Here is a 144179-nt window from a genome sequence, read left to right on the forward strand (position 1 = left end):
ACACAAATTTCAGTCTTAAGAAGACAAGGCAGTGGATGTTGAGATTGCATAAACCCGTTTTTCTAAAGCACCATATGCTGCAATGTTTGTTGGTCATACAAATACATTATTTTGGGGGAACACAGTTATTTATAGAAATTTTCAGGTTAATTAGAATAATATACTCACTAACCTATTTTGTTTTAGTCTTAGTGACTCAGAGAAAAATATTCAAAGTTCTTCATAAGGAACATCTTGTCAAAGATCGAGGATTGTTGATTGACCAAGTGTTGTGTACTCTGACAATAACTGATTTCAATCAACACTTCATTTCTAATGTTACATAACCCTGATCACTTTTCTTGAAACTTAAGTTTGTTATTGTAGTCCTGTTGTAATTTTCCCTTTATTATGGTTCACTATTTAACACAGCACTGTCCAATAGACCTGTCTGTGATGATGGAAATGTGCTGTCTGCACTGTCCAAGATGGTAGCCTTTAGCCCTATGTGGTCATTGAGCATGGGTATTGACCAGTGAGGAATGTGAAGCCCAGGGGGGGGTTACATGATTTACCAGGGAACGCACTGGCTGTTCGTGACTGAACCTGAATGAATCTTCTGGATCCTTCTAGGATGCCCTGCTGCCTCCTGTTTAGATTTCATTTGGGCAGGCAAAGTGAGGAGCAATTTCAGAAAGGGGGACAATTTTTGCATCTAATGACTCAATGTGTGTATGGGAATAACATCACCCCCTCTGGCCTTGCATATAACATATGACATAGAAATTCAGTTGCACAAAATCAAAACCATGATGAGGTATCACCTCACACCGGTCACAATGGCCATCTGCAAAAAGTCTACAAATAATAAATGCTGGAGAGGGTGTGGAGAAAAGGGAAACTTCTTACACTGTTGGTGGGAATGTAAATTGGTGCAGCCACTATGGAGAACAGTACAGAAGTTCCTTAAAAAACTAAAAATAAAGCTGCCATATGATCCACTCCTGGGTACATATCTGGAAAAAAAACAAAAACTCTAATTCGAAAAGATATATGCATCCCAATGTTCATAGCAGCACTATTTACAATAGCCAAGACATAGAAACAACCCAAGTGCCCATCAACAGATGACTGGCTTAAGAAGAGATTTTATATACACACACACACACACACACACACACACACACACACACACACACACACACTGGAATATTACTCAGCCATAAAAAACAATGGAATATTGCCATTTGCAGCAACACAGATGGACCTAGAGAGTATTATGCTTAGAGAAATAACTCAGAGAAAGACAAATACTACATGATATCACTTACATGTGGAATCTAAAAAATAATACAAATGAATCATATACAAAACAGAAAAAGACTCACAGACATAGAAAACAAACTTACGGTTAACGAAGAGGAGAGGGTGAGGAGTAACAAATTAGGAGTATGGGATTAACAGTTACAAACTGATACATAAAAGAGATAAGCAGCGAGGATAGCACAGGGAATTGAATATCTTGTAACAACCTATAATGGAATATAATCTGCAAAAAAAAAAATTGAATTACTGTGTTGTACACCTATAACTAACACAATATTGTAAATCAACTATACCTCAATTTTAAAAAGAGAGAAAAGAAATTCAGTTGTGCTGAATAGTGGGACTGTAGGATTAGAACTCCAAGCCAAGTTGAACAGAATAAATCATTAGTTCCTGTCACAGTCTGCCTAAGGCTGCTCAGAACACATCTTAATATTGTGTTCTATGTTTACTATTTATTCATTCATTTATTAAACACCTATGATGGCCCAGGTAGAGTAGGTGTTGGGGGTATGAAATGGATAAAAACAGCTGAAGCATTCAGTGCCTGCAGGAAGACTGATGGCCAACCATTTCAATCCACACTACATTATCTGTCAGGAGAGTACAGGCCCCAGAGGGTTTTATGTTATCTTTGGGGCACTGGTATGTTAGGATAATCATGGGCTCTGGAGGCCACATCTGGGTTCAAATTCAGTGCATCACTTACTAACTCTGTGACCTTGGGCAAATTACTGAAACTCTTTTAGCCTTACCTTTAAGATGGAGATAATACTATGCTGTTGTTGTTGCTAAGATTACTTGAAATAATGCACATAAAGCACTTGGCATACTGCCTCATTTGTAGTAAGCATTCATTAAGTCTTAGCTATCACCACTATAATTGTCATTATTATCATCATCATCATCATTATTAGGAGTAAAAATGAGCTTCGTGAGGCATAATTATTGTTACTTTGCACACAAGGAAACAGGCTCAGTGAGATTAAGCAGCCAAAGTCACAGTGATGAAAAGGGACAGGGCCAAAATTTGAGGCAGGGCAGAGCTGGCTGCCCTCAGGAGGGAAGAACTCACCTCTGGGCCCCACCCAGAGAGGGCTGCCCTTGAGCAGAAGTGCTGGGGTCTCTGGAGGTGTTCAAGCAGAGGCCCTGACCACTTTCAGACAGAGAAACAGCAGAGGCCTGATTGGATGTCTCAGGGCACCGCCTAACTTTGCATGCCTATACTGCAGTTTTCAGAAGTTTCCTGAGCTAGCATTTATCCAGGAAATATGCACATTCAAGATCGGTTTAAACTTTAAATCAAACAAAAATAATGCTCTTTCGAGCAACTGTTTTGTGCTAGATTCTGGGGTAAGTGAAAGAGCCGTTGAGTTAACCTTCCTGTCCATCATTCAATCGTCGGTCTGTCCATCCTTCCATGCATCCATCAATCCATCCATATCACAAACATTAAACACCTACTGTGTGCTAGACACCGTCCGGAAGGTGCTTTTCTTCCATTAGTCTTATTTTTCCTACCAGAGAGTACTCTCCACTCAAGATAGGAAGTAGTGAGTGAGGAGTGAGGTGAGCACAGTTAAGAGGAGGAGAGTGGTTGCTTCTGGCAGAAGGTCCCCACCCCTCAGCCTTGAGGGGATGGCAGGCAACGCACAGCCAAGAGACCAATATGAAACGAGTAATGAAAGCTCCGTGTGCTTGGAGCTATAGCGGATGCCTGTGTGCGAACATGGGAGCAAGGGCTGCTTTTTGCCGATTTTATAGCTCCAGCCACTAGCATTACGATTGGTACACGCTAAGGAACCAAATGATTGGGGTTTTGTTTTATTTGAGTAATTTTTTTTTAAAGTCTTGGAAACTGGCAATAGAAGCGTCTAAAGCGGCAGAGGGAGAGTCAACCGAGGCAGGTCTGAGGTGGAACCAGAGGGATGTGAAGTTTTTAGAAGAGGAGCGGCGTTCCGAGTAAACCGCTCAGCCTGCCTCAAGGAGGCGTGGGTCCTGTGGGAGGGACGTGCTCTGTTGAGCTGGGCTCTAGCCTCAGGAAATGGATGCAGCTACGTCCCAGTGGGTGCCCCGGGGTATCGTGGCGGAGCTGCTCAGCTGGTCCAACCGGGAGCGCGCGGGCCGAACTCCAGGATTAGCTATCTCTAAAGTACCGAGCCAGTCCCCACCGGCCACCTGGCTGCGCGCTCAGCTCTCCCGCCGCGGGTGAGTACATTTCAGGAAGCAGTGCATTGCGGCAGCCTCATCCGCAAGTCCCGCCCGGGAGCTGGGGAGGCCGCTACAGGTCCCCAAGGGCACCCTGGGCCTCGCCGGCGCGCCTCCAGGGCAGGCGCCTTTCCGGACCCGCCCCGTCCCGGGGTCTGGCCGGCGCGCGGGGCAGCGGGGCGGCCTCTCCGGAAGCCATCCTGGTGGTCCCCGAAGCCGACTCATAAATCATTCATGAGCGGGGGCCGGGCGAGCAGGGCTGGTTGGAAAGAAGGGGGCGGCAGCGGCGGCGAAGGCTGACCGGTAGCTTGGACCGGGCGCACGGTGAGTAGCCGCGTCCTCACGCCGGAGCTCGGAAGGTGTCTGCGGCCCCGACCCGGGGGCTGAGTGCACTTCTTTCCAGAAGGCTGGGGGCGGGGAATGGAGGCACTTGCTCTGCTCCCTTCTCCTCCCAACCGTCGGCACCCCCCTCCCCGGCGCCGCGGCAGGTGGTGCGAGCCCGGGAGCGTCGGGGGAACCAGAGGGGCTGCAGGGCCGGCGAGGTGGACCCTGCGAGAGTTCCGGGCAGGGCGCAGACGCACGCAAACTTTGCGGGCTGCGTGGTGGGTCTTCTTTCCGCCCACTGGAGGGGAGCTGGCGGCTGTGGCCACGTTCCGCGGCGCGAGCTGGTGGGAGCGCGAGTGGGACCCAGACCCCGAGGCTACCGGCTCGTTCTCTGAGAGGGCGGCGGATGAGGCGAGGTTGGTCCGGGGCTTTGGGAACTGTTCGGCGGTGAGGGGAGTCCTGGGGAGTGGAACGAGGGGTGCGGGACACTGACCCTCCTCAGCTGGGTATGGAAAGGGGTCACCTTCCTCTGGTTTGCTAAAAGAAGTACGCGGTGCAATCGACCATCACAGGAGGGGGCCTCTGGGGGTGCCATGTGAGGCCTTATCGCCTTGCTCATCTGGGAGCGCACGCACCCCTGGCTTGATGCATCCCCCCGGTCCGCTTTGGGTGCACAGCGCGGGGACCTTTGGCGATTGCCTGATGGAGAACGGGGTGATGGAGGCGCGCCCCGCTGGGTAAGGCGCCGGCCAGGACAACAAAGGGAAGCGTGGACAGAGGAGGAGCTTCGCGGTGCAGGAGAGTCGGGGGCCCTCGGTCAGTTTCTTCGAAAGCCCTCGCCGAGAGCGGCGGGGGATGCGATCAGGGAGGCCTGGGGCACGCGGCTTAGGACGGCGACCCCAGTCCACGCCAACCCGCGCCTCGGCGGGGAACCAGCGCCGACTCTCTCGGGGCAGCCAAGTTACTCCGGCAACCCTCTCCCCCAGGCGACGGCGGATTCCTCGAGTCTCCTGGTTTCCCGCGCCCGCCTTGCCGCCCATCCTTTGTCCCGCAGCCGGGGAGAGGTTCCTGGCGCGGAGGGAGCGAGGGCGGGAGCGGCCGCGGCCTGGCGGTGGGTTGGAGGGGAAGGCTGGGGAAGCGGCGCCACCAGCTTTCTATAGCAACAGGTTGCGCCTGTAGCCCGCGGCGGCTGCTGACCTTGCTCCTGCCCGGGCTGGAGGAAGGTTTTCCCGGGTTTCTGAGAGAGGCGACTGATCTTTGTCAATATAAGCAGGTGTGATTGAGGTCCTTGAACGTCCCCTCCCCCCATCCCAACAGAGACCCACTGGAGACCCAAACAGCTGCTGTTCTTTGGTTGCTTGGACCGTATGAAATTGCCGTTTTCGAAAGACTTGAATATCAGCAACTTCCTATTATTCAATGTGTATGAAGTTACTACGTAGGCTTTTTTCACTCATTTGTGAGTTTCCTCCTTCAATGTTCTGGAAGCTGTTCTGCCTGTCAGGGTGAGCCTGGCGGCCACGGTAGACTTGAGAATATTGCCGTTCGCAGGGGCAGTCCAGACCCTCAATCGACGGCCAGTTGTGTGTGTGCCAGGCGTTGTACCTATTCCATTTCCAGCCCTCCCACACTATTTAAAACACCATTTTACAGACTAGCAGAAAGGAAAGCGTGGAGATTGTAAGCAACTGCTGTCACAGAGCTCATCAGTGGGGCTAGAGACTTCCCAGTCTCGAAAGCCAGGGCTCTGGTTGCTGCAGCAGCGCCCTTTAGTTTAGTTTTGTTTTCTTAATGTATCGCATAATTTTTTAATGAACTTCCTTATGAGTTCCACGCTGGACTATTTCTGTGTATCTAGTAAGGTGAAGCAAAGTGCATCAAAGGATAGGTTGAAAATAATAAAACTTTAAACCAAATATTGTTTCTTTGGGACTATTTAAAATATGAAGGAAATCAATTTTGCAGGGATCAAGAGTTCGCTCTGAGATTTGATCAAGGTCAAGATGCATTGTTAAAAATGACAGAAGCCAATTCTGGGTAATTTTAGCAAAAAAGGGACTGGATACTGGGTGGCTTAGCGAAGTGACAGAAAGGCTGGCTAGCCAGGCTCAGGAGCCCGGAGGAGTGGGACTCAGGACATGCAACAGGACCCCTGATGGGTGTATGGCCATGGCTGCCACCATTAGACTCTGGCTGTGGCTGCTGGCATGTTGCCATCATTGCTAGGATAAAGTGGAAACTGCCTCTGCCTCAGTGTGTCTCATGCACAAGCCCAGGAATAAGCATATGATTGGCTGAGCCTGGGCTCAGTTGGGGACCTCACAATGAGAGGCAGGGCTGCCACCCCCCCGGACTCACGAAGGTGGGCTCAGAAGGTGGGCAGTTCCCATCCGGCTTCCCATCCCCCCAAAACCCTAGATAACACCTACACAGATCCTTTTAAAAGAAATTCCTTCAAAAATTCCATCAAAAAGAAAAAGTAGAGAAGAAATGAAGCTGGATGGTCGTCGTATTTGCTTTTAAACCAGTGTTCATGAAAGTGCTGATCTCTGGACCCCAGGCTCAGAATCATGTGAGTTATTTGCTTAAAATTCGTGTTCTTGGGTCCCTTTCCCAGTTTGAACTCAGTGTATTTGGATGGAATCCTGGAATCTTCATCCCATAAACTAGAAAATGGTGAATCTACCTTATTGATAAGTCTAGTGCCTGTTTGAGGAGAGAGGCCCCAAGGGAGCAATTTCCAAAGCCTGCTAAGTCGAGGATTGCAGCTGAAAGTATGGCCCCCCAGAGTAGTAGACCAGTTGTTCCGCCATGGATGAATCCAGTGAGGAGACAGTCTGCTCCCTGTGTTGGAGGAAACAGCTACAAGCAATCCAACACCTCCCTCCCGTGGGCTGTAGACTGCTCATAAACAGGTCCTTGACCAATTCTGAAATAGGTCAACATGACCATTTTGTGTCAATCTTCTCACTACCTGCCACCATTTGATGTCAGCCATCCTTATTGAGTGCCTACTGTGCTCCAGACTCCAAGGGTACGGAGAAGATGAGGAAGTCAGCGACCCCACCAAGCTGTTGGGCTAGATCAGTTCAATGTGATACGAGAAGGGCGTTTGGGGTGCTTTTGCCTCACGTCTCTTGTTCTGCAGTTGTGTTTGGGAAGATGGAGGTGTCTTTGGAAAGCAGCATGGATTAGCCAGGAGGGAACTCAGGAACAGTGCTCGCTCTCAAACCTTAGTTGTCTAAGAATCTATCACCAGGGGAGCATGTTAAAAATGCAGATTAATGGGCCGCATCTCCAGAAATGAGGTCCTATAATTTCATTTTAAACACAGACTCCGTTTTACGCTGATGCGGCTGTTGGGTCGGGAGCCGTCTTGGGTTTTCTGCTGGCAGTTCCCTGAGCTGCTCTCAGTGGCTCTCGCTACCTAGTATGCTTTCCCAGGGAAGTACCCGGACCTTCTTTTTGGGAACAACGATTCAAACTGAGATGAAAACCTCTTCCTGGACTTCGCTGGTGGCGCAGTGGTTGAGAGTCCGCCTGCCCATGCAGGGGACACGAGTTCGTGCCCCGGTCCGGGAAGATCCCACATGCTGCGGAGCAGCTGGGCCCGTGAGCCATGGCCGCTGAACCTGTGCGTCCGGAGCCTGTGCTCCGCAATGGGAGAGGCCCCAACAGTGAGAGGCCCGCATACCACAAAACAAAACAAAACAAAACAAAAAAAACAAAAAAAAGCAAAAACAAAACAAAACAAAAGAAAACCCCTTCCTTTTTGCCTTGACTTTTATCCATTGTCTAGTGTTTCATAAGGAGTGAGATGTTCCTAAAAATGGTCTAAACTTTAAGAGGGACCTACCCTCTGGAGCAAGAGGCACGTGCTGCTCAGGTGCTGCCCTAACTCAGTGGAACACCCCATCTTTGCATTTCCGTTGGGATGTCTTTTCCCCTGCTTCTTCACTGAGGATGTCTGGAAGTCTGTTTATTCATACCTCTCCCCGGGGGCCTTCTGCCATTTCCCTCCGCTGTGTTTCTTTCTGTCCCCAGCTGAGGCTTGGTGGCATTACCAGGAAGTCAGCCTTTCTTAGCAGCTGAGCCTCTAATCCGTCCAGCTGCTGTGCTCCTGCCTGTCCTTTAGCAGATAACAAGATAAGATGTGAATGTGGTGTGTGTCAGTGTGTGGAGTGTACGTTCCTGGTGTGTGTTTCGTCTCTGTGAGTTGTGTGGCATTGCGAGTGCATGCATGGTGTGTGTGACGTGTGTGTGCGTGCCCACCTGCCTGCCTGAAGCAGCACGGTCCTATCCTACCTGAATAACCACATGCCCCCTCTCCTTTCGCATCTTCCTCTGGCCCTGTGCAGCTCTGCGGGCTTCAGAGAGGGGTCTTGCAAAAGCCAACTTGTTTCGTTTCCTTCTTCTTCTTTGTTCTCTCTGGAAATGATTTGAAGTCTGAGCAGGGTGCTGATTCCTGGTAGAACCAGTGAAAGGCTAGAGCACTTCAGAGCCTGAGGACAGGTTGTTGGCAGCAGCCATGCCTGGCAGGGATTGCCCTTTGGAAACAGTCACCAGGGTCCTGGTGTGTCTGTGTCTGTGGGTGAGATGGACCTGGAAGCTAGGGGTTCCATGAGGTTGGTACTAGGTGTCACTGGGGATCTGAGCAGCCCATGATTTGATCATGGGAGAGTCAAGGGTCATTCCATTGGCAGGCCTGTGCAGAAGTAATGGGAGTGGTTATGAGTCTTAGAAGATGAGGCAGTATCTAAGAGGACCCGATATGAATGAACGTCTTCATTCAAATAGCTCATTAAATCCTACCTCTTGGGGTGGAGCTTTCTTCAACTTGGTGGAATACAGGTAGCGGGTCCTCTAGCCTTTTGTGCAGTGTGTCACTTTCTTGGTAGTCCCTCTCCTCCATCTTGCAGTGTGTGTTTCAGGAGCACCCTGTCTTTATTTTGAAAGTTCCTGAGTGTGTATCTGATGTAGAAAAGAAAATCAAGGTGTTCCTGACCCCAGAAAAGAATGGGCAAGCAGAGTATCCCAGTTGTTTTTGATTCATCTAGCCTGTTGCAGTGGTACAAGCAAAGCAGCTGTTGTGGCTTATTTGGTTTTTTTTTTTTTTGCGGTACGCGGGCCTCTCACTGTTGTGGCCTCTCGCGTTGCGGAGCACAGGCTCCGGACGCGCAGGCTCAGCGGCCATGGCTCACGGGCCCAGCCGCTCCGTGACATGTGGGATCTTTCCAGACCGGGGCACGAACCCGCGTCCCCTGCATCGGCAGGCGGATTCTCAACCACTTTGCCACCAGGGAAGCCTGCTTATTTGGTTTTATATTCAGCAGCTCTTACTGATAGCCAACTGTATGCCTGCCTTGTGTTCAGTTCTGGGGAGAGAAACTCGAGGAGGACAGGTCCACGCTGCCCTCACTAGACACTGGGCTGGTAGCCGATTTTAGGTTCCTGATCTTTCTCGCTTTCCCTCGGGGAGGGCGGGAGTCTCCCTCTGCTCTACTTTTCATCGCCTGGACCCCAAGTCATCCAGGTGGTGACTTGGCACAGGGATTTCCATCAGGGCTACCTGATGAGCATGTTAGACAGAAACCAGTGTCACCTGGCCTTAAAGAATTTGTTCCCTGCCCTTGAGGCCGTGCTTGTCTAGTTTGGGCTGGGGGTGAGTGAAGGTGGATTGAAATGAGATCAGTGAGCACATTAATAAAATAAAAGGTGGAGTAAGACACATCTCCAGAGATGGGGAGAATAACCCAAAATTGGAGGAAAAATAAGCATCTCATCTATTGCTGGGGGCCTCTGCTTCTCTGACTGAGAGGGAGGGCTCTGTCGTGAGAGTGTCTTGGAGTTGGGAGAGTGCAAACTTGGGCTTTGAAAGCAAACTACTGGGTTTGAATTCTACCCCACCATGAACCAACCATGGCCTCGGGTTGAAATTCTGAACTTCTGAGTCAGGAGTCAGAAATTCTGAGTTGGTTTTCTCTTCTGTAAAATGGGATAATGCCTTAACGGAGGTCCTACCTGTAAAGCATGTAGAACATGTCTGGAATGTGGTAAGTGCTTAATGAATATCAGTTTCCAAGACCACAGACTCGTTACACTAGCTGGTATTTCTGGGTCTGGCCCCTAGCATGGAACCTTCCAGCTTTCCTGCCCCTGTGCTCTGAAACAGGCTCTGTGTTTGCTTTCTCCGCAGCGGATTAGGCTGAGGGCTTGCTCTAAAGCCTTGCAGCCTCTCCTCCAGGGGAGCCGCCAGGGCAGGCAGGCTGCAGGCATTAGTGACCCCGCCCCTTCTCTCCCTGCCAGGGATGCTGCTTTGATCGACTGACCGTACCCCCCCAGCCAAGAAGGTTCTCTGCCACCCTTCACCGCATGCCAACCCAGCCAGAAAACCAAGGATTCTGCAGACTCAGTCCTCGCCACGCCTCTTCTGCACAGAAACACACTCCTGTCTTCCCCAAGGCTTCCAGAACCTCTGAAGAGGGAGGCCCCCAGTTCCACCTCATGTTTGGGGCATCTTGCTAGCTATGGCCCTTCTCCTTGGCTTCCTGCTGCTGCTGGGGCTTTATGGGGACATCATGTCAGAGGGGCCGCCGCCATCATCCACATACATTCCTGATGGTTTGGAATATGAATTTCCTCCAACAAACTATGAGACCAAAGATTCTTATGAAGCTGGACCCGCTGGCATCTTCTTTCAAATTGTGCACATCTTTCTCCACATGGTGCAGCCGAATGCTTTCCCTGAAGGTAAGTGCCAATGGCGGGACAAGATATAATATGTCTCCAAACATACTCACGGGCACACACACAATACTGTTTGTTAATGACAACACGATCAGTGCAGAATATATTCCATATATTAAAGTATGAGAGTCAAAATGATTGAATTGCACAGGAGCAGAAAGTATTTAGCCAGAAGTTAAGAAAAATAAGTTAAATAGGTTGTCAGGAATGTGATGATAAGAAAATAAAATCAAACTGTGTTGCTATGTTGTTTTTCCAATTCTTTATCCTTCGTCCCCCCTTTTTTGTTTTGTTTTGTTTTGTTTTTTGGTTAGAGTATTGAATTATTCTCAAGTTCATACCAAAGGTAAAAGTTAGGGTAAAAATGCAAATTCTCTCTCATCAAACGAGAAGTTAATAATGACGTCTCATGGCCATTTAAAGTTACAAATTTAACTCTCCTCCACCCACCGCAAAATGCAGTTTTGACACTGCTTAGGGCAAGGCCAGGGCAGACCATACCTGTTACCTGGGTAACTTGTTTGCTTCAGGTCTAAGAGTTTGAGTGTGAAGCCAGGAGGGAACTTTCGTGGCATAGTGCTGTTTTGTGTGAGTACTATCTGGCCTTACCACTGCGGCTCATCTGTACTCAGAAGTCTTCGGGGTATGTGTTTTCAGGAGCGGGATTATGAAAATTTAAATGGTCTGTGGGAATTGTCTGCTATTAGGGTTTGGCAGTCTAAATTTTTTTTTTTTTGCGGTACGCGGGCCTCTCACTGTTGTGGCCTCTCCCTTTGCGGAGCACAGGCTCCGGATGCACAGGCTCAGCGGCCATGGCTCACGGGCTTAGTTGCTCCGCGGCATGTGGGATCTTCCCGGACCAGGGCACGAACCCGTGTCTCCTGCATCGGCAGGCGGATTCTCAACCACTGCGCCACCAGGGAAGCCCAGTCTAAATTTTTACTGATTCGATGTTAGATCTAGCTTAAGCTTGTTCTTTATACTACAAAGATTTGAATATTATCATTGACTACTAAATATTATAAAATTTGTAGTAATCTTTATCATCTTCCTTAGCTGGCCAGCCATTGTTTATAAGCGGATTATTTGTGTGTGCGTGTGTGTGTGTGTGTGTGTGAGAGAGAGACAGAGAGAGAGAGAGAGAGAGAGAGAGAGAAAATGTATTTAGTGAACTTCAGCACCTGTTTCATGGGTAGTTTACAGATTTTCTTAATATATATTTACATAGAATTTTTTACATTTATTTGTTTAAGATTAAGCAATTGAAACAGTCTGAAGTGTAGTTTTCAATTTTTTGTTAGTTTAAATTTCTATTCAATGAAGTAAATCACCCTGAGCCCTACTGTCACAGAGGAGTCCTGAACAAGTACTGCTTACTGTTTATGTCGCTGCTTAAAAGACTAAATTTGGAAATCCAAAGGACAGAAGTAGAAAACAAACTGAGTTTATTTATTCATGTTGAATACAAATTCACTATTCTCAATAAATATCTTTTTGTTTACTTTTGGACTAGATGTAAATATAATTGACTAAATAAACACCTAGTGTTTTTAGTCTTGGCTTCTTTGTTTTTTTATGTAAAAAGCATAGAATTCAGTTGTTTAATACGAATTTACAGTGACTTCTTTAAAAAGATTGTGAAGTCTCCTGTGTCATTCGAAGGCAGATCATGTAATTAATCCTGTAATCTCTTTCCATATGTCATTTTATTTTTCTCCCTCTAGATTTCATATGAAGGCTTCCTCACACTTGTTTCACAAGGGAAAACAGTATCTTTAAAGGTCTTCATTCAAATGATCAGGTTAAAAGACATCCTGCTTCCAATGCATTCTAGGGTTTTCACCTCCCAACATCATGATTAGTCTAGAATTTAAATCCTAATGTAATCTGAGGGTGTTAGCCTTGCTTGTCCCTTGACCTTTGTCAATATTTACTACTTCGGAGAAAGAAATTCCCAGAAACAGACCAGCACTACCTCTTTCAGAAAAAATTGTCAGGTTGCTTAGAGAATATAATACTGAATTTAGCAGGTGATGTCTTGGTGTGTTGGCTTTCTTCCACCATCCCATTATTCATATTCTTTCACCCAGTTACTAGGTTTCATAATAGCCTCAAAGTGCTCATGAGGTGCTTTGCAACATAAAGGACACTATGAGACAATCATGGTTTTTCGGGGTTTTTTTTTCCCCCTTGGCACGTGACTTTTTTTTTTTAAACTGAAGTATAGTTGATTTACAATGTCCTGTTGGTTTCAGGTGTACATCACAGTGATTCAGTTATACATGTATATATTCTTTTCCCTTATAGGTTATTACAAAATATTGAGTATAGTTCTCTGTGCTCTACAGTAGGTCCTTGCTGGTTATCTATTTTATATATAGTAGTGTGCATCTGTTAATCCCATCCTCCTAATTTATCCCTCCCCTCCCCTTTCCCCTTAGGTAACCATAAGTTTGTTTTCTATGTCTGTGGGTCTATTTCTGTTTTGTAAATAAGTTCATTTGTACCTTTTTTTTTTTTTTTTTTTTTAGAGCCCACGTATAAGTGATATCATATGATATTTGTCATTCTCTGTCTGGCTTACGTCACTTAGTATAATCTCTAGGTCCATCCATGTTGCTGCAAGTGGCATTGTTTCATCCTTTTTTATGGCTGAGTAATATTCCATTGTATATATATACCGCATCTTCTTTATCCATTCATCTGTCGGTGGACATTTAGGTTGCTTCCAGGTCTTGGCTTTTGTAAATAGTGCTGCTGTAAACTTTGGGGCCACAGCATTTCATGAGCACCAAAACAGAGGCAGATGTCTTGATAATTGAAGATGCGAGAGAGAGAGAGAGAGAGAGAGAGAGAGAGAGAGAGAGAGAGATGGATTTATATGTTTTAGCTTAACTAAATACATCAACCAAAGCAGTTGACTTCAGGCTGAGTCCTCTGTGGAGTAACATCTTCACAGAAGATAATATCCCACAGGTCTGTTCTTTCATGTGAGAGAGGAGCTTTGAGTGCACAGTCCCAGTGCAGAAGCAGAAGAAGGGATGGCCCTGGAACCTGGGCTCCTTCTTTTCATGCTATCTTTGGGGGAGTTTTCCACATTTACATCCTGTTTCCAACCGAAATGGAATACGCAGTTTTACATTTGGAACTCTCTAAAGAGAAGCCCATCCTGGTAAATACAAGATGGAAAGGTTTTGTTTAGCTGGGGCTTGAGACAAAGGCCTATTCCTGGATAGAAGGAAAGATTAGCTTAGATTAGACCAGGCAGACAGGTAACTATACAGCTTGGCAGAGTGTGCTCTAGTACCCGGTGGGTATTCCATAAATCCTGCCCTGATCTGAAGCTGCAAGGGAGATGTGATGTCCTGGGCTTGGCTCACTAAGAGGACAGTGATGGCTTACATTAGGGGGGAATCGTCTGTCCATTCATTAACCTAGAAAGGGTGTTGAGGGCAGGATGTGTGTGTGTATGTGGCAGGGGTGGGGGGCCATGGGGGGAGCTGGGGAAAGAGCATTCTAGGCAGAGGAAATGGCATGTCCATGGAGTGGAGGAGACCGTGGTTCACGGTGGACCCGTGAAGTGTGTATTCATGGAGTAAGTCTGCCAGGGTTGGGGAGCCAGAGCTGGAGGACCCTGACTGGCAAGCCAGAGAGTTCTGTAGCGGGAAGGAAGCTAAGGCAACATGAGCACAGGTTTCATTCACTTGACAAGCATTATTGAAAGCACTGCCTTCAGTGGTGCACCTTACTGGGTGCTGTGAGCCAGTGTGGTAGTGGACTTGGGTTTTGGGAAAAGAGTCTGACAGCAGCTGATAGGATAGGTCACAGGGAGGGTGAGGTTCCTGCAGTGGTCCAGAGGGTGGTAATAATGAACTAATGTGGGATGAGGCAAAAATAATGGGGGAAACAGAGGCAGGGTCCATTTTGTGTCCAAAAGACTTGGTTTAAGTCCTAGCTCTTGCCTATTACCTGCAAGGTGATCTTGGCCACCTTAATTTTCAGAGCCTCTGCTCTCATAGATGTAATGTGACTCTAATCATAACCCACTCTATAGCTTTTATCTGTGAGGCTTAAATAAGATGATGCATGTAAAGCTGATGTTTAAAACCATGCCTGAAAGGCACAGAGAAAAACCCTCGATAAATGTGGGTGCTCTTAGTATTATTACTCGAAAGGAAGAATTGACCAAATCTGATGCCAAAATTGGTGTCTCGAGGGATATAGGAAAGAAAAGGTGCCTCCAGGAGGGGTCTTTACAATGTCCTTGCTGCTGTTCCCTCAGGAACACTGCATGGAGTTGCCTTGTAAGAAGCGATTGTGTTGCTTTTGAAGTTAAGTGGGTTATGTCTCCCCAGCAAGCCCCACAGCAGCAAAACTGGCTCTAGAAGCCAGGATTTGGATGCAGTGCTAGTTTACTGAGTAGTCTTTACTCCCACAAAAATATCTGCATCTCGTGGGCTCTTGTTTTTTCTCTGTTCTCTCCTCCTCTCCCCAGCATCTGCTGTAAGGCACACTGTGCAAAGTGTTGGCTCATTTGAATCTCCCAGCGACTTTGAGAGGTAGATGATGGAGGTAGATGGTGGTCTTATTTCTATTTATTACATCCCCCTTTACAGATTGGAAAACTAAGTCAGGACAAGATTACATGTTCAAAGCACACAACTAGCCACTGGCAGATTGAGAACCCCCTGTCTCCAGGACTATTTTTCCTATATTCTACAGCTTACTTTGTGGGTAATTGATTTCCTTTTTATTTTATCATACTGCTTTTAAAATGATCGTGAGTTACCGTGAAAAACAGTAATTTTTGCACATTGAAAGTGTGCATTGCAGAAGATTATCTGGTGTGAATGGTGAGCAGTGCCTTTTCCAATTTTGGGTGTATGTGATGAATTTGGCATAAATCATGACCCAGGTCCGAGCCTTTTTAATGGAACAAGTGAAAAAAAGGTCTCTTCAGCTTTCATTTTTTAAATAAATTTATTTATTTTATTTATTTTTATTTTTGGCTGCATTGAGTCTTTGTTGCTGTGTGCGGTGAGCGGGGGCTACTCTTCTTTGCGGTGCGCGGGCTTCTCACTACGGTGGCTTCTCTTGTTGCAGAGCCCGGGCTCTAGGCACTCAGGCTTCAGTAGTTGTGGCTTACAGGCTCAGTAGTTGTGGCTCGCGGGCTCTAGAGCGCAGGCTCAGTAGTTGTGGTGCACGGGCTTAGTTGCTCCGCGGCATGTGTGATCTTCCTGGACCAGGGCTCGAACCCGTGTCCACTGCATTGGCAGGTGGATTCTTAACCACTGTGCCACCAGGGAAGCCCTGCTTTTATTTTTATAGAAATGTTCTAAAATCATTTTCCACTCTGTTTTTAAATTAGATTTTAGGATGGTTGACCTATTTGTAACAGCATTTTCTGCTAATCTGATTTGTTCCTGGGAGTCTGGGGGCGGAGCTGGGGAAGTGGTAGAACTGGGGGAGAGGGAAGAGTTAAGCTTGGTTTCCTCAGACTTTGAGACGCCACCTGGATGTGATATTAACTGAGAGTCCTTCTGTTGCAGGTAACAGAAGCCTATTAGCAAAGGCAGTCGGAAAAAGGGTTTATCAACAAGGTCCTACAGTATAGCACAGGGAACTATATTCAATATCTTGTACTAAACCATAATAGAAAAGAATATGAAAAAGAATATATGTATATATTCTTTTATATATATATGTATGTGTGTGTCTATGTATAACTGAATCACTTTGCTGTACACCAGAAACTAACACAACACTGTAAATCAACAATACTTCAATAAAAAAAATTTTTTAAAAAGGGGTTTATCATGAGGACTCCGGGTTACTTCATGACACTCAAGGGGTTTGGGGAGGGGATCAAGCCAGCAGAGACTCGACCTGGCTCCCATCTTGGCCCCTCTCTGCCCCATGGCCTCTTCATTCCTCCTCCTTCCCGTCCCCCTTTCTGGGTTCTCCCATCCTGTAATCCTCCTGGTGGAGAACTAGGTTGCCAACGTCATAGGTTTCAGGCCAGCTTCCTGGAGAGCGAGTGGCTGGGCATTGTCTCTCTTTTAGTCCCAAGTCTCAGTCCCAGTCCTGCCCGGGGCCAGTCTCCAACCACGGGCCCTCCGGGTAACTGTGGCTACAGTCACACCTCGTGCCTGGGCCGGGTGCTGTGAGCCTGGCACCACGAGGCAGTGCTGGCCCTGTGGCATCACAGGCAGGGAGGTGGTTTCCAGAAAAGGGGTTGTTGGACGGACAGCCCAATAGGTGTGTCCGTGCCAATGTCCACCTAGAATTAGGATGTTTTATTATATCCAGCACCTGTGTGTTCTTGCTTAATCAGACGGAGCCAGCACTGTCTTCTTCACATCATGTGACTCAGGTTGGCAATGGACCTGGCCATAAATAAGGTCATGGAGGGAGAGGACTCGCATTAGTCGATCCTGTCTCCCCAGCGTCACTCACTGCTGGGCAGTCTACGGCTGTCATCTCTTTGCATCCGAACAATTATAACAGCAAACAGCTAGTATGTGCCTGCTTTCAGGGATTTGAACAACTCAACAACTCTGTGAGCTAGAGGCTATTTTTTTTTTTTTTTTTTTTTTTTTTTTTTTTTTTTTGCGGTACGCGGGCCTCTCACCTCTGCGGCCTCTCCCATTGCGGAGCACAGGCTCCGGACGTGCAGGCCCAGCGGCCACGGCCCATGGGCCCAGCCGCTCCGCGGCATGTGGGATCCTCCCGGACCGGGGCACGAACCCGCGTCCCCTGCATCGGCAGGCGGGCTCTCAACCACTGCGCCACCAGGGAAGCCCCTAGAGGCTATTAATCTCATTTTACAGAAGAGGAAGCTGAGGTCCAGAGAGCTAACTGACTTGACCAGGCTCACAGAACTAGCCAGTGGCAGAGCCAGGGTTTGAATTCAGGCAGGCTGGGTCGATTGTCCAGGCTCATAGTTGCCACTTGTATTTTGCTGATAAGGGAAGTGAGACTCGGGGATGTTCAGGGAGTGTTCCAAGGTCACACACACTGATGGCTAAGGGACCAAGCCAAGGTTTGACCCAGAGCCCTGTGATGCCCACGCCTGGGCTTGTCTCCCGCTGTGCTCCCTGGAAGGGGGCGTGTCTGGAGACTGTAACAGGCACTCCTTTAATCCATCCGATGTATCTTCTGCTTCATAGTACAGCTTCCAGTGCTAAACTGAAAAATGAGTCCTGTTGACTGTATTGCCATAAGCTTGTCCACAGAGTCCTGAAACGTGCCCCTGCCTTCCCGTAAGTGAGTAGTAGAGGTAAGCTGTGCCCTTCTGGAAAATAAATGTGTGCCAGTGCCGTGAAAGACACAAGAAGGAAAGCTTCCTGGTCTCCAGCGATGATGTCCTTTTTGAGGTCTTCAAGTACATGCAGGAAATGAGAGATTAAGTATGAATGTAAATAAAGAGAGGCCACCCCAGCAGCTGCTGGATGAAGCTCATGTGGTATTAGACATCATTGTCTACTGGGTGGAAGAGAAGTTCTAAAGTGTACACTTGGAGAAGCAGCTGTCCAGTGTGGTCTGAATGGGGCAGTGCTGGGGCAGAAGCATACAGCAGGAGGGACATTACAGGAGGGGTGGCCTGAGGCAGGCTTGCCACGTACCCTCTGCTTGGCTGGGGTCTAGATTCAGAAATGAGCCCAACACTTGAGTGGTAGTGATGAGCCTGCACTCTGGAGCCTCTGCCTGGGTTTGATTCCTGGTTTCTATGTTGACGAGCTTTGTGACCTCGGGCAAGTGACTTAAGCTCTCTGTTCCTGAGTTTTCCCTCTGTAAAATGAAGATAATACTAATAGTACTTTGGGGACCATCATAATATTTATAAAGCAATGAGGACCTTGTCTGATAAACTAAGTGCTATATAAGTGTTTGTTAAGTAAAATATGAATGTATAAAACCCATATTCATTATAAGTTTTTAAATTGATCTTACATCTTGATGATCATCACATGGACAGAAGAGCAAGTATTTATTTGACTCCCACTGTACTGGTTTCTTAGGGATGCTGTGACAAATCGTCACAAACTGAGTGGCTTAAAACATCAGAAATATATTCTGTCATAGTTCTGAGAACCAGTAGTCCAAAATCAAGATACTGGCACTCAGGGAGCCTGAAGCCTCTAGAGAAGAATCCTTCCTTGCTTCCTCCAGCTTCTGGTGGCTCCAGGTGTTCCTTGGCTTGTGGCTGCATCATTCCAATCTCTGCCCATCTTCTCATCTGCCTTCTGTGTCTCTGGCTCAGATCATCTCCCTTTGCTTTCTTTTATAAAAGCATCTGTCGGGCTTCCCTGGTGGCGCAGTGGTTGAGCGTCCGCCTGCCGATGCAGGGGATGCGGGTTCGTGCCCCGGTCCGGGAAGATCCCACATGCCGCGGCGCGGCTGGGCCCGTGAGCCATGGCCGCCGAGCCTGCGCATCCGGAGCCTGTGCTCTGCAACGGGAGAGGCCACAACAGTGAGAGGCCCGCGTACCACAAAAAAAAAAAAAAAAAAGCATCTGTCATTGGATTTAGAGCCCATCCTATATCCAGTGTGATCTTATCTTGAGATCCTTAACTTAATTATATCTTCAAAGACCCTTTTTCCAAATAAGGTCACATTCATAGATTCCCGGGGTCAGGACTTGGACATATCCTTTTGGGGGCAACCATTCAGCCCATGACGCCTATTACACACTTCTCTAGTTTTTCCAGAGAGTAGCTCAGAGATATTAAGTGATGTGCCCAAGGTCATATTTCTGAAAAATGATGGAACCAGATTCAGAGCTGACTTGTCTGATTCCAAGTTCTTGAATTTCCATCCTGTAAGGATGTAGTGAGCTAGACCTGTTGCTGTTCAGCAGAGATGGCGTCGACTGGGTTCCCCTGCTCTCAAAAGGCTGACCTTGAGCACAGAGACCTCCACCTCCACAGTCAGCTATGATGCGGGAGGGCTGGTCCATGCTGACTGTCCGGCACGAATAGTGTGCTCATGGCTGTCCAGAGGAGGGCTTAGTCATGATGGGGCAATTGCCGAAGACTTCCTGGAGGAAGGGACATTTAAACTGAACTTTACGGGTGTGAAAGAGTTCAGGAAGCAGAGGAGAGCATTCCAGATGCACAAGCAGAGGCCTGAGTGATGCAAGTTGAGACAGGAGCTTGTAGGATGTGGCCTGGTGAGCAGTGAGACCAGAGACCTGAGTGTCCGGGAGGTTGTCGGGCCATGAACTTGGGGAGTAGCTTGTGGGCAGATGGCAGACAGGCTCTGGAATGTCAGACCAACACGTGTGCCTGGGGTTCAGCAGACAGTGGAAAGTGGGCATCACTCAGTAAACCTGTAACCCCAACCAAAGCTACAGGAAGGAGGCGGTGGATGGGTGGGGAGTGGGGTATGCATTGTCTGCTGTTCCTGGAAATTCTCATGTACACTCGGGCACTAGTGACCTGGCTCAATGTTACTCCAGGTGTGGCCTTTGGACCAAAAGCATCAGGCATCACGTGGGAGTTTGTTACAAATGCAGATTCTTGGGCCCTACCTACTAAATCAGAATTTTCTATTTTTTTAGTTTAAAAATATTAAAAAAAATTTTATGCATACAGAAAAGTGCACCTAAACCTACAGCCTGATGGCTTTTCATAAACTGCACACATCTGTGCAACTAGGCCCCAGATCAAGAAAAAGAACAAGCCCCCAGAAGAACCCTCTCTTGTTTCCTGGTCACTGTCCCCAACTCATCCCAAGGATAACCCTCTCCTGATTGTTAATAGTGTAGATTTGTTATGCCTGGTAGAACACAGTAGTATGTTCTCTTTGGTTTCTGGCTTCTTTTACTCACCATTTTATTTGTGAAATTCATCCATATTGTTGCATGTAGTTGTAAATATTCACTGTTGTTGTTGTGTACTATTCTCTCACATGAATATACCATAATTTATGTAGCCATCCTACTGGATTGGCGTTTGAGAGGTTTCCATTTGGGGCCTGCTTTAGTCAGCTTGGGCTGCTATAACAAAATACCATAGACTGGATGGCTTAACCAGCATACATTTATTTCTCACAGTTCTGGAGGCTGGAAGTCCTAGATTAAGGTGCCAGCAGATTTGACGCCTGGTGAGAGTCCTTTTCCTGGTATGCAGATGGCTGCCTCCTTGCTGTGTCCTCACTTGGTGGAGGGAGAGAGGGTTCTTGTCTCTTCCTCTTCTTACAAGGGCAGTAATCCCTCCACAAGCCCATCCTCATGACTTCATCTAAACTCATAACCTCCCAAAGGCCCCACCTCCAAACACCATCATACTGGAGGTTAGGGATTCAATATATGAATTTGTGGGGACATAAACATTAAGTCCATAGCAGGGACTTTATACATAGTGCTGCAGTGAAGATTTTCGTATGTGTTTTTTGGTGATTATATATACACATTGCTGTTGGGTATATACCTAGGAGTGAATTGCTGGGCCATAGGGTAAACATTTTTTCACCCTTAGTAATACTACCAAACAGTTTTCCAAAGTGAGTATACCAACCAAATCCTTAAACATTTTTCTTTATTATGGAGAATTTCAAGTATGTGCAGAAGTATAAGAGTCTGATGAGCCCTCACTTACCCACCGCCCTAGATTCAACAACTCAACTCATGACCAATTTTGTTTATTTCTACCTCTACCCACTCCTTTTACTCACCCCCTTCATTTTGAAGCAAATCGCTGTTTTTCTATCATTTCCTCTGTAAATATTTCAGTGTATTTCTTTCAAAATAAAGACATCATGCTGTTACACTGTAGAAAGTTAACAGTAGTTCTTCAATATAATAAAATATTCAGGAAATATTCAGATTTCTCGGTTGTCGCATAAATGCAGTTTTTAAAACAGTTTGAATCAGGATCCAAATGATACCAATATATTGCAGTTGGTTAATATGTCTCTTTATGTCTGTTTTTAACTTATAGGATGCCTTGCCATGTCTTTTTTCCGCCTTGCAGTTTATTTGTTGAAGAGCCTTGTTACTGTTCCTATAGTATTTCCCATGGGCTGAATTTTGCTGATTCCATCTTCATGGTGTTCTTTACATGTTTCTCTGTCCTCTGCATTTCATATAAACTAGGACCTATAAAAATCAGATGCAGGTTTGTTTTGGGAGAAATAATAGTTTATAGATGGTATTGAACATTTGCATCAGGAGATGGATAACATCTGGTTATCTCTTTTTTTCTGATGTTAGCAGCACTGATGATCACTATCTAGATTCATTCATTCATAGCAGGTCCAATCCTTTCAAAATTGTTTGCAAACATACTCTCAAACATCTTGGAACTCTTAAGAAAAAAATGGAATTCTTTGCATATTTTGTAACTTGACTTGTTCACTTAACATTTTATTGTGGACATCTCTTCATTTCTGTTCCTATAAGTGTGTTGCCTAAAATAAAATTTAAAAGCAAGGAACCTAAAACTTTCGTTCATCAATCTTTTGGTGTACAGCCAGGGCTTACATTTTTTTTTACTATGAATTAATTGTTTGAAGTTTAACATCAATTAGATATATAATTGATATAAATAGCACCCATGATGCATCCTCTATAATTGTTGGTTCTTTGTTTTGATTTCTTTGCAGTGAAGCAAAACAGAGTTCAGAGCTCTGGATTTTTAGTTTGATTTTTTTCTCCCCAGACTTTTACAGCTTACTCACATGTACTTCATCCAATGGACTGGCCTTTTCTAAGTCTTTATAGAACATTAGACTTAGTTTTCAATGCTCATTCTTTTTATGTTCATATTTCCTCAGTTTGTGTAATATTTAATTACACATTTGTATAATATTTAATTACTTATTATATATAAAGAGGCAGAAAGAAGCTTGGGAGCAAACCTGGTATTATGGGTTGAATTGTTTCCCCCTACAATTCATATGTTGAAGTTCTAACCCCCAGTATTGCAGAATGTGAACTTTGGGGATAGGCTTGTTGTAGATGCAATTAGTTAAGATGAGGTTATATTGGGGTAGAGTGGTCTCCTAATCCACTTGGACAGTGTCCTTATAAAAGGGGAAATTTGGAGACAGATCTGGACACAGGGAGGATGCCACATGAAGATTAGAGTCATGCTGCCACAAGTGAAGAAAGTACCGGAGGCCAGGAGAGATCTAGGACACATCCTCTCCTAGAGTCTTCAGGGGAGCACCTTGCACACCTTGATTTTGAACTTCCAGCCCCCAGAACTGTAAGACAATCAATTTCTGTTGTTTAAGCCACTTGGGGTACTTTGTTGCAACAGCTCTAGCACACTAATCCACCCCGGAAGTAAACAAGTGAACTGGTGTTTGCAGAGGGCCAAGGGTACACAATAGAGGTGGTAATGGTGACTTCATGGTGAGGGCTGGTGTACAGCCATGTTCTCTGAGGGAAGGAATTGATGGCTGGGTCATCTGATCAACTGCAAAGTGGGGTTTAGCTCCCAGAGCCTCCACTGTACATTTGAGTAGTCACATCGTCCAAGCCTCATTGAGTTGAATCATGAAGATTCAACTCTGTGTGCTGACGAGTAGAAAAGAGAGAAATAACTTGAATAGTACAAATGTTTCTTCCTACTGTTGTACAACTGCATTATGTAGTATGAAGCCATCTCCTCTGTCAGCGTTTAAAAGTTGTCACTGCTTGCTTGAGACAAGAGATTTAAGGGACTTTCATGAATAATTCTATTTTGCCTGCTTTTTGTTCACTGCATTTCCTGCTTGACCTGAGGACCTAACGCCCTGGAAATCAAACACCTCATTCTGTTGCCTTTTTCCTTCCACTTGCCTTTTGGCAAACTCCTTTTGTTTCTTTAAAACTTTCTTCATATGATACCTATTCTGGAGATCTGGTGACTCTCATCGCATCATTTTGTCTGTACTATCTGTGTCATTTATACACTTTTACTATTGCATGTTTAACACTGCCTTTTTTTTTTTTTTTTTTTTTTTTTTTTTTGCGGTATGCGGGCCTCTCACTGTTGTGGCCTCTCCCATTGCGGAGCACAGGCTCCGGATGCGCAGGCCCAGCGGCCATGGCTCACGGGCTTAGTTGCTCCGCGGCATGTGGGATCTTCCCGGACCAGGGCACGAACCCGTGTCTCCTGCATTGGCAGGCGGATTCTCAACCACTGCGCCACCAGGGAAGCCCAACACTGCCTTTTAATAGTTTGCTGTCTTAGATTGTACAGTTATTGATGCCAGCAGTGCCTGGCACATTGGAGATCCTTCATAATCTCTTGCTTTTGTTTTGGTATTTTTGAACTTTAAAAAATATTGTATTTTCTCCCCTAACCACTACAAATTTCTTTCTCTATTTACTTAACAAAGGTTGAACATTTGCTATGTGTACTTTCTTGAAATGCTAGTGTCACGATGATATCACCTAACTATCATACAGTAAAACCTGCAGGGCAGTGAGCCCTTCTGAAAGAGCATGTTGCTCTGTTTTTAATTTTTTTTCTAGAATTTCCCTTACTGTCAGATTTTTGAATTTTTTTTTTCTTTATTGTCAGCTGTTAATTTATCTCCGCTTTCTTGAAATCCTAATACTTCACTTTATACACTTCACCTTATACAACTATCTGGGTGAGTTGCAGTGGGTGGCTTCACTTTTTCCTGTAGAATTCAAAATTTATTAACTTTGCGACAGCTATTTATATTTCAGAAACTTAAACTCTATTACCAAGATTGTTGCTTGTTTTACTTTCATGGGAAAACTCAAGTTTATAATTTTTTTAGCCAACAAGATTACCAAATTTAACAGTAATTAAATATCTATGAAAAGCTCAAGGGTGAGAAATAGCTGTGATGTGAGGAACATCTTGTGTGATTCAGACTAAAGGTGACAAGGGCTTCTGGGGATACCTGAACAGAGAAGGAATAAGTATTGAATTAAATCTGAATAATCAAGGGACTTCCCTGCTGGTCCGGTGGGTAAGACTCCACGCTCCCAATGCAGGGGCCCCAGTTCGATCCCTGGTCGGGGAACTAGATCCCACATGCTGGAACTGTGTCCGCATGCCACAACTAAGAAGTCCACATGCCACAATTAAAGGATTCCATGTGCTGTAGCTAAGACCCAGCGAAGCCTAAATAAATAAATAAAATAAATAAATATTAAAAAAAAATCTGAATCAGCAAATGAGTCCAATTGTATACAATGGTTTCTTGCTCAATATTTATTAAAATAAAACTACATTTATTTTTAATATAAAAGCAATATACATACATACAAAGCAAATAACATTTTTTCTCGCTTTTTTAAAAAAAAACTTATTTATTTGGGCTGCATTGGGTCTTCGTTGCTGCGCGTGGGCTTTCTCTTGTTGCAGCTAGCAGGGGCTACTCTTCGTTGCGGTGAGCAGGCTTCTCATTGCTGTGGCTTCTCTTGTTGCAGAGCACGGGCTCTAGGCATGTGGGCTTCAGTAGTTGTGGCTCGCGGGCTCTAGAGCGCAGGCTCAGTAGTTGTGGCGCACAGGCTTAGTTGCTCTGCGGCATGTGGGATCTTCCCGGACCAAGACTCGAACCCGTGTCCCCGACATTGGCAGGCAGATTCTTAACCACTGTGACACCAGGGAAGTCCCTTTCACTTCTTTTAAATTAAAAAGAATTTATTATTTTTAAATTTTATTTTATTTATTTATTTTTGGCTGCGTTGGGTCTTCATTGCTGCATGCAGGCTTTCTCTAGTTGTGGCGTGTGGGTTTTCTCTCTCTAGTTGAGGCGCATCGGCTCAGTAGTTGTGGCACGCGGGCTTAGTTGCCCCGCGGAATGTGGGATCTTAGTTCCCAGACCAGGGATATTACCTGCGTCCCCTGCATTAGAAGGCAGATTCAATACCACTGGACCACTGGGAAAGCCCCTAATTCTTATTTCTTAATAAATGCATGTATCCTGAAATGTGGGGTTCTCACTTTTAATTTCTGGTAGTTTATAATTTCAGTTTTGATTTCACCCTTTACCTACTTTGGCTAAAAACAATTGAGGAATTGAGAAAATTTTACTTTTTTGAAAAGGCATGAATGACAAAGAGTCAGTATGAGTTGTTAGAGTCTACTTATTTAAAACATTTCCCATCTTCCCCTGTGTACTACTCTGCCATCCACCTGGGCTTTGTCCCAAGCTCTGTGGGCTGCACACCTGGAGTGATTCCTGGTGAGTCTTCCCATGCCTCTCCCCTCCTGGCTTTCTGTGACTGCACAACGAAACACATCCCTTCAGCTACCATTAGGGTATTGTAGAGGCAGTTAATCACATCTCAGAGTTTCCTTTCAGTGAGAGCGTGGAATAAAACATTCTTTCTAGTTGAAGTTTTTCCTGAGCAATTGAACTGAACGCTTCTGGGTGGCTCCTGGGAGATTTTAGAACAGTGGCTCCCCCTTCAGGCACAGGTGTAGGACACAGGTGTGTCTCTTACTTCCTATGTTCCTTTTCCACAAATGCCAAGTGCATGTGGAGTGCCTGCTTTGGGGGATGGAAGCACGAGTCAGATGGTCTCCATCTGCATGGAGCTAAGGAGTTGTGTCCCTGGGCTTCCTTTTCTTTTTTCTTCCTTCTTATTTATGTTATACATATCCCAGTAAGCCTAGGTAGAATAGGAATAAAAATTTAAAATCCTAAAAAACAAAACACTAATTGGAAAAGGTACACAGACCTCAATGTTCCTAGAAGCATTGTTTACAGTGGCCAAGATACGGCAGCAACCTGTGTCCGTCAACAGATGAATGGATAAAGAAGATGTGGTGTGTATATATATGTGTGTGTGTGTGTGTATGCATATATATATATATATATATACACAATGGAATATTAGCCATAAAAAAATGAAACTTTGCCATTTAGAAAAACATGGGTGGACTTGGAGGGCATTATGCTAAGTGAAATAAGACAAACAGAGAAAGACAAGTACTGTGTGATCTCACTTACATGTAGAATCTGAACAAAACAAAACAAAACAAAACAACCAACTAGTGAATATAACAAAACAGAAGCAAACTCACAGCTAAAGAGAACAAACTACATAGTGGTTACCAGTGGGGAGGGTGGGAGACGGGTAATAGAAGGGTAGAGGAGTGGGAGGTACAAACTGTTGGGTGTAAGAGGGGCTACAAGGATGTATATTGTACAACACGGAGAATAGAGCCAATATTTTGTAATAACTGTAAGTGGAAAGTAACCTTTAAAACTGTATAAAACATAAATAAAAAATTTAAAAAATTAAACAATAAAATCCTAAAAGCCAAGTTCTTCTTGAGTGGGATTTTTAAAAAAAACCCTAAATATTGAATCATTTAAAACTAGGAGAGGATGGAGAAGACTCCCAGGGCAATAGCTTAGGTGAAAGAAGTCTCTTCATCCTTTCAAGTAGAGTGATGACTCGTTTATAGGAAGCAGCTTGAGAGACGAGCTTCTGTTTGGTAATTCTGTGGGAGGAAACTTCAGAGTCAACACTGGCAGCCAAAAGGTGGTGACATAATTGGTTTTTTTGTGTTTGACATTTCTTTAGCATTTATTTCAGGAATCCATCAGTCCTGAATTATTGTTTTAAAATATTTAATATTTTAATAATTTAATTGATGTATCCTGGGAAGAGGAGGTTGTCTGTGTTCGAAAATCCTCTTGGAGGTTGGCTGACCCAGAAGCTCAGCCTAATGAGATTTGGACAGCAGGCTTCTGGGAGGGCGATTGATTGTGACATGTTCACTGAATGCAACAAGGCTACTGTGGTGTAAAGTGACTGAATACTTGGGAAGCTTTGCAAGGAACTGCATTTCTTTAAAGAGCCATTCCAAATATAACTTGTGCAATAGAAATAAAGCGGAGTAGAAATGAACGTCTACTCTGAAATTAACAGCTGACTTCAGAAATGAGTGCTTCCCTGCAATAACAGGGACAAGTCTCCCTAAAGAACCTATTTGCTTACAGGGAAATCCCCGTGTTCTACTGTGAGCATGTTTATCAAATCTGTCCACTTCTGTCTGTCAGAGAGAAGCCCCTGGCGGAGGCTGTCTGTCACCTGGACCAATGCAGATGCCTCAACTTACAGAAAAAGAATGGGGAAGGGGGTACACAGTAGCCTCCTAAGGACTGTAATAGTTACACCAGCTGCCTCTCCGCTCTTCCTGGAACACACCACACGATGTCGTGCTGCACACCCTTGGCATCTGACTGTTCTCTTTGCTTGGACCATTCTTCTGCATGGCTTATTCCTCATGTAACTTGGTCTTTGCTCAAATGTCATCTCCATCTCTGGCCACACTCTCTAATTTAGGATCCCTCTCCCTAGTCCTTACCTTGTTTCATTTTTCTGTGTGACACGTTTATTGGTATTCTAGTAAACATTTGTTATCCTGTTTCTCAGACTAAATATCTTAAGGGCCAGGACTCTATTCTGTTCACCTCTTCCATACCGTATCCCCAGAGCCTGGGACAGTGCTTAGAACATACGTAGCAGGTGCTCATTAAATATTTGTTGTGTGCACAAATGGATAAACTCTTGTACACCTCTCTACCCTGCCCCTGCTGGCCTGTTAGTTCCTAGAAACTCTCCATGCTCCTTCCTGACGGTGGTGTCTTTGCACATGCCTTGCCTTTCAGCCAGATGTTCTGCATCCTCTTAGTGGGTGGCTAGTTCCTTCATATCTTCCAAATCTCTGCCTGTGTTTCCTTCTCCGATGGGGCCTTCCTGATAAACTACAGCAAGCCACCTCCTTGCTTTTCTTTCCCCAGCTCAGCACCCCCCGATCATGCGCTCAGAACCATCTCATCTTCACTCTGTGAGCACCCACAGTCCTGTGTCATCAACATCCCCATTCTCTCCTCTCCCATCTTGATTCTCTTTTGGCAAAATCCCAAATCTGTTTGCACCATTTTCTGGTTACTCCATCTTCTCTTGTCCATATCAGAGTCACTAACTGCTTCTAGAAAACGTTGCAACTGTGCCGACAGGACTTGCTTTAAATGTATATCCAGAGATCTCCAAACACACCACACTCCTGACAGAGTAAATTCCCTTCCTATTTGCATACTTTCTCTTCTCTTTCTCAAATTTCTACCCTGAACCCTCCTCCGTCAGCCAGTGACCTCATACTTCATGGAGAAAATGGGTGGGATCACATGGAAAGTAACTCATCCCTCCGTATTTTTATTTCCAATTTTTCACTAAGCTTACTCAGACATTTAGAATTCTTTTCCCCAAATGGAGTTAATAGTCAAAAATATCATTTTCAAAGTTTTGGAAAGAATTATCAATTTAGTAGAAGGTTCTGAAATGGTTTATGCCGCCACCAGTAATGTGTCAGAAAATTTTAAGGTTGAATGAATTGTGTCTCATTGCTTTCATATATATTTCTGATCACTAGTGAAGTTGATTGTTTTCCCATCTGTTTCCTTTTTGAGGAGTTTGTCAAATGTCTGTCAAATGCCTTCTGCCTAGTTAGGTAGCAGAGTCGCTCCTTTTAATATTGATTTCGTGTCAGCAGCTCTTTATACAGAAACTCTGTGCCTAATCTCTTTACTGCGAATTGGCATTAGGCCATTGGTGTTAGGGTACTTGTCATTTAGGGACGATTGTCTGGTAAGAAATAATTATCCAATTTCATACTTCCATATTATAGATGAAAAACCTAAGACCCAGAGACAGGAAGCTTGCTCATTTCAGACCATACAGCCAAATGGGAGCTGGCAGGACAGGGAAGCAAGGGGGAGGGCAAGGGAAATGGTTGGCTGGGAGCGAGGTAGTGTCTGCTTTGTTGTTGCAAATTGGGTTCCTGGTACTCGGAGTACAGCAGGAGCTTTGTTGACTGAACATGCTATGGTTGACAATGTAAGTGAGTAGTTTATCATTTTTGCTCCTGTCATGCATTGCAAGCACAACAGATACACCTTATTTGTATCCATTTTAAAGGTAGGATATGTTCATATAAAATATACAGGAACAAAAATTTTACAAAGGGTCATAAACAGAAATTTTAAAAAGGATCCATTCTTCACCCAAAGAACAAAGATTGTTTTTCAGATTTTTTTCCCTGGGCAAAGATTTTTTTGTTATTGTTTTTATATAGCTAAAGTCACCCTATATCCCCATATAGAATGTAAGCATAAAGTTATGACCTAGAAGAAAAACAAAAAGATATTTAGATCATCTGGTTTCAAACCATTTACCCACTGGTCTCCTGTGTATGCAGATTATCTAGAACTGACTGTGCTTGAAGGTCTAGTCATTTTTTTATTATGATAAATGAAACTTAAAATAATAGGTTGTACGTTTAAAAACCAGACTGAATTAAGGACTTAGAGCTGGAGAGAAATCAGATTTTGTCTGATATTTAATGTACCACTGGAATGGCTGGGCTTTTGAGGTTCAACAATAATGATTATTGGGGATCTTGTTTTAGTTCGTAAGAAGTCTTTGATTTCTCAACCCCACCCCTGTTAGAGCTTAATGAAGAAGGTGAGGTGAAAGACATGCAGGATTTTCTTTTTTCTTTTTTAAAAAATGGTTTACTTATTTTTTAAATTTAATTTTTATTTTATATTGTAGTATAGTTAAGTAACAATGTTGTCTTAGTTTCAGGTGTACAGCAAAGTGATTCAGTTATACATATACATATATCCATTCTTTTTCAGATTCTTTTCTCATATAGGTTATTACAGAATATTGAGAAGAGTTCCCTGTGCTATACAGTAATTCCTTGTTGATTATATATTTTATATATATAGTAGTGTGTATATGTTAATTGCAAATTCCTAACTTATCCCTCCCCTCACTGTTCCCCTTTGGTAACCATAAGTTTGTTTTTGAAGTCTGTGAGTGTGTTTCTGTTTTGTGAAGAAGTTCATTTGTATCATTTGTTTTTTTAGATTGTACATATAAGTGATCTCATATGGCATTTGTCTTTCTGACTTACTTCACTTAGTATGATCATCTCTAGATCCATCCATGTTGCTGCAAATGGCATTATTTCATTCTTTTTTATGATTGCATAATATTCCATTGTATATATGTACCACATCTTCTTTATCCATTCCTCTGTCGATGGACATTTAGGTTGCTTCCATATCTTGGCTATTGTAAATAGTGCTGCAGTGAACATTGGGGTGCATGTATCTTTTCGAATTATGGTTTTCTCCAGATACATCCCAATAGCTGGATCATATGGTAGTTCTATTTTTAGTCTTTTAAGGCACTTCCGTAGTGGTTGTACCTGTTTACATTCCCACCAACAGTGTAGGAGGAGGATTTTCTTAAAACAAAATGTAACAAAACTTCTTAAGAATAGTGCCATGACTGTATTTCTAGATTTTTTTTTCAAGGAAAATGTTCTTGCCTAGAAGGAAGTTAGTTTATTAGATCCGATTTAGGTGTCTTGTTTAGGACATGCAAGTTTTACTGAACACCTGTCACAGATGCGTAACACTGGGTTAGGGATTATGAGATTTACGTGGGAGAGAGAACATTTCCTACTTTAACAATCTCTAGTAGAGGAGACAAAATGCATTTATAGAGAATAAATAGTCCAGGGGACATGTAAGCCAGTGGATCATTCAAGGTCACAAGTGGGTGATGAGTTGTAGGTATTTAGTGACAAGGATAGGAGGGTTTTGATAGGTGGAGGAATAGCATCACTAAGCCTCAGAGGGGTCATGAATAAGGTATGTTTTGTTTCGTGGACAAAGAAAGAGATCTGGCTAGATTGTAGGGGTCTTATTTGGAGGGAGATGTAATTATAGCACCTGCCTATTGATTGTGTAATATGTGCTGGGCATCTTGTTCTGAGCTTTTCACATATTATTTCTTAACGATGGGTATTATTACCGCCATATTACAGATGAGAAAATTGAGGTCCAGAGACATTAAGTAGTTTGCCTAGGTCACACAGCATTATGTATCAGATCTGGAGTTTGAACTCAGGCTCACCTGATTTAGGGTGATGATTTAATTTATCATCTAAGCTAGGACTTTTTAAGAGTGGAAGGGAGCACTGTTAATGATTAGGCCAGGACATCAGGTGTGGACCTGAACCGCTTTAAAGACAGTTAGTGGAGGCCGTGTAAAAGGGGCTGTAGGCTAATTATTCTGACAACATTGTATAGAATGGAGTGGAGTTAAGAGAGATGAGAGTCTAAGGGAGTAATTAGTAGGTGACTTCATTAATAGTAGGTTACATGTGATGAAGATCTGTATTGAATGGTGGAGTGAGAAGGAAGTAAGATATCCTACAAATTGTTTATAATGAATATTTTCAAACCTACCCCAAACTGTAAAGAATAATACAATGAATCCCCATATGCTAGTTGCCCAGATGAAAAAATTATCTGATTTTGTCCTATTTGCTTCATCTATCTTCTTTCTTTTTTATTTGCTGGAACATTTAAAGCAAACTCAGACATATCATTTCACCTTCCACCTCAATGTGCGTTTATAAAGAATATAGACATTTTTTACTATCCACAGTGTCATTGCCAACCTACCAAAATTAATAAGAATTCTAATTTTTTACTATTAATTCTCACATTAAGTTTGATATCCACATTTTCCCAATTATCATTTTACTGATTCCTTTATTCCCTTGAGTCAGAATCCCAACAAGAAAGGAAGAAATCATAAAACATTGTGACTTTCCAAAAGTGAGTCCAAAAGTTTTGAGCTTAATAAAGAGGAAAATAGGTTAATTGGCTAACTAGTATTGGAAATAGATTTTGGAAAATGATTACAGGGAAAGATGGGAAGAGATCCAGGAACATTTTTCCTTCCAAATTTTTATTTTGAATAATTTCTAACCTTCAGAAATTTTACAAGAATAGTACAAATGGACACCTATATATCCTTTGCCTGGATTCGTCAGTTGTTTTTTAAAATTAATTAATTAATTTATTTATTTATTTTTGGCTGCGTTGGGTCTTCGTTGCTGCGTGGGCTTTTCTCTAGTTGCGGCGAGAGGGGGCTACCCTTTGTTGCGGTGCGTGGGCATCTCATCGCAGCAGCCTATCTTGTTGCAGAGCATGGGCTCTAGGGTGCACGGGCTTCAGTAGTTGTGGCACGTGGGCTCAGTAGTTGTGGCTCATGGACTCTGGAGTGCAGGCTCAGTAGTTGTGGCGCACGGGCTTAGTTGCTCCGCGGCATGTGGGATCTTCCCGGACCAGGGCTCGAACCCGTGCCCCCTGCATTGGCAGGCGGACTCCCAACCACTGCGCCACCAGGGAAGCCCCTCATCAATTGTTAATATTTTGTCACATCACTAAATACTTCAGCATGTATCTCATAAGAATAAGTCTTTGTCCTACATAACCACATGCAAGTATGACACTTAGGACATTTAATATTATTGATATTATAACACTTTTATTAAATATACAGTTCATATTTACATTTCTCAAATTTTCCTATAATGTATATAGATTTTATTCCCTAGATCCAGTATTCTGTTAAGAATACTGCTTCACCTGTGTAGATTTAGTCTCCTTTAATCTAGAACAGTTCTGCAGTCTTTTTTTCTTTATATAAGATACAAATTTTTTAAGAGCCTAAGCTATTCCCCCCCCAAATATCCCTCAATTCTGAATTTATCTTGACTTCTCATGATTAGATTCAAATTAAATATTTTGTCAGGAGTACTACACAAATGCTATATCCACTCAGCGGATCACATCAGGAGGTTATTGATGTCAACTAGTCCCATTATTAGTGAAATTAAGTTTGAAGATTAAGTTAAGGTGATATGTCTTCCAGATTTTACCATATCCTATCCTGTTCCCTAGCACTCATTTGCCTAGTGCTTTTAGCATCCATGGATTCTTCCTGCCTTCATAAATCATCACCATGGTGGTTGTAAACAGTAATGTCCCATCATTTCTTTTTCGGTCATTAGTGGGCTTTCCGCTATATCAGGAGCATTCTACTGCCATGTCTCAGGAATGGGGAAACCTGCATAGTCTAGTACTTCGCAAGGACTCAGTGGTGATTTTGAGTGGCCGGAACAGAACTCAGGGATTTGGAGTCTGTGGGAGTGCAGTGAATGTGTTTCCACCTACAGATATAGAAACTAAGGGGCGGAAGGGCCATGTGCTTAGTCAGTTGCTGAGGAGGCCTTATTTAGCCGTGAATTCTCAGGGGGGGCCGTTGGGTGCTTGGGCTTAGCTCTCATGAAGCATTCCTTCTCATCCCCATGCTGGCTATGGGGATTCCTATCCCATAGCTAATAAATAGGCATAGCTACAGAACCAACGGAAGTTGGTTTGTTTTGTGTTTAAATTGAAAAAAGGTGGCCTTTGGGCATTTCACTCCTTTCCTCTTCACTGAGTAGGAGAGATTCAAAGCAGATAAGCATATGTTGTATTGGTAATGGGATTTGGGACATTGACTTTGGGGGCCACCAGGCTCTTGCTAATCCCAGCCTCATTCTGAGTTTCTAACTCTGCCCTCATTCCTGCCACGAGGAGTGACTGGAACACTGTCTTAAAAGGCCAGGTCACCAAACAAGGCTTAGGAGCCGGGTCCCAGCTTTGTTCCCTCTCCCTGAAGTTCCTTCTTTTCACTTAATGCATTTCTTCTCTTTTAAGACACAGCTCAAATATCACTTGCTCTGTAAGTCTTTCTTTACTTCCCACAACTCCCCTGACATAGCCTGCTGACCTTGAACCTTATATGACCACATCTTCCCACCTAGCACACCTACTTTTTATCTACTTACCTGTCTCCCTAGTAGACTGTGAGCCCATTAACCATAAGGATTATATCTTTTCATCTCTGTATCCTTAGCACCCAGTACAGGGCCTGGGACATATTTGTGCTTATTAAATATTTTTTTTCAAGACGTATCTTTTTTTAAATTGAAGTATAGTTGATTTTTTTAACATCTTTATTGGAGTATAAGTGCTTTACAATGGTGTGTTAGTTACTGTTTTATAAGAAAGTGAATCAGCTATATATATATATATATATATATATACATGTATCCCCATATCCCCTCCCTCTTGCGTCTTCCTCCCACTCTCCCTATCCCACCCCTCTAGATGGTCACAAAGCACCGAGCTGATCTCCCTGTATCTCCCTGTGCTATGCGGCTGCTTCCGACTAGCTATCTGTTTTACATTTGGTAGTGTATATATGTCCATGCCACTCTCTCACTTCATCTCAGCTTACCCTTCCCCCTCTCCGTGTCCTCAAGTCCATTCTCTAGTAGGTCTGCGTCTTTATTCTTGTCCTGCCCCTAGGTTCTTCAGAACAATTTTTTTTTTTTTTTAGATTCCATATATATGTGTTAGCATATGGTATTTTTCTCTTTCTGACTTACTTCACTCTGTATGACAGACTCTAGGTCCATCCACTTCACTACAAATAACTCAATTTCGTTTCTTGTTATGTCTGAGTAATATTCCATTGTATATATGTGCCACATCTTCTTTATCCATTCATCTGTTGATGGACCTTAGGTTGCTTCCATGTCCTGGCTATTGTAAATAGAGCTGCAATGAACATTGTGGCACATGACTGTTTTTGAATTATGGTTTTGTCTGGGTATATGCCCAGTAGTGGGATTGCTGGGTCATATGGTAGTTCTAATTTTAGTTTTTTAAGGAACCTTCCTACTGTTCTCCACAGTGGCTGTATCAATTTACATTCCTACCAACAGTGCAAGAGGGTTCCCTTTTCTCCACACCCTCTCCATCATTTATCGTTTGTAGATCTTTTGATGATGGCCATTCTTACTGGTGTGAGGTGATACCTCATTGTAGTTTTGATTTGCATTTATCTAATGATTAATGATGTTGAGCATTCTTTCATGTGTTTGTTGGCAATCTGTATATCTTCTTTGGAGAAATGTCTATTTAGGTCTTCTGCGGTATAGTTGACTTACAATATTACATTAGTTTCAGGTGTACAACATGGAGATTCAAAATTTTTATAGATTTTACTCCATTTAAAATTACTATAAAATATTGGCTATATTCCTTGTGATGTACAATATATCCTTGTAGCTTATTTATTTTATACATAGTAGTTTGTACCTCTTGATCCCCTATTCCAATCTTGCTCCTCTTCCTCCTTCCTTCTCCCCACTGGTAACCACTAGTTTGTTCTCTATATCTGTGAGTTTTTTCTACATTGCTATATTCATTAGTTTGTTTTAGTTTTTAGATGGAATGTATAAGTGATAATATACTGTATTTGTTTTTCTCTGTCTGACGTTTCACTAAGCATAATATCCTCCAGGTCCATCCATGTTGTTGCAAATGGCAACATTTCATTCTTTTTTTTTGTTTTTATGGCTGAGTAACATTCCACTGTATATATACCACATCTTCTTTCATTCATTTGTTGATGGACACTTAGTTGCTTCCATATCTTGGCTATTGTAAATATTGCTGCTATGAACATTGGAGTGCATGTATCTTTTCAAATTAGTGTTTTTGTTTTCTTCAGATATACACCCAGGAGTGGCATTGCTGGATAATATGGCAGTTCTAGTTTTAGTTTTTTGCGGAACCTCCATAGTGTTTTCCATAGTGGCTGTACCAATTTACATTCCCACCAACAGTGTACAAGGGTTCTCTTTTCTCCACATTCTGGCCAACCTTTGTTATTTGTTTTCTTTTTGATGATAGCCATTCTGACCAGTGTGAGGTGGTATCTGATATTGTGATTTGATTTGCTTTTCTCTGATGATCACTGATGCTGAGCAGCTTTTCATGTGACTGTTGGCACATTTTTTAATTGGGATGTTTGTTTTTTTGATATTGAGTTGTATGAGCTGTTTATATATTTTAGTTATTAACCCCTTTTCAGTCATATCATTTGCAAATATTTTCTCCCAGTCAGTAGGTTGTCTTTTTCTTTTGTCGATGGTTTCCTTTGTGTGCAAAAGCTTTTATGTTTAAGTAGGTCCCATTTGTTTATTTTTGCTTTTATTGCCTTTGCTTTAGGAGACAGATCCAAAAAAATATTGCTCTGATTTATGTCAAAGAGTAGAGCCCTCTTATTCAATGTGATTATGATTGGTAGTTGATTAAAGTTGGTAAATATGGGGAACATTGAAAATTATACATACTTTTATACATACTTTTCTTAAGCGTTTTATTTTTCCTTGAAGTATACATGTAAATCCCCTGAACAATTTTTTTTTTAAGGTCCTTTCTGAAAGTTCTCTAACATCTGGATTACCTCAGGGTCTGATTCTCTCTTGAAAATGGGTCATTTTTTTTTTCCTTTCTTTTTTGTGTGTCTTGTAATTTTTTCCTGAATGCTGGACACTATGTGTAGAATTGTAGAAACTGGGGTGAACAGTCTTCATACCTGGATGTGGGCATGCCTCCTTTCCTATCAGGCTGTTAGTGTGGGAGACTGAGTCCTTCTGATCAGGAGCTGAGCTGCGTTGTGTCCGTTTGTTATTATACCACCTTCAACAACAGGCTTTCAATTCCTTGGGCAGTGGAGTGTGGTTTCCTTGTGTGTAGTGTGGGGTCTGGCATGTTGCCAGGGGGTCATCCTCAGTGTTCCTGCTCCATCTGCATTGCTGAGCAGTCCCTACTCACCTGTGCCGCCAAGGGCTCCCCTCATGCTCTTGTTCCTTCCCTCATGGTAGAGGTGTTTGTCACTTGGTGCCAGGTTCATGGTAGGAGGCAGTGAAGAGGGGGTCCCCTGTTATCCTGGTCCTGTCTCAGGCTTAGACGGGCCGTATGCTGCTCGCTGATCCTGGGGAGTGGGATTCTCTTACTGTTCCTAGACCTCCTCCCCATGGCAGCCAAACTTTTACCTGGATCTGCATTGGTGTTGGAAAGAAGCAAGTGTTCTGCCCTAAGAGTGCTTTCCTTCCTAGGAACAAAGGGGTCTTGCTTCCACCCTGTCCCCCAGCAGCAATGGACCTTTACCTGTGTTCTATAGGCAGAAGGGTTTCCAACCTCTTCACCACAAGCAAATTGGCTTTGCTCTTACCCCCGCCTTAGAAACAATGGAGTTTTGCCTTGGCCCTAGGTCAGAGAGGGTTCACTGCCCCTCCCCAAGTGGCTTTAAGGCTTTTGCTTTGTCCGAGAGAAATGTCCAGGGAAGTATATGGGCTCTGTGTGTATCCTCCAGCTGCAGCCCATCACCTCCTGCCCACCTGCCACCAAGGGGACTTTTCTCCAGGCACCTGCCCCACCCCAGTCTCTCTCATGAGTACCCAGTGGAAGTTTGCGAGCAAATGCAAACTCCTCCATGTTTCTGGGCCTTTAAGGTAGTTCATGGGGACATGCTAGCTCACACTCGGTCTTTAAGGGGTTGTGACATTTTCGGTAGTTTCTTTTTGCCTGACCACCAAAACGGGAGCAGCTTGTGTGTCGCTTGTCTCTCCCCAGTAGCAAGGCATTCTTTGGAATCGATTGCTTTGCAGCCTCAGCTCTCTGATGTGCCCAAGAAAAGCAATAATGTTGCCTATTATCTGGCTACTTCCCCATACTGGTAGGAGGGACCTGTTTGTAGATTCCTACGTCCTCATTCGCCACTGAACAATTTGAATGTCAAGCAAGCGTGAGTCTCTGGATAGGAATTTCCCCAGCACCACAACTTCTGTGATTTCCAGTTGGCTTTTATTCAAGTAAAAAGAATTTGTGGTGTCAACTGAGCACTGATTTTTTTAAAAAAAATAAATAAATTTATTTATTTATTTGTGGTTGCATTGAGTCTTTGTTGCTGCGTGCGGGCTTTCTCTAGTTGCTGTGAGCGGGGGCTACTCTTCATTGCGGGGCACAGACTTCTCATTGCAGTGGCTTCTGTTGTGGCGGAGCACGGGCTCTAGGCCCGTGGGCTTCAGTAGTTGTGGTTCTCGGGTTCTAGAGCACAGGCTCAGTAGTTGTGGCGCACGGGCTTAGTTGCTCCGCGGGATGTGGGATCTTCCCGGACCAGAGCTTGAACCCGTGTCCCTGCATTGGCAGGCAGATTCTTTCTTTCTTTCTTTTTTTTTTTTTTTGTGGTACGCGGGCCTCTCACTGTTGTGGCCTCTCCCATTGCGGAGCACAGGCTCCGGACGCGCAGGCTCAGTGGCCATGGCTCATGGGCCCACCACTCCGCGGCGTGTGAGATCTTCCCGGACCAGGGCACGAACCCGTGTCCTCTGCATCGGCAGGCGGACTCTCAACCACTGCGCCACCAGGGAAGCCCTGTCAGGCAGATTCTTAACCACTGTAAGCGCTGATGTTTTTTCTAGATTTTTATTGGTTTTCTATCAGGGCTTTTAGAGTTGCCTTTCCTACATTGCATTCAACAGCTCTTTTTCTTTGTAAAACAACCCCTCTTGACTGAGTTTTAAAAAAACATTCAATTTAGAATTTGTATAAACAACTGTTGCTTTTTGTAGTCATGTTTTATCTGTTTACATAATATTTAAACAAGTTATGAAATTGCACCAATAAGTACAACTAACAGAAAGTGGTTTGGGAACAGACAACAGAGACTCTTGGAGATTGTACAGCTCAGCTGGCACGAGCAGAAAGGGTGGAGACAAAACCACAAAAAAGGTGCTTCTGGTGCATTATTAACAAAACACTGGAAAGGTATATTTTGCTTGAACCACACACTTGTTGGGACAAAACTGGGGCTTTTCTAAGTCTTGAATATTTGATTATTACTTTTCCAATGATTATTTATTGGCAAGCATCTAAAATTGTGCAAATTTTAACTTCATTTCTTTTCAGGTTTGTTTTTTTTTCTTTTTTAATGACAAATACTACATGCTGACATACTGTAAAAATGGCTCCGGATCACATCTCTTACACAAGATACTGTCAACTCTGATTTACATTTACAGGAACTAGGATTTTTAACTTTGTAGTATTACAAATTCTGTCCTTTTGTGTTGTTTTTGGTGAGGAGAGTGTTGGGAAAGGGGTGGAAGAGTATGTCAATGAAAGAACTTCGTTTAAAATTTTTTTAATATTCTCTTAAAAATTCAAGTGAGCTCAAAGTATATACAGGAAAAATATCCCCCTCACTCTACTTCTAGTTCCATTCTCTGTCCCTCGTTTGGGGGAGGCCATGGTCAATAGCTGAGCCTTCTTTAGCCACATGACAGAACAGAATGGCGTGGTGTTGATTCACATTCTCATGGAAGTGTCTTTGCGATCATGTGCACCTTGGTGCAGACCAAAAAATGGCGATTCAAACATCCTCAAGGCCAATGTTCCTTAAATGAACAGCAGAGACAAATGACGCTTTCCAGGAATGTCTCAGGGGAGGAAACGGACTCCGGGACTCCACAGGTACCTTGGCCATGTTGCCTGCCTGGATTTAACAGTGGTGGCAACACAGCTGCTGGACCGTCTTAGTCTCAGGCCCAGCGGCCCCTTCCCAGCCCCGTCCCATCGTCAGGGAGGCCACAGGGCCCTGAGCCCTTATCCGACTTGCATCTTGGTCAAGGATTCCGAGCTTCAGGAGTCCCCAGAGGTCTCCCTGCCCCTGTGCAACGTGAGAGCCTGCTTCCTCTAAAAGTACTTGAAATGATTTAAGGGCCAGCCTGCCCAGTCACAGGCTTGGCTGCATGTGGCCTAACAGTGAAACAGAATCCCCCGGCACGGACCTGTGTGAACATGTGGCTGGGGGGAGGCTACAAGGGCCAGACTGGTCTCAGATGCTTTTCCAAGAATTGCTTCCTGTGCAGCATTTTTCTGAGCTCTTTTCTGGAAGAGCGAGTTAGTGCCATCGTGAATTCTCATGCAAGCCGATGTGTGTCAGTCCTGCAGGGAAGCTGCTCCAGTTAAAGGAGGACTGCACAGTCACGTGCTGACAGCTGAAATGAAGGGAAAACCTGCACCAAGGGTGATCGAATTGTATTTTAAATACAGGAAAGGGGGCTCACCCTCTGGAATACTTGATTATATACTTGGAGGCAGGGAGCATACTTTTGATAAGTTCTAGTAAACCCAGCTTAGCTTCCAAATGTTTGAAGCATCAATCCCCTTTATTAAAAACCAAACCAAAGGATTTAGTCATGTTGATGGAGGAGTTGAAACAGCAGAAGGAAGAGCTCTGTGAAACTGAAAGGTGTAGGACTGTGGCTGCCTGAAGGGGTCGTTAAAATGCATTCTCTCAAGTACTAAATTTGGACAGACTCATTGCAGCCCCTCCAGAAGGAAATATGGTGAACTCCAGGACCCGAGGCAGTTGCATCGTTCGGGTCCCCAAATCCTCATCCGCACCAGCCAAAGGAAGATGTGAGCCAAGGAGCCGGGTGGGTAACGTTCATTCCAATGTCAAAGGACAGCGAACACATTTAACCAAAGCAGGCGGCTGGAAGATGGGCTTGCTAAAGTACATTCTTCAGAGAAGCAACACTTAACCTTGTGAGTGACAAACTAATTTAGTTCTGTCGTTTTTGATGGAAGTCTTTTCAAAAGGCATGTATTTATTTGCCTTTTTTAGTTTTGCACACACCAAACATAAGTTGATTTGGGGGGTGGTTCAGGGCCATCATTCAAGGTCGGTTGTCCTCAGAGACGACGTGTGATCTCCTGTCCTTGCATTAACTGGACCCCAATGACTTGGCTGGGGGCTCAGGTTGTCAGGAGTTGCCATTCATGGTGGGGACAGGGCCGCTCAGATGCTCTCTGCTCCAGCACACCTACGGGACGTACCCATTCTATGGGGGAACATAGCAGCTGGCGTGGCTGAGCTGTGGTTAGTCTTCTGTGCCCACTTGGGTTGTGTTGTACCAGGCATATGTGATGTTTGCTCACCCTGATTAAGGGCTGCTTAATTAGAGGTACACAGGGAAGCCAAGGGAAAAATGGGTACTGTGGTCCTGAGCATGAAGGATGCTTACTCTGTGTTTTTGTGACAGGGGATGCTGGGAAGGAAGGACGGGGCAATAAGGAAATGAATGGATAGAGGCCTTGGGGCTTTCGGGGAACTGGAATTGCTCCGGGGTGAGAGTGGGCAGGGTAACCTGCCGCCTCTGAGTCTGTGCTGTCCAGTGCAGGAGACACTAACCACGTGTGGCCATGGAGCACTTGAACTGTAGCTTGTCTGAACTAAAGGGCATTGACACCGGCTTCTGAACTCTTAGTATGAAAATAAGACTGTAAATAGCTCATTAATATTTACACATCTGATGATATCTTGAAATGATACTACTTTGCATATATTCGGAGTAAGTAAAACAGATTAAACTTAATTTTAAATTAATCATGTTTTTCAATGGAACTGCTAGAAAATTTGAAATTACTTATGTGGCTTGAGATAGATTTCTGTAAGACAGTGCTACTCTCAACCATGGGAAGGAAGAACATCTCTGCTCCTAAGTCTTGGGATGGGTTTTTAGCCAGTACAGCAAGGATCAGCTTTGCCAGAGGGTCAGGGCCAGCGGGCAGCCAAAGGACAGGGATCAACTGCCAGTAGTGTTGTCATTGGATGTAGCTGGGACCATGCCTGGGACACCCAGGACCACCAGCATCACAGAAGGACCCAGGAGGGGCTGGGTCTTCAAGCCAACTGATGGGGGCATCTGTTTGACAGAGAGGAATGTCACTGTTTCCCAGAGGTTGCCATGGGTACACAAGCCGTGTTCTCTGGCATTGGCTCACCTCCACAGAGCTCTACTAGAGCAACGCCTGTTACGTGTGTGCAGCAGACTAAAGCAAAGAGACTGCTTCAAGGCCGGAGAACACCTGTGATCCTGGGTTGCCCCCAAGGTACCTTGGAGAAACTGTAGGGTTCCCAGGGTTCCCTACCAGTTTGAAAATCTCTGTTCCTGCAGCACATCCTTTACAGGTCTGCTCCATGTATCTATCTGCTCTGTGCAGGTGGGAAGTTGTTTTCCAGAAGGCCCTGTGGGGAAGTGGCTTGCTTTGTTTCCTGGCCTGTACATGTGAATGTCTTTGCTTTAAAAAAGGGTTCACTGTGGGGTTTCATTTGCGACCCCCAGTAGTATACTTTGGAAGTGCTTATACGGGATACAGTCCTAGCATTCCAGAAGCTCATTCCTGGGGCAGAAGACAGTGTACAGTGTGGGAAGGGCCTCGCACCAGGGAAAGGAAGACCTGGGCCTGGGTCTGGCCTCACAAATCACTGATTTTAGACAAGTCACCCTCCCTATCTGGCCATCAGCTATGCTATATCATTACTAGATGGGGGAATCAGGATACAAGGTGGCTCCTGACCTATGTGAGAATTTTAAAATGCCCCAAATGAGCATGCACAGAAAAATTCAGTTTTGCTTAGCATTTTGGGGTTTTCATGCACTGCTTGGAGACGGAGAGGGACATCTCATGTTAAGAGCTCTTGGATTAAGTTAATTGTAAGATTCCTTTCATTTGTAAAATATTATGTAAAAGTAGAAGTATTAAAGAGTAAATTGTATTTGTCGTTCCAAATAATTAAGAAAGCAATTTCATGGGTTGTGGGGCAAAAAACATTAGGGATAAACGGAGTCACAATTCCCGAAGGAAATCTGATGTTCCTAATCTGCATGCAAATGTTAATGCATTTTCCAACTTAAAAGAAAAATCACATTTAGAGTTTAGAGATTCATTATTTCCTGTGGTTAGTGGTGCTGTCAGTCTAACTTGGCCTCCATAAATTAACCAGCAAAAATCATGCACACTGGTCACATTCAAACTTTAAACCTTGTGATTCAGTGTCCTGTCAACATGTTCATATAGACCAGGAGGGCAGACTTTTTCTGTGAAGGGCCAGATAATAAAGACTTGAGGCTTTGGAGACCATATGGTTTCTGTCACTCTGCTCTTGTAGTTTGTATGGCTGAGCAGCCAGAATCAACATATGGGTGTGCTGGTGTTGGAGATTTAATAAATAATAATTAATTAAACTTGATTTATTGACAAACAAAGAATTAGCAATATCAGTGTAACATTTTATTAGTGACTGTTAATGAGGTATATGTAGTTTGCTGGTAAATATTAAGGTGTTTTGTGAGAAATTGAAAACTCTTAAAGATGGCAACCCTCTAATTTTGCCACTGGCAAAATCGTAGGTCGAAAATATTTGTTCTCCATTCTTTGCTTCTGGTTAGAGCCTCATTAGGTCAATTATTTACCTACATTAAGAAAGGAATAAAAGTATAAGAAAACTATATTTGGGTTCAATAATCTGTAAGCACATATAGACCTTTATTTTCTAAATATGCATTTTATATTTTTACTGAAAAAGTAATCGTGCTGTTGTTTTGTTGCTTTTTTCCCCCCAGATATTTTAAGAAAAGTTGTACAGAAGAAGTTTGACCTCTCAACGGATTATGAGAAGGTAATTTTGATTGATGAATTTGTTAGCAAAAAATAAATATGAGCAAAACTTTGGCTGATTTGAAAGTAAATCTTTAAACAACCAGTTGTTTTACCTGTGAATCTACTTAATACCAAGGTTAGGGTTAGGGTTAAGGTGCCGTTAATTCACTCTTTTTGCATCCACGAGATTAACTTACCTAAACAGAAGAGTGTGTTATTTCTGTTTTGGCCTATGATGAATGTCGGTTGCCAATGAAATAAACAGACGAATGTTTTTGCATTGAATGTTAGGATAATAAAAATTAGTTGACTCTGTTTGTCAAGCTATTAGTCCTGCAGGGTCAGACGATTCGTTCCATCCTTTCCTGGTACAAAGGTGGTTATCAAGACAACAATAAAGGTACCAGTGGACTTTTATTTATTTAATGGCCAGCACAACAAATGTGGATGACAGTGTCTCCAGCGGGTGTGAAGGCAGTGAACTCTTGCCCAGTGGTGGGAACAGTGGCTGCATATTCTCAATTTGCAATAAAATGATACTTAAGGGAAAAGTGAATGCAGAAGCCAAAGAGGAAGTTCTCATCTCCAGGCCATTTATGTGTACAAAAGAGGATGAGCCAGATACACACTAGTGCCTACACCTTCCCTCTTAGCACAGAAAGCATTTTCATTCTTCAGTGCCACTGCCTTCATTTATATCTTCCAAACGTGAATGCCCATGTGTGCCTGCTTCCCTGGGCAGAATAAAATGACCTCTGCTTTTATATTTATCTTGAAAATTTGTATGCCATTAGCAGCCCAGCCTGAATGCCTGTTAGCTCTGCCAAGGAATGGGTTGGGCATGAGGGGCTGAACTCTCTCATCTGGGCCCAAGCCTTAGAGGACCAGGTCCTCAGACTCTGAGGTCACTCTGAGTAGCCTGACAAGTATGAGCCAGAGTTGGCTGCCACCATCCATGGCAGGACTCTTAGTTGGACAAGTCCTTTATGGTTGGCTTGATACTAGACTTGGAGTTCCTGTAAACTTGGGGACCCCCTACTTCCTGATCTCCTCTCCACCTCAGGTGTCTTTACAAATAGATACAAACCATTTGGGTGGAGCTCGTGTAGAGAAAGGAGCCAGAACTGGGCCCACAGGAATGAATGGAATCATACCCTAGGTGTGGAATTGGGTCATGATTTCCAGTTATCCAAGGAAGAGGGATTTGGTTAAGCAAAGACACCAAAGAAGCCAGGGCTCCTTGGGAAGGGAACTTTCTGATTGGCTTTAGGGAGGTGAACGCTGGGTGTGTTTGGTCAGAGTTCCCGAAGCAGACCCTGAGTCAAGGACTCCAGGGCAAGTCACTTATTTGGGAGGTGCAGGGAACCCTGGCTGTGAAGTGGGAGGTGACACAGCGGAGGGAGGGCCGCCTGTAGAGGGTGTATCATTCCGCCACCCGCCACAGGGGGCAACAGAGCTCCATCCTGTAGAGGAGCTGTGGTAGATGCTGAAGACACCGGTGTGGGAATTAGCCCATGGGAAAGTGAGAGAGCTGAGGTATCTATACACCAAGACTGAAGAGGCACTTAATCATAATCATGACACGGGGCTTGTTTTAAAGACAGATTGCTGGTCTTACCCAGATCTCCTGACACCTCTCCAGGGGAGGGGCCTGACGTCAGTGTTTTTAACACACACTGTGAGGGGCTTATGATTGGTGAGGTTGGGAGGTAGCAAGCCCATGGGGCCCGGACCCAGGAAGGGAGGCTGGGGTGACTCAAGATGCCCTGTGGGTCCCCAGGGGCATGTGTATCTGAACTGCCCATCCCAACATTTCAGATGATGCCATCTTTAAAGGTTATTAACATCACAAACATTGTTCTTCCGCACCTGTGAAAATCTGCCAGCTAAGGCAATGGCCTCCAAACTTGGATTTCCTGGACCAGACAATTTGAAAAACATCATCTGGGGAACACCATGGAGCCACATAATTTTATTTAACCACATGAGGACATTTTAAGTCAACTATAACAACAGTAATGACTTTGTCCCTCTTCATACATATGTCACCTCCCTCTTCCAAAAAGAAGGATAGTCCTATAAATTGAGCAAATGAGGTAAGCCCTGTGAAAGGGCAAGGGTAGGACTCCATGGCATCATGAAGGAGGGATGTACAGCAAACCCAGACGTTGTTATCAAGACAGACTTCCTGGAGAAAGCAACATCCAAACTCAGACTTGAGTTTCATCAGGGGAAGTGTGAGGGGAATAAGGTTCAAGCAAGAGGGAGCCCAAAGTGAGGAAAGGGAGAAAGAGACCATGATGCTTTCTGGGGGCTTGAGTGGTCAGGAAGAATGGGAACATGAAGCCAGAATTAAATAACATAGGACCACGTGGAGGAGTTTGAATTAGACATGGTGGGAATCTATGGAATGCTGTTAAACAAGGGAAAGATACCATAAGATTGTCATTTTAGAAAGGACACTTGGAAGTTGGTGCCTTGGGCTCTGGGGTTCTAGGCAGCCACTGATTCTCTGTTTCATGGAGACCATGTGGTTGTGGTTAGTGTGTTAAGCATTTGTAACTTTCCCTCTAGTTCCCCTTGTCCATAACTGATTAGCATACTGATTAAGAACCTTTCAAGAAATCCAATGTAAATGCAAATGTGCGCCCTAGAGCTTGACTGTACCCGAAACACTGTTTGTCTAATAAATGCACCTTTTATGTTCCTGTCTTGTGCCATCCTCCTCTCCCTTGATTTCCTCTGTGTGGGATATTAATGGTCTCAGTTGTGGTTAATCACTCCAGTAATGTTTTCTGTTTTCTTGATGCATGCTGCCTCTGCTTGCACAAACTCTGCAACGGCTTTGACTTCCTCAGCCAGAAAATGTAGTCTTGATTCTGAAGGTAAAGTCCTCACTTGCTGTTTCATATTGCTCTGTCTAAAGCCCGCGAGTGGTGTGACGCTTTGGCCAGAAGTTTCTGTTCACCGTCATCTCCACTGTGATGATTTTTAAATTGTTTCCTTTTTGTTTCTGCCATCATCTTCCATCTTCTCTTTCAGCTTTTGTAGTCCATGAGAGAATAGCAACCCATCTGCAAATTTAAATCTTGAGCTTCTCTTCAACACAATCCACAAAGCACTCCAGAGATCTTGGTATATCAGGAAATAATTTAGGTTCTTGCCAGATCTTGGCCAGACTTTTAAGTGTAGACATGAACTCTGGAAATGACATAATCTTGTTCTTGATACTGTTTAACCTAATATTTAGTAGTGACATTGGAAAGCTTATATACAAAATATAAAATTTGTATTTGGAGCTAAAGATAGTGCATTAAAAACATTTCAGTACACCTTCTCTCCTGGGTTTGGGGTTCAATGTTACAATTTTTTTTTTTTTTTTGGTTGAGTCATAAGCTTGCAGGATCTTAGTTTCCTGACCAGGAATCAAACCCATGCCCCCTGCAGTGGAAGCGTGGAGTCCTAACCACTGGACCACCAGGAAATTCCCAGAAACAATTTCTAAAAATAGTTACAATTTAGAATATTTGCTGAGAAAGATAGCAAAATAAGTAAGAATTTGGAGTGTCTGGAGCTTGTGTCTCAGTTGGCCAATGATGTGAGTCTTCAAGGGTGGGTTACACACCAGCAAATAACGACTTTTCGTGGCCATGGTGTCCAGCTTAGTTTAAGAAGGCTGCATCAAAATTGCAATCACTTTTTTTTCTTTTTAGCATTTTAACCTTAATATGTAAGTATAATATTCAACTGCCATGTGCACCTAGCTTAATACTCATAAGCGTTTGCCCACGAGTTAGCTAATACTGATTAACATTTGCTGTGTGCTGGGCACTTTGCTAGTTGTTTACACATTAACTCATTTAATTATCTGTCCCTCACAATATGCTGATGACATTAATGCTAATGTAACATTTCCTAGTTTAGAGAATTAAAAGCTGCCCCTGCAGGGATTTAAAGCAAAGCAGGTCCTCTGACTCCAAGTTCAGTGCTGTCTCCTAAGACATCACATTTGCTTCTAGGAACAAGGCTTGGGTTTTGTTTTCCTTTGCTCAGCTTGGCTTCAGAATGTATTGCTATTTAGCTGGTCCATTACAAATCATTACAGGTTGCAAACCAGCAACCTGTAATTTTCTGCCATTCTTTTAAAGTGTCTTGCTTTATGGAAATGTGAGTAACTGCATATATGAATTGGAATGAGAAAGAGTTTTATCATCCTGTTGCATTAATTTTTATTTAGCCTGGAAGAAAGCCATCAGTGATTATGAAAATAGGTTTAGGTCACATGGTTGTGTCTAGCTATTGTGCTAGTTCCTAGGAACCTAGGAACTATCTGAGACTTAGGCTGCTAAGCCCAGCCTCACCAGCCTGAAAGGGGACTTAGCAAGTGTCTGCTCCACGCCAGGTACTTTCCATGGCACCTTATCACTAATCATACATTATCTGCAATGTTCACAAGGACCTTTTAAGGTACGTATTTTATTCCCAGTACATGGGTTGGGGAAACTGAGTGGCCTGTGAGTAACATGTCTGATTTGGAAAGCCTGAGCCTTTTTTTTCTAAATTTAGATATATTTCAGAGTCTTTCATAACTGACTGAATTTGTCATTAATTGATCCAATCCAGACTACTTTGAATCCTTAATAACTATTACTAGTTCTGTCTTTCTGGTGAAAAATATCCTTGGTATAGATTATTCATTATGCAAGGACTTCTGCCAAAATTTGTCATGCCATTTAAAAACAAACAAAATACCTCTGGGGTTGAAATGACACCATTTGCAACTTGACCCTGAATTTGGATATTTTCCTGGAAGTTGAAAGAAGGTAGTAACTGCTTGATCCCATATTCTGATAACTCAGATCTCTGCTTCCTTTGTTTCAAGAAGGATCTTCAAAATGGGCGCACACACACACACACCCCCTCAAGATTTAACTCATGACGGCAAATAGCTTAAAAAGCATGAAATGTGTACACTGTGGAATGTTCTACGTGTAATTTTATGTTACAGTATGTGCTGTTTCTTTTGTTTGACTTGCAGATTATCTACTATGAGATCGGGATTATTATCTGTGCTGTCCTGGGATTGCTGTTTATTTTTCTGATGCCTCTGGTGGGGTTTGTCTTTAGTTTGTGTCGTTGCTGTAACAAGTGTGGTGGAGAAATGCACCAGCGACAGAAGAAAAATGGGGCCGCCCTCAAGAACTACTTTACACTCTCCCTCTTGGTGATTTGTATATTTATAAGGCAAGTAGCATCTTGGACAACAGCTGATTGTGTTTTAGGTTGATGAGAAATGTCTTGTGTTTTAAGTATTGAGCTTGAGTTGGAAGCAACAACAACGAAATACAGAAAACAGAAAAGGGAGAACAAAAATGCTTGCCCAGCACATCACTATAAGCAGAAGTTAGTGCTGTAACCAGGCTGCTCTAGTTTACGTGATAAGGCAACCCTGTGGTTTTTTTCATTTTGAAACCATCCTGATAAATCTGGGACTGAAGAAAGCATTCACCTCCCAGGACAGCGCCTCCTTCCTCTTAAATAGCTCTCTCGAAACAGGCAGCATAGCATGCAGGAAGGCAGAGCAAGTATTTCTAGTTGATTTGTATGTCTGAAGGGATCTTTTGCAAGAAAAATTTTTTTTAATTGAAGTACTGTTGATTTACAATATGTATTTGTTTTCAGATTCTTTTCCCTTATAGGTTATTACAAAATACTGAGTATAGTTCCCTGTGCTGTACAGATGGGTAGAGTCCCTGAATTGGGGAATTTGAGAATATTGTTGGATGGAGTTAACTTTCTAATTATATGCCCAGTTTTCTTTTTTTGTTGTTTTTGTTTCATTTTTCTCATTTTTATTAGGAACTTAAAAAAAATCTTTATTTTATTTATTTATTTTAAAACAGCAGGTTCTTATTAGTTATCTATTTTACACATATTAGTGTATACATGTCAATCCCAATCTCCCAGTTCATCCCATCACCACCACCCCACCCCCGCTTTCCCCCCTTGATGTCCATACGTTTGTTCTCTACATCTGTGTCTCTATTTCTGCCTTGCAAACTGGTTCATCTGTACCATTTTTCTAGATTCCACATATATGCGTTAATAGATGATATGTGTTTTTCTCTTTCTGACTTACTTCACTCTGTATGACAGTCTCTCGGTCCATCCACGTTTCTACAAATGACCCAGTTTCATTCCTTTTTATGGCTGAGTAATATTCCACTGTATATATGTACCACATCTTCTTTATCCATTTGTCTGTTGATGGGCATTTAGGTTGCTTCCATGACCTGGCTATTGTAAATAGTGCTGCAATGAACATTGTGATACGTTACTCTTCTTGAATTATTATTTTCTCTGGGCATGTGCCCAATAGTGGGATTGCTGAGTCATATGGTAATTCTTTTTTTAGTTTTTTAAAGAAGCTTCAGCTGTTCTCCATAGTGGCTGTATCAATTTATATTCTCACCAACAGTGCAGGAGAGTTCCCTTTTCTCCACACCCTCTCCAGCATTTGATGTTTGTAGATTTTCTGATGATGCCCATTCTAACTGGTGTGAGGTGATACCTCACCGTAGTTTTGATTTGCATTTCTCTAATAATTAGTGAGGTTAAGCAGCTTTTCACATGCCTCTTGGCCATCTGTGTGTCTTCTTTGGAGAAATGTCTATTTAGGTCTTCTGCCCATATCTTGATTGGGGTGTTTTTTCTTTTAATATTGAGCTCCATGTGGTGTTTATATATTTTAGAGATTAGTCTTTTGTCCATTTATGCATTTGCAAATATTTTCTCCCACTCTGAGGGCTGTCTTTTCATCTTGTTTATAGTTTCCTTTGCTGTGCAAAAGATTTTAAGTTTAATTAGGTCCCATTTGTTTATTTTTGTTTTTATTTCCATTACTCTAGGAGGTGAGTCAAAAAAGATCCTGCTGTGATTTATGTCAAAGAGTGTCCTTCCTATGTTTTCCTCTGAGAGTTTTATAGTGTTCAGTCTTACATTTAGGTCTTTAATACATTTGAGTTTATTTTTGTGTATGGTGTTAGGGAGTGTTCTAATTTCACTCTTTTACATGTAGCTGTCCAGTTTTCCCAGCACCACTTATTGAAGAGACTGTCTTTTCTCCATTGTTTATCCTTGCCTGCTTTGTCATAGATTAGTTGACCATAGGTGCGTGGGTTTATCTCTGGGCTTTCTATCCTGTTCCATTGATCTGTGTTTCTATTTTTGTGCCAGTACCATATTGTCTTGATTACTGTAGCTTTGTAGTATAGTCTGAAGTCAGGGAGTCTGATTCCTCCAGCTCCCTTTTTTGCCCTCAAGATTGCTTTGGCTATTTGGATCTTTTGTGTTTCCATACAAATTTTAAGATTTTTTGCCTAGTTCTGTAAAAAAAAAAAAAAAACCATTGATAATTTGATAGGGATTGCATTGAATCTGTAGATTTCCTTGGGTAGAATAGTCATTTTCACAATATTGATTCTTCCAATCCAAGAACATGGTATATCTCTCCATCTGTTTGTGTCGTCTTTGATTTCTTTCATCAGTGTCTTATAGTTTTCTGAGTACAGGTCTTTTACCTCCTTAGGTAGGTTTATTCCTAGGTATTTTATTCTTTTTGTTGCAATGGCGAATGGGATTGTTTCCTTAATTTCTCTTTCTGATCTTTTGTTGTTATTGTATAGGAATGCAAGAGATTTCTGTGCATTAATTTTGTATCCTGCTACTTTACCAAATTCATTGATTAGCTCTAGTAGTTTTCGGGTGGCATCTTTAGGATTCTCTATGTATAGTATCATATCATCTGCAAACAGTGCAGTTTTACTTCTTTTCTAATTTGGATTCCTTTTATTTCTTTTTCTTCTCTGATGGCCATGGCTAGGACTTCCAGAACTATGTTGAATAACAGTGGCGGAGTGGACATCCTTGTTTTGTTCCTTACTTTAGAAGAAATGCTTTCAGTTTTTCATAATTGAGAATGATGTTTGCTGTGGGTTTGTCATATATGGCCTTTATTATGTTGAGGTAGGTTCCCTCTATGCCCACTTTCTGGAGAGTTTTTATTATAAATGGGTGTTGAATTTTGTTAAAAGCTTTTTCTGCATCTATTGAGATGATCTCATGGTTTTATTCAGTTTGTTAATATGATGTATACATTGATTGATTTGCATATGTTAAAGAATCCTTGCATCCCTGGGATAAATCCCACTTGATCATGGTGTATGATCCTCTTAATGTGTTGTTGGATTCTGTTTGCTAGTATTTTGTTGAGGATTTTTGCATATATATTCATCAGTGATATTGATCTGTAATTTTCTTTTTTTGTAGTATCTTCATCTGGTTTTGGTATCAGGGTGATGGTGGCCCTGTAGAATGAGTTTGGGAGTATTCCTCCCTCTGCAATTTTTGGAAGAGTTTGAGAAGGATGGGTGTTAGCTCTTCTCTAAATGTTTGATAGAATTCACCTGTGAAGCCGTCTGGTCCTGGACTTTTGTTTGTTGGAAGATTTTTAATCACAGTTTCAATTTCATTACTTGTGATTGGTCTGTTCATGTTTCTGTTTCTTCCTGGTTCACTCTTGGAAGGTTATACTTTTCTAAGAATTTGTCCATTTCTTCCAGGTTGTCCATTTTATTGGCATAGAGCTGCTTATAGTAGTCTCTTAGGATGCTTTGTATTTCTGCACTGTCCATTTTAACTTTTCCTTTTTCATTTCTAATTTTATTGATTTGAGTCCTCTCCCTCTTTTTCTTGAGTCTGGCTAAAGGTTTATCGATTTTGTTTATCTTCTCAAAGAACCACCTTTTAGTTTTATTGATCTTTGCTATTGTTTTCTTTGTTTCTATTACATTTGTTTCTGCTCTCATCTGTATGATTTCTTTCCTTCTACTAACTTTGGGTTTTGTTTGTTCTTCTTTCTCTAGTTCCTTTAGGTGTAAGGTTAGATTGTTTATTTGAGACTTTTCTTGCTTCTTGAGGTAGGATTGTATTGCTATAAACTTCCCTCTTAGAACTGCTTTTGCTGCATCCCATTGGATTGTCGTGTTTTTGTTGTCATTTGTCTCTAGATATTTTTTAATTTTCTCTTTGATTTCTTCAGTGATCTCTTCGTTATTTAGTAGTATATTGTTTAACCTCCATGTGTTTATGTTTTGTGTTTTTTTCCCTGTAATTGATTTCTTTTTTTTTAAAGTTTATTTATTTATTTTTTTAGGCTGCATTGGGTCTTTGTTGCTGTGCGTGGGCTTTCTCTAGTTGCAGCGAGTGGGGGCTACTCTTCATTGTGGTGCACAGGCTTCTCATTGCGGTTGCTTCTCTTGTTGCAGAGCACAGGCTCTAGGTGCGCGGGCTTCAGTAGTTGTGGTGCCTAGGCTCAGTAGTTGTGGCTTGTGGGCTCTAGAGCGCAGGCTCAGTAGTTGCTCAGCTTAGTTGCTCCACTGCATGTGGTATCTTCTTGGACCAGGCGTTGAACCTGTGTCCCCTGCATTGGCAGGTGAATTCTCAATCACTGAGCCACCAGGGAAATCCCTTGTAATTGATTTCTAATCTCATAGCATTGTGGTCAGAAAATATGCTTAATATGATTTCAGTTTTCTTAAATGTACTGAGGCTTGATTTGTGACCCAAGAGGTGATCTTTCCTGAAGAATGTTCCATGTACATTTGAGAAGAAAGTGTAACCTGCTGTTTTTGGATGGAATGTCTTATAAATATCAATTAAATCTATCTGGTCTGTTGTGTCATTTAAAGCTTGTGTTTCCTTATTAGTTTTCTGTCTGGATGATCTGTCCACTGGTGTAAGTGAGGTGTTAAAGTCCCCCACTATTATTGTGTTACTGTCGATTTCCTCTTTTATAGCTGTTAGTGTTTGCCTTATGTATGGAGGTGCTTCTGTGTTGGGTGCATATATATTTAAAATTGTTATATGTTCTTCTTGGATTGATCCCTTGATCATTATGGACTGTGTCCTTTGTCTCTTGTAGTAGTCTTTATTTTAAAGTCTATTTTGTCTGATATGAGAATTGCTACTCCAGCTTTCTTCTGATTTCCATTTGCATGGAATATGTTTTTCCATCCCCTTACTTTCAGTCTGTATGTGTCCCTAGGTTTAAAGTGGGTCTCTTGTAGACAGCCTATATACAGGTTTTGTTTTCATATCTGTTCAGCCAGTCCTGTCTTTTGGTTGGAGCATTTAATCCATTTACATTTAAGGTACTTATCCATATGTATGTTCCTATGACCATTTTCTAAATTGTTTTGGGTTTGTTTTTGTAGGTCCTTTTCTTCTCTTGTGTTTCCCACTTAGAGAAATTCCTTTAGCATTTGTTGTAGAGCTGGTTTGGTGGTGTTGAATTCTCTTAGCTTTTGCTTATCTGTAAAGGTTTTAATTTCTCCATTGAATCTGAATGAGATCCTTCCTAAGTAGAGTAATCTTGGTTGTAGGTTTTTCCCTTTCATTGCTTTAAATATGTTCTGCTACTCCCTTCTGGCTTGCAGAGTTTCTGCTGAAAGATCAGCTGTTACCTTATCGGGATTCTGTTGTATCTTGTTTGTTGCTTTTCCCTTGCTACTTTTAATATTTTTTCTTTGAATTTAGTTTTTGAGAGTTTAATTAATATGTGTCTTGGTGTGTTTCTCCTTGGATCTATCCTGTGTGGGACTCTCTCTGTGCCTCCTGGACTTGATTATTTTTCCTTTCCCATATTAGAGAAATTTTCGACTATAATCTCTTCAAATATTTTTCAGGTCCTTTCTCTCTCTCTTTTCCTTCTGGGACCCTTATAATGCGAATGTTGGTGCATTTAATGTAGTCCCAAAGGTCTCTTAGGCTGTCTTCATTTCTTATCATTCTTTTTTCTTTATTCTGTTCTGTGGCAGTGATTTCCACCATTCTGTCTTCCAGGTCACTTAACCATTCTTCTGCCTCAGTTATTCTGCTATTGATTCCTTCTAGCGTATTTTTCACTTCAGTTATTGTATTGTTCATCTCTGTTTGTTTGTTCTTTAATTCTTCTAGGTGTTTATTCTTTAATTCTTCTAGGTCTTTGTTAAATATTTATTGCATCTTCTCTATCTTTGCCTCCATTCTTTTTCCGAGGTCCTGGCTCATCTTCACTATCATTATTATGAATTGTTTTTCTGTAAGGTTGCCTATCTCCACCTCATTTAGCTGCTTTTCTGGGGTTTTATCCTGTTCATCATCTACATCTGGTACATAGCCCTCTGCCTTTTAATTTTGTGTATCTTTCTGTGAATGTGTTTTTTGTTCCACAGGCTGCAGAATTTTAGTTCTTTTTGCTTCTGCTCTCTTCCCTCTGGTGGATGAGGCTACCTAAGAGGCTTGTACAAGTTTCCTGATGGGAGGGACTGGTGGTGGGTAGAGCTGGGTGTTGCTCTGGTGGGCAGAGCTCAGTAAAACTTTAATTTGCTTGTCTGCTGATGGATGGGGATGAGTTCCCTCCTTGTTGGTTGTTTGGCCTGAGGTGACCCGGCACTGCCGCCTACAGGCTCTTTGGTGGGGCTAGTGGCGGACTCCGGGGGGGCTCATACCAAGGAGAACTTCTCAGAACCTCTGCTGCCAGTGCCCTTGTCCCTGTAGTGAGCCACGGCTGCCCCCAGCCACTGCAGGAGACCCTCCAACACTAGCAGGTAGGTCTGGTTCAGTCTCCTATGGGGTTGCTGCTCCTTCCCTCTGGGTCCTCATGTGCACACTACTTTGTGTGTGCCCTCCAAGAGTGGGGTCTCTTGTCCCCCAGACCTGTTGAAGTCCTGCAATCAAATCCCGCTAGCCTTCAAAGTCTGATTCTCTGGTAATTTCTCCGCCTGTTGCCAGACCCACACGTTGGGAAGCCTGACGTGGGGCTCAGAACCTTCACTCCAGTAGGTGGACTTCTGTGGTATAATTGTTTTCCAGTTTGTGAGTCACCCACCCAGCAGTTTTGGGATTTGATTTTATTGTGATTGTGTCCCTCCAACCGTCTCATTGTGGCTTCTCCTTTGTCTTTAGATGTGGGGTTCTCTTTTGGTGAGTTCCAGTGTCTTCCTGTCTGATCGTTCAGCAGTCAGTTATGATTCTGGTGCTCTCGAGAGTGAGCACACGTCCTTCTATTCTGCCATCTTGAACCAGTCTCCACAACATTATCTATATACCCAGTTTTCTTGAGTTTGCAATTAAGCTGGAATTTCTTGTGAGAAAGAAATCAGTTTATTATACCTTTCTCTCCATTGAAGGTGGTAATTACCCTTTGTTGTTGCATTCACAGATTCTTTAGAGAATTATCTTCAAAATTGTGACTTTTAAAACGTAGCATAAAAACTCTATTGGGACTTCCCCGGTGGCCCAGTGGTTATGGCTTCACGCTTCCACTTCAGGGGCCATGGGTTCAATCCCTGGTCGGGGAACTGAGATCCCACGTGCCTTGTGGCATGGCCAAAAAAAAGAGACTCTATTATTGAGTTAAAAATAAATAATAATTATTATAAATAATACATAAATAAATCTAGAAATCCAGCTCCTATAGTGTACCATTTTCATTAAACATTTCCTCAGTGTTTCTGCAGGGTGATCTGGAGGCAGAAACCTATACTTTAGTGATATATTCCCCAGTTATAGCATTTGCATATTTCTGGTTCTAAATGTGTACTTCCTTTTGGAAATAATATGGAACCCTCTCTTGAAGTCTGGAGCACACTTCATGATTTAGGATGTTTCTTCTGCAGCCCCTGCTGCTGCCATAAGTTTTCCAGTGGACTGGGAGATTAGATGTACACTGCTTTTAAGACAAAGAAGTTTAGTTGTGAAATCAGATTCCTCATCTGAGGATTGTGCTTCACAATACCGGCCCCCTGGTTGTGATACTTGGTCATCTTTTCACACTCCCTCATCCATTCAATCAGTGTGTCATATCCAGAAATAAAGTGCCTATGACGTGAGTAATGCTAGGCTTCAAGGAGACCCAGAGACAACGAGGAGTGTCAGTCACATCCTCCTTGATGTGTCTCCGAGCACCGCATTTGCTCAGTAGCCATGAGTAAGATCTTGCAAATTTTGCTGAATAACTGATATTGGGGAATTTAAGCAGAAAACAGAATCAAACAGAAATTAAATAAAATTAAACAGAACAATTTAGTTTTGAAGTTTGGGCTGCTAACCCAAGAAGAAAAGTTCTTGAAGTGTGGCCATCAGTAGAAGCATGGTGAGATGTATGCTTTGGGGGACCATTCAGTGGAATATTGGTATATTGCCATATACCCATTGGAGAGCACTGGCCAGTTCTAGACTTGCTGACACGAAACAGTCCCCAGGTGAGAAAAGCAGTTTGTAGACCACGAGTAGAACACAACACCAGTGATTAAAAACAAAAAAGGAGGGGGATGTGAACATTTTGTTATGTTTGCATAGAGACCATGTTGAAAGGATTGCCGAGACCCTGGCCAGGCGAGTTGCCTCTGGGAAGGAAATTGGTGGCTGTGAAGGGGAGGGAAGCGAACTCGCTCTTACTGCAACCAGACTTCTTGTTACTTTTGAATTATCTACCACACTCAGGTATTACTTACTGAATTAAGTGCACTAAAAATTAAATTTGGAAAACCAAAAAATCCCCACAAAAAGCAAAAGCCAGTGCACTGCCACTGATTCCAAAGCAGTCAGTTTTTTTGAACAGATATCCTTCTGCTGAAAATAGTGAAATCATAGACCTTAACACAGATGTAGAGAATGGACTTCAGAACACAGAGAGGGGGAAGGGTAAGCTGGGACGAAGTGAGAGAGTGGTATTGACATATATACACTACCAAATGTAAAGTAGATAGCTAGTGGGAAGCAGCCGAATAGCACAGGAAGATCAGCTCGGTGGTTTGTGACCACCTAGAGGGATGGGATAGGGAGAATGGGAGGGAGACGCAAGAGGGAGGAGATATGGGGATATATGTATAGCTGATTCACTTTGTTATATAGCAGAAACTAACACACCATTGTAAAGCAATTATACTCCAATAAAGATGTTAAAAAAGAAAAAAAAATAGACCTTAACAATATACTTATAAACAGGATCCAAGTGAATGAGTTAGCTAATTTCATGCACCCTTGTTTAACCACCAGGTAGTTTTTGTGGGTGTGTTTCATCTGCAAGATGGGGTGTGGGTTTCTCTGTCTCTCTCTCTCCTGTTTCCCTCTGTGTTCCTGTTCTCTCTGTCCATAATTTGAATCTAATTGCTTCTTCACATTGAATTCTGAAAGGCAGTTTCGGATTGGGGCAGTGGTAATTACAGATTTCCCCTGTCTCTCTGTTTTGTGTTTGAAGGATTTTCAGGAATGTACAGACCCTACAGCTGTGGGAGTAGTTATCTCCCCCCAGCTACCAGAAGAATGTTGGTTATAGCCCAAAGACCAGTCAGACCCTTGTGCATTTCCTTTAAGCCTGAAACTTACATCCTTCATTCATCCAAAGACTTGGACAGCCATGTGTCTTCCTTTTTGTATACCCTAGACATCAAAGATGAGGCTCAGGTGACAAAGTGCCTTTTGAAAATACTTGCCCTTAGGGCTTCTTGTTAGCGAGATTACTTATTTAACAAGTTAAGAATTTTCACTTGATATAAATACATATGATGTAACTTCAGGAAAATTCTTTATTGCATGTGCTCATTTACCCAAATAAATGTTCACGTATGTAATAATGGGCTTTCAGTTTTTTTAATGGAACATATGTCCTGTATTGGGTTTCAATTTTTAAATTGCACTTTTATTTGCATTACATATAATTATGCAATATACACTTTATAGTTCACCCTGAACTGATTGAATTATTTATATGAGGTTTTAAATACAAAGATATATAAACATTAAAGCTACAATGTCAGAAGTAAACTTGGCTTTCATTTTATATAAAATGAATGCTAAATATATCTTTTTTTTCTTGAGAACTCAGACCCATCAAACACATTTAGGTAAGTTTTTTTCTCCTGAGTATATTTAAGTTTAGAAAAGTCTTAAAAAAAATAATCTGTGATTCTATCCTCCTACACAATCAGTTAGGATATTTTCCCCACCCGAGTAAAACTTATTAATTAATATAACAATTTTAAATTTCAGTACAGTTAAACCAAAGTTGATCAACTATTTGAGGCTAAGTGACAAATTTAAACTAATTTATTTCACATAACACATTGAATTTATATAAGGATTATAAATAGGTCTAAAGAGTAGTATTTGAGATTGTTTTGTTTACTTTAAATTCAGACTAGAAGTTTAAACTTCTTTGCTTTGAATTTTTTTTCAAATTTAAATAGCTATTTTGATGTCATCATTTTAGAACACTTACTGGTTTGCAAGTATCTTCAACAGCATGAGTTGAGTAATTGTTTGCACGTAATCAAAACTAGCCAAGAAAATTAAAGACCAGGAGAAAACAGAAATTTCCATATTATGATTAGATAAAAAGGAGAAGAAACTTATGTCCACAAAATCAGAAGATTAGAATAAAATAAGAGGGGAAAGAATGTCCACAAAATTAGAAGGCGGAAAGAGAAAGAAAACGAGGTATTAGCCTCTGCTTCCATCGACTTCAGCAGAGATTGGATACTAGTGATAAATAATCTTTGTATATGATTTTCAAAAAATTCTTTCAGAAGCCCAGAGCAGTCTTTTTGCCTTTTATCAGGCTCAGTTCCTTTTTGTGGCTGAATACTGTTACAATTAAAAAAGAAGTTGGTTTTTAAATTAGTCTTGATTTTTCATCCATCCCATTAAAATTTTTGAAATCTTTTTAATTGAGAAAGGCATAGGTGTTAATGAGAAAGATCCCCTAGTATATGTGGAATATATGTGGTCATATTCTTTTTCCATTTGAGCTTTTCCAAAGGCAGCTGCAGAGTGTTTGAATTCCGTAGACGTTGACGTATGTTTACGTAAGTCTGTTTGACCATCAGCAGATTACATTTCCACGTCTCAATGTGGACTGTTTAAGCAGATGTGTCTTACTCCAGAAAAAGCCAACTTTTCTCTCCTTTCCTTTGCATTTGTCATCACTGCATTTTTCAGAATTTCAAAAAGGTTATAAGCAACAACAAAAAGGAACAGCTGTGCCTTTATTTCTCCAGAATAGAGGTTATTTCTAAGTTTCCCAGTGCGGGTAAGTCAGCTTTTGCCAATTACTGTGGTGAAACTGAATTCCAGTCCTTTTCAGGAAGATGGCTATTTTCAAAGTTTTTTTTTTTTTTTTTTTTTTTTTTTTTTTGTTACAGTGTGATGTCAATTCCTGGCGTGGAGACCACAAGCTTCCAGAAAAGCAGTTGAGCTAGCATGCCTTGGAAATCATGAGACTTGCTTAATGAGAGAATTAGTTATATAAAATTGAAATCAAAATTGAAAAATTATCTTTAAAAAGTAAGAGATCAGTTACAGACAGAGCATTTATTTGGCTCTTATTGGCTAATTTCATTGTCAGTAGAAATTGGTAGAAAAAACTGCTACAAATTCTAAATGTTTAGCCATACTCTAAAAACTTTTAAGTATTTACTTTTAAGTAGAGAAAATCGGTCTGTCCATATAAAATACACAAGTTATAGTGCTAATATGTCATAAAAATAAATTCCTATCTTCTAAAAATTTCAAGAGATTTTGTTGTACTACATAAAATTTTCGATAGCTTAAAGCCTTTTGTGTCAATGCCAGAGAATTGATAGTCATTTGACTATCATTTGATTGAAATTTTATTCCCTTTTTGTGTGAGGTGAATTTCCCTCCTTATCATCATATCCTAATAGTTGATTGGTGTTTAAAAAAACAAAGCAAAACATTAATTTCATGTGATTTTTTTGTGTGCATGCTTAAAGGAACATTGAATAATAAGGAATCAACAACAACAAAAAGAATAGCTTTTAAATTCTCTATTTGTGTTTAAGGTTTTTAAATTTGGGATTACAAATGGAGACCCATCAATTGGTTTGTGTAGTATTTAAAATTTTTTTCTTTGATTTGTTGCTAATATTTAAAAATGGGAAAAAAATTTTTGAAATGGGAGATTTTTACATATGAATCCAGATTCCCAGATTTTTGTGAATAATTGGAAGATCTGGTCTTCTTCCATCATGGTAGTACTTACTGGAGCCACAGAGCATCTGCCCCACCCCCATCTTTATCTCCAGATCCCACAGGTCCATACCAGGCACTTTGCCCTTCATGCTTTCTGCCTGCCTGTGTAGGCATTTGAATTTGCTGTCTTTAATTTAAATATAAAATTTATAGTGAGTTATGAGTGTGAAAGTCAGCTTTGAAAGTTGCTAAATTCTATCCCAGAATTCTGTTTAGTACAGTTTTTTAAAAATGATTAATGCTTTCATTTTAATTAGATCTATAACTGAGTAACAGAAATGTGTCCTTTTCAATACGGTGTATTGAAATTCAGCATTGTATTGCAATGCTGTGTTTAGTGATTGATGATTTTTGGAGTAACAGCATTTATTCAATAAAGGAACAAAGATAGTTTCTGACTTGGACATTCTGAACATATGGCTAATCTTCTAAATGGATCAGATGAAACAAAGCCCAGTCCTTAAATCCGCCTTCACTGAGCACCCACCATGGACATGAGACCCTGCATTACCCAAGGTTGACAAAGAAGCAGTTTCCCCTCTTTTAGGGAAGTTAAACATAGGTGGAAATAAAGGCAAAATAGAGTATGAAGTGAGAAGAACCCATCAGAACTTCAGCGTGAGACCTCTGGGAGTTCAAGGCAAGACGTCCTTCTCCTATCCAGGGGGATCAGGGAAAGACACGTGGACTTGGACTTGCTGTTTGTTTCCCAAGTTCACTTTGACTTATATGACAAAAATGGGTCTGGAGCATGACGAATGACAAATAATTTGGACATGATGGGGAGAGAGCAAGGGCCCCCAGTGTGAATTCCTCTGGTGGGCAGGTATATTCAGGTGGTGATCCTGACTTGTCATGGTGTAGAATGATTGAAAATTGGCATGGTAAATAAAGCTCCAGGTACATTACTATGACTCAGCTTTTTTTTTTCCTTCTGTTGACACTACTCCAAAGTCATTATTTGGGGTTGTTTGGCCTTATTTTGCATGAGTGAATAATTTAATAACTATTATTGCTCTGGTGTAATGCCAGCCTCATAAATACCAATGCAGACTTAAGACCGACAAAAATGGATTCTAAGGTGGTCCTTTCAAATGTCAGATATTGTTAATTAGATCTTTTAAAATTATCATCAACATGAACCCAAACTTAAAAAAAAATCGAAGACACCTTGTGGACATCCAGTACCCCTCTCCTTTGCAGTCTGCGAAGCACTGATCTAATCTAATTTCTAGTTTTTGATGCCAACGGAACCTCACAGAGGGAAGGGACATTCTCAAGCTCACACAATATGAGTTAGTGGCAGTTGTGGGACCAGAACCCAAGTCTCATGTTCCTCCTTTATTGCATATTCCACTGCACCTTGTTTTTTTAAAAATTTATTTATTATTCATTTTTGGCTGTGTTGGGTCTTCGTTGCTGTGCGCGGGCTTTCTCTACTTGCGGCGAGTGGGGGCTACTCTTCGTTGCATTGCGCCAGCTTCTCATTGTGGTGGCTTCTCTTGTTGCGGAGCACGGGCTCTAGGTGCGCGGGCTTCAGTAGTTATCTCACGTAGGCTCAGTAGTTGTGGCTCGAGGGCTCTAGAGCACAGTCTCAGTAGTTGTGGCGCATGGGCTTAGTTGCTCTGTGGCATGTGGGATCTTCCCGGACCAGGGCTTGAACCCGTGTCCCCTGCATTGGCAGGTGGATTCTTAATCTCTGCGCCACCAGGGAAGTCCCCACTGCACCTTGTTAACCATAAGAAATGTTGTTCAACATTGTGTTACAGACTTTGGGGGATTAGTTTGGAAAGGCAATGCACCTATGTAATATTGCTATGGGAAAATAGGTTTATTTCTCTATCTTTAAAATTTTTTTTATTCTTTTATTGAAGTATAGTTGATTTACATTATCATGCTAGTTTCAGGTGTATGGCACAGTGATATATATATATATTATTTTTCAGATTCTTTTCCCTTATAGGTTATTACAAAATATTGAGTATAGTTCCCTGTGCTATACAGTAGCCCCTTGTTGGTTGTCTATTTTATATATAGTAGTGTGTATTTGTAAATCCCAGCCTTCTAATTTATCCCCGCCCCCTTCCCCTTTGGTAACCAGACCAGCAGTGCTCCTTGGAATGACTCATGACAGAAGTGGGGCAAATGACTCCCCAGTTACCCAAGACTGAGAGGTTTCCTGGGAATGTGGGACTTTTGGTGCAAAAATGGACAGTTGGCCATCATACCTGTAAATATATGAATGCATCATGCTTAAGATGTTGCTTTTGGTGAAGAGGCAGAAGTATTCATATTCTGCATCAGAATTTTCCCCCCAAAGTTTGCGTATTATTTGCAAAACTTTCTTCTAGAAACCTAGTTACACCTTCCATTGGTTGGTTACAAACAAGTTATGACAAACTAAAAATTTTGTTAACTTCTGGAGGTAACTTCTGTAGGGTGTGTTATGAGTTTATGTAACTTCTTGCTGCCATCTAGTGGCTAAATCCAACAGGGCCTTGGTGATTAGCAATCTTAAATGTAACATTTTAATGTTTAAAGGCCTTAACAGAAAAACAAACCAGTTGGTCAGATTAATTTGTCAGGGGATTGTTAGTAATTAGTAGGCATTAAGAGCTCTTAAAATGATTAAACATAGACATTTCAGATGGCTCGAAAAATATGGTTTTTATTTTCATGTAGAGTAGCTTTTCATGTAAGATGCCTCTCATGGTGTTTTTATTTATTTATTCATTTATTTTTGGCTGCTTTGGGTCTTCGTTGCTGCACACAGGCTTTCTCTAGTTGTGGCGAGCGGGGGCTACTCTTCATTGCAGGTGTGTGGGCTTCTCATTGCAGTGGCTTCACTTGTTGTGGAGCACAGGCTCTAGGCGCGTGGACTCAGAAGTTGTGGCTCGCGGGCTCTAGAGCACAGGCTCAGTAGTTGTGGCGCACGGGCTTAGTTGCTCCGCAGCATGTGAGATCTTCCCGGACCAGGGCTAGAACCTGTGTTCCCTGCATTGGCAGGCAGATTCTTAACCAGTGCACCACCAGGGAAGTCCTCATGTAGTGTTTTTGAAAACACTTCTTTATTGAAGTGCATTTTATATGGAGAAAAGTGTTCCTATCATAAGCACATATGTGCGAATTTCTATGAAGTGAACACACTAACTACACCATTACCCACCCCTCCCCCAAATATAACCACTGACTTTTAGCACCATCATTTTGTTTGATTTTTTACTTCACATAAAGTGGAAGGAGACGGTGTATACTCTGTGGCTTGCAGCTTATATAGTATTTTAATGCTAAAGTAATTCACGTTTCTTTTCAACCTGGACAATGAAGTAGCTAACAAAGACAGTTAGATTAATGAAAAACATTAGAAAGCCCAAACCATTCTTATCATTTTAGTATTTTTCCTGACAGTCTTCTTGAGGGGAGCAGAGGTATGCATGTAGTGTGTGTGTGTGTGTGTGTGTGTGTGTGTGTGTGTGTGTGTGTATGTGCACGCCCTGCACAGAGAGTGTATACCTACATTTGCATCTGTACAGAAGCGAGACTGTATTCCACACCCTGTCTTATAACCTTTGTAACTTCTATTTCTTGAATATTGTTCTATTTATAAGACTCATATTTAACAGAGCAACGTGTCTTGAATGGATATGTGTCTTCCCTGAGAGGACTGAGTCTTGTTCTGTGGCCCACATTTGGTGGTGGGTGGATTATGGGATAGAGGCAGGAAGCCTGTAGCAGTGGAGGGGCTGGGCTTGGGGAGCAGGGGTTCTCTGCACAGGAAGACCTTCCGCCTCCTCCCGGCTGTGGGCTGCTCTGCACCTGGCCACACGACCACGGCTCCCACAGTAAATGCTCTCCTTTCCTTTTCCAGCATTGGTTTCATCTATGGTTTTCTGGCGAACCAACACATAAGGACTCACATTGAAAAGACTCGGAAATTATCAGAAAGTAATTTCAACGACTTGAGAACCCTCCTGAATGCAACTCCAGGGGTAAGGACCACAATCTGTATATCCCATGATGCTTTGTGTTTGAGGCCTTTGGGAGTTCCTGTATATATTTAGAATCTTATTTGGACCTTCTGGAAACCCTATAATCATTGTAGACAGGTGTTGTCTTTTAATTTTAAAGATAAAGGAATAAAGGCCTAGCAAGTGATTTTCAAAAGAATACAAAGCATAATTTCAGAATTAGTGCTTTTATTTTATTTCATTTTACTTTGTTTCTTTTAGTAAGGTATAACATATAATTATATTACTTATTATAAAAGTGCTTAACCATGTTAAAGGTCTCATGACTTTTTCAATTTTATTTATTTATCTTTGGCCCTGTTGGTCTTCGTTCCTGCGTGCAGGCTTTCTGTAGTTGTAGCAAGCGGGGACTACTTTTCGTTTCGGTGCGCGGGCTTTCTCATTGCAGTGGCTTCTCTTGTTGCGGAGCATGGGCTCTAGGCATGCGGGCTTCAGTAGTTGTGGCTTGCGGGCTCTAGAGCGCAGGTTCAGTAGTTGTGGCGCGTGGGCTTAGTTGCTCCGCGGCATGTGGGATCTTCCCGGACCAGGGCCCGAACCCGTGTCCCCTGCATTGACAGGAGGATTCTTAAGCACTGTGCCACCAGAGAAGCCCCATGACTTTTGTTTAAAAAGAAAAAATCTTTGGTGCCACTGTCCTTTCTTTTTCACGATATCATTAACTCCCCATCGTTTGCTTGAATTTACTCTGGTAATGAAACCTTTCTGTTTTATACACAGTTATTTGTTAATATCTGTATAGATGTGTAAAATTCCTTGGGAAGGAGAGACACACACAACACGCACGGAAGTTGTCTCTGGGGACAGGGTGACCTGAGGGTACCTTTTTTCTGTATCCCAGAAGCACATTTATGCTTTGCCTATTCAGAACATCTTTTCTAAAAACCTCTCAGCAGAGGGCTTCCCTGGTGGCGCAGTGGTTAAGAATCTGCCTGCCAATGCAGGGGGCACAGGTTCGAGCCCTGGTCCAGGAAGATCCCACATGCCACGGAGCAACTAGGCCCGTGAGCCACAACTTATGAGCCTGCCCTCTAGAGCCCGTGAGTCACAGCTACTGAAGCCCACAGGCCTAGAGCCCGTGCTCTGCAACAAGAGAGGCCACTGCAATGAGAAGCCTGGGTACCCCAACAAAGAGTAGCCCCTGCTCGCTGCAACTAGAGGAAGCCCACATGCAGCAACGAAGGCCCAACTCCGCCAAAAATTAAATAAATAAATAAAAACTACTCAGCAGAAACCATCAGACATATGATGCTGAGCTAATGGGTACCAACATGCAGAGAGAAGGATGCTATCTTATTAGATTCACTAATAAGAGCCTGCCAGAATCCAAGGGCTTCCTTACACAGGGATGTGTTCCTACAGGCTTAATATATTCTAAAAAAATGCCAACACATTAAATATGGTACTAGTTTTTTAATATGTGGTTGGAACTAAAAATGCAAGGAGTGCAGGAATTTTTAATATTGAGATTATAGAAGCTAACTTTATTCAGCTCTATAGCCTGTGCAGAGAGGGAAATGCTTCATTTCCCCAGTTTGTGAGTAAAAATTCATATTTTTTACCTATCATTCTAAAGATGCCAAAGTAAAATCTGTTTCCTAAAAAGTTGCCAAAGTTAAACACATAGCAATCATGGCTGGTGAACTTTGGGATTGCTTTCATAATCTAGGAAAGAGACTAAAGTGTTATGGCTTTGGGGGAAACTTATCTAGTTCAAAATATATGAAAGAGCTCTAACAAATCTATTAAAAAATTGGGCAGAGAATGTCAATAATTGATTTACAGAGGAAATACAACTGGTCCCAAACATAATAAATTTTTTTAATACATCTTTATTGGAGTATAATTGCTTCACAATGCTGTGTTAGTTTCTGTTGTACAACAAAGTGAATCAGCCATATGCATACATATATCCCCATATCTCCTCCCTCTTGAGCCTTCTTCCCACCCTCCCCATTCCACCCCTCTACGTGGTCGCAAAGCACCAAGCTGATCTCCCTGTGCTATGCAGCTGCTTCCTACTAGGTAACTATTTTACATTCGGTAGTGCATATATGTCGATACTACTCTCACTTTGCCCCAGCTTCCCCTCCCCACCGTGTCCTCAAGTCCATTTGCTGTGTCTATGTCCTTATTCCTGCTCTGCCATTAGGTTCCTCAGTACCTTTTTTTTTTTTTTTTAGATTCCATATATATGTGTTAGCATACAGTATTTGTTTTTCTCTTTCTGATTTACTTCACTCTGTATGACAGACTCTAGGTCCATCCACCTCACTACAAATAACTCGATTTCATTTCTTTTTACGGCTGAGTAATGTTCCATTGTATATATGTGCCACATCTTCTTTATCCATTCATCTCTCAGTGGACACTTAGGTTGCTTCCATGTCCTGACTACTGTAAATAGTGCTGCAATGAACATTGTGGTGTGTGACTCTTTTTGAATTATGGTTTTCTCAGGGTATATGCCCAGTAGTGGGATTGCTGGGTTGTATGGTAGTTCTATTTTTAGTTTCTTAAGGAACCTCCATACTGCTCTCCATAGTGACTGTATCAATTTACATTCCCACCAACAGCACAGGAGGGTTCCCTTTTCTCCACACCCTCTCCAGCATTTATTGTTTGTAGACTTTTTGATGATGGCCACTGTGATAGTGTGAGGTGATACCTCATTGTGGTTCTGATTTGCATTTCTCTAATGATTAGTGGTGTTGAGCAGCTTTTCATGTGTCTCTTGGCCATCTGTATGTCTTCTTTGGTGAAATGTCTATTTAGGTCTTTTGCCCATTTTTTAATAGGGTTGTTTGTTTTTTTGATAGTGAGCTCCATGAGCTGTTAGTATGTTTTGGAGATTAATCCTTTGTCCGTTGTTCCATTTGCAAGTTAACTTTACTCTAGTAATTGGAGAAATGAACAATTAAATAATAATGCACATTTTCACTAAGGAGATGGGCAATAGTTATTTTATTTAAAAGTGGTAACACCCAGTGTTGCAGAGGGTGTGGGGAAGCAGACCCACAAAGACACTGTAGGCAGAGGGTGAGTGGCCCCAGCAGAGGTCAGTAATAGCTGATAAGTAAAATGATCCTAGGGTGGTAGACTTCACACAGCCTCAAATTCTCTGCAGTTCCTCCTTTCAAGAGGTGGATCTGTTTTCCATCCCCTCAAATCTTGGATGTGTCTGTGACCTGCTTTGACCAAACGAATGAAGTAGACGTGACCTTGTGCTAGTTTTGACCTTAGGCTTCCGAAGGCCTTGCAGTGTCTACTCTTGTCCTGTTGCTAGAGGGACCACTATGTGAAAACAGCCAGGCTGGCCGCTTGGGAGGAGAGACCACATAGAGAGAGGGATCCATTTGTCCCCAGCCAAGCCAGCGCCAACCAGGAGATCGGCATAGCCAATCCACAGAATCATGAGAAATAAGAAATCATATTTCTTAAGCCAATAAGAAGTCTGAGCATCCAAAAAATAGAAATATCTCTAAGAACCTGCTTTCTTTTAAAAAAACACTCTGATTCAGGATAATTTTCACGTGTTAAATCTCTTTCTGTTGTGGCTCGGGAAACCTCCAGAAGGAGAGGTTTCATGTAATTTTTTTTTTTTTTTTTTTTTTTAAGCAAATTGACTATGTACTGGACCAGTATACCACCACAAAGGCAAGGGCCTTCTCAGATCTGGACAGTGAGTAAAATTTAATGTTGACTCAAATGTGTTTGTTTTGGCTAGAAGATGCTATGGCCATCTCCCATAAAACATGGACTAAGAAATGTAGTATGCTGTTTCTGCAATTTCTGCGTGAACAGAGGGGGAAAACAGAACAGTAATTCCCTAGCATTATTGACAACGTGTAGTTTGTTACTCAGCCATTAAAGCCTAGCATTTATTATAAAAATGCTTCTGCTTTCCTGCACAGACACCTGTTCTTCACTCCCCACGCGAGAGAAGAATTGGGTCTCTGTCCGATCTGCTGTTCAAGACAGATATGGGCCCCCCGGAGAAGCCAGTGGCTTCAGGAATTAGAGGGGTGGGCGGTGCTGGTCCCCACGTGCTCAGTGGTTAGCAACCAGGGGCTGTTTTGCCCTCAAGACGACATCTGGCAACATCTGGAGGCATTTTCAGTGTCCTGGTTGGGTCCCATCCATTGGCAGAGGCCAGGGATGTGGCTAAAACCCCTGCAACGCACAGGGCAGGTCCCACAGGAAAGACGGATCCGGCCCCCGACGTCGATGGAGCCCAGGTTCAGAAACCCTGGTCCAGCTGGAGAGGTTAGGGACACCTGCAGCCGTGCATCAAGGTGATAAGGTGAACCTATTCCTAGTACAAAGAAACACTGAGTCTGCGGTGGTTACGTTTTCACGGGGGCGCAGCTGGTGTGAGGGCTTGGAAGTGTGCCAGGAAATCTCCGCACGAGAGTCCACGGCCATACGGGGTGTGGAGAGAAAAGTGGGATTTCGCGTCGGGAGAGACTAAACCAGGCAATGAAATCGGCATCGGGAAGAGACTGAGAGGTGAGAGGAGAATAAAGAAAGAGACCCCACCCTCACTGTGCCTTATGCTTCTTGGAATGTAGATATTAAGTTGTTGCTGGGAGGCGGAATTTTCGAACAGCTCAAACCCAGAGTGGTCCCTGTGCTGGATGACATCAAGGCCATGGCAGAAGGTAAGCACTGTGGCAGCAGGACCAAGACAGCCTCCACCCGGAATGCTCAGCCTCCGAGGCTCCCTCGCCCTTTTCTCGTTTTCTCTGAGGGTCAGCTAGGGCAGAGCCACAGTCCGTCCTTCTTTCCTTCCTCCCTCCCTCCCTTTCTTTCCTTCCTTCCTTCCACACCTGGCCCCTGCCTATCTTTCCAGTCTCTTCCACCAGCACCCCGCTTTCCATTCTAGCCGTGAATCTCAGTGTTCATTCTGATGTAAGTCCCCAAAGATGTCATTCTTCCCCAGACCCTGTACTGCACAGGCTTCATCTGCCTGAAATGCCACAGAACCTTCTTCATCAAACATACATATTAGAAAACTGTGTTCCTAGAATGTGTATTTAGCCTTGACAAAGACTGAAGTTTAAAACAGCAAGGCTTGTCTTTAGAATGAGTCTTACCCCTATGGTTGAATCATAGTCAATCACAGCAGAGGTTCAGTGCTACCTGAATAAAGGAAAATAGGTGGAAGAAAAAAGAAAACAAACAAAAACATAAGTTTTCTTGCTTTTGTCCTTACTGGGATATTGTTAGTGTACAACAGTTGTCTGAAGTTCACAACAAATACACTTAAACTCAATTGAAATAAATCTTCAGCCAGTGGTTAATTTTGTTTCTCTCCATTAGCCGTATTTCTGAAGGAAGGACATGGGTTGGGGAGGGGTCCTTCCTTCCTTCCTTCCCCTCGTGGTGAGGAAATGAGGCCTCCTGCCAACCGTGTTATTGACCAAGGAAGCTGATTGTCCAGCCCCAGTCAGTCCTCAGACGAACATAGCCCCTGCTGCCAGCTTGACTGCAACCTCAGGAGAAATCCTGAGCTCAACCACTCAGCTAAGCCAATCCCAGATTTCTGACCCTCACATACTGTGTGAGATAATAAACCTTTGTAGTTTTAAGCTGCTGACTTTTGGAATAGTATCTCCTGCAGCAATAGATAACTAATACGGTACACAATCCACAGTGGCAGCTATTTTCCTAAACCATTAATTTCCTATCCAGCCTTCAACACATGGAGGAGGAGAACTAAAAGCTTCTGATTTCCTAGTCAATATACTATGCTATTTGTGACTCATCAGAATATAATACTCCTTGATTTTAAGGCAGCATATATTGTATAGACCGTTGGATTAATTAATGTCTTTTTTGGGGAGAAGAGGAAAGTACCACATTAAATGCAAAGTTGATTGCATGCTCATTTCACTAAAGTTAAAATGTAAAAAAGATAGCAAAAGGAGCCACTGAATCAGGGAAATACGGTAATCTTTAAAAACTGAAAGATGGCCCACTATGGAAACAAAAAATAATGAGTGAAAGAAAAAATGCACAAAATGGTAACACAATGGACTAAAAAGGGGCATTGTTTTAGATAAAGAGCTCAGTGTCCAAGGAGTGTAACCTCTTATTCCTGTTAATTAGTACATCTTCTTACAACTGAGTGTTACATTTCTTTCCTCCAATAACCCCATTTACGACACAAAATGAACTCTTTGTCATCACGGCCGACAGATGGCCCCCAAACCGTGTGTTATTGTCCTTTATTGAAAATTAAAGGGCTTCCCTGGTGGCGCAGTGATTGAGAGTCCGCCTGCCGATGCATGGGACGCGGGTTTGTGCCCCGGTCTGGGAGGATCCCACATGCCGCGGAGCGGCTGGGCCCGTGAGCCATGGCCACTGAGCCTGCGCGTCTGGAGCCTGTGCTCCGCAACGGGAGAGACCACAACAGTGAGAGGCCCGCGTAACGCAAAAAAAAAAAAAAAAAAAAGAAAAGAAAATTAAATGGCGTTAGTCATAAAATGACACCCTACATAAGTAGGGTGTCAGGTTGAAATATCAAAATACTAAAAAAGTGAATTTGTAATGGAGCACCATGTGCTTGTTTATTAAGCCCGTTAACTAATAGTATATAGTGGAGGGTCTGATAAGTACCGTAATTTCAAAGTAGTGATGAGCAGACACAATACTGCCAGATATCAGCAAACACCAGATATTAACTGAAAATATTTCTGATTTCTTCAGTGACAGAGGCACTGACAGAGATTCACTGTCTACTTTCATAAGGGAATCAAAGGCTAAAGTGTAACTGGAGGCTAGCAGAAATGAAGATGTGGGTTTGGTTCGGTTTTTTTTCTTCCAAGTTCACGAATTCCTTTGAGTCTGTGCACAGACCCCAGTTAAGAACCGCCGATTTCACCTCAAATAGTTCAGGTTTGTCCAGGTAACTGATTATATGAGAAACTAGGAGCTCCAGGTTGTCCTAGAGTTGAATGAACAGTCTTCAGTGATTACTTTGTCACTTGCTGTTTGAGCATTTCTGCCACAGGAATGATAATGAAGCCCAGACTTTGTCCCCAGAGAAGGTTCCTTCCATAGCTGCCCGCCTTCTCTCCCCCTCACCCCCACTTCGCCCAGCCCTGTGTCTTAGCAGGAAATATCACTTAATTGGCGGGGACAGAACTATGAGAAGAGGTGGACACCTTGGTGGCTCCTCATTGCTTCACCTTGAGACTTCATCACTTATGTCTAATAGCCACGCAAAACCTTCCCTCTCCACTGCCCTCAGCATCCCTCTTGCTAATGATCCTCTGGGTCCCCTCATTATAACTTCAAGTGTTTGTACTTCACTGATGGATTACTCATCATTTGGGCTGACCCTCTGACCTTTTACAATCAAATCTCTCCTGTCATCTCTCTTACTATCTTATAAACATCTTTCGAGTAATCGTGTCATTTACCTGATTCATACAGACAAATCTCTATCTGGTTTTCAGCTAAGTTGACTGTTGTCTCATGCAACTGAAACTAGCTTCAGGTGAGGCTTGATCTAGTGGTGAGATTCTTTCCATCTAGCTGTTCTCTACAGTGTCTGCATCATTCTAATGCAAATTCCCCTTGCAGTTGAGAGAGAGCTGACACCAGCAAACTGGTCCTCCTCCTCAACCAGATTTCCCCTCCAGTTGGATCATCTGAGGTCCCATGGCCAGCTCTGAACCAGTGCTACACAGGGGAAATTGGTTGACTGGGGGCAGTCAAGGCCCACTCCTTAAGCTGAGGGTGGAACCCACGTTACCCAAACTCTGCTGCACCACAGGGGAGGGCTGACATGGCTTCTGAGATGCCAGCCAGCCAAGTCCAACAAAGCAAGTGTTTGTAGAATTGATCGGCCATGAAGTAAAATTTAGAAAGCTGTTGAGTGTTGAGGTCCTGCCCTGTGGCAATGCTATATAGCAGGTACTTTTCCTGCATCATGTCAGTAGGCGCTCACAACAGCTCTGTGGGGTGAGTATGGTTACCTCCATTTTACCAACTCAAGATAGTGAGGCTCAGAGTTCATGTAACTTGTCCCAGATGAGGTAGCTGGGAAGTGGCAGAGTTGGGATCCAGACCCTGGTCTGATTATAAGGCCTATGCTGCCTGGACCATTCCAGATGGTATTGGGGTACATTTGGGAGTGTTAAGGTGTAGGGTGCTTCTGGGCCATCCACAGCAACACAGCACAGTGTAACTTTGAAAGAACAGTTGGGAATCTGGAGTTCAAGAGCTGGTGTGACCACAGGATGATGCCAGGCATCTCTGCACCCCAGATCCCTCTCAAGTCAGTGCATTGGAGTAGTGGTCAGCCAAGATGCCATCCAGCTCCCAAATTATGTGAAGACAAATGCTGGGCAAAATGGTGTAACATGGTTGGCATGTACCTTTACTTTTTGCCTCATGGTTTGCGCAGTTTTTAAAGTCGATTAAAACAGATTTTTCTTTTCTTTTCAGTGCTTCCGGTGTTATTGAAGTCTTTATATATATATATATATATATATATATATATGTTTTTATTTTTATTATTATTTTTTTTTTCGGTATGCGGGCCTCTCACTGTTGTGGCCTCTACCGTTGTGGAATGCAGGCTCAGCGGCCATGGCTTACGGGCCCAGCCGCTCCGCGGCATGTGGGATCTTCCCGGACCAGGGCACGAACCCGTGTCCCTTGCATCGGCAGGCGGATTCTCAACCACTGCGCCACCTGGGAAGCCCTGTTTTTATTTTTTTAAAGCCAGCTTGAATAAGTTAAACTTTAGCCTCTGATGTTGCTAGAGCTTCTTAAAATGTACTCAATAAACTGCTTTGGCAAGTTTTTTGCTAAAAATCCTTTGCAACCTTATGTGTCTGGTGGCCTTTGGATAAAGCAGAAATATGCAAATGGATTTGTGCAAATCATATTTGAGCTGCAGGCTAGGACCTATAAAGGAAATGTTCTATTAACTAGTAAAATGTTAATTAGTTAAATTGAAAATCTAAAATATCTTTCCACTGACTCCAGATACATAATATATGTGATCTTGGTAGGCTTGGAATGACCCCCCAGAGTTATAACCCAGTAGACATTTTATAAAATGCTTTGAAGCCTTTGGGAAGTAAAAAAATTTATTATTTCTGAGTCCTTCTTGGGACATGATAGTGTAGCACCCATAACCTAGAATGTCTGTACATGGTGCCTAAATGGACACATGCTTTCTGGGCCATCAACGCATTTTATCATCCATCATTCTTTGTTGTTGCTGTCGTTTGTTTGTTTCTTGCCTTCAAATAACTCATCTTGAAGTCAAAGTGGAAAAGGCAATGAGAGGTAAACCACAGAACATTAAAATGTGAGGTGTGTGATGTGAGTTATATTTTGCAATGCTCTTTTGCATTCTGTTGTGTGTTTCTAGTTGCAGCTGTGTTCTTTGATTCTTGTTTCCCTGTGGCAGATATTTATTGAGCCTCTAATATGAGCTGGGTACTAGCTCCATGCTTTGCTGATACTCCTGGGAGGTAGGTGGAAAAGATGAGAGACTGAGGTCCATAGTGACTCTTTGATAAAACCTTTGTTATTATTATTATTATTATCTCAAATACTGTTCAGATAGTAGTTTTTCTGCTGCCTTGCTATAGCACCTTTGGCAAACTCTTTCACTTCTCTGGACCTCAGTTTACTCATCTGTAAACTAGGAGGCCGGTTCGGTCATCTCCTTGTTACCAGGGGAATCTGTGATTGTAGGCTGTGCCTTAGCAGGTTTGCTCTTAGGAGGTGGCATTGCCCATGTCATCCAAGATGGCACCCCAAGCTAGTTTTGATGATTTACTCTGAGACCTGGGGAGGCTTCCAGGGTTGGACTGTATGACCCTTCATCCCCAATTCTATCACCTTATCTGAATAGAAAATCTTGGAGTCTGCTTCAAACAGTCTTTTCTCTTGAATTTTGGTCTGATCCTGGAAGGTAGAAGAAGAACTGGGGTGAGCCCTCATAATACTTTCAGCAAGAGACCATGTCACGAAAGCATGAAAGTGTGTGTGTGTGTGTGTGTGTGTGTGTGTGTGTGTGTGTGTGTGTGTGATTTTAGAACCAAGTTTTATGTGGTTGCCAGGGAAAATTGGGAAAACCAGTTTTTAAGGGCATTTACACTTTCCTAGCAACATGCAGTTGTGGCCTGATGCCCTGACATCTGTTCTGTGAGCCCGGAAGACTTATTTGCTTAGAAGAAAATCAGTGCCCTCTAATTTAAGTTTCACATCTTTTACTGCTGTGATTTTTAAGTCGCTGTAGAAAAGAGTTGTATTTTGCTACCTCGCAAGTCATGAATATGGATTTCGATACCCCAGAGAAATCAAGATAGCAAACAATTTTTAGGGATCACCTAGTCTAAGGATGTATCCTAGGCTGCAGGACTTCCAAAATAAAACAGGTGGACTCACTGCTATTGAGGAATTTCAATTTGACCATTCCAATCCCCGCATTTTGTGATGAACATGGTGGTGGTTTCGTCATTTTTCAGATGAAGACATTGCCAAAGAATGTTCAGGAATCGACTTCCGGTTACATAGCAAGTAGTGAAGTTGGGATCTGTACCTAGAGTCACCTGAATGCAAATCTGTGATCTTAACCATCACTGTGTCTACTTCCAGCTCTTTGAATATCCATCACCAAAATCCTTCTGGGTGTGATCAGTTTTTATGTGAATTAAAACTGCTTGGGATTGAAGATGCTGCCCTGTCTGGGCTGACCTCTTCAAAGCTAGGCAAGGCTAGGGCACTGACACCTTTTCCTGTGGCTTCTGTTCCAATGCTAGCCAGTTAATGCTGTGCCCACGAGTCCCAGTCACATCCCTAGGTTGATACTCACCCCTGCGTATTTGAAAGAGCCTCCAGGTAGGAAAGCTGAGTTGGTTGGAGTAGCTGGCAGGGGCAGAGGAGGCCATCAATGTCCCTGTATTTCCCTTTCAGACTGCCTCTCACAGCAGGCTCCTCCGGTTGCCTTCCAGTGTCATTTACAAGTTTATCGCGAGTTCCTTTAGGGTACTTTTGTAGATGAGAAGGGATTTTTCCATTTGCCATCCCAGTGGGTGCCTCTGTTCTGAAGTGGGCTGTGTTCCTACAGAAATCCAAGATACCAGAGAAACCCTGGTCGAAGTGAACAGTATCTTAACGGACATGAGACAGTTATCTGCAAATCTCAGCAACAGCCTGACTAATGTTAAAAGGAACCTGGAGCAAGCACTCACTGACCCCATGTGCTCTGTGCATCCGGTAATGACCACTTGCAGCAACATTATGAACTCTCTAAGCCTTCTGGATGGCAGCATCGATTTTGATCAGGTGAGGAGGTGGCTCCAGGCAGTGTCATTGGGACAGCTGGGGAGGGCTAAGCATGGGCTCACCCATCAGGTGCCCAGTGGCTGGGGGTCTCTGTCAGCCTTCCTGGTTATTTAGCCGTCGTGTTGGAACGGCTGCAGGAGGAGAGAAGGAATAATGGGAAATACTCCTTGAGAGTTCTCTGCCATCGATTTGATGAAATATATCAGACTGAATTTAGCTTTTTTTTGTTCAGATTCTTCTTTTTTAAATTTTTATTTTATCTTGACAGTTTCAGTGTGCATTTTATAAGATATGGTCCCTGTGTTGTACAATGTATCCTTGTAGCTCATTTGATCCATAATAGTTGTACCTCTTAATCCCCAACCCTGATATTGCCCCTGCCCGCTCCCCACTGGGAACCACTAGTTCTCTGTATCTGTGATGAATTCAGCTTTAAAAAGGAAAAAGGAAGCAGAGGCATTTTTGTAGACCTTTACAAATTAAAAAATATTTTTAAATGATAGGCCTAGTATATTAACCACAGGTGCCTAAATATAAGGTAATTTCTCACATTCCCAAAGAGAAGATTAGAAAAAGAATTTGGAGCAACTTGAATATATAAAGTTCTGGGATGTAGATAAAATAATCATGTCTACTCATGATTTTTAGTGTTTCAATGTAGTGATATGTACACATCGCACTTTATATAAAACTATTTTAATATAGCTAGATTTTTCTGACTTTCACATTTCATGAATCAATTTTATTCAACATCAATTTTATTCAACATTTATTCAACACATTCAACATCTGTGTTGAATCTACTACAATCACTTTTGTTGTCATCGAACAGTTTTTCAGAGTGTAGGACCTATACTTGCATTTAAATTGTTTGAAATCGAGTTCTTTTGGGGGTAACTTTTTTTTTTTAACATCTTTATTGGAGTATAATTGCTTTACAATGGTATGGTACTTTCTGCTGTATAACAAAGTAAATCAGCTATACATAAACATATATCCCCATATCTCCTCCCTCTTGCGTCTTAGGTAACTTTTAATTTTGATGGGCTTTTAAAACATGCAGAAAATCTGCAAGATTGGTGTACAAGGAAGCCCTGTTTACATCTTTTACCCAGATTCACCAGTTGTCAGCACTTTGCTCCATTTGCTTAATGGTATTATTTTATCCATTTATCTATGTATCTATCATCTATTCATACTATCGTATATATGCGTACAATACTATGCACTTTGTCCTTTTCTCAATCATTTGGAGGTAAGTTGCAGACATTATGCCCTTTTACCCTTAAATATTTCAGTGCATTTCTTAACTTTACATAACTATTATGATTACCAAAATTAGGACATATGACATTGACCCAATACCACCGTCTAATCCACAGTTTATATTCAAATTTTGCCGATTTTTCTTAAAAATGCTCTTTAAAACTTTTTTTAATTTTTCCTTTCTCCAGTTTAAGGTCCAGTCTAGAGTACACATTGTCTTTAGTTGTCATGTGTCTTTAGTTCCTTTAATCTGGAACAGTTTCTCAATCTTTTTTCTTTGGTGACATTGACATTTTTTAAGACTGTAGGCCATTTATTTTACAGAATGACCTTCGATTTAGGTTTGTCTGATGTTCCCTCATGATTCGATTTGAGTTATGCCTATTTATCAGGGATTTCACAAAAGTGATGTTGTGTCCTTCTTGATACGTTGTGTCAGGAGGCCCATGATATTTGTCCCAGAATTGGTAAGTGATAGAACATGTTAAATCCATGTATAACACTATAAATGAAAAATTTATTTCAGACCACTTACCAATATAACCACTATTACTTTTAAACATGTTTTTTAAAAGGTTGTTTACAACTGTATTCAACAATATTCAGTACCTGAAATTGTGAGGTCACACATATTCAATCTGTGTTAAATTTCTTGCTCTTATCTTTAGCTGACTGCAATAAGAGACCTTCAAACATCTAAAATTAGTGCTTGTAGAGTCCATTCCGAGCTAATATGTCTTCCTCCAACAATATGCTATTGTTCAAAGGAAACTTAGATCACACCCTATAATATAGAGACTTCAGGACTTGGATTTAAGATGATTCCCTTTTTTATGACAAATAATTTGGGGGGGGGTAATCACCTTGCTTTATATTTTGTTTTATAAAATTTCAGCTCCCATCTTTGGATGAACAAATTGGTAACCTTAATGATATTCTTCAAACAAATTTGTCCAGCCTAGTCCAAAAGGTATGTTTTTTGGAAAAAAAAATACCATAGATTATTTTAAAGAATCGAATAGTACATAAGGAAATAGGTAACAGCAAAAAAGCAGTAAAATTCTGGACAGGAGTTGCCAAGAAGGGTGATAGATGTTATCCTCAAGGTAATTTTGTTCATTCCCATTCAAGAATTCTTTATTATGCATCTATTGTATGCAAAGCACCTTGCTAGGACCATAAGAGATAAAAAGAAAAACATGATCTCATCTTCCTGGGGCTCAGAGTTGGATGGGTACAGTGTTGGACCCCATGCTGATTCTGACACAAGATGCTCTCCCACTCTGCCGGTGAGTCAGCCATGTTGATTTTGTTTCTTGCCACTTCTGCTCATGTGTACAGGCTGTGTGCTCTGCCTGGCACTCTCTTCTTTCTCCGTCTCCTTTGCCCAGCTTCTTGGGCTACTAGGGACTAGTTACTTTAAGCTTTATATATCACTTTCTTAACGATGCCTTCCCTGGGCATCTTGACCAGATCAAAACCTTTTTTAATACATTCTTACAGCATTGCAAATATTCTTTGTTAAGTTCCTCACAACTGTGATTATTGCTTTCATGTCTTGATTGTGCCACAAGACTGTAAATCCTAAAACAGGCAGGGGTCACATTGGTCTAGAATACGGTGATTTCCCCAGTAGCCTAAAAAGGAAGAGAATAGCTTTATTCTTGACTCTGTCTTTTAGCGTGGGTATAAAACAGTCATCAAATATCTATTAAACACTCATTTACATATACTAACAAAGGAAGTGTCCCCTTAAACAAGTCATTGAAAACTCTTGGTCTTTGTATTCTGATGTCACCTCATTTGTCAGGTGAGGGAATTGAACCAGGAGAACTGTAAGTCTTCTTCCAGCCATTAAGCCTCTTAAGATGGGTGACCTCCCCAAGTCCAAACACAGATAAATGTAGAGGGGTCAGTTGTACCAAACCAACACAAGCGCCAGTGTGCTGGGTGGTTTAGTTGCCTTTGAGGAAACAGAAGTCATGAATGTTCTTTTTATGGCATTGATGTTGCTAGGCTAAAGTGGAAACTTGTTGGCACCATAAATCTTATAAACTTTGTAACCTAGATTGGACTGCTATAAAAGAATATCATAGAGTAGGTGGTATATAAACAACAGAAATTTATCTCTCACACTTCTGGTGGCTCAAAGTCCAAGATCAGTTTGCCAGCAGGGTTGGGTTTTGATGAGGACACTTTCCAGGTTGCAGACAGCCATTTTCTCATTGTATCCTCAGAGGGTGAAGAGAACTCCCTGGGGTCCCTTTTAAGAGGGCACTAATCCCGTTCATGGGAGCTCCACCCTCATGACTTAACAACCTTCCAAAGGCCCCACCTCCTAATAACATCACACTGGGGATTAGGATTTCAACATATGCATTTTGGGGAGGTAGACATTTGGTTCATAAGAGGTTGTAATCACTTCAGTGTTCCCTAGCAGATGTCTAAATATGCCAGCAGACAGTGAGAAACACAAATTAAGCCCCTTCCAGAAGAAAGGCTGTGCTGATTAGTTGAGTTGCTTGGAAGTAATGACATTTTCCTGTCATGGATTTAACTCCAAAGTGATATAGCTTGGCATGGCTGTTTGGGTTTTCGTTTTAGCCTCACTGCAATTTGTATTCTTTCTAAGTTGTGTTTTAGGACATTACTATTTTCTATGAGACTAGATCTCCAATTTTATTGTGTAATTGGGCTGGAAAGTAAGATTCTATTTTTAGAAATTCACTTTATAGCTGCACATGGTACGTTGTACAGATCAGGGTTTCTTAACCTCAGCACAATTTGGGCTGGATAATCCCTTGTGGTGGGGCCTGTGCACTGCTGGATATTTAGTAGCACCCCAGCTCGTGCCCACACAGTGCCAAGAGCATCCATACAACTGTGATAACCAAAACGTCTCCAGACATTGCCAGACATCTCCTGGGGGACAAAACTGCCCCCAGTTGAGAAACAGTGGTATAAATACATGGAATCTTTTAACATGAGTTAAAAGTTAAAAATTTAAAACTCTTAATATGATCTTCAACAGATACAATTTAAAGCAAGTCCTCACTAAAACGGAGTTTTCTTCTAGACTTTTAATGACTGTATCATGATCCTTTCGGCCTTAAGATGAAGATTACATTTCAGTATTGCTTCTCTGCTCCATTCTAAGCTTACCATGAATACTGGTGAACTGCTCTTCTACTTGCACTGTACATCCATTGATTTTGAATTATTTTTTAGGGCTATAAATCTTTTAATGCTATACCTGGGATAGTGCAAAATGAAACCGTGAACGTCGTATCAGGTGAGATTCCCAAATGGAGGTAATTGTGTATATCTTCTTGTTAAGAATTGGCTGGTTAGTACAAAGAAATGTATTGTTAAGACTTGTTCTTTTTCCCTCTTAAAAAAATATTCTCTCACTAAAACCTTAAAAACTAAATGAATATTTCAGTTGTGCTCCCTTCACCAACTGATGTCGATTTAAAAAAATTAAAATCCTCTTAAACGCTGACTACCATCGTCCTGTGGCTGGAAGCTTCAGGGCTGAGGGCGACACTGTGATGACAGCCTTCATCAGGAGCTATCAGAGCTGACAACAGCCATAGTTTATGATTTGGAAGGTCACATTTTGGTTGTTTTCACTGTGAATTTATTTTATTTTCTAAACGAACTTAAAATTGATTTTTTAAAAAGAATTCTTTATCTAGGGGCTTACTTTGTCTCTTTAGGAAAATGTTCATCTGCCTCGGAGGCTGATGTAATGCTACTTTAGGGTCTTAAGCTTGCTTACAATTTTGGAGAGACAGAACTGAGGTCTGTCAGTTGAGAGAGTTCCACTGGTCTCAAATGACCGAATCACGTTGAATTCAGGTTATGGTATCTGGAGTGAATGTACAGAGAAAGAATGCAGTATAAACAGTTCTTTTTGCAGGAATGGGAAGAAACCTGGGTTGTTTCTAAGGACAGGGAGGACATCTCTGAGGCTATGTTAAGACTATCTTCTCTCTGTCTCTTCTTTTTAAATCATCTCAGGGCTTCGTTTTATCTGTTGACTAAGTGGTTTTAAAATGTTGTGTTAGAGGTATTTGATTTTTTTTTCCCCCTAATATTGTTCTTTCAACCCATTAAGACTTGGGGTAAAAAGGATTTTATCCTACTACATAGTGCTTTGGATGTTTTGTGGGTTCCCTTCTGATTTAAAATATTAAGATATTCAAAACAGAGTTCACGCTTTCCTATGCTAGCATCTGAGGGCTAACCCACGCTGTACATCTGATAGCCACCTGCTTACTAATCTCTGTGTTTACTTTTCTTGTTTCCCCTTTCTGGACCTCTTCTGCCAATACGTGCAGCCCTCCCTCCCTTGTAAGTCTGGCCAAGTGAGGCTTGCAGTTCGCGTGAGCGAGGCCGGGTGTGCACACTGTCATCACATAAACACGAGCCAGAGTTTTCCTGAATCTGAGCAAGTGCCACTCCATCAGACTGAAGACCAAGCGCTGGTTTTTATGTCTTTCCAAAACCAATAACCCTTAGCTCCCATGTTTTGGGCATTAGGTCCTACCCTGCACGCATATTTTGAGTGCCTGCTGTGTGCCAGGCACTGCTGGGCTCTGGGGATGGTAGATAAAGAAGGCACGACCCCTGCCTACCCTTCAGCTGGGTGTGGATACGGATGCCCTTTATCACCCTCTGGGAACCTGGTGAGGTGTGTGCAAGGGATCCGAGGTGGGGAGAGGTAACAGAAGGCTTCCTGGAGGAAGCGACATCCAAACGGAGGCCTGAGGAAGGCACCCGCCCCTTACAGACCCACCAAGACTGTGTAGTGTAGGAGGGCAGCACAGCCTGAGAACCAGAAGGGGCCCGATTCTGAGTTGAGGAAGCTGTGCGTAGGAGAGGGGAAGTCTATGTACCACATCTCTCAAACCCCAGAATTCCCAAGGTTAAAAAAGAGACCTGCAGAGTTACCTTGTGGAGGGTCCTGGGGTCTTGTGGCACACGAGCAGTTTGGAGGAGACATCGAGCCACTGTGAGCTCTCCTCCTATGAGCTCTCCATGTGAACCACAGGCTTTGAAAAAAAATTCCCACCATTGTTATGTAATTTCCTTTTGGACGAGGCTACCACCTCCCCTAAGTTCTCTGGGAGCCCTGGGATCGAATTGTGAGCCCTGCCAATCTTGTTTCTGCTGCTGCAGAGACATTTATCCGCCTTTCAGGATCAGTGGACCTTGAACTGATTAGTATGTTTTTGGTATGTCCCTGTCAAGAATCACAGTGGATAAGGCCACCTTCAGATCAGGTGTGAGTGTTGGACCACGTGACAGCTCCCACCCCTGGTGGCTTTGATCCCAGGACCTGCCATGATGGTCAGACACTGTCCAGAAAACTGGAACTTACCTCCTGTCTGACAGATTAGGGTAGATATTAATAGAAACTATTTGACTGCTGGGAATACTATTGCTTTTTGCATGTAAGAGACACGGGTGTGCTTTAGCAAGGCTCAATTTGTATGAGTCAAATAAAATTTTAACAAAAGTGTCACCTGGGGTCACTTGTTCAAAAAATTGGTCCTGGAGAATTACTGTGTTCCTACCATTTCGTAGATGGAGGAATTGTTATATTATTAAATTATTTTTGCAGAATCATTTAACAGAAGCTTTACAGTTAGATAAACCTGAGTTTTCATCCCATTTCTAATGCTTTCTGAAAAAGAGACATATGGACAAGTGATTTAACCCCTATGGGCCTCAGCATCACTGTTAGTGAAATGGGAATAAGAAATGGGTTAACATTTATAAAAGTGCCTGGTCTGGCACACAGTACCTTTTAATCACCTGATCCATTTTTTTCTTTTTTTAGTGAAATAAGTAGAAGAAAACTCTGGCTTGATTTCAGCACCATATCATTTAGCTCTCATAGCTTGCTCCTTTGTTAAGTAATTGCTTTTTGATGGGCTGAGCTACATTTATGCTTGTTGTAGAACCTTTTCATATTTTAAGCACATACATAACATGGGAAAAACTAAAAGCAGTTCAAGCTTTTCACTTGAGTTCCGAGACAAAGTTTCTCATCTCCTCTAGGTTTGAAAATGCATAACTGAGGCATCTTTGTTTTCAGATGTCAAAATGACGTTGGATTCCATTGGTTCTGATATCAAAAATATAAGCAAAAATATTCCTATTCAGGATAAGCTGTCAAATTTCATTCGTTACCTTAATGACACTGAAAATTACATCCACCGCCATTTACCCACTTTGGAGGAATATGATTCATACAGGTGAGTACCTCCTTTGAGCTGGTACACTAAAGAGTGAAATTTGCTATGGAACGGGATAAAAATTTGACAATATAACCAGGGTAATCTTATGAGAGCAGATTGTACAAAGAGGCCATAATGTGATGTGTATTCACTCTAGTTTATGTTCATTAAAAAAATTGAAGAGTTCACTTCGGCAGCATGTATACTAAAATTGTAACTATACCAAGAAGACTAGCATGGCTGCTGCAAAAGGATGGCATGCAAATTCATGAAGCATTCCATATAGTTTTTTTTTTAATTGAGGACTGAAAGTTCTTGAGCCAAATAGTCAATTATTTGCAATTTTGATGTCATCCGTGGCTTCCAAAATCTTGATTATAATTATCTAAGGTGTATAACAGGATTTTAAAACTTAAAAGGAATTAAAAAGGGCATTGGGATAATATTTTTCCTTTTGTTGGTTTATAAAAGAAATATGTAGAGGTTAGCTCTTACAGAAAGAGCATCCTTGAAACCAGTGAATTGTGTGAAGCTGCTGTCGTTCCCAGCTCTTTGCCCTTTAGAAAAATGCTAGTGGTAGGGTTTGGCCTTGGGAGATGATGGTGGACATGGATCTCAGACAAGAGCGCTGGGGAAGGCAGGACTTAGGGACTCGAGGCATCTCCAGGATCATGTGAGATGTAAGACGTACTCTCCTCTCGGAAAGGCTCAGCCCCACCACCGCCCACCGGAACTATTCCTATTGCTGAAACCCACGGACACTCCCATTCCTGTTCAGGTTATTTATTATGCAAGGACACAAGATAAATAATAAAATAATAACAATAATTGCTAGCCTTTAGGGAAGAGTCACAATGTGCCTGCCACGTGCTGTCCATATGGCATCTTATTTACTACTCAGAAAAGTCTCCTGGGTTGTGTTCTGTTTATAATCCTGTTTCTTAGAGGCTCAGGGAGGTGAAGTGATTTTTCAACTCCCACCTGACTATGCCCTTAATTATCAATATGCCATTTCTTACTGCGTGGCTTGGCCACCCCAGCAGGTGTTGGAACAAACATAAGACAGACCCTTTCCCAATGAACTTACAATCTCAAGAGATCAGACTTTCACAGATGAAAAGAATGGTACAATGATCTGTCTACATACCAGCTCCCCCTTTCCTTCCACCTTCCCCTGCCCTGAGACTATAAGTTTATTTTAAAAAGAAATTTAATGAAACAGATGAGGCTTGCATTAACTGTAAAGGATTTCTGAGGCCAGGTTCCATGGCTTATTTAATTTTGTGTCCTCAGTATCTGGAACAAAAAGTCACAGAATGGGTGCAGGTGGTTATTATAATTATCGAGGTTTTTTTTTTAATAGATCTTTATTAGAGTATAATTGCTTCACAATACTGTGTTAATTTCTGTTGTACAACGAAGTGAATCAAGCTTATGCATACGTATATCCCCATATGCCTTCCTTCTTGAGGCTTGCTCCTGCCCTCCCTGTCCCTCCCCTCTAGGTCGTTACAAAGCTCTGAGCTGATCTCCCTGTGCTATGCTGCTGCGTCCCACTAGCTATTTTCCACGAGTTTGTTCTTAGTTGAATGAAAAACTGTAGTGACAGCTTTTGTCGCATAAGTAAATTCTTTGTTTTATAGTGTTTTAAAGGTTGGGAAGCATTTCTACCCTTGAATGCTCCTGGGTTGCTGGAAAAGTTTGATGTACATTCCGGGAATGCCAGTAAGACCTAATTGAGGATCCACTCTCCTGAACCGTCTCACAGGACCATTACAAAATCGAGACTTGCATTCTGCGGGCGTTTGACTAAGGATGCTCCTAGAATTCTAATATATTCAATGCACTCATCACATAGAGAGTGTCTGGCTCAGTAAAGAACACGATTCACTCCCCACCCCCCAAATATTCCTGCAACCACAAAACATTTTAGATAAGAGACCAGAGGAAGGAGACCCCAATTTCCTTATCTGTTGTCTAATCATGATCTGTCTACATCTCATCATCATTATAATAAGCACTTACAGCCTCAGGAACCTTGAAAGAACTTACAAACCTTAAGGGGCATGGTTATCGGTAGCCTTGGAGAGGTTGAGTCAACCCTGCTTCTGGGCCCTGTGGAGGTAAAGCAAAGGAAAGAAACGACAATCCCATGACCACTGAGAGCTCTTTGAAACCGAGATAAACACCGTCTTGGTTGGATTGGAGGACTAGGGGTGAAAAGGGGTCTTTTCACAGCACTCTCACCCTCTGAGGAATTAACAGAGGAATCTGATATGTGATTGCCAAGGGTTTTTCAACCACTCCAGCCCAGGTCTAGCAGCTTTTGTGTTGTGATGATGTCACCTCTTACGTTTGCTAACACTGTGTTTGCTCCACCAGGTGGCTGGGTTCCTTGGTTGTCTGCTGTTCACTGACTCTCATAGTGATTTTTTATTGCCTGGGCTTGTTGTGTGGCACGTACGGCTACAACCAGAATGCCACCCCAACCAGACGAGGCTGCGTCTCAAACACTGGAGGCATCTTCCTCATGGTGTGAGTGTTGGCTCTTCCTTGCTGTGTCGGGGGGATGCAGGGAGGTAACTGTGGTGTGACAGGGACCCAGTGACCTCTGGCAAGCAGTCTGGGTTCCAGTGACATAGGCGGGCTGGTGTGACTGTATTTCCTTCGGTCTGGGAAATTCCATTAAGCATGAAAAGTAAAGGAAACTCTAGATTGGTTGCACTTTGATTGACAAGCTTAAAAGCTGATCGTTCTTTAAAGCAGTTATCAGGGAAATTATTTCCAGTTTGCTTTCTTAATTCTCATTGTTTTTCCCCATATCTATGTATCTACATATCCATCCATCCATCCATCCATTCATTCACCATACTTGCTGAATATTGACCTGGCAGACAGACACTGTTCACTCTGAAACTTGATTTAGAACAGAGGTTGCCTACCTGGCCCCCTTGGAGTTAGGCAAGTGGCCTACATTAGTGATGCGGTCAGGTGTGAAGTACCAGCAAGTGGTGAGCCTGCAATGGACTGGAGCAGTTATCCCCATTTCAATTACATTCATATCCAAGTTCACATTTTTGGAAAAAAAAACCCAAAAACCTTTATAGGGTATAACAAAGCAGAGGGGCATGAGCTGGGTGGAACTGGAGATGGAGCCAGTAATGTAAACCAGTAACCAGGGGTAAAAGCTTCAAATGCTCCCTAGAGGGGAATCTGTGTGAGTTCCAACTCGATATTCCCTTTTCCGATAAGCTTCGTGGAGAACCAGCAGTGAGGGGTGTGATGGGGCTTGAGGGGAGTGTAAAGATTTGGAAGAAGTCCTTTGGGCAATAGAGAATCAAAACCACAGCAATTTCTTTGCTTATGGCACTAGTGACATGCATTAACTTGCTTTTTTAAACTTTGGGTCACTATAATAATCATGCTGCTTATGAGCTGTGATTCTAAGGCCTTTTCCTTAAACCTTCAGGCTCCACTATAGTACACTTTATTAACATTAATACAGGCACATGAGTTTCTTTTTTTTATTGAAGTATACTTAATTTACAATTTGTGTTCATTTCTGCTGTACAGCAAAGTGACTCAGTTATACACATAAATACATTCTTTTTTTATATTCTTTTCCATTATGCTTTATCACAGGATATTGAATATAGTTCCCTATGTATACAATAGGACCTTGTTGTTTATCCATTCTAAATGTAGTAATTTGCATCTACTAACCCCAAACCTCCCAGTCCCTCCCTCTCCCTCCCCAACTCCCCCTTGGCAACCACAAGCCTGTTCTCTATGTCTATGAGTCTTTCTGTTTCGTAGATAGGTTCATTTGTGTGTGTGTGTGTGTTTTTAAGTGAGTTTTAAAAATAACCTTAAAGCTAATGGCATGGGAGTCTGCCAGAATTGGACAAAATTGGACAGAGCTCCACACATGGAAAAGCCTATTTGCTTACATATCTAAACTTAAGAAATTAAGCCAGCAAGGAAGAGTATATGTGCCCAGCCTTTTTGTTTAAATGTACACAACTACAGACAGAAAATTAATTTAATGTTTAGATTTTAATAATCCTGACACTTGGCTGTTTTGTCAGTGTTTTGATGGTGAATTTATTTATTACATCTATGTATTACATACATTTATGTATTACATCTATTTCATTATTTGAAAGGAGGGGGTAGGGTGTAACTTGCTCTGAAAAGGTACAAGTTTCATAAAATTCTATTCCACTTTTAGGGATGAAACCAAAAAATGTGATATCTAGCTTCAAAGAAAAAAAATTAAAGATAGGAGAGTCATGAGTAAATTGGTGGAGGCTAAGAGCAACTTCAGTTTGGCTGTAACACTCACTTCTGCAGATTAAGGAATCTCTCTAAAGGGTTAAAGTCACATGGAAAGCTATGGCTTAGGAGCTATAGGATTTATCTCAGCAGTAGGGAAAAGGCTGGTAACTATAAGTTGCTGTCAGATGCATTTTGGGAGGTCTGCAGACTGAGATTTCTGTACTGTTGAAGCCTACCACTCATCATGGCATGCTTTGCTACACTTAGCAGAATTCTCCATCTCTCTCTTGAGACATCTGGTAAACAACCAGATAGACTAATCAGACTAACTAGAGGAATGCCGTTTCTTCTTTATAATTGTTTACTTGCTTGTAGAAATGAGAAAGAGTATATTTAGTTCAGCTTCAACCAAAACACCACCTGCTCTTTAAAAACGGTGATGTTATCTAATCAAGAGCATGGTCTCTTTAACAACCAAACAAGAATCCTTGCCTCCCAAGAGGATCCTAGTGAAAGACCTGGAAGGAGGGAAGCAGAGAATCCTGGCTCCTATCCTGTGTCTTCTGAGGGTCCAGGGAGCATTTTAGGGGCTGAATGGGATGCAGTGATGAACGTACATCTGCGGGGGGGATATGGATGGTTTCCCCAGAGATAAGGAGACTTAATTAAGGCAACCAGAAAGCAATCTCTTGTACCAAAGACCATTATAAAACTTCCAATTTTAGCTCTTGAAAACAGTGCCCAGATTATCGAGACCTCTGAAGAAAAACTAAGATCACGTGTTGCCATGGGCATATTACATACCGCTGGTGGCAGTTTCAGTGGTTATAGATATTTCAGAGAGCAGTTTGTCAGGCTATAGCAGGTCCTTCCCATTTTAGGGAATTTATTTGAGGCAGTAGACCAAACTATGGGAAAAGCATTTTGAGCAGAGATGTGTTTTTGTGGTGTTAGTTGTAATAGTGAGGCATTCGAAGTGGCACACATGTCAGCCACTTCGGAGGCTAGAGTAGATTATGTGGCCGCTGAAAGGATAGAGAGGTTGGCTGTCTTGGGTGGCTGACGAAAGTTTCTAAGATGTTCAGCAAGGGCCCACAAAATTATGCACGTGTTATTATAACCGTGTGGATCAGGAGTCAGCAAACTTTTTCTATAAAGGTCCAGATAATCAATACTTTAGGTTCTGCTGGTCACATACAGTCTTCGTTGGGTATTATCATTCTTGTTCTTGTTTTTTCTTCTTCTAGTTGTTCTCCTCCTCCTCCTTTACAGCACTATTAAGCACACCAGCCATTCTTATTCCACTGATCTTACAAAAACTGGCCCTGGGCAATTGCATGCCTATTCCTGACCTGAATACACACATTTTTTTTTTTTTTTAAACATCTTTACTGGAGTATAATTGCTTTACAATGGTGTGTTAGTTTCTGCTGTGTAACAAAGTGAATCAGCATACCTATACATACATCCCCATATCTCCTCCCTCTTAATACATGCATATTTAGAAAACAAAGGCTGGAAATGTTAACAGCATGCTCTTTAGAGTAGGGTTGTTTTGTTTTGTTTTCAGTACGTGGGCCTCTCACCGTTGTGGCCTCTCCTGTTGCGGAGCACAGGCTCTGGACGCGCAGGCTCAGTGGCCATGGCTTACGGGCCCAGCCGCTCGGCGGCACGTGGGATCTTCCCGGACCGGGGCACGAACCCGTGTCCCCTGCATCGGCAGGCGGATTCTCAACCACTGCGCCACCAGGGAAGTCCCTAGTGGGGTTGTTTTGAAGTGAAGTGTTCGCTCAGAGGTTTTGATTATTTGTGTAACTAACACAGACACACACAGACACACACAGACACACACACACAGAGACACACACCCTCTGATACCCACAGTTAGAACCCTGGTGCCTGGCAGAGCCTTCACACACCTTCCCCTTCTTTACACATCTTCCCCTTCTTCATACTTTCCCTAACGCAGTAGCCCTGTTGGTCTGAGAAGGTCCAAAGAGACTTAGGGCCCCACCAGCAAACATACCTTGCTATTTATTTCAGAGGAGTCATGCCGATGTTTCTAATTATGCCTTCAGCATTTGCACTGGGGGGAGTCATGCCCTTTGGGAACACTGTTGTGATTGAGAACATCAGCCTGCATACTTCCTAGGGTCCTTCCTGGTGTGCACCAGCGATGGTATAGGGTTTGACTATTCATCTAGACTGATTTAAGAGTTTGCTCCCTCTGTGTCTCCACCGGGGCCACTGAGCACTGCTAGAGAAAAGTCATACAGCAGCACACATTAGGATCCCTACAGAATTTTGATTCCCCACCTCACATGGACCCTCCACAGCCCTGCAAGTTCCTTCTTTCCTCCCTCCCTTCCTTCCTTTATTCTGCGATGGTCTTTCCACTCTGATACATCCATCCTCCTTATTTTCCTCTTCTCTTAGCTGATGGGTTCACCTTTCTCTTCATGGAGAAAATAGAAGCCATCATAAATTTGCCACCCCCAAACCTCTGAAGGCACCTGTGCTCACACGCATGGGAAGCCAGAGGCAGAAGGGTCTCTCCCATCTAGGCTCCCCCTCTCCCCAGCACCCCCGCTCTGCTCTCAGCCCATCCCCATCCACCATCCCAAGGATGGAACAAAGCCTCCCTTCTTTTTCCTGCGTCTTCACTCTCTTCTCCTCTCCTAGACTTTCTTTGCAACACTTAAACATGTTCTGTTCTCTCCCCTCCTTAAAAACCAAAACAGAAAACCCCTACCAACACCCCTTCTTCCATCTAACTCCACTCTCTGCACAGACGTCTCAAAATAAAGATCTGTGCCTGCTGCCCGTCTCCTGCTTTCCCACCTCCTGCCCAGCCTACACCACTGTGACTTCGTTGCCTGCCACTTTCAGGTCAGCAGTGACTTCTGTGTCTCCAATACAGTGGACTTCTTCGAGTCCTTCTCGACTGTGTCCTCACAGCAGTGACTGGAACAGCTGCCACTCCTTCTGCAAACTCCTTCATACCCCATCAGTGACCTCACACCCTCATGGTCTCCTTCCCACCTCCCTGACCCTTCATCTTGGTCTCGTTTGCTGACTGTCTCTCCACCACCTGTTCTCCAAAAGGTGAGGTCCCCCAGGCCCAGTCCTAGGCTGCTTCTCCCTCCAACCCCAGCCCCAGGGATCAACCATCATTTCTAAGCCACTGACTCGCTAAAGTAGGTCTGTAACCCAGGCATCTGCGCTCCAAACACCTGGTGGACTCCTCCACAGCATGTCCTCTGAGATGTCTCCCGGGCAACGTGACCAGAAGCCGATCTTCTCTGCCCTCCCTGTCCCTGCTGCTGACAAGCCCTGGTGCCCCTTGCCCTCCCTTTCCTTCACCTCCAGTGCACGCCTTCGCGACGTCCTGCTGCATCTGCCTCCCAGTTCACACCTCTTTCATCCTCTGGCTCCTCTCCATCACTGCCAGCTGCATGAGGCCGCCAGCCGGGACTAGAAGCAGCCTCCTTGGTGACATCCTTCTCCACATGGGCACCTGTCCCTCCATCCTGCACGCTCTGCCAAGAGGGCTTTTCTTCAGAGAGAAATGGGGGTGTGTTCCTCCGGTGCTTAAAGGCCTTCAATAGCTTTCCCTCCCTGCATCCCCCACGCCCCACCCAGCTCAGCCCTACCCGCCTCTCGAGCTGCCATTCACTGCTCGTTCTCTGCCATCTCTCTGGATGCAGAGCTACGTCAGCCTCTTTCAGACTCCCAAGAGTACATTTCCTACTGTCAACTGCAAAAAATGCACAACCTGAAAGCTCAGAATTATGTTTTATTTGGCAGACAAAACTGAGGACTTAAGCCCAGGAGGCAGCCTCTCAGATCGCTCTGAGGGCCTGCTCCATAGAGGTAAGGGAGGAGCCCGGATACAGAGGAGTTTCTGCAACAAAGACCAGGTGGTAGGAACATCAGAAGGTGACTGTTCATTAAAGAAAACCAGACATCCCAAGTTAAGGAATTTAGCACGTTTCTATGTATGGAAGATGCAAGAGTCTGGGCTTACTGAAATCATTCCTTTGCCCTGCACCTCAGCTATCTGGGGCTAGCATCCTGCGTTTTCTCATCTTGAGTCTCTCAAGGGTGCCCCGTTGGAAGGTGGCTGCAGCAGCTGATGACTTGATGGTGGGCATCCTGTTTTTATCCTGAGTTCCTTCAGTGCTCACTGATGGGGCAGATATAATGTGATGGATTGATGGCTGCAACATCCTTTGTTTACTGATATGGCAGGCAACATTTTTTCATTGACACTGTCTTACAACCTCCTCCATCACTGGAAAGCCTTGGCTCACTCAAATGACTCCAGAGCCCATGTCTGAACCACCGTGCTGGGCTTGCAAGCAGGCGAGGGGGACTCAGTCCTAAGTGTTACCTAAACAAGCACCTGGTACTTCCTGTCTGCACCCCTTGGTAGGCCGACCCATTTAACCTGCAGAAAGCTGAAGACTCCAGGTCATTTTATACATTGAATAGGTAGAATGAGTAAGTACTAGTAGGTAATATTGAATAATTCCTTGTAGAATTATTAACTTTATTTCTATTTTTTTCCAGCGGGGTTGGATTCAGTTTCTTCTTTTGTTGGCTATTGATGACCATCGTGGTTCTGACTTTTGTTGTTGGTGGAAATGTGGAAAAACTGGTCTGTGAACCTTACCAAAACAAAATGTTATTCCAGGTAATTTTGTACCCATTATGAAGAGCTTGAGCCAAAACTTTTATTTTCCCCTTTCTTGTGGGTTTCTTCGAGAGCAAAAAGATGAGCAGGTGGTTTGTATTCAGTAGGTTGAGATTCCATCTATTTTTCAGAGCAAAAAAAATATGGCAGTACAGTTGACCCTTGAACCACAGGGAGTTAGGGGCGCTGACCCTCCACGCACTCAAAATCTGCATACAATTTATATTCAGCCTTCCGTATGCATGGTTCCTCCATATCTCCTTTCTTGGATTCAACCAACCTTGGACTGTGCAGTACTGTAGTATTTACTACCGAAAAAAATCCTCTTATAAGTGGGCCCTCGCGGCTTAAACGCATGTTGTTGAAGGGTCAACTCTATTCTTTTTTTTTTTTTTTAAATATAAGTGAAATCAGTACCAGGAATTAAGGCTTGCTTGTCAATGTTGATTGTAATATTTGGGGAGAATACAATTCTCCTCAGCAGTAGTTCCCAAATGCAAAACATCAGAGGATAAGTTCCCAGGTTCCTTCTATACCTCAAGAGGTTTCTGACATTTCACATAACTTCCTAGATGACAGTTGCCCACACAGATGGTTTGAGGGTCGTAAATTTGAAGTGAAAGAGACTGATAAATGACACACCTCATAGCTGAGGGTTGTCCCTGGTGGAAATCTGACGAGGTAGTTGGGAATTGAATTCAAGCTTCACTTTCTCCGTCTAAGACCAACTACTTCACACTCTAGGGCACCAGGTGCAAGTTTAGCTTCACTAATTAATGAGGAAGTTTTGATCTACATGTCTGTCTTCTAACTTTGGCTTTCCAGTGTTTTTCTCTAGATTCTGATTTTTAAAATATATTTGTTTTCTTATTTTATTGTATATATTTTTCACCTCAAATCTGCTATAAAATCAGGTGAATGACTGCTAAAATAAACCAGTTGTGGTGCTGGTATTTGAATTACTCGGTTGAAGAAAATTAAATCGGGAGCATAAGTTTGTCAAATTATCTCCATTTGGTCTCTTGATAAAAAATAATAATAACACATCAAACCAGACTTCATCATCTTTTGTACTGTGTTAAATTGTTAAAGAGGAATTCTTAAAAAATAGAGGATATTTTGAAACCATTTACACTCTGTAAGTGTATATACAGTCATGTACCAATTAGCCCACCTTAAATATACATAATGTGAAGTCAAAGATTGTGCCAGATGCAATTCCTTTTGTCTAGAGGGAAGTAGTGAAGATCTGGGTCTACTGCTTCATGGCTTTCTATTAGATATTCTGAATCAAATTATCTATTTTTCTCCCATTTCTAATGTGTTTATTTTACTAAAATGAAATGTTCCCCCCAAAAAGTAGTCTCAATAATTCCTACTGATGCTATCCAGTGGTCGATATCTTTATTCCAATCACACTATTATTTTCTAGTTTTAAGTTGAAAATCAATGAGGAAAATCAAGATATAAAAATCCCTCAGGGCTTCCCTGGTGGCGCAGTGGTTGAGAATCCGCCTGCCGATGCAGGGGACACGGGTTCGTGCCCCGGTCCGGGAAGATCCCACATACCGCGGAGCAGCTGGGCTCGTGAGCCATGGCCGCTGAGCCTGTGCATCCGGAGCCTGTGCTCCGCAACGGGAGAGGCCACAACAGTGAGAGGCCCGCGTACCACAAAAAAAAAAAAAAAAAAAAAAAAAAAATCCCTCAAATACTGTATATTGAACAGAATATTCATTTTGTTATATGCATGTATGTTAGTGTAAAACTGGCTTTAAAAAAAGGGTTTTTAATTTGTTCTAGGTTTTGGACACGCCATATTTACTAAATGCAGATTGGAAATACTATCTCTCTGGCATGGTATTTAACAAACCAGATATTCATCTCACTTTTGAACAAGTTTACAGGTATAAATAATTTCATCATGCATTTTTTGCTACTTAGAATGTTGTGTTTTTACAGTGAGAATTTTGCTTTCAACACGTCTTTAATTTTAATGGTCAACTTTCCAGTTTTAGAAGTAAGCTGTTCTCTGGTTTAGCAGTAAGACCAAAAAGATAATCCTTTCCCTGAAAGCCTTCTAGGCCTTAGGATGGTGCTGCCCCAAGCCGCCCTGTCTTAATTACTAGAATTCACTGGTAACAGTGACCCTAAAATGCATTCTTGTTTAAGAATCACCCTGCCCCAAGTAAATGCCATATAACAAGAATTCATTGGATGGGTCTGTTGATGGAAATAGTCAATAAACATGGGAATTCCCTGGAGGTTCAGAGGTTAGAACTCAGCGCTTTCACTGCCAGGGCCCAGGGTTAATCCCTGGTCAGGGAACTAAAACCCTGAAAGCCAAGGTGTGGCAAAAAAAAAAAAAAAGAAGAAGAAAATCAATAAACAGTCTATAATAGGAATAGAAAAGAGTTTTATTTGAGCCAAACTGAGACTATAGCTCCAGAGACAGCCTCTCAGATAGCTCTGAGGAATTGTTCCAGAGAACCATGGCTTTCAGAATAGTTTTATATCTTGTCAGAACAAAGAACATTAAACAAGTCAGGGATACATTCATTAAAGGTTTCAAAAAAAAAAAAAAGATCAGGATATACACAGTGAATCACTATGGCCTTGGCACCTGGGAAGGGAGTCTTATCATCGAAGGAGTACCAACATAGATGTCCCAGGGAGGGAGATAATTAATCTTTATTTTTAACGTGGACATTCTTTACTTCTGGTCAATGTACCCTTTTCTTTCATAATTAAAGCCGATGTACAGTGTGTGTTTGACAGGCCACAAACAGCTTGTTTTAGTAAGCATAAAATTTGAGTTAGATCATGTAGAAGCCAGAATGACTCCCCGAGACCTCAATATGTGAACATTTCTTTTGTCAGGTCCAAATCTCAGACACGCTAATTGCAATGCAGCTGGAGATCCAGGCTGTACAGTCAGGCTGCCTGGGCTCCAGTCCTGGCTCTACCACCGGGGCCTTTGTGATCTTGGGCAGTTCCACTTCCTGTCGCTTCAATAGGGATGATGATAATAGTAATCTGAGTATCACCAGCTCCCCATCACCTCTAGCGAATGAGACAGCAAACTAGCAGCACAGGTGTCAATCCTCCTCACACCTTGCCTCCATGGCAGACATTGGTCATCAACTGTGGTCTTCTACTTTGCCCAGAGGGTCACAGGAGCCTTCTCAACAGCATGTTCTCAGTAGACATTTTCAATTCATTGGAGCTTCTGTGCACAGTTAATCCATCCCTAGGCTCAGAGGAGGAGGCCAAGCTCCTTGGCCTGGTCTGCCAACTCTTTGTGATTCTGGCTCCTGTGGAACTCTCTGGTCTTACCTCCGTTGGTTAGTGTATCAGACTCTCTGTTCCAATGCCAACCTACTTGGGGTTCCCTGGAGAGGAGTATCACACCTCTCGGGGATGTGGGAAAGTTGCTTCTCCCAGGTATCCCTCGGGACTGGAGGGCCTTGGCTGCTGCACAGGGAAGAGGCGCCCCAGGAAGTGGCCATCTGGGTGGCAAGGATATGCATCAGATGAGGCCACCCTGCTTAGCTCAGCCGAGGAAGCATTTGTCACATTTTAAAGAAACACAGAGAAGTGAGGCCAAGTTAGGTTTATAGCCGAAGTGGACTGACCATTTGGATGTTTGTTGCCCCCTCCCTATCTCCATCCTACCTTGGTCCAACCTTAAGTTTAGTAAGTGAAGCTCAACCCTGGAAATATGGAGGGAGATGGTCTGGCAGGGGCTTGATAGAGTTTTAATCTTTTATGAAATCTTTTAATGATAGTGCTTTGTAACCTGCCTCTTTCAGACATCTGTTGTTTTTTTTAGATTAGAGTTTATTTCTTCCCAATTTGTAAACTTGTTATTACTCACAGCACTGGAAAGAACACAAAGGACACAGATAGAAGGATGTAGTATTTACCAGTCCTAGTGTATCTGTTACAAACACGGGACATTTAGTAAAACAGGGAACGAAGTCAGGAATGGCAGGCACCCGGGGGATTCGTGCAGCCACTGGTGATGGCCTTCTGTGTCGACACCTAGATGCCATGTCTGTGGTCACAGATTAAACAAAGACGAACAGTTCGCCTTTCTCTCCATCCTTAGCAGTGGACAGAGGTAGCCACAACTGCCTTTCTGGATCCTGATTTCTCTGTTTATTCCCTCAGTGATTGCAAAGAAAATAAAGGCATTTATGCCACGCTTAAGCTAGAGAACACCTACAATATCAGTGAACATCTCAGCATTAAAGAGGTGAGTAATTAGAACCAATCAAGAAATTGACATTTCTTTAGTAAATTCAGTTGTCTTTTTTTTTTTTTTGATGAAAGTCACATAAGATAAAAATTAACCATTTTAAAGTGACTTTAGTACATTTGCAAGGCTATGCAACTCTCACTTCTACCTAATTCCAAAACATTTGCATCACCCCCGACCAGTTGACTTTCTTGAGGCATGAGTTTCTCTAGCAGATGATGGAAGATCCTCTCCAGGGGCCTCCCTGCAGACACTTCACAGGGAAAGAGCTTATCCTTTGAGTGTCCCTGTTCCTGGAGGCACAAACCCCACTTGTTTCCCAGGGATACTGACTCTCCCAGACCAGCCATCCTTTTCTGTCACATCCCTGAATGGGGATAAGAACTGTGGCCCACAGAGTCCTCACTCCTTATGAATGAAGGCTGTGGCCCCAGAGCTCCCAGGTAGCCCTTTAGCAAGAGACAGAGTGACAACAAGGATGGAAGGGACAGAAGGGAATGAATGACCTCTCCTCCTCCTTTGCCCAGACTGGCACCCAAGTCTTGAGTGTTCAGACTCCAAGGAAAGACCCCTGTAGAGCACACTGGCTGGAGGAAGGGGCAAGGAGGCTTCAGCAGCCCAGACCTAGGGCACCCTTAGCCTAGGCTATGCCCACTCCCTCATACCTGAAGGCCTTCTGGCCTTCTCAGCTGTGCAGGAGAGAATCTAAGAAACCTTGTTTCTTCTGGGCTTCCGATATAGAAGCAATTACCGAGGAAAATCAAGGGGAGAAGATGTTCCCCAAACCCCACGGCTTACCCACTGAGGCATCACAGAAGGCTTCCGGGGTTGCCCTGAGGCCACAACAGCCTGATGATTTTCAGATGTGAAGAGGTTTATTTGAAAGCTGTATACAAATTTCGGATTCGCTTCCCTAAATATAGCTTGCATGTATTTATAAATAAAATAAAATTTTGCAAGCAAGCCCTAATCGATGCCCTCTACTCATTTACTCTTTATGCCATGTGCCATTTTCTTGGTGCACCATGATGAGTAGGGTGGGAGAGGCCCCAAGTCATGAACCATGTTCCCGTTGATCTCAAGTCTCTCTATTACTCAAGTCCAGTGCATGCTGCCTCCTTTCCCTGGAAAGCAGCCTGCCCAGCCCCTTTCAGCATCTGTTTGTCAAGACTTGCTCAGAAGTCACCTCCTCTCTATTGCCCTCCCCAGCCTCCTGCCTTGAAAGGCTCTCTCCCTGGTGTCCCAATGCGTTTCATGTGTCTTTATCACGACACTGCCTCTTCCCTTTGAGGGTAGAGATGCAATATGATTTTGTTTTGCATTCCACCTCCTCACATAGCGCTTGGCATACGGCATAGGGAAGAAGGCAGGGAGGCGGGGAAGGAATGGGAGGGGAGAGAAGAGAACTGGGAAGAAACGCCAGTCAGGTACATGTGTATTTATTTTGGCCTGTGTCATTTTATTGCTCTTTTAAAGCATTAAGTAGGTAATGTTTTTGGAGAAGAGTGGATTTATTTATATCTTTCCTTTTTATTATACAGCATACCAGAAACATAAATAATAATTTTGAAAATATGAATATAAGAATTGACAATATAGTTCTGCTGGATGAGGCAGGAAGAAGAAACCTTATGGATTTCAGTTCTTCAGGAATAGACAAAATAGACTATGGTGCCTTCATGGCTGCGGTATGACCCATATGTTCGCATTTGATCTTTTGGGGAAAAGTTAGGGCATCGTGTGTGTGTGTGTGTGTGTGTAATATTTTTTGTTTGTTAGTTTTTTGTTTTTATTTTTTTATTGAGATGAGATTCACTCAACATGAAATTAACTCTTTCAGCAAGTGAGCAATTCACTAGAATGTAGCATAATCACAATATTACATAACTATCATCTCTATCTAGTTCCAAAGCACCTTCATCACCCCAAAAGAAAGCCCCGATCCCATTAAGCGATTGCTCCCCATTTCCCACTCCCAGCCCCTGGCAACCATCACTCTGTGTTCAGTGTCTATGAATTTACCTGTTGTGGATATTTCATATGAATGGAATCATACAGTATGTGACCTTTTGTGTCTGATAACCTTAACTGGTCCGTTTCATGTAGCCCAAGTGTTTTGAGATTCATGTACATTACAGCATGTATCAGTATTTTATTTCTCTTTATGGCTGAATACAAATAATACTGTGTGTATAAACAAGAATGCAGATGTGTCTAGCCTTAGAATGTCTAGCCTCACTTTATGGTTATGGAATCATGTTCACTCTGTTGCTTACTAAAATGTTGTTAAGGTTCAAAAATCCCATATCCATAACACAGCTTTTTACACCTCTTTTGTAGACTGGGAAAAATCCCATAAAAGTGAATCTTTTATCATTTGCAAATGATCTAGAAGTAAAAGCCAACAATTTGGTGAGTTCAAACGGTCCGGTTCAAGGCTGTCATTGTTGTAGATGTGAAATGTCAGTACCGTTCTTAGAGAAGCTATGGAAGAGGTTCCTTGTACCACAAGTAACCCTTGTTTAAACATGCCGCTCTGTGCATGTTAAAAGTTCCCATCAGCAGCCATTGCCACATGGCGCCGCAGTCCGTGAGCGTGTGAAGGTTCCCAGGGCAGCTTCAGGGTGCAGGCTCTTCCCAGCATCTGCTTCTGGTGCTGCTGCCCTCACTGCTTTAGCACCGGACCTGCTTTCACTCCATCCACCCCTCCACTGCCAAACACCTGTGCACTCATTTTCTTGCAGTGTAGGGAATGGTAACTGAGGACATGGGAGGGAGATCCCGTTTGGTGCTTTGCATCGCCAATAATGAGCGGATAAGGGAGGGCAAAGGCACCATCCAAGCCCCATAAGCTTCCCCATTACCAGCTTCTCTGCTGGTTGGTGAGTAATGGCTGTAACTGGTCCCTTCCACAAAGCAGCAGACCTGGACTCTGGGGGAAGACCAGGATTTAAATCCTGAGTCAGCCTCTTCCTAACTGTGGGAACTTAGGCACAATATTTCACCCCTATGTGCCTCAGTTTCCTCATCTGTTAAATGGAGGCAGTAGTAACGCTTGTAAGACATTGCTATACTAAAAACGATTTAAGTGTGGGTTAAATAAAATTTCTCAGTTGATTGAGCCTTGGTTTTCTCATCTGTAAAATGGAGCTACAGCTACTGTAAAGCGGCTTTACAGTGGCTTTATTATGGTGAAGTGAGAGAGAGAGAAGGCAGCCTCAGGCACTCAGAAAGAACCCATGCGGGTGGGTTATTGCTGAGAGTTCATGGTTCCTTGGTTTGAAGGAGGGTGTCTTGGCACCGTCCCTCCAAGTTCGTCATCATATAAGAAGGGCTGCATACTTCTGTCCTGATTAGAGAGAGTGCTCCAGGGTCTGGAAACAAGTACTAATATTTATTTACTTTATTCTCTTTGTAGCCCCAAGGAAATTTGAAACAGACCCTGAAAAGTAATGCAGGAATCTTAAGAAATATTCATCGTGATGAAATCATTCCTTTGCAAAAATTAATGGTAACAATCAACAACCTTTGATATTTTTTGCCGTGCCCTGGGCAAACTCTGTTTCACCTAGCCTAATGATATATTCATATGTTAAACGTAGGTCAAATTTGGTTGACCTCAGGCTAAGAAATTGAGCTATTTTTAAAATAAATGATAGTAGCTGGGCTTTGAAGAGGACACATTTTCAATTTTCACCACAGATTTTTTGCTTTTTTGTTGCCTTTTTCCATTTGAGTGTGAACAGTTATTTTAAATCTGTGGTTGCCTCCTATGTTTTTCTTTCGTTTCCATGGTCTTAAACAGGCTCCTGTCAGCCATGCAGCAGCTGAAGTGCTGGACTCACTCTTACTTAGTTTATTATTATCAAACTCTCTGTCTTCATACCCTGCCATGAAATATGTGAGGCAAGGCGATGTCCTTTCTTTCCACGTTCATTTAGCTCTACTCCCTGCTCTGATGTCCTTTGCTCCTCTCTTCCATCCAGCTTCCTCACTTTTCCTTGCTTTTCTTTCCTCTCTGCCTTCTGGCTTCTTTCCTAAAATGCCAGAAGGCAGTTTGTAACAGAGAAAGAACATGGGCTCTGGAGTCAGGTCGACCTGATTTCATATCTTGCTTCTGCCTCTCTGAAGTCTTATGGCTTTCAGTTTTCTCATCTAAAAATGGTGGGAAGGGTCCTTGCCTCACTGTTACCTGGCTCTTGGACATGAAGGATCTGAGCTCCCAGAGGGACTCTGCAAAAAGGAGCCATTATTACTATGCTTGCATATGGGAGGGTCATGTTTGCAGTCGTCAAGGGGAGGACTGCGTGGGAACCAGGTTACAGAGTCAGCCTTATTCGTCCGTTTGACTCCACCTTCAGAATCTTCTAGAACTAGTGTTTACCATCTATCTCTTCATTTTTCCTCCTGCCTTTCTAATTCAGTGGAGTATTCACCAAGTCCTCCTCTACAATTTTCTTAATTTGTGTGCTGCGCTCAGCACAGCTCTCTCTCTGCTATACTTTATGCCTAGCACAAATATGTTAACATTTTAAGCTGGTGTTGACATGTTCCTTAAATGCTTTCCTTCAAGTAGACACAGGACTCCTTGGCCTTTTCAGAGTTGGGGCAACCTACAATTAGGCAAGTTGTTCTGTGGATGTGACCTACAATCTAAACCAGAGGTTAGCAAACTGTGGCCCTGAAAACTGCAGCCCGTGGGCCCCATCCGGCCTGCTGCCTGTATTTATTTATTTACTTACTTATTTGTTTATTTATTTATTTTGGCCACGCCGTGCGGCATGCGGGATCTTAGCTCCCTGATCAGGGATCGAACCTGGTCCCCAGTAGCGGAAGCTCAGAGTCCTTACCACTGGACCACCAGGGAATTCCTCAGCTGCCTGTCTGTACAAATAAAGTTTGACTGGAACACAGCCAGACCTACCTAGTTTACAGATGATCTGTGGCTGCTTTTGGCTACAAGGGCAAAGTTGAGAGGTTAGGACAGGGTATGGTCTACAAAGTCTACAGTATTTACTATCTGGTCCTTAACCTATAAAGTTTGCCAATTCCTCATCTAAACCATGCAAATTAAGCCACTCTCGTTGAACAGGTTTTACTGTAAACAATGCCTGCCACTTTGAGCAAACCTGATTCAAAAGAGTTTTGTGGGTACTTTACACATGGTGTGCTGCCCTTTGAAGCCCTAGAATATGTATCCCAATTTTCTTCTTCAGGTTTTCTTATACCCAGATATGTGAGGTGCATATTGTTCCTTGTGTCTGTTGTTTTTTCTCGAATGAAACTATGACAGAGTAAAGTTGGATTTGATGGCTGACTTATGGGTGGGGGGGATACAAAGCATGTGATCTTGCAGCTTCACGTTACAGGTCAGGAAATATGATCTGTGTTTATTCACCAGAGTGCTGTCCACCAAAAATTGAAGGAGCTTCAACAGAAAAGCAGTGGACTGGGGGTAAGGATTTGTTTTCTTTCTCTGTCTTGGGGTCTTGTTACAAAAGCACACACAGACTTTCAGAGATGTTGGGTTTGGCAGGTACTTTAAGTAAAATCAAGTCTCAGTTATCCACCCATTTTAAACACCAAATTGGGTTTTCCCACCCTCTCCTTTCTACAAGGACTTCTGTAAATGAAGACTGCATCCTGGCATGTTAGGTACACAGGAGAAAGCTGTTTTTGGATGTGTAGGATGCAAGTGTAGGTGGTACATCGGTCACTTGTACAGAGATAATGCTGCTTGACAAACAGCCTCCAAATCTCAGTGCCTTCCACACACAAACTTTCACTCTCACTAGAAAACCAGTACAGTGCCACCCTATCTGTGTTCCATTGGCCAAAGCAAGTCACAGGGCCAAGCTCACTCACCATCATGGGGTGGGGACGTATACCCATCTCCTGGGAAGCCAAGCCAGGGAAGGTGTCACTAATGATGAACAGCTAGTAGAGTCTTAACTAGCAAGTCATGGGGGTGTGGGGCTGAGTTAACAGTACTCGCATCAATATACAAACTGTCTGATGAAATTCTTTTATCACTCGATACCGTGTCGACCGTTGCTGTGTTTTCCAGGTGAAAGTGGCCAATATCATTCTCTTTTTGGATTCTGCTCAGGACTTCATCACAAACCGAATCTCCACAATTATTGCTGAAGTAAGTTGTTATGCCAATAAGTGGGTGTGTGACCATAACTGCATGATTACAGAGGGTGGTAGGGTCATCTTAATGGCTTTATTACTCTTTGATGTCTTTCCAGGAAAGTAAGAAGTATGGGAATACGATAATGAGCTACTTTGAACATTATCTGCAGTGGGTCAAGATCTCTGTAAGTGGTTTATCGTTGATGAACATAAGGGGGCTGTGTCTTGGGATAGTCATTTTCTAGGATAAAATCAGGAGGACATCAAATGAAATTCACAGAAATTAGACAGAAGATAAGTAAAAGGACGTAGGAGCCACAAGTGGAGGCACCATATGACTCTGCACAAGCGTGTCCATGCTGGGCAGCTTCCCGGGCCTGCCCACCGCGGACGGCATGCCCCTTGCATTCTCCCGTGGCTCCCTTTGCTAATTGCTGTAGGGATTCTGGTCTCCTCGACTGTGTCTCCCCTGGCAAACCGTGAGCTCCTTACATTAGAGGCCATTTGCAGCTGTGGTTTATACAAGCCCTGGGCAGCACTGAACCTGCTATGTCATTGGTGTATTTGTCGACAAGGGGGCTTAAACAACAGGAGCTTATTTTCTCACAGTTCTGGAGGCTGGAAGTCCAAGATCAAAGTGTCGGCAGGTTGGTTTCTTCTGAGGCCTGTTTCTTTGTCTTGTCGGTGGCTGTCTTCCCCTTATGTCCCCACGTGGCCTTCCTTCTGTGTCTGTGTCCAGATTTCTTTTATAAAGACACCAGTCCTATTGGCTTAGAGTCATCTTAGTGACCTAATTTTACCTGAATTCCCTCTTTGAAGACCCTATCTCCATATACAATCACATTCTGAGGTATGGGAGGTTAGGACTTTGACATGGGAACCTTTGGGGGGCAAAATTTGGTCCATAAAGTTAAGTCTCCGTGAATAAATCAGTAGAGAGAAGTGGAGGAGCATAGTGAAGTTTCCAGTGGCACACGCAACCGACGGAGAATTATAGTATCTTTTCTCCACAGCCTCTCCAGCATTTATTATATGTAGACTTTTTGATGATGATCATTCTGACTGGTGTGAAGTAATACCACATTGTAGCTTTGATTTGCATTTCTCTAATAATGAGCGATGTTGAACATCTTTTCATGTGCCTGTTGGCCATCTGTATGTCTTCTTTGGAGAAATGTCTATTTAGGTCTTCTGTCTTTTTGGATTGGGTTGTTTGTTTTTTTTTTTTGTTATTGAGTTGTATAAGTAAGCTGTTTGTATATTTTGGAAATTAAGCTCTTGTTGGTCACATCATTTGCAAATATTTTCTCCCATTCCGTAGGTTGTCTTTTTGTTTTATTTATGGTTTCCTTTGCTGTACAAAAACTTTTAAGTTTAATTAGGTCTCATTGGTTTATTATTGCTTTTGTTTTCATTACTCTAAGGAGAGGGATCCAAAAACTATTGCTGCAATTTATGTCAAAGAGTGTTCTGCCTATGGTTTCCTCTAGGAGTTTTATAGTATCCAGTCTTACATTTAGGTCTTTAATCCCTTTCGAGTTTATTTTTGTATATGGTCTTAGAGAATGTTCTAATTTCGTTCTTTTACATGTAGCTGTCCAGTTTTCCCAGCTCCACTAATTGAAGAGACTGTCTTTTCTCCATTGTATATTCTTGTCTCCTTTGTCATAGACTAATTGACCATTAGTGCATGGGTTTATTTCTGGGCTTTCTATCCTGTTCCACTGATCCATGTGTACCCTAACCCCATTTTTTATAACACTAACAGTGAAAAAGCGTATAAAGAGAGTGTATACAGTTGTTTGAGCTTGGAGAAACGTAATGTTATTGACATGGGCTTCCTTGTAAGGTAGAGGTGGAAGAAAAGGGGGAGGTGAGCCAACCAATAAAGGAAAAGAAATAAGACACACTCCCCACCCCAGGAACTAGCATCTAGCTTATTGTACTTACTCCAGAGTTTTTTGAATGAATGAATATAGTTTTCTTAAGCTAATGGGATTGAAGCATCTGTCTGTGATTCATTAAACTTGTTTAGTCTTACCTCAGTAATGAGTACTTTGCTTTCTGTCTTCTAAAATGAGGTCAGCAGGTCCTGCCATTTTTGTAAATAAAGTTTTATTGGCACACAGCCACACTCATTTGTTCATATATTGTCTGTGGCTGTTTTCACCCCACCATGGGAGAGTGGAGCAGTTGAGACAGATACATCTCAGCCGAGCCTGCAAAGTCTAAAATATTTACTCTCTGGCCCTTTATAGAAAAAGTCTGCCAACCGCTGTTCTAAAATGTAGACTTATTCATTACCTAACTTTCCACTTTCTTCCCACATTCTTTGTCAGACTACAAAGGGGGCGGGTAAGAAATTCACACTGAGGCATTGTGCTGACCATGTATACTCTTTAAGTCTCTGCAGAGTCCAGCAAGATGGGTCTTACATTTCCAAATAACAAACCAGGGAACTAAAAACTGACGCTCAGGGTTTCCCTGGTGGCGCAGTGGTTGAGAATCCGCCTGCCGATGCAGGAGACACGGGTTCGTGCCCTGGTCCGGGAAGATCCCACATGCCGCGGAGCAACTAAGCCCGTGAGCCATGGCCGCTGAGCCTGCGCGTCCGGAGCCTGTGCTCCGCAACGGGAGAGGCCACAACAGTGAGAGGCCCACATACCGCAAAAAAATAAATAAATAAATAAAATAAAATTTAAAAAAAATAAATAAAAACTGAGGCTCAGAGAGGATCAGGGTCTTCCTTTCGAGTACATACTTTTTTATGCTGTAGAACTCATCCATAGAAATCAGCTATCAGCTCCATATCCAGAGGGCCTAAGGATTCTTTTTGTGAACAGGCCAGAAGTGAATAGGGTGTTTAATTTTATTCTTGTGGAATTTTGTGGGTGTGGCTCCATCAAAGTTTGCCTGTTTTTCTTACCCCCGTAGATCACTGAGCAAATAGCAGCCTGCAAACCAGTGGCCACCGCTCTAGATTCGGCTATTGATGTCTTCCTGTGCAGCTACATTATCGACCCCCTGGTAAGAATTTCATCTTTCAAAAGAAGAAAACACAATAAACTCATTATCTTTGATTTTTTTTTCAGATGGTAGTTCACACTATAATATAAAATAGGTTTCTGCTTGGGTCTGTTACAGTTGTAGAATCCAAGACCTAAGATCTAAAATGTAGATGAATGTGTTCTGACACTAATAAGCTAGAAAAGTCAAAGTCCTCGCTGCATATCTTCATTCCTTACTTGAATTTTATTTACAGAAGTCAAGAGACCCTCATGAAGAAAACTGTTTGTCTGAAATAATTAGAAAGGAACTTCACTGGTGTGCAGATTGCCAGTATTCCAAAGGACTCTTAGTGCAGCTATATATGTAACCCTAAATCTATAGCAAACTTAGTTTAATTTTTGAGTTAACAGCCCTTTAAGATGCTACCATTGGGCTGCTAAGTTCCAATTAACCAAGTTTATTCCTCAGCTCTGTTCACTCCTCGATATATACTGACTGTCTCCATGAGTCAATCCTCTCATTCCCTTCATTTAAAGCACCTCAGTGGCTTACTGTTAATATCACAGGAAGGATCAGGATCCTTAATGTTATGCTCTAGGCCCTGCATGATTGGGTACCTGCCCATTGACACATTTTGTACTATTTGATCACTTTTCTCACTGTGCTTTAGTGTTTTCTTTCATTTCTTTATATACTCCAATAAAGATGTTTAAAAAAAAAAAATCTAGATTTCCCCACCCCAGGACCTTTGCATATGCCAGTTCCGCTGCCTAGAAATTAGACACAAGCTCCTTCTCCCTCTCTCTCTCTCTCATTCTTCCCCTCCACACCCATACCCCACCTAGCTGACTCCTCTAGGTCTTACAATATAATGGTTGAGAATATAGACTCTGAATTCAAATTCCACTTCTACATTTTCTGAACTCCATGATGTGGAAGAATAATTTATCTTTTCTGAGCTTCTTCACCTTAATAGGGTTGTTTTGATGGTTCAGAGAGAGACTACATGGAAAGCCTTTAACACCTTTCCTGATGCATTAACACACTCCATAAATGTTCGCTGTTATTAGCTGTTGTTCCATTTTCGGGTCTTAGCTCAAACATCTTTCTTCCGGGAAGGTTTTTCAGATCTTCCCAACTACATTTGGCTCCCTTTTGTACACTCCCATGGAACTTTCTGCTTTTCCCGTAGAGATGTTTTTGCTGTTTGTATTGTACATTGGTGTGGCTCTTTGGTAAGACCTGTCCCCTGCAACACACTAGACTCTGAACTCCATGAGCACGAGCTGTGTGTTCACTGCTGTGACCCTGTCATCTGGAGTGTTGTCTGACACAGGCCGTAAGGATGATCAGATAGCTGCCTGTCACAGTACATTCAGATTGCTCTATCCGTCCATCTCTCTGTTCCATTATCACTTGTCTCTGCGGGAGGGACTTTTGTACCCGGATGGAAATGATCCTGCCACTTTCCCAGCCATGCAGATCCCCCGCCTTTGTCTCCTAGCTGCTTCCCTCCCCTTCTGACTTTGTACCCTTTGGTCTGCTGCTTGGAGCCCCTGCTGAGGGATTTGATTAAAGCCCTCATTAGGGGAGCCCTAGGTTAGTTAGGCTGGTTCATTCTGAACTGATCTCCTTGCTCCCAGTCTCCACTGCCTGCCCACAGCCAGTCAGATCACCCAGCGAGCAGGTACCTCTCCAAAACAATCGGGGACCACTGGAGGAGAGGCCTGGAGGATGCTCGGGAAGACTGTAGGCTAGAGCTTTGTAGCAGGTGGTTTAAAGAGTAAGGAAGACTTCTGGCCTTTGGCTCTGCCAGGAAAATAGACTCCCGGTTGGCAAACATGTTTCTTTTATATCTCGATTGTACCCAGAAGGATTGAGGCAGCTTCCAGTAAAAGGTATGTTTGTCATAAAGCTCTAAGCCTCTCAAAACAAGGTTGAAAGTGTAGAAATCTACCAAAAAAAAGAATATGTGGGGGGCTTCCCTGGTGGCGCAGTGGTTGAGAATCCGCCTGCCGATGTAGGAGACACGGGTTCGTGCCCTGGTCCGGGAAGATCCCACATGCCGCGGAGCAACTAAGCCCGTGAGCCATGGCCGCTGGGCCTGCGCGTCCGGAGCCTGTGCTCCGCAACGGGAGAGGCCACAACAGTGAGAGGCCCGCATACCGCAAAAAAAAAAAAAAAAAAAAAAGAATATGTGGGAAAGGAGAACAAATTTCCTGAAAATTCTGGGCCAAGTGATGCCACTCTGTCCAGTGCTAAACTCAACCAGGAAAGAAGCGCAGTGGCCGAGACATGAGGGTCTGGGTGGTTGTTTTTATGTCCGAGCTGCCTTTTGCCTCGCAGTGGGCTGGAGAGAGCTGCTCTACTGTTACAGGGTTATCTTAAGGCAGGGGCCGCAGACTTGAGCCTCTACAAGGATCTGGAAGGTTGTAGATTTACAAAACAGGCCAAGGCCAGACGCTGGCTAGTGTCTGGTACCCACAGGGCCATACTGGTTGTGCACAGTCACCTCTGTTCTTCTTGGTGGGTCAGGTTCAATAATGTTGGGTGTCACCCCTATAAGAGCTAGTGGTATGGCCTGCAACAAACTGAGGACAGATACCCCTCTTGAAGGAAGAAGCATCACTCGGCTCCAGCTGATGTTGCCTTGTGGGAACAAGGGCTCAGCATTACGAGTTCCGACTCGAGACTTTTCGTGTAAAGACGTAAAGCCAGGTTTCTGTGTGACGTCTGACTTAGGAATATAGGCAGCTGTCTTTTTTTTTCTTTTTATTCTTTTTTTTTTTTTTTTTTTGCTGTATGCGGGCCTCTCACTGCTGTGGCCTCTCCCGTTGCGGAGCACAGGCTCCGGACGCGCAGGCCCAGCGGCCATGGCTCACGGGCTTAGCTGCTCCGCGGCATGTGTGATCTTCCCGGACCAGGGCACGAACCCGTGTCTCCTGCATCGGCAGGCGGATTCTCAACCACTGCGCCACCAGGGAAGCCCTAGGCAGCTGTCTTTTAAAAAATACTTTAACATTGCTTTTTAGGCAGAACAGGATTGAATGCAGCCCATGACGGTCCTTAAAGCTTGGTTAAATTCATCACGGAACGTTTGTCGGGGGAATCGTTATGTACCAAGCATTGCATCCGTTCTCTTCACACAATAGTGTTATGGGACGAGGATGCTACCAATCCCACTGTTCAGAGACAGAGCAAAGCCAGGAAGTTTAGTGAACCCACCCTCACATCAAAACAACTCAGAGAAGGATCTGAGCTCAGGCCTGCAGGCTGTCCGTGCTCTTACGGCTGGCCTCAAAGTCGGCGGCCATCTAGTGGGATGGGTTAGCTGTTGTTTGGGGGTGTCCTAGATGCTAAACCTTACTTCAGCACTTGCTGCCGCTGTTCCTCATTTGTAAAATAAATATGACAATAGGATCTAGTCAAGGTTTGCAGAAAGATGGAATGAATTATAATAATAGGTAGCACTTCACCCAGTGGCCGGCTCATCTTAAGTTCACAAAATTAGAATCCATTAAAAAAACTGCAAAAAAAAAAAAAAAAAAAAAAAAAACTGCAAAATAAAGTTATTTTCCCCAATCCAGTGTTGTTTTCCATTTCCCACCTTCAAGTATCTGATCCTCATGATTTTCCTTTTTCCCTGCAGAATTTGTTTTGGTTTGGTATAGGAAAAGCTACCGCATTTTTACTTCCTGCTATCATTTTTGCTGTAAAGCTGGCTAAGTACTACCGTCGAATGGATTCTGAAGATGTATATGACGATGAGTAAGTAGACAAGAGGCTGGGGAATCATTTTCTAAGTGGCGCTCCCTTCCGAGCACTTGCTAAAGAACGGCTCTGATGTGATTAAGCTTGATTTTTTTTTTTTTTTTTTATGATTACAACTATATGACATTCTTTTTTTTTTAATTTATTTTTTTTTATACAGCAGGTTCTTATTAGTTATCCGTTTTATACATATTAGTGTAATAGGTCATCCCTATTCAGATGAAATTTTTGTACAGGTTTTCTTATGCTTATTTTAACTATTTTTTTCCCCTTGCTTAATTGTCTCAGCTTCCTTAACCAGCCTTCTTATTTCTTGTTTGCAGTTCCTCTGTCTCGGGGACTTGGCACTTTACTTTATAACTGTTGTTACTAGTTTTCATTTTGGCTCCGTGGTCCACCCTTCACTCTGTGCCTGGTGAACTTGTATTCAAAATGTGTTCATTTTGACTTCATTTACCTCCTTCTTAATATGTGTTTCTCCTGAATTTGCTTTGTCAGCATCTGTATTAGAGTAAAAAGGTGGGGGGATGCAGCTGTTGAGCTGTAACTGTAATTGAAAAATCATTTTATCTCCCTTTTTTGTGTTTTATAGTGTTGAAACTATACCCATGAAAAAAGTAAGCCTTTTCTTTTTTAAGCCATATTTCTAAAGTGGGACTGGGGAGGGCTTTATTATTAGATGACAAACTTTTAAAACTAAAATAATAACATTAAATTATATAACAACAACAAATATGCCCAGATAAAAATAAATGCTGATGCCTCTTAAAATGAGAGCTGGCACATGGAGAATACTGACGAAATCCTTGTTGAATGAATGAAAATTGTCTATGTTAAATTTATTAATATATAAAATGTTTGTTTGGATCTTTGGTTTTTTAAAGGGAAGAAATGTAAATATACTTTTTTTACTTTCTTTATAGATTTAGCAAATTGTTATATACTTTTTACGACCATTACGTTGTCTTTGTAATCCATGATGTAAATGCTTCATCTTAGAAATAACATGGTGTTTTTGGTGCATTTATTTTTGTTACAGTATGGAAAATGCTAATATTGGTTCTCGTAGACATCGAGGCACCCAGGCAAATTGGACAAAGTTTTTAAACAGCTCCAACTGCATGAATTCATGACCTGCAGCATCTCCAAATATTGGGAAAGAAACCTTCCGTTCAGGAGCTTACAGAGTTCAGTGAGGTCACATGGAGTATGCACTGACCGGCTTAAGAGTGGAAGGCGCGCACGCCTATTTTTTAGAAGTTTTGCTTTAATCAGCTGAGCCTTCTATGAAAATTTAAATATGTAAAACATTCATGAATTCCCAGTTTAGCCTTTGGAGCAAGACAGGAATTTGGGCACATTTCATCCAATGGGAACTTCGACTCCTAGTTAGAGAAAGCCCAGAAAATAGCAGATCTGTATGTGAACAATAAAAGAATGATTTCAGAATTATGACTCTAATCTTCTTATTGAAAAATAGATCTAAACTACAGATGTCAATGAAGTCTCTGTATTGTTTTCTTAGGGCGGCTGTAACACATTACACAAACTGAGTGGCTTAAAGCAACAGTGTACTCGAACTTTAATCGAGGCCGGAAGTCTGAAATCAACACGTCAGCAGAGTTGGTTCCTCCCAGAGAGCCTGAGGGAGAGTCTGTCCCGGGCCCTTCTCTGAGATTCTGATGATTGCAGTCAATCCTTGGCCTTCCTTGGCTTGTAGATGTATCACTCCAGTCTCTTCTTCTGTCTCCATCTGGAGCTTCCCTTTGTGTGTGTGTGTGTGTCCCAATTCCCCTTATCTCCTAAGGACACCAGTCACTGGGTCAGGGCCCATCCTAAGCAAGAATGACCTCACCTTCATTTCATCGTATCTGCAAACAACCTATTTTCAAACATTCATAGGTTCTAGGTGAACATAAATTTGGTGGTGGCGTGGGCGGCGGGGGCAGATTATTCCCCCCCCACACACACACACAGTCACCCAACAACAGTAGCAAATAGCCAAAGAGATAGAGAAGTGGACACGAAAGAAAGTGACACTGTACATACAGAAATTAAGGTAAATTACCAAAATCAGAAATGGCAGAAAATTTAAAAATGTTAGTAGACATACACAAAATAGTGACTCATTCCCCTCTTAATTTTAACCTTTAAGATTTGTCTGGGGCTTCCCTGGTGGTGCAGTGGTTGAGAGTCCGCCTGCCGATGCAAGGGACATGGGTTCATGCCCCGGTCTGGGAAGATCCCACATGCCGCCGAGCGGCTGGGCCCGTGAACCATGGCCACTGAGCCTGCGCGTCCGGAGCCTCTGCTCCGCAATGGGAGAGGCCACGACAGTGAGAGGCCCGCGTACCGCAAAAAGAAAAAGATTTGTCTGTATCTAAGAGCACATTAATAACTCACTGCATGTGTCAATCAATTGTCTCTGCATCTAACCCAGTGATGCCAGCCCCTGCTACACAATGGATTCACCTGAGGGGGGAACTTTTAAAAAAATACTGATAATTTGGGTCCCATCCCAAGAGATTCTTATGTAGTTGGTTAGAGATGTGACTTGAGCATGTGGATTTAAAATTTTTCCCAGGTGATTCTGATGATGTACAGCCAGGGTTGAGAAACACTGCCTCTGGTTAATTAAATCAGAATTTCTGAGATGCATCCCGGGTAATTCTCATGTGTAACCTGGGTTGAGAATTACTGATATAGCTTCTACATGCATTTCATCTGATCTATATATATATATTCATTGATCATCTACTATGTCCCAAGCACTGTGCAAGACACTGGATGGGGGAGAGGTGAGCTAACAGACTAGATCCAGCCTCCTAGGAGCTCAGTGTCAGTGGTAGAAACCAAGACGACTCATTTGATGAGTATATGAGAGACACAGAAGGCTGTGGGGTGGTGGAAGTCAGGGGAGGGTTCCTGCAGTTGAATTTCTGAAAAATATGTGCATGAAAAACCTATGACACGTTTAAGACATCTGTTTCTTATGAAGGTTCTGTGCCTTTCACTTGTCCCCTCCTGTAATCCTCACTGCATCCCTATGAGGTCAGCAGTTTTAGTTCTAATTATAAACGAAGTGGCCTGAAGCTTACAGAAGTGAGTTGTCCAATATCACCCAGCTCATAAGTGTTTGGGTCAGAAGATGATCCAGGTCCCCTAGATTCCATAGCTCCTGGCTCTCCTGTTGAATCTATTCCATTAACGCTAACCTTAGTGCTCTGTCGCCTCTGCTTAGTCACGCTGGCTTTGCATCTTTTGTAAAAGAATGTTGCCTACAGCCTGAAATATACAGGATAGCCCATTCTCAAGGCTCTGACCTTTAGAGGTATAACACTTCGCCATTCATATAGAGATAAACAGAGAATGATATCTGTCCTGTTGTGAGGTTTATAGGAACATTGTGACCAGACCTGTAAGAACAAAGGATTCCAGCACCAAAAAGTTTGCAGCAATCAGTGCACCCCTTCCCCTCTTAGTATAAAACAAACCTGAATGCTAACTCGGGTAAAATGGTTCTTTGAGACACTAATCCCCATCTTCTGGGTCTGCTGCTTTCCGAATAAAGCTGCTTTTCCTTGCCTCAACACCTCATCTCTCGATTTATTGGCCTGTCCTAGAGCAAGCAGTACAAGCTTGGACTCAGTAACAACGTCACAAGCTAGGGTGGGTTTTGGCACAGACCTCTTACTGACAACATTTCAAACTAAAACCAACAGATAGCTGTCTGGTGTTCTATAATGATGAAATGTGGTTATCAGTGCTACTCAAAGTGTGGCCTCAGGACCAGAAGGTTCACCTGGGGAGCTCAAGGCTAATTCTTACTCCACCCCAGGTACCCTGAATCAGAGTCTCTGAGGGTGAGGCCCAGGAATGTGTATTTTAACAAAGCTTTCCAGATGAGTCCAAAGTGTATAAAGTTGGCCAAACATACTTCAAATCACCCTGATGGAAAAGATCATTTAGAAAGTAGCTTTCGTCCAAGAAATGTGGCTAAGCCCCAGTGCAAACTGCAGATTTTTGGTGCCTATGTAAGGGCTGCAGGGGAAAAGGGCGAAGGTGGAGCCAGTCCTGAGAGCATGTTCATGGCTAACCACCAGGCCCAAACCCACCATCCATCCATCTGAAATGCCTGTTTCCACTCCCATCTTCCTGAAGAAGGGGCTCCTGCACGCCTTCATTCCCTCCCTGAAACGCCACTGCCATCAAGTCAGATCAGTGACACCCACTACTTCTCCGCCCTCTTCTAAATGAGCATTTACTCTTGCTCTCTCTCCCCAACAAGATCTCACACCCTTGTGTACGAAGCACAGGTCTTAAGTTACTTTGAGACCCCATAGCCCTTTAGAGTATTAATGACAATTTCAGAAATGGACACCTGATTAGAGAGGTGTTTATTTGGGGTTTGTTAGGAGTGCATCCCAGGAGACACAGATTAAAGATGTAACCAAGCAGGACCCTACGGGACCTTGCCAGGACAGTCATCCTTACCCCACCATGTCCTCTGCTTGCCTCTTGTTGTAGAAAAACTTTAGTCTCCTTGGCCTTCCCCAAGTTGCAAATAATAAATGTAATCAGATAAGTGAGAAAATGCAGAAACAAAGGAAAATAGTCAAGCAAGACAAAATAATAATTGTTTAGCAATTTAACAAAGTGTATGACCTTTAGTTCCTCCCCAGGGGCTCTAGGTAATATTCTGAGCCATGTCCTTTGAGCTGTTTTGCAGAGGCTGAAACCCCCACCAGGTGCAAGAAGTTAACTGTGTGCTGCCCACAAGCCCATAGACCCCAGAACAGTTGGAACCAGAAGGTTGATGATGTTGACTCCTGATGACCTCACCACCAACCAGTCAGAAGAATGTCCATGAGCTGATGATACACCCTGCAGCCCTCTCCCTCACCCTGTCTTTGAAAACATTTCCTGCCATTTGGGAGTTCAGGTCTTTTAAGCACTAGCTGCCAGGACTCCTTGCTTGGCACCTTACAATAAATGCTGCACTTTCCTTCACCACAGCTGGTGTTAGTAGATTGGCTTTACTGCACACGGGTGAGCAGACCCAAGTTTGGTTTGATAAGAAAGAAGCACTTGAATTGTGTTCCACCAGACTAGAAAATGGGGGAAGCTTATAAAGGCAAAACCACACGGTGACATAAAGTTGTTTGTCAGGAATTAGAATTAGAGCTGGCAAGAAGTAAAGGTGCTTGTTAAGGAAGGATTGGTTGGGGTTTGAATGAATACAGTGTTGTGAGGGGCAAAGAGCATTTTGAAACTACAAGGTTGCAACTAGCAGCTGCTAGCAGGTAATGTTTGCAAATGTGATGCTGGTGGTATCCTTGAGTTTGATACCATTCAGAGGAAATTCAAGTTCTCAGGGACACAGTAACATGTCTGAAACCACAACCACAAAGGCCACCCACCTCCATTTTGGATGTCTGAACCACAGTTACTCCATTTCGATTTTTAAATGATCTTAAATATGTCATCAAGAGGCAGTATGGACTGATACTGGATTGGACTCAGAGACCTCAGTTCAAATGAAGCAACTCAAGCTCCTTTAGCCTCATCCCCCGCTCTGTTAAATGGGAAGGGGATAACGCCCACCTCATTTGGTGGATGTGATGGTCATCATGATGGCTAGCACTGAGTAGGCTCAATAAAGGAGAGCTAATGTCACCTGCCAGTGACATGGTAGGCTTTCAATATATAGCAGATCATGTTTCTTTTTGAGGCAGTGAACTCCTTGTCACTGGGCGTTCAAGGAAGGCTGGTCAAACTATCCTAGCTGTGAGATGCCATGAAGAGGTGTCTCCATTCATTTCAAAGAGGAAAGGAAAGGGAAGGTGGAACAGTAGGGAGTACCAGAATCTATCTCCCCACTTGAAAATTAATTGCACAGGCAGAATCTGCCTGCTATAACTATTATGGAACCCTGGAGTCTATTGAAGGCTGCCAAATTCCAGAGGAAGTCTTGGTTGGTAAATTATGGTTAATTTCGGTCAATTTCAACTCTAAGTCCCCCACCAGGGACTTCCCTGGTGGTATAGTGGTTAAGAATCCGCCTGCCAGTGCAGGGGACGCGGTTTGAGCTCTGGTCCAGGAAGATCCCACATGCTGCTATGCAACTAAGCCCACGAGCCACAACTACTGAGCCGGTGTGCCACAACTACTGAAGCCTGCGTGCCTAGAACCCGTGCTCCGCAACAAGAGAAGCCACTGCAATGAGAAGCCCATGCACCGCAATGAAGAGTAGCCCCCGCTCTCCACAACTAGAGAAAGCCTGCGCACAGCAACGAAGACAAAAATAAATACATTTATTTAAAAAAAAAAAAAGAAGAAGAAGAAAATGAGGCCGTAAGTAGCCATGAGATGGCAGCAGAGGACACATGTTGTCTCTTTGCCAGAAAAGGGCAAGGCTCACCCTTAGAGCTATAAGGGTCCCCGTTTACCTTCAGAAAGACAGATGAACTACTGACAGTACCACATCCTGATAGCCATTCCAGTCCCCTTGGCACAGAGGTGTAAACCTTCCACCCAGTGGACTCCATCAGTTTTTAGTTGGGATGAGCCTTCCATAAACCAGACCCAGGCATAGTCAGGGCTTCCTGGGAGCTATCTCCAGGTAGCCAAAACTTGGCCCTGAGAGTAACCAAGGGAGATACAATGGATCCTGAAGGATATGGCCTCAACCTTCTTGTGCGAAGAGCACTCATCTGTGGGACCAGGCTTGATGCTCTAGAATGTTCCATTTTCATTTTTTATGAGAAACCTGTTTGCCTTTCCAACTCTGCCTTTAACATCTGAGGAGACCAATGCCGGGTGGGGATCCCTGGACACAGTGATCTCTGGCTGTCCTTTCTAAGGTCCTTGGTCTCCACAGGTGCCCAAGAGCAGGGCAGGAGCCATTTTTTTTTAAGTGGGGTATTGCTGGGAACTGTGTCTCCAAGAAGCCAGTACCCCAAGGGCAGACTGGGCAGAGACTACCTCCCGCAGCAAAGCTCGCGGTATCAGAGAGCCCGTTGCTACCACCCGCCCTTCATGGGAGCCTCTCGGCAGGAAAGCACCAACGTAGTCATCTCCTGAATGGAGAAAGCCTCGTCCCGTTACTTGGCTCACCCACTGACGATGAATACTAGGACAGGACATATGTTTTGGACATCCAAGTGATCTTCCAAGCAAACTGACCTTTGACACTTGGTACCAAAGAGACTGAGAAAAAGGCTTTAGCCACGTCCAAGGCAGAATACTGACAGAATGTATACTTTTTAGCTACAAGTAGACAAAGTTGACAGGCTGGGGCTGTAGAGGCAACACCTGAATGTTGTTGGCTCTAATTAACTCTAATTAAACATTCATTTTGGACTTCATGTGAGGAAGAAATGACCTTCCAGTGTGTTAAGCCCCCGAGATTTGGGGCTTTATTTGTAAGAGCCACTGCATTACCCATTTATACACTCTGCTACGTCACAGGCTCTAGGACTTTTAAAAGAGACACATGAGCTGTCTGAGCTTTATTTAGGAACATCAGTAAATATTTGTCAAAGTAATTGAATGAATGGATTTAAACGGATGGCATTGAACTATATCATCTCTCACATATACTCCTCCTCTCACATTCAGAGATTCAAAGTTTATTTGAACGTTGGGCCAGTTTGGACACTGGGCCAATTATTGACCTTTTTAACAACAATATCACTGTCTGCAGGAAGGATTTAAGAAATGCCTGAGAAGTGCATTGGGGTAAGGGGTCTAAGTGCTTTGAGTTTAACGGCTAAGAAATATGTGAGCACACAAAAATCCCTTGCTGTGTGTCTAGTTGCAAATATATGCAGGTTTCTGAGCTCCGCAGTGATGGCAATTTATAATCAGCATAAAGAAACCCTTTGAAGGACTTTTTTCTGCCTGGAGAGCTCAAGTCTGAGGCCATCCTGGAGGCAGCTGGGGAGTCTTGTGTCTGTTGTTTAACAATATATATTTCATGTTCCCCTGAAGTCAAGTATCCATCAATGTTTTAGAAATCAGATTTGGAGAAGACTTCAGACCTACTAAAGATAGTGACCATTTATGCAAAGGCATATATCCCCATCCTTCTTCAGCCTTTGAATCATTCACCCTGCACCCACACCTCCCAGGAGTATGTGTTCTCTTTCTGCCTCTCCTTCCTTTCTCAGCCCCCAGGTTGTGAACTGAAGTCTTACCAGGATTTTCTATGTGCAGTTCTATCTCCTGAATATTTTTTCAAGAATCCTGCACTCATTTGCTGTCTGGCTTAATCTGGGGTTGTGGTGTCACAAAAAGATGAAAAAAATCTTTTTCTATCAGAGGAGAAAGAATACTGTAAGTGGAGTAGGAGATCTGGGCGCAGCTGAAAGGATAGCGCTCTGAGACTTTAGGGAAGTCCCTTAAGTCACTTTTCTCATCTTTATTTTAAGCATAAAAGCCACTCCTTACAGCGTTGTTTTTAAAATCTAATGTAATATACAGTGAAAGCATAACAATGACATGGTACTATGTGGATGTGTAGTCTGATTATCACTCAAGTAGAAAAGAGATGGAAATATTCAAAAAGGAAGAAAAAGGGCTTCCCTGGTGGCACAGTGGTTGGGAGTCCGCCTGCCGATGCAGGGCACGCGGGTTCGTGACCCGGCCGGGGGGGATCCCACGTGCCGTGGAGCGGCTGGGCCCGTGAGCCACGGCCGCTGAGCCTGCGCGTCCGGAGCCTGTGCTCCGCAGCGGGAGAGGCCACGAAGGTGAGAGGCCCGCGTACCGCAAAAAAAAAAAAAAAAAAAAAAAAAAAAAAAGGAAGAAAAAAACCTCCTCATATCCCAGTGTGATAAAATCACCACAAGGCGGTGATATGGAGTCACCAATGCTTCTGAAAACTGCTAACAGGAGGCTCCCGATCATACTGAGGACAAAGGTCTAAACTAGCCTCAACAGAACCCGTAACCATGAACATCTGTTGTAAAAGTTGGTTGTTATAAGTTGGAGTCTAAGACAAATTCAACCATTGAATTCATTCAAGTGATTGTTTTAAAGAGAAGTTAAGGAAAAGTGAGAGACCCTTTTTCTGCATTTAGATCATTTGAAGTCAAAAGGAGAGGGGAGCCAGTTACTAAACCATAGCTTGTCCCCAGGTGGCTGACATCGGATTCTCTTTCCCTCCCGTGTCACACTCAGATGACACTGTCGTTCTTGGGGCCTGACTCTCCCGTATTTGGAAAGCTGTGTCAGTTCTGAGGTCAGAAACTGGATGGGCTGGGCCAGCATTACTTAGACCTTTATCCCCTCCCAGTCCCAGATTGGGATTTCTATACTCCTTCCATTGGAAGGTGGCAGCCTGTGTGATCTCAGGGTTTTCTAACTGTTCGTCCCAAAGGGCCCCAAGAAGAAGAAGGCAGGGAGAGCAGGGGTAAAGGGAGTCTAGGGCTGCAAGGACAGATGTCACAGGGAATCTTGGGGCCATTAAATTACTACTATAGCTTGTACATAGATATACAACTCATGTTCAAACGACAGTAGATAGTATAGTGGTACATTAACTGCATATCTATTTAAAGGCTTAATTCCCATCGGCTCTGTGGCACCTTCTTGTTATTCCTTTTTTGTTTTTTTTGTCTATGCTGGGTCTTAATAGTGACATGTGGGATCTTCTTTGCGGCATGTGGACTCTTAGTTATGGCATGCGGGATCTAGTTCCCTGGCCAGGGATGAAACCTGGGCGCCCTGCGTTGGGAGCACAGTCTTAGCCACTGGACCACCAGGGAAGTCCCTGTGGCACCTTTTGACAGCAGTTTAGTTTAGGCGCACAGATTTTTTAGAGTCTCAATGATTTTTGAAACCACGGCTTCACCAGTCACTAGCTGTCTGGTCTTTGGTAATCTTTAATTCCCTCCTCTCCACAATGTGGATAATAATATCACCAATCTCCTAAGCATGGTTCAAGGATTAAGTGCTACTATCCATACAAATTTTGTGGAGTAATAGCTCAAGTGATAGCTGCTGTTGTCAAGTGAAAAAAAAAAAAAGCACAACCTAAAAGTTGAGAATTCCATTGTATTTGGTGGACTCTCTCAGATTGCCCTGAGGGACTGATTGCTCCAAAGAGGTAAGGAAGGAGCCGGGATACAGAGGAGCTTTTGCAACAAAGACCACGTAGTCAGAACATCCAAAGATGACTGTTCATTAAAGAAAACCAGACATCTTTTTTTTTTTTTTTTTTTTTTTTTGCGGTACACGGGCCTCTCACCGCTGCGGCCTCTCGCGTTGCGGAGCACAGGCTCCGGACGCACAGGCCCAGCGGCCATGGCTCACGGGCCCAGCCGCTCCGCGGCATGTGGGATCTTCCCAGACCGGGGCACGAACCAGCGTTCCCTGCATGAGCAGGCGGAGTCTCAACCACTGCGCCACCTGGGAAACCCGGCAGACATCTTAAGTTAAGGAATTTAGTGCTTTTCTATGTATGGGAAGATGCAAGAGTCTGGGCTCATTGAAATCATTTCTTTGATATGCACCTTAGCTATCTAGGACCCATATCCTGCTTTTCTCCATCCTGAATCCCCTCAGGGTGCACAGTCGGGGCAGCTGCAGTGGCTGCAGCCTTGATGGTAGCAACATCCTTTGTTTACTGATAAGGTAGGTGACATTTTCCCCCCACACGGTCACTTTTACCATCATATGGTTGCTCAAGCACCTTTATTAAATGTGTGAGCACTCTGATGGGGAGGTCTGCCCAGGGAGTGGGTGTCATCAAAGGGTCCTCCATCTTGGGGAGATAGGGAGCCACGGGTGTGGTTGCAGCCTCAGGTGAGTTCTGGAATGCCCCCCTGCACACCTCCTCAGCCACATGATCCATAACTTTCTCCCATGCGACGTGAAACCACTGGACTCTCTCCCTGCTGGGAATGGCTCTCCACATCTTTGAGAACAGTTACTCCTCCTCCAAATCCAACCATGTGTGCCAGGGGACTGGGCTCCTTCCCCTCCAATCCGGCTCTTTGCCAAGGTGGATGAGTCCAACAGCAGGAATGTGACTCAAGCCCAACTTATCAAAGTCTCTCCCTGAGATTTTCCACACTGTACCTCAAGTCAGATCTGCTGACATCCATGCTTCCAACCATATAGAGAAAAGCATTCTGAGAAAACAAAGCAAACGAGCAGAGAAAACTGAGATGTGATATTAGACAGATCTCTGGTGATTTTCAAGTCCCTAGGGGCCTGAGTGGTTGTCTTAATCATCTATTTCATCTTTTGTATCTTATGAAATTTTGACATCTTGATGGGGTTGCCATCAAGACCCGGAGAGAGACTGCCTTTCTCAAGGCTAGCTATTCCTAAAGATAGTAAACAGTGTAATTATGAGCACACCTCCCATATGCAAGCAAACTATCCTTTTATCTAACTCTAAATACACCAAGCCAATATTTTTTTGCTTCCTTAAGTCAACCCACAGCCAGATACCAAACTGCTAGCCCTATGCCCCAAGCCTGCCAAAATTATTCACACTGGCCGATCCTAAACTGTTTACTCTGCCCTGCCTTTGCGTCATATTGAAATATTTAAACAATTGTGCCTATATTAATGAAACTTGCATAAGGATCTCATAGCAGGGTTTGGAGAGCTTTCAGATGGGTGAACACATGAGGTGCTGGGAGGGTGGTGCACCCCGAGAGGGCATGGTAGCCCTTCACCCTCCCCTCGCCCGACCTTGCACTCTGCATCCCTCTCATTGGGCTGTTCCTGAGTTGCATCCTTTCTAATAAACTAGTAATAGTAAGTAAAGCAATTTCCTGTGTTTTGTGACTCATTCGATTGAATTATCGATCCTGAGGGTCATTGTGGAAACCCCAGAATTTTTAGTCTGCCCAATAGACATGTGAGCTGCCTGGGCACCCCATTTGGGGCTGGCTTCTGAATTGGGGGGCAGTCTTGCAGGACTGAGCCCTTAACCTGGGGGGGTCTGCACAGACTGCAGGTAATGTCAGAACTGAATTGCATTGTAAAACACCAAATTGATGTCAGAGAATTGGAGAAGTGGTGTTAGAAAAGGGACCACGTATTTGTCGTGAGTGTGGTGGGTGGCAGTGGGTGGCATGGACATCTCTCAATAACAAAAGATTTTAAAAAGTAACTTTAGCTTTGGCAAATGACAAATTGATAATTGACAAAACTCTGCAGAATTAATCATTACTGTGGCTCAAATTACAGTTATATCTGAGGATCCCACTAAATTGAAACATTATATCCCTTGTCGTCTTTTTTTTTATTACTGGATGAAAGATTCTTTAAATTCTATAGTGCTTTACAATTTTCAAAAGTTTCACACACATGATTTCATTATGATCCCATAATAACACTTTTTCCCATCTATCCTTTTTTTTTTTTTTTTTTTGTGGTATGCGGGCCTCTCACTGTTGTGGCCTCTCCCGTTGCGGAGCACAGGCTCCGGACGCACCGGCTCAGCAGCCATGGTTCACGGGCCCAGCCGCTCCGCGGCATGTGGGATCTTCCCGGACCGGGGCACGAACCCGTGTCCCCTGCATCGGCAGGCGGATTCTCAACAGCCCTCCCATCTATCCTTTATTGTCCTTTCCCCCCTTCCCTCTCCCCACTGGTAACCACTAGTTCGTTCTCTATATCTTTGAGCCTGCTTCTTTTTTGTTTTATTCACTAATTTGTTGTATTTTTTTAGATTCTACATATAAGTGATATCATACAGTATTTACCTTTCTCTGTCTGACTTATTTCACTTAACATAATTCCCTCCAAGTCCATCCATGTTGCTGCAAATGGCAAAATTTCATTCTTTTTTATGGCTGAGTAGTATTCCATTGTATGTATACATCACATCTTCTTCTTCCATTCATCTCTTGATGGACACTTCATTTGCTTCCATACTGTGGCAATTGTAAATAATGCTGCTATGAACATAGAGGTGCATATATATTTTCAAATTAGTGTTTTTGTTTTCTCCAGATATATACCCAGGAGAATTGCTGGGTCATATGGGTCATAAAACTAAACTATTTTTAGTTTTTTAAGAAGCTTCCATACTGTTTTCCACAATGGCTGTACCAACTTATGTTCCTACCAACAGTGGATGAGGGTTCCCTTTTCCCCACATCCTTGCCAACATTTGTTGTTTGTGTTCTTTTTGGTGATAGCCATTCTGACAGGTGTGAAGTGATATCTTTTTTTTTTTTGGGGGGGGGGAGCTGTGCTGGATCTTTGTTGCTGTAGGTGGGCTTTCTCTAGTTGTAGTGAGCCAGGGCTACCCTTCATTGTGGCGTGCAGGCTTCTCACTGCGGTGGCTTCTCTTGTTGCAGAGTACAGGTTCTAGGGCTCACGGGCTTCAGTAGTTGTGATGTGTGGGCTCAGTAGTTGTGGCGCACAGGCTTAGTTGCTCCATGGCATGTGGGATCTTCTCGGACCAGGGATAGAACCCATGTCCCCTGCATTGGCAGCTGGATTCTCAACCAGTGCACCACCAGGGAAGTCCTGTGAGGTGATATCTCATTGTGGTTTTGATTTCATTTCCCTGATAATTAGTGATGCTGAACATCTTTTCATGTGCCTGTTGGCCATCTGTATGTCCTCTTTGGAATAATGTCTATTCAGTTCTTCTGTCCATTTTTTTAATCGAGTTGTTTTGATGTTGAGTTGTATGAGCTGTTTATATACGTTGGATGTTAACCCCTTATTGGTCATATCATTTGTAAATATCTTCTCCCATTCAGTAGGTTGTCTTTTCATTTTGTTTGGTTTCCTATGCTGTCCAAAAGTTTTTACGATTAATTACATCCCATTTATTTATTTTTGCTTTTGTTTCCTTTGCTTTAGGAGACTGTTCCAAAAAAAATATTGTTGAGATTTATGTCAAAGAGTGTTCTGCCTATGTTTTCCTCTAGGAGTTTTATAGTATCTGGTCTTACATTTAGTTCTTTAAATCATTTTAAGTTTATTTTTGTATATGGTGTTAGAGAATGTTCTAATTTCATTTTTTTACAAGTAGCTGTCCAGTTTTCCCAGCACCACTTATTGAAGTGTAATCTTAAAAGTAAGGAAATATAAAATAGAAGAAAAATAGATATGCCTCCCTATAACTGTAGCCTTGTCTAAATTCCCCAGAATCATGGCACCCACTGCCTTAAAGCAGCCCATATTGGGCATAGATGCAACATAATGAATAACAAATTAAAATTAAAAGAGCTTTTGGCACTTATAACTTTGCTTGATAGAATTGGACCCAATGACCCCCCCATTAAAATAGTTCATATGGGGCTCAATGTAAGTTAAAACAGGACCTTCAGAGATGAAAACTTATTACATAAAACCTAATTAATGAAAGGATGATTATCCCTACTTCTTCTCCATTGGACAGCCCAATTTTGCCTGCTCTTAAATCTGGAAAAACTAGAAGGCACCTCCTAGTGGATTACTACAACTTTAGTGCTGTGTTCCCAGCCACCAAGGCCTTCATACCCAATATCCAGTATTATTAAAATTACTATACTCCATGCCTAAAGGGAAGTCTAGTAGAGATTGCTACTGTCTGAGCCATTGTAGAGATCAGTGGAGATTCTGGTGTTCCCCAGGAGACTCCTGCCTCATATCAGTCAATCGCCTCGGGCCCCGGGATTGAGGACCATCCTCTCCTCAGTGCCTCCTCCTGCTACCAACCCCCCACCCCCCACTTACCCACACAATCTCCTGCCTTGCATTTCCCATGCAACCACCATAACCAGTCCTTCCCCTTAATTACACATGGTACCACTAATCTTTACATATACTGCACTCACTTATTAGTTTATATCCTCTAACAGCATAACTGCCAGGCCTACCACCTTGTACCAAGGTACGTACACAAAGACACTCAGAGAGTGAGCTGTCAATTGAGCTGGCATTCTTGAAGCTAGGAGCCAAAAATCACTTTCACCTTGCATTCCGCACAGTGACTAATACTGTGCTTTACATGGAGCGGTTACTGAGTAATCATTGAATAAATACTGTTCTTTTCTCTCCAGCTGTTGAAGGCTCTTGAGAAATTCTCCCTGCCTTTGGCTAGGTCAGATGTCCCCAACCTGGGCATTCCAGCCTTCCCTCCAACATTTCAATCACCCCTACATTGCTGTGACTGGTATCCTTATCTTGCCCCCCTAATTCCAACATTTTGAGGATCATGTCATTCTTGGCTGCATTTCATTCAATGACAGAGTGAGCCTGGGACATGCAGTGCTTCATGAGTGCTCTCTGGATGAAGGGAAGAATGAATGAATGACAGAAGAATGACAGATTGAGTGACAGGATGAATGAAGGACCTGGGTAGAGGCCAGCGCTGTACTTCCTGGAGCCAACAGTCTCTTATCTCCCTGCCATCCCTGTCTTCTCCTTATAGCCCATAGTAGGTAACAGTGCTTTGCTCTTTGGGCATGGGTACCATTTGCCCCGGTGCCATCACAGGCCTTTTCAGAGCTGTTTTCTGATGTCTTTCATCTAAACTTCTTCATCTTTTCATGTGAAAAAAGCAGCAAAACATGCCCACATGTACAGTGACTCACAGCATTAATGCAAGGGGCAACTTGTCTTCTCTCTTTTCCAGATTTCCAGGATGACAACTGACGCTCTTTGTAAAAAAAGAGGCTGAGGGTTAGAGACACAGGTTAGAGACTGATAATTCCAAAGGGAAACTCTCCAAGACCTTCTGCCTCAAGATGCAGAGGTGGCAGGCATGCATATGTATGTGTACCCATATGTGATCTACCTGCACGAGAGTGTGTGGGTGTATGTGTGTGTGCGTATGTGTAGAGGTGCACAGCAATTTGTGTGTTTTGGAAATTTTATCCAAAAGAAGCAGACTTCTTTAAAGAATGAATTAGATGTTTTAGAGTGATTTCCTTTAAAGAAAAACAAAAGATATGAAAAACCTAGAGATAATCAATGAACTTAACTTGTATGGGAGTTTATTATAAAACACTAAAAAATTTTTTTTACACACTACTATATTTAAAACGGATAACCAACAAGGCCGTACTGTACAGCACAGGGAATTCTGCTCAATATTCTGTAACAACCTAAAAGGGAAAAGAATTTGAGAAAGAATAGGTACGTGTATATGTATAACTTTTAAAAACTTTTAATTTTATATTGGAGTATAGTTGATTAACAATGTTGTCTTAGTTTCAGATGTTCAACAGTGATTCAACTATACATATACATATATCTATTCTTTTTCAAATTCTTTTCCCAATTAAGTTGTTACAGAATGTTGAGCAGAGTTCCCTGAGCTACACAGTAGTTCCTTGTTGGTTATCCAATTTAAATATAGCAGTGTGTACATGCATGAATCACTTTGCTGTACATCTGAAACTAACACAACAATCAACTATACTCCAATATAAAATAAAAAGTTTTTAAAAAGTATATATAGGGCTTTGAAACAGCTGTACTACTTGAGAAAAAACCCTTCTAAATCCTTTAATTATTATTAGTTCGATCTATTCAAGATTGTTGATATTCTACCATTTTAACCTACCACAAGCAGCAATTTCATTTGGTTTAACTTAACTCAGAAACCATGAGTTACCTTTTAGATAGATTCAGAATCAAAACCAAGCATTGCACATGGCTTTGGAAAAATTAGTTTCAATGTTATGAGGTGTGACATAGGGCACTCCTTTAAGATAAATAAAAATGAATATATTTTCCTTCTGCATCCATACAGAATGCTGTGCCATCAACTCTTTTTTTTTTTAACGTCTTTATTTGAGTATAACTGTTTTACAATAGTGTGTTAGTTTCTCCTTTACAACAAAGTGAATCAGTTATACATATACATATGTTCCCATAACTCTTCCCTCTTGTGTCCCCCTCCCTCCCACCCTCCCGTGCCATCAACTCTTCACTGACTCTTATTCTTCTAAAGTAAAACTTTAGTAGTATATATCATTTGATTTGATGCACAGGAATACTTAAATCTCATGAATAATGAGGAGTTTAAATCTGTAGTGCAAGTACTCTTCTATAGGTCTAAGATGAATACTTCCTGTCAGGCTAGTTATATTTTAGGTGATGTTTACTTGGACAATTTTCCTCATTTTCTGACAATGAATAAGTTTTTAATGCACAAAATTTGACTAAAAAATTAATATTGCTTTGACACAGTGATGAAGCATTTTGTCTGTATATGAGGTTATTTTTGAAGGAGGGACTAATTTGTGAGCAAATTTGACCTGATAAAATGTACAGTTAAGACTCACCACAGTACAAAATTGCACCCACTGATATATCGCTGATGACTGCATCCACAGGGGCCAGCCCTCTAGGTCAAGGAACCATGTAGTAGTAATACGCATGAGAGTAAAATCAGCTTTTGAACTTCAAAATTATCAGAGACCAGACTGCCTAAGACATGTGTTCAACTACTTGTGTTCAGACTTTCTATGGAACCCCCAAAGGAAATCTGTTATCCATCATTTAAATCTTTGATGAAAAGAAGAATGACATAACCCCAGTCTAATCACGAGAAAAACACCAGACAAATTCCAAACGGGGCACATTCTCAAAGCCCCTGAGCAGCACTCCTGAAAACTGACGAGGTCATCAAAAACAAGGAACATCTGAGAAACCGTCACAACCAAGTGAGGCCTAAAGAGTCATGTCTATTAAATGTCACATGGAATCTTGGATGGGTTCCTGGACAAAAAAAGACCATTAGGAGTTGAAAACATGTTCACACCAAAACCTGCACACAAATGTTTATAGCAGCTTTTTTCATAGTTGCCAAAACGTTGGAGCAACTGAGATGTCCTCCAAGAAGTGAATGGATAAATTAACTGTGGTACAAATGGACAATGGAATATTATTCACTGCTGAAAAGAAATGAGCTATCAAGCCGGAAAAAGACACACAGGAACCTTAAGACCATATTACTGAGTGAAAGAAGCCAATCTGAAAAGAATAAATTCTGCACGATTCCAACTTTATGACCTTTGTGAAAGGCAGAACTATGGAGACAGTAAAAAGATGGGATATATCCAGCAGTTGCTGGGAGGGAGGGATGATAGGTGGAGCACAGAGGATTTTTAGGGCAGTGAAAAAATTATGTATGATACAATAATTGTGAAAACATGTCATTATATCTTCATCAAAAATCCATGGATTGGGGGCTTCTCTGGTGACGCAGTGGTTGAGAGTCCGCCTGCCGATGCAGGGGACGTACGTTTGTGCCCCGGCCCGGGAAGATCCCACATGCCGCAGAGCTGCTGGGCCCGTGAGCCATGGCCGCTGAGCCTGCGCGTCCAGAGCCTGTGCTCCGCAACGGGAGAGGCCACAACAGTGAGAGGCCCGCGTACCGCAAAAAAAATAGTAATATTGGTTCAATAGTTTTATAAATGTAGCACTATAATGCAAAAAGTCAATGATAGGGGAACCTGGGTGAGATGTAGGGCAAAGGAACTATCTTTGCAAACATTTTTTAAAAGGTAATACTATTATAATATTTTTAAATATATATATTAAAGACAGAGAAGTTTACAATTTATCAAAGTGTGGGTACATTACTTTGTTTTTAATAAAAATATTAGAAGTGGCCTCCACTTAGTCTTTCTCTAATTGTATGTCATCTGTACCATAAGGATCCAGAGTCAATTCTCCAGGAGTCAGGGAACCCCTCAGTCCTGTTAGTATGGGGAGGTGGGGAGAACCTGTAGTGGGCAGCCTTGCTGGGGCTCCAACCCTGCTTCGGTTCCCCAGTGCACTGTAGTGCAAGTGTATCATTTTCTCAGTATATCGAGCTGTGAGTTAATGTGTGGACACATCCTTAGCACAATGCTGGCATGCTGTAAACACTCACTGGAGGAATGACAGTCTACTCCTCTCCATGAACATCCATAAAAAGAGGGACATGGGGAAGGATCAGGGGACAAATGACACCAACAGATAGATGATATTTGATCTGGATCTTGAAGGATGAGCCAATGCATTCCTGGCAAAGTAGGACTGGAAGGGCATTCCAAGTAAAGGGAACTTCAGGAGCAAAAGCAGGAAGGGGACAAGCTCACCAAGCATTTAGGACATGGTGGGTGAGGGGTTTAATGTGGCCAGATTGGACTCTGTGTGTGTGTGTGTGTGTGTGTGTGTGTGTGTGTGTGTCTAGAAATGAATTTGAAATAACAGGCTGAGCTAACAGGGAGAGGGCTACACAGCCTGGTCTGATATTGTGTCCCCTGTTTGGAAAAGAAAGGTCAAGAGAGAAGTTGGGAAGGGATCACAGGAAGGCCAAACGTCCATGGGAAGCCAGTGGGGGAAGTTCCATGTTCCCTGCCAAAGCTTAGAGTCACTTCTCAGAAAAGATCCTGGAGTCCACATGTTTCCTTCTAAATTTGCTTTGTGTTCTGACCTACAGTCTTTATCCAGAAAGAATCTGGCTGCCACCTGAGGATCAAGATGATTTTCTTGTTTTACAGGAGACCACCTTGGTCTATATATCCTTGTGGAACAAAGCAGCTTTGTCTTGCTTGGGTCCAAATAATCCCTCAAGATACCACAGTGTGAGTGCCTGTTTGTGCAGGTCATGGTTCAATAACATGTTTGTCAGGACAGTGGGAATGGATCTCTGGGTGAACCAATTTTACATGAGGCGTGGAGTTTGGGGAAATAGCCTACTTCGATGGAATTCATGAAGAAACCCATTGAACCACTGAATGAACCAGTCAACATCCACAACTCTGTGACCTTGGATTCTAGAACAGGTGGAACTTGGATGGAATCCAACCACTGCTACAACTTTTTGTATCTTTTGTTTTAGAAAATTTCAGTTAGAAGCCAATTCCATGTACACACATCTGGATGTTGAGAATTTCTTAAAAGTTCATGAAATGTCCATTTAAAAAAATGTGTATGTGAAAAAAATTCATTAGGTCTGAAGATACTGACCTCCATGCCAACATGTTTTCAGTCACCTGGCACTGAGTGTTGACATTTAGGTATCAGGAACTACACAGTTTGTCTCAGTCCCCACCACTCCTTATTGTTCCTGTCCCAAAGGCAAAGGTCACTTGCCGTTTATTATTTATTATTATTATAGCTCTTGTGCTACTGTTTTCCTTACAGCTGAGTCAAGAAGAAAATGAACAGTTTCTTATGCCCAAACAATCACGAAAAGTAAAGTAACAAAATATAGTGAGGTCCACATCTTTGTGGAAGTGAGTTCCTTTTATATGCTCAACATGGAAACAAAATATATCTGTTTTTAAAGAATACAACTGAAGGCCATTTTATGAACCAAATCTGTTCTGCTTCACTTGATGTTAATAGCTCAGCCTCCTAAATAATTTAGTATGAAACCCTAAATGAGGTACTGTTATTGTCAGCTATCCATAGATGAACTCATGGAGGGTCAGAGAAGTCAAGATCACAGCTAAATAAATGCTGTATCCAGGGTTCCACTAGGTCATCATGCTACTAGAATCTGCCTAGAGAAGGCTCACCAGAGTGAGGTCCCCACCCATGAGCAAAAGGTGAATACTTTGAACAAAAACCCAGATCAGGAATTTCCTCTTTACCAGCCTCTCAAGGCCCGAGGATCCCTCTGCCCACACAGTAACTTCAGGTGCTTCAGAGAAAACAGGAATTCAGACACAGATGGCTTCTCCAGCTCAGTCCCTCATTCACCGAATGTTTACAGAGTGTCAGGTAAGAAGAGATCAGACAGTGGGACCCAGGAGTCCAGGCTTTAAACTCTAGGCTCCGCATCCCCCTAGTCCTGTGACCTTGGACCAGCCCTGAATATCTCCAAGCTCCAATATTCCATCTGTAAAATGGGATGAATTATATGTTACCATATCATGGAGGGGCTGTGATGAGAATTAAGGGAAAGCTTTGAGTAAAATGGACCTGTTGTTTATAACCTCGCCCACAGATTTTGCTGTCGGGATCCTCATCCCTTCATGGAGGGTCTTTGCAAGGCTGAGCTGTCCTCCTCAACTGGCTGCCAGGGGAAAGGAAAAGGGCTTGGAAGAATCAGGTCTAATGCCATGCATGTAACCCGCCTCCCACAGGATTACACCAACCACTTTCCCTGCAGGAACTGGCTCTCTCTGAAGGGGTGTGGCTGGGAGGAGTGTGAATAAAGCTACACAAGTATATGAGCTGTAAAAACCCTGCTGCCTGGCCTCTTATATAAAGGGCCTTCATTGCCTCACTGCAGATGAGACAGCAGTAAGGCTTCAAGCTCCCTCTCCCATCTGGATTGTACTGGACCTGCAAACTCAGAACAAGGTAAGAGCCAGGCTTTCTTAAGAGTTTCATTACCTGTCCCCCTTCCAGCTCCCATGAGGACCTCAGGTTCCTGGGGTCTGGATCCTCTCACGGACACGTGGGGACTGAGTCTCAATGCCGTGAGGAATGAGTGGGTCTTTATCGAATATCCCTAGCTCCCATCCCAACTTCATTTCGGAAGCTCACAGTTTGTGACTGTCTCCCCTTTATCAGTCCTAAAGAGAGGCCATATGTCCAGGGTAGAATGAGATCAGACCTAGACCTGCCTTTTTTTTTTTTTTTTTTTTTTTTTTTTTGCGGTACGCGGGCCTCTCACTGTTGTGGCCTCTCCCGTTGCGGAGCACAGGCTCCGGACGCGCAGGCTCAGCGGCCATGGCTCACGGGCCCAGCCGCTCCACGGCATGTGGGATCTTCCCGGACCGGGGCACGAACCCGTGTCCCCTGCATCGGCAGGCGGACTCTCAACCACTGTGCCACCAGGGAAGCCCTAGACCTGCCTCTTTTTAAACAAAATTCTGTATTCTTTTCAAATGGAGCACTGATAACATGAGTTATCATCATAAACTAAGCCAAACCAAATGAGTTGTTCATAATTGCTTTTTTATTTCTTGCCAATATTTTCTGAAAGGCAGAGTAAGGTGAAAGCAAGAGGTATTCAATGAGGGAGGGGTGATATAAAGGACCAGAGAGAGAAGTTCTGGCTGCCTGTCTCAGCTTTGTCACTTGCCCACTATGGGACCTTGAGCAATTTATTTACCAGTCTGAACCTTAACTGTCACATGTGTTACCTGGTGGTGATGGATTATTACCTACCAGAAAGGGCTCTTGTGCTAATTAACAAGGTGAGAATGAAATACAGGTCAAGTGCTCTGGCACATAGCCGGTGTCAAATAGAAATGTTAATTCTCTTCTTTGAAATGTGGTTTTTGTTACCCACCGGATAAAATCTATGCAGTTTAGTGTAGCAGTTAAGGTCATCCTATTTATTAAATGATTTATTTTTAAAAGCATTGATTGAGGACTTTCTCTATGCTAAGCACAGTGCCTCAACAGTCTAAATGCTCTGATAGAAATTCACCTCTATTCCCCTGGTTCACTTTGCCCAGTCAATTCGGATGACCTACCCCTCCTTCATGCCTTTCCTTAGGCTCTTAGTGAATCCCAAATACCGCTCCTCACAAACCCACCCATCTCAGAATGTCCAAGCCTCATGCGTGTTTAACCTTGGGTCAAGCATCACCTTTCATGTCACTTACCATGTCCTTTCTCATTGTGTGGTCATCTGAGTCCATGTAGGACAATGAGATAGAAATTCAGTCCCCTGCAGCTGGAAGAGAGTTGACAATTATCCAGCATCTTGATTTCCAGATAAAGGAGCTGAGACCCAGAGGGGGAGAGTGACTTGACCAAGATCAAGTTGGGGACACAGTTGGGACAGACTCCTCATCAATGCTATTTAGATTCCCCAAAGAGTTGCCTCTAAGTTTTTAAGATGTGAGACTTTCTCATTCATCTTGATAAATTCAATATCTAGTCTAGTGCACAGCCAGTAGTAGGTGCCCCACGAATGCTTACTGACTGGTGAATGAAGGAGTGAGGAATAACTGAGTAGATGAGAGTTAATGAGGTTCAGAGGGTGGGGAAGAATGAATGAAGAGTAGGAAGTTTCTGACATTCAAGACTCAAGTCAAGCAGACATGCGAATACACAGGCTGCTTGTCTACCAAGTCCAGGAAATAGAAGGTTCCCTGATCTCACTCTGAAGCAGGCAGCCACGTGTCAGGCTGGAGGGAGGGTCATCTCGCAGCCTAGTGCTGCTGAACTGCTGCCCAGTACTGACTCACCTGCCTTTTGTCAGACAGGTTCCCACCAAGCTGAAGCCATGAGGATCCACAGCCTCGCCCTGCTCTCCTTCCTCCTTCTGGCTGCTCCGATGCTCTTGGTGGAGGCCAAAAAGGAAGGGAGGAATAGACAGGGCAGCAAAGTCAGCACAGATAAACTGCATACTCTAGGCGCGCCCCAGACTGAACCAAGCAGCCAGCCACCCAAGCACCTGACCAAAGGCAAGTTCGTCACCCAAGACCATGCCGACTGCAGATGGGTGGTGACCAAGCAGGAGGAGGGCATTGCCCTGAAGGTCGAGTGCACCCGACAAGACAACAAGTTTTCCTGTTTCTTCACCGGCAATCCAACCTCATGCCTAGAATCAGACAAAAAGAATGCCTACTGGAAACAAATTGGCCGGAATCTGCGTTCACAGAAGGTCATCTGTGGTGATGCTAAGAGCATCCTGAAGACCAGGGTGTGCAGAAAGAAGTTTCCAGAATCCAATCTCAAGCTGGTTAACTCCACTCTGATTAAGATCAAGAAACTCAGCCAGGAGTTAATGGAGCCCTCTCCCAAGGAGCAGAGCAAGGTCAAAGTGACCACCCGCATCAGCCCAGCAAAGACCCAGACCATAAGCACCAAAGATCCTGAGTGTGTGGAAGACCCAGACTTGGTAAAACAGAGGAACACGGCCCTGGAGTACTGTGGGGAGTCCTGGAGCTCTTTCTGCAACTTCTTCATGTCCATGGTACAGGGCAGTTCATGCTAATGAGGTCAAAAGGGAAGAGAGTCCATTAGGAGGTGTCATGTCAAAGCCCTTCCATATGTTGTAAAGATCTCCCAGTTCCCTGTAAGATGAACATTTGTGCTGTAGGAGTGCAATGGATTATTTAAACAGATTTTATAATTTTTGTTTCTGTATTTTAGAATTTGTTTTATATTCATTTCCTTACATGTGATTTTAAGAGGCTGTTGACCTCATATGTGTCCATGGCCCACAAAGCTATATTTCTATGAGCAGTAAGGACCAGTCTTTGAGCTGAATGAGTCAGAGTGATGATTTCAGTGCAATGCTCTTTCTGCCCAATTACCAAATGTAATAAAGCTCTGTGCGTTTTTCAGGAATATGTTCAACCATTGTTTGGTTTCTCTATGTTGGTTCCAATGAACTCATAAACTGGTCCTCATATATCAGTAGAAAAAAATCCTGTTCACTACTCATCCCAAATCATCCCATAAGGTGGCCCATTCCTGAATCCCTATCTTAATACTTTCATGCTTTGGTCTGTGGTATTTGATACTTACTAAACTGATTTCAAGTGGGACACCTGGAGTATAATGTGATGAAGACACCTGTCAGTGGCTCACAGACGGTAAGAGGGGAGGCAGGATTTGAACCCAGGCTAGAGGAACACCCTCCACTGATTCAAGTCTGGGCTGCCCATGACCACTTGCCGTATGTGGGACTCCTGACCTCAGGGAGCTCATTTCAGGCCGGGGGGAAATGGGTCTAGGTAAGTACAGTGCCCTGATATGAAGACTCCAACACAGGGGGAAAGGCAGGGTGGAAAACCAGAGAGAAGAGGCAGAAACTTCTGGAAGATCTCAGGTTGAGCTTCACAGAAGAGGTGATACTGGAGTTGGAATTTGGAAAGAGTATCTTTAGGTAGGAAATGGGCAGAATGGAGGCCCATTAGGCAGATGACAGATGTATGAAAGCAAAGAGATGAGAAAAATCCTAAAAGATGAGAAAGGCCACATGGGTAGAAGGTGGTGGGATGCAGGGGTGACATTGCTGTTAGTCATTTACATGTTAGTCTGAAAGATCTCAAAGGGTTTGAATTCAAGAGCTGGGGAGAGAGAAGGATGTAGCCCCAGTGTTGTGTCACAATTCCACAAAGAACAAAAAGTGAGGAACAGAAGTTGGTAAAAGTACTGTTCTCTGGAGTCTTTATAGAGTTGATGTCAGGGAGGAATGGCAGATGGGGTGGAAGAGGGGCCTCCTACACTCACAAGCCTACAAGGACCTACATGGAGGGTTGTCAATGACCACCCAGAGTGTGACAGCCTCAAGAGTACGTTTGGATATCATCCTCAACATCATCAACACTAATAGTTCTCTCTCACTCACTATGCACCAGGCACTGTGCTAAGCACTTTCCATGGAGTATGGGTGCATTCATTCATTCACTCAGCATATAATTCATTGTACATCAACTCTGCCAGCCCCTGTCCTAGGGGCTGGAGAGAGAGTAGTGCACCAGGGATGAATGCTCTGTCCCCATGGAGCTACCAGTGGGGAAAGAGACCCAAAACTCACAAATATACAAGTGACAGAGAGGAAAAGTCAAGGAGGAGAAAGGGGTGAAAGTGATGGATGGTCACCAGCCTTAGATGAGATGGTCAAGGGAGGCCTCTCGGTGGAGGTGATTTTTGAGGTCAGACTCAAATGCAGTGAGGAATCAAGCCAGGTGACTATGTGGAGTAAGAATGTTCTAAACAGTCAGTGCAAATGCTCTGAAATTAATTAATGAGCTATGAGCTCCTTACTATGTACCAGGTATGGTTCTAGGGGATGAAAATAACAGCAAACAAAAAAGAAAAAAATTGTCTATCTTAGTGGTACTTATATTCCAGTGACTGGATTCTGCTTGGTGTGTTCAGAAACATCAAAGATGGCAGTGTCATTGCAGGGCAGGATCCAGGTCCTGACCTGTGAACCTGACCCCCACTCTCAAGAGAACTGAACCAACACCCCAGACCCTCCCTAAGCTCCCTCTAGCCACACCACGGGAAGGACATTTCCCTTGAAGGTCTACACAGATTGTCAGCCCTGTGGCCACTGCTCCCTCACTCACACATCTCAATTCTACTCACACATCTCCTGAGATTGGAAAAGACAGTTAAACAGTTCCAGGAGTCATTAAATAATAACTTTGGTCTGGTCTGGGTGACATAAACATTGGAGAATCGACTAGACCAGACCGAAAGCCATCTTCTATTCCCTTTCAGGCCCTGAAGTTGATGGTTCTTCTGGTTCATTCCTGGCCTTTGGCCACTGGCACAGCTGGGAGGAGGTTTGTCCAATGTTGTGGAATTAGCTGGACCTGGGCTGGAGGTTTGCCTCTGACATATCCCAACCAAGGTCTCTGAGCCAATTATTTAACCCTCTGAGCTCCAATAAGTTCATCTCAACAATGAGAATCATTTGGGTGAAGCTAACACTGCTGGAAAAAGGAAGAAAAAAGAAAGAAAACTGGAGGGAAGGAAGGGAGAAAGGAAGGGCAACAATGGGGAGCAGAATAATAATAATAAAAGTCTATTGATAGCATTATTGGATTGCTTAAACCAAAGCAATCCAGAAGCTGCTCTATCTTCAGACTTTGCAATTACCCAGGTTAATGAATCACCTTACCGTTAAACTTTTCTTAACGGGGATAATGAAATCAGCTTTACAGCTGTTGTAAGATGCTCATTGGTCAATAAATCTAAAGCGCCCAGTGCCCCATGGCTTACATAATGGGTATTCAACACATCTGACTGTCTAAAGTCCATTGCACAAGAATGGCTTGTGGATGTCACTCAGAACTTCCTTATGTAAACTCTTCAAAGTGGAAGTTTTCTTTTCTCTAACACAATAAGCAAAGAGTAACAACCATTATTTATCGGTTGTATGTGCCTGTGGCTTTGCCCCGTTCTCTCTCTCTCTTTTTTTAAAAGATATCTTGATTTATTAATGATAATTGGAAAATACAATAAAAACACTTTGTAACAAGGAAATATCCCAGGAAGAATTTTTTAAATCAAAGATATAAGAAGAAAAGAGAGAGTATATAAGAAAATAAGAAGATCAGTCTAGAACTTTGCTACTCAAGGTGTGGTCCCAGACCAGAAGTATTGACATCTCTTGGTACCTTGTCAGATATAAAGATTCTCAGGCCCCATTCCAGACCTATTAAGTTGAAATCTGCATTTTAATAAGATCCCCAGGTGATTTGGGTGCACACTAAATTTGGAGAAATTTAACTACAAGATTCAATACATTAGTTAGGATGCTTTTGGTTTCAAGTATGAGAAAACCATTTCAAAACAGCTTTAAATATAAGGATAGTTTGGGTTTTTTTTAACATCTTTATTGGAGTATAATTGCTTTACAATGGTGTGTTAGTTTCTGCTTTATAACAAAGTGAATCAGCTATACATATACATACATCACCAATTCTCCTCCCTCTTGCATCTCCCTCCCACCCTCTCTATCCCACCTCTCTTGGCGGTCACAAAGCACCTAGCTGATCTCACTGTGCTATATGTCTGCTTCCCACTAACTGTCTATTTTTCAATGCCTAGAGAAGTTCCTTTAGCATTTGTTGTAAAGCTGGTTTGGTGATGCTGAATTCTCTTAGCTTTTGCTTGTCTGTAAAGGTTTTACTTTCTCCTTCAAATCTGAATGAGATCCTTGCTGGGTAAAGTACTCTTGGTTGTAGGTTTTTTCCTTTCATCACTTTGAATATGCCTTACCAGTCCCTTCTGGCTCGCAGAATTTCTGCTGAAGGTTCAGCTGTTAACCTTATGGGGATTCCCTTGTACGTTATTTGTTGTTTTTCCCTTGCTTCTTTTAATACTTTTTCTTTGTATTTAATTTTTGGTAGTTTTATTAATATGTGTCTTGGCATGTTTCTCCTTGGATTTGTCCTGTATGGGACTCTGTGGTTCCTGGAGTTGATTGACTATTTGCTTTCCCATATTAGGGACGTTTTCAACTATAATATCTTTGAATATTTTCTCAGCCCCTTTCTTTTCCTATTCTTCTTCTTGGACCCCTATAATTCACATGTTGGTGTGTTTAATGTTGTCGCAGAGGTCTCTGAGATTGTCCTCAATTCTTTTCATTCTTTTCTCTTTAGTCTTCTGTGCAGTAATTATTTCCTTCATTTTATCTTCCAGGTCACTTATCTGTTTGTCTGCCTCAGTTATTCTGCTATTGATTCCTTCTAGAGAATTTTAAATTTCATTTATTTTATTGTTCATCATAGTTTGTTTGCTTTTTCATTCTTTAAGGTCCTTTTTAAATGTGTCTTATATTTTTGCTATTTTATTTCCAAGATTTTGGATCATCTTTACTATCATTACGCTGAATTCTTTTTCAGGTAGACTGCCTACTTCCTCTTCATTTGTTTGATCTGGTGGGTTTTACCTTGCTCCTTCATCTGCTGTGTTTTTCTCTGTCTTCTCATTTTGCTTAACTTACTGTGTTTGGGTTCTCCTTTTCGCAGGCTGCAGGTTCGTAGTTTCCATTGCTTTTGGTGTCTGCCCCCAGTGGCTAAGGTTGGTTCAGTGCGTTGTGTAGGGTTCCTGGTGGAGGGGACTGGTGCCTGTGTTCTAGTGGATGAGGCTGGATCTTGTCTTTCTGCTGGGTGGGACTCCATCTGGTGGTGTGTTTTGGGGTGTCTGTGACCTTATTATGATTTTAGGTAGACTCTCTGCTAATGGGTGGGGTTGTGTTCCTCTCTTGCTAGTTGTTTGGCATAGGGTGTCCAGCACTGTAGCTTGCTGGTTGTTGAGTGGAGCTGGGTTTTAGTGTTGAGATGGAGATCTCTGGGAAAGCTTTTGCCGTTTGATATTACATGGAGCTGAGAGGTCTCTGGTGGGCCAATGTCCTGAACTCGGCTCTCCCACCTCAGAGGACCCTGTCAGCCACACAGCTTTTGGGAAGTCTGAGGTCTTCTGCTAGTGTTCAGTATGTGTTCTGTAGGAGTTGTTCCACATGTAGATGTATTTCTGACGTGTTTGTTGGGAGGAAGGTGATCTCCACGTCTTACTCCTCTGCCATCTTGAATTTCTCCCTGCCCCGTTCTCTTTTTTACTCCCAACCAACTAACCGGTAGGTGTTTCATCCTCATTTTGTAGATGAGGAAACTGAGGCTCAGAGAAGCTGAACCACTTGCCAGGGTCACAAAGCCTGGGAGAGGCTGAGCCTAGGGAGAAGGCAGGTCTGGAGGCCCCCAAGCCCTTTCTGCCTCTGCAGCTCAGGATTTCTTCACTCGGTGAGAGAGAAGGGACATTTGTGGTCTTTAGATGTGGGCCAAGCCATAAAGCAGGATGTGCAGGATGCATCTGCCCCTTCCATGTGTACAGCCCTTCTATGTACTTATAAAGAGAAAGTTCCAGAAGCTCAAGCTTCCATTCATGCACAGTCTTTCATCATAGTCACATCCTGGGGGGACATTTTTTAAATACATTAAAAAATTTAAAAAGAAAACACAGACTTTACACGAGCTTTTATCCAACTTGGCACTCTGTATTTTCTCTCTGAGGGCTTTCTGCACATGAAGTAAAGGAGCCAGAGTGTGTGCGGGGTGCGTGTGTGCATGTGTGTGTGTGTGTGTGTGTATGTGTGGTGTCCCTATAGGAATTATTCCCTCAGTAACAAAACACAGGAAGCTCTCAGGTGGGTAAGAGGTGCTGAGTGGTGGAAATTCTGCATCCCCTAAAGCTGTTCAGTGATGGGAATGTCTTGTATTCCTTATAAAACTATGTCTCAGCAGAAAAAAAAAGAAACAGGCCTCTTCCCTCCATTGGCTCTGGCTCTGTGTTGTGGTAACTCACAACAAAACCAATGTTGACTTGTACCTCTGGAATCCAGCACATCTCACCTGGCATCCTACCCAACCACCTCTTTCCCCAGCCTCCCTTCTAAATTGTTTTTGGCAGGACAAGCAAAGGAGGCAAAAGTGTTTGGGGCTGACAGCTCCCATGCAAATACAAGGCCAGGCATCACTTGCGGGGTTGGTTTCCATAGCACTCCATGTTGAATGCTCACTTTGAAATCTCTCACTCAAAAACATTTCATGAATATGCAAGAAAACACTTATTAGGAGCCCTGCTAAGTAAGGGATCAGGATGGGGGAGTGGGGAGAAGATTCTAGGGGAAGGCTGTTTGGGGGCCTGGTGAGTTTGAGGTGGGTTATCCAGGGAGGATTTTCTTCAGGTATTTGGATATGTGGGTAATAACATAGCAAAGATGACTTCTGTCTTGTCTATCACTATAGCCCCAGCCCTTAGGGTACAACCAAGCACATAAGAGATTCGCAAAAAATACTGGCTGAATAAATAAAAGAGGAGAGAAATTATGACAAGAGCAAAGATTATGGGCTTCAGCGTTAAAAAAAAAAAACTGGGTTTGAGTTTCTTTTTTTTTTTTTTTTTTTTGTGATATGCGGGCCTCTCACTGTTGTGGCCTCTCCCGTTGCGAAGCACAGGCTCGGGACGCGCAGGCTCAGCGGCCATGGCTCACGGGCCCAGCCGCTCCGCGGCATGTGGGATCTTCCCGGCCCGGGGCACGAACCCGTGTCCCCTGCATCGGCAGGCGGACTCTCAACCACTGCGCCACCAGGGAAGCCCTGGGTTTGAGTTTCTAGTTGTGTAACCTGAGACAAGTTATATTTTCTATCTCGGCCTCAGGTTCTCCATCTATAAAATGGGTCTAAGAAAATCCATCCAATAAGAATTAGAAGTAATTTAATTAAAGTCTAAAACGTGAGACTTATACAAATGGATCATTAAGATTTTATATCAGTGGATGAATGAATGAATGATTGAGGCCATTAGCTGAGAGAAGAGACAAGAAGACAATTTTCTAAAAAGATTGCACAAGTCTCAAAATATGCCATGCCAAGGGCCTGACAGTCAAATGGACCCTGGCTGTTCCTAATTTCCTCCCAGAGACCACACTCTATCTAATGGCCATTAAGCATCCCACACTCGTGGCCTGAACAGAAAGACTTTCCATGGAGTAGGAGAAAAGGTGAAGACAAAGTTCGTTCTTTAGGGCAAACTTTTTGACTTTTTTAAAAGGCTTCTAGCTCACTTGCCATGGCTCCTCCTCCTCCTCTCCCTCAGTTCTACAGCTAGGGGGCTCTGGAGCTGCCCAGCACCTGGTTCCGGGTCATCTCTCCCAGTGTCACTGTTTTATATGTCACCTGCCAACTCATGATTCCCACATTTATATCTCCAGACATAGCTGTCCCCTAACCTCCAGCTGCTCTCTCAGCATTGCTGCTTGGATACCCAGAAGGTATCTTAAACATCAAACATCCACATCCAAATGCGCCGCTGACCTTCCCCCTAAAAGCCTGCTCCTCCCATGTTTTTTCCCAACTCAGTTCACAGTAACGCCATCCTTCCAACTGCTCAGGGCAGAACCTTCCAAGAGTCGTATCCGACTCTTCTCACTCTGTACATCCCATTCATCTAAAGTTCTTCCATCTCCACTTTCAGGATATCATCCGGAATATGGCTTTTTGCCACTTAATTACCGTCAGTCTCTCCTATTGGAGGATTATTGCAATTGTGTTCTGACCCATCTCCCTGCTTCTGGGCTTGCCTCCTGCAGTCTATTCCAGTACAGTAGCCAGAAACTCCCCCTACTGTACAAGTAGGACCACTTTGCTTCTCTACTAAAAGCTCTTCAATGACTCACCATCTCACTCAGAGTAAATGCCAAAAATGCTCGTGACGTCTTGCAGAGCCCTGGGTGACCCAGTCCCCTCATTCCTTTCTGACCTGAACTCCTATGACATAAGCCCTGGGTTACTCTGCTCCAGCCACACTGGCCTTGCTGTCTTTGGAGCTCATCCTGCACTATCCTGCCCCAGGACCTTTGCACTTGCTCTTCCCTTTACCTGGAGAGCTCCCTTACTTCTTTCAGATCCCTACTCAAATAACCCCCTAGTCCCCAATCCTGCTTTATTTTCCCCAAACTCTTGTCACCACCTGACACAAACTCGACTTACCTGTTTCACTTGCTATTGGCTTATTGTCTGCCTCCCCTTAGAATATAAGCTCCCTGAGAGCTGACTTTGCTTTGGTCACTGCTGTTTCTTTACACCTTTTGTACAAAGCCTGGATCTCAATAAAATCTCTCTTTTTAAAAACAGATTTAACACGAGAGTTATTTTAGTGTCAGACAGTCCTCAGCCCCCAATTCCTGTTCCAGAAATGTGATTGGGGTTCAATTCCTTACGCTTAATAAGTCTTAATGCCCTTATCTGGAAAAAGGTAATCAAAAAACTCTTACTTATAAATTAAGTGAATCTAGGAATATAAAGTACTGCGCTCTCTGCTTGGAACATAGTCATTGATCAAAAATACATTAGTTGAGCAAATACCGTATACTAATGCATATATGTGGAATCTAGAAACATGGTAGAGATGATCTTATATGCAAAGCAGAAATAGAGACACAGGTGTAGAGAACAAAATGTATGGATACCAAGAAGGAAAGGGGTGGGGTGGGAGGAATTGGGAGACTAGGATTGACACATATACATTATTGATACTATGTATAAAATAGACAACTGATGGGAACATGCTGTACAGCACAGGGAACTCTACCTAATGCGCTGTGGTGACCTAAATGGGCGGGAAGTCCAAAAGGGAGGGGGTATCTGTATGTGTATGGCTGATTCACTTTGTTGTGCAGTGGAGGCTAACACAACATTGTAAAGCAACCATACTCCAATAAAAAGTAATATAAATAAATAAATCAATAAAATAGAGAAAAAGAAGTTAGTTGTTCTTGTTTTGCTTTGACTACTATTATTGAACATCATGCTTTCCAAAGGGTGTGATCTCTAGGCTCGCGACAAAAATGACAAGGTCTGTATCTCTCCCAGCTTATGTGCATTTAATTACAAAGACCCTCTCTTCGTGATTTCCATCCCACTAACCTTATCATCTGATTTTACAAGGACGTTTTGAAAAGATAATAATTGAAGGAAGACATGGGTGGTAATGTGAACCCCCAGATAATCTGATTGCCAAGAACATGAAAGAGGCCTTACTAGTGGAAAAGGGTCAGGAGAGAGCGAAGGCTGCATAGACTGAGCAGAGAGATACTGGCCCTCACTCAGAAAGGCCCAGGGTTGAGCAGGCTGCCTTCTCTGAGAGGCAGGAACAAAGGGCTCTGTTTTCTAGGAGGTGTGCTCTTCTGCCTGCAGGCACAGAGCTCCTGCCCAAGGCAGCATCTCCTCCAGGTAAGTGGAGGGAGGTGGGCTGGGGGGTGCAGAGTAGCTGTGCAGTTGCAGGCAGGGTGGCATGGAGGAAAGAACAAGGGCTCTGGCCACAGAGATGTGGATTTGGATGCTGGCCCTGCTACTTACTAGCTGTGATCCCGGGCACATCCCTTAACATTTCGGAGACTCAGCTTCATTCATTCAATAAGCGCTAGTGAGGGCCTCCCACGTGGGGCCACTTGAAGCGACCAGATGAGCAATCATAATAGCCAGTGTTTATGGAGCACATACTGCAGGCCGGGTGCTGCTCTGCACATGTGTATTACCTCATTTAATCCGCACACCCTCCCCACAAGGAAGAACGACCCTATTCCCATGATGAAGTTGAGGCCGAGAAAGTTAAGAAACTCGCCCAAGATCAAGTATTGAAGGTGGACGTCAAGATTAAGCATTCTGGCTCCAGGGCCATGCACTTGACCACTACAGCACTTTCAAGAAGCTGGAAATGCCGATGTAAATGTCACTGGGATGCAAGTGATGCTGCAGGGCTGGTGGGGGGTATGTGGTGCAATTGGCGTAGAGCAGCAGGTGTAGCTGGAGGAGAGGGGAGCAGCAGTCAGAAGGTCAGGGAAGGGTTCCCCAAAGAGATGACAATGGAACTAAGAACTTTAGGAGTTACCTGGTCATGGAGAGTGACCCAGGAGGCGCAGTGGATGGCGCTCTCTCAGTTGTAACAATAAAAGGGCCAGAGTGTTAATTGGCAGTGCTGGGTTCCTCTGATTCTATCCCCTCCCTCATCCAGCTTCGCCTACACAAGGAGGCAGCACCTTTAGGTCTGGGCGTTCTGGATGCCCCGGGGACCTTCCTGTGGATAGAGCGGCCTCTACCATGGCTGCTCGTAGAACTGAGTGCCCAGTGGAACCACTAAGAGGAAGCAGGACTCAGGTGCTGGGAGCCCCCGGTGGGCAGAGCCTAAGCCTGCCTGGGGCCACCTCGGCTCTCAGGATTTCGCACCGACTTGGCACATGGAAACTGCTCAATAAACAGCAGGGTTTGTCAACCTCCACACTGTCCACAGGCGGGGCTGGTGTTCCTTGTGGTGAGAGATTGTCCTGTGCATGTTAGACGGTTAGAGCATCCCTGGCCTCTACTCACTAGATGCCT

The 144179-nt window shown here is 42.9% G+C and overlaps 2 protein-coding genes and 1 non-coding gene across 5 annotated transcripts; all 3 read left to right on the plus strand.

The window, feature by feature from the left end:
• The first annotated feature begins 3326 nt into the window (after window positions 1–3326).
• PROM1 (prominin 1) lies at window positions 3327–111351 on the plus strand. 2 transcript variants are annotated; one of them, XM_067036962.1, is made up of 25 exons: window positions 3327–3513; window positions 10144–10587; window positions 43764–43819; window positions 48839–49044; window positions 64763–64883; window positions 68538–68601; window positions 69491–69580; window positions 76021–76238; window positions 78400–78474; window positions 80733–80796; window positions 83611–83770; window positions 86135–86287; window positions 92603–92726; window positions 94527–94630; window positions 96897–96981; window positions 98526–98672; window positions 99325–99396; window positions 100403–100495; window positions 102386–102439; window positions 103052–103132; window positions 103236–103304; window positions 106054–106146; window positions 109778–109896; window positions 110492–110516; window positions 110939–111351. In XM_067036962.1, exons 2-25 carry the CDS (start codon window positions 10365–10367, stop codon window positions 110951–110953), a joined length of 2511 nt encoding a protein of 836 aa, XP_066893063.1. In that variant the 5' UTR covers window positions 3327–3513; window positions 10144–10364; the 3' UTR covers window positions 110954–111351. The 2 variants fall into 2 exon arrangements, with proteins under 2 accessions (XP_066893063.1, XP_066893062.1); XM_067036961.1 differs by lacking the exon at window positions 3327–3513 and adding an exon at window positions 3522–3837.
• Window positions 83936–84040, plus strand: LOC131759007 (U6 spliceosomal RNA). The gene has a single exon (XR_009336351.1). It is a non-coding gene; the product is annotated as a U6 spliceosomal RNA (small nuclear RNA).
• A 19716-nt stretch (window positions 111352–131067) lies between the features above and the next one.
• Window positions 131068–134125, plus strand: FGFBP1 (fibroblast growth factor binding protein 1). 2 transcript variants are annotated; one of them, XM_059067250.2, is made up of 2 exons: window positions 131068–131175; window positions 133038–134125. In XM_059067250.2, the coding sequence occupies exon 2, from the start codon at window positions 133058–133060 to the stop codon at window positions 133769–133771; it is 714 nt and encodes a 237-aa protein (XP_058923233.1). In that variant the 5' UTR covers window positions 131068–131175; window positions 133038–133057; the 3' UTR covers window positions 133772–134125. The 2 variants fall into 2 exon arrangements, with proteins under 2 accessions (XP_058923233.1, XP_058923232.1); XM_059067249.2 differs by having other exon boundaries at window positions 131070–131175; window positions 133034–134125.
• Window positions 134126–144179: the final 10054 nt, after the last annotated feature.

The sequence above is a fragment of the Kogia breviceps genome, chromosome 6 (genome assembly GCF_026419965.1).
Source record: "Kogia breviceps isolate mKogBre1 chromosome 6, mKogBre1 haplotype 1, whole genome shotgun sequence".
NCBI lineage: Eukaryota > Metazoa > Chordata > Mammalia > Artiodactyla > Physeteridae > Kogia > Kogia breviceps.

Bases quoted from the DNA above. Each gene is read 5' to 3' on its own strand.
- FGFBP1 (XM_059067250.2), top strand. From the start codon at position 133,058: ATGAGGATCCACAGCCTCGCCCTGCTCTCCTTCCTCCTTCTGGCTGCT.
- PROM1 (XM_067036962.1), top strand. From the start codon at position 10,365: ATGGCCCTTCTCCTTGGCTTCCTGCTGCTGCTGGGGCTTTATGGGGAC. The intron at 86,288-92,602 runs GTGAGTGTTGGC...ATTTTTTTCCAG, and splicing joins GGAGGCATCTTCCTCATGGT to CGGGGTTGGATTCAGTTTCT. The intron at 103,133-103,235 runs GTAAGTTGTTAT...ATGTCTTTCCAG, and splicing joins TCTCCACAATTATTGCTGAA to GAAAGTAAGAAGTATGGGAA.